The sequence below is a fragment of the Psittacula echo genome (genome assembly GCF_963264785.1).
Source record: "Psittacula echo genome assembly, chromosome: 3".
Taxonomy (NCBI): domain Eukaryota; kingdom Metazoa; phylum Chordata; class Aves; order Psittaciformes; family Psittacidae; genus Psittacula; species Psittacula echo.
This window is the reverse complement of record NC_137736.1, coordinates 97853854-97962575: the sequence shown is the minus strand read 5'-3', so window position 1 is coordinate 97962575 and position 108722 is coordinate 97853854. Positions and strand designations below refer to the sequence as shown.

General features: G+C 40.7%; 2 protein-coding genes across 2 annotated transcripts; both read left to right on the top strand.

Moving 5' to 3' along the window:
* Positions 1 to 9563: 9563 nt before the first annotated feature.
* On the top strand, positions 9564 to 26649 carry CPB2 (carboxypeptidase B2; the record flags this gene model as incomplete). The annotated part of the gene is made up of 11 exons (XM_080613550.1): positions 9564 to 9634; positions 13662 to 13737; positions 16411 to 16535; positions 16620 to 16728; positions 17249 to 17350; positions 17907 to 18011; positions 20501 to 20617; positions 21623 to 21713; positions 25275 to 25477; positions 26264 to 26348; positions 26465 to 26649. The coding sequence occupies 11 exons, from the start codon at positions 9564 to 9566 to the stop codon at positions 26647 to 26649; spliced, it is 1269 nt and encodes a 422-aa protein (XP_080469676.1).
* Positions 26650 to 29229: 2580 nt separating this feature from the next.
* ZC3H13 (zinc finger CCCH-type containing 13) lies at positions 29230 to 77400 on the top strand (the record flags this gene model as incomplete). Its single annotated transcript, XM_080613549.1, has 20 exons — positions 29230 to 29859; positions 35822 to 35944; positions 36376 to 36485; positions 41805 to 41916; positions 48458 to 48566; positions 50720 to 50859; positions 51372 to 51532; positions 52851 to 53048; positions 54356 to 54529; positions 57040 to 57350; positions 58377 to 58841; positions 61207 to 61389; positions 64186 to 64729; positions 65789 to 65892; positions 66303 to 67322; positions 68151 to 68666; positions 71891 to 72046; positions 72938 to 73138; positions 76192 to 76355; positions 76942 to 77400. The coding sequence occupies 20 exons, from the start codon at positions 29230 to 29232 to the stop codon at positions 77110 to 77112; spliced, it is 5592 nt and encodes a 1863-aa protein (XP_080469675.1). The 3' UTR covers positions 77113 to 77400.
* Between the last annotated feature and the right edge of the window lie 31322 nt (positions 77401 to 108722).

The window sequence follows — 108722 nt, the reverse complement described above, 5'->3', positions numbered from 1 at the left end:
TTTAAAGGCTGCCTCGCTCGAGTTCTGAAAATGCTCTCCTCTGGGAAATGGAGTAAAATAGGGATATTTAACCCTAGGCAAAACGCTAGCAGCTGCCAGTGTGCAAAAGGGAGTAAGTGTTGTTGTCAGGTACACTATAGCAAATGCCTTACCAGATCTTCATTTTTATCTCTATAATCTCCCTTGAGAAACAAATCTATCATGGGCCTAGAGATGTGGGAAGAGCTGCATTCTGTTACAGGAGTAAAAACATTCCCACTTTTCAATGCACCTCTGTTTAATTGAGTATTCTGTTTGTTTGAGGCACTTGAGGCTTTGCTTTCATGAACTGACATGCCTTCATGAACCAACAGAAGCCTGTAATAAAGTTCCCAGCAGATGCTGATGGGGTTAAAACTATGACAAACATTGCAAAAAAAACCAGGATCTGGAATTTTTTGCTGTTGCTTTTCTCCAAGTTCTTCCATCACTCTTAGAAAAAGCAGCTGTCTGGGATTCACTCCCAAATCAAGCTGGCTTTGTAAGCCCTTCCATTATTGATTTTCATTGCACAATTAATCATAATTTTCAATGCTTCAGAAAGGCTTAAACATTCATACGAATAAAAATAAAGCGTCAGCAATTACTTTAAGTAGGAGAAAAAACCATGAGGGCAATCAATCCACATGCTTCAGGGTACAGCCTGATCAGCAGATGGACTCAGAAGGAAATATTCCCCCACAGTGTAGTAAAACATAATTAGGTGCATGATGAGGACCTACACTTTCTTGTATATCATCTATTCTGGCTAGAAACCATCTATTCTGGCCTTAAAAAGAGGATAACAAGCAATATGGCTGGCTGCTGTGCTCCTGTACAGATAAGTCATGTTTCTGCTTCCTTCAGGGGTGGAACCGAATCAAAACTCCAAGCTGAAATCACTCCTCTTTCCAAGTGCAGCTTAATTCTGCTGTGAGCCTCATCAAAACTTCAGGACTTAGTGTCCATTGCTGCCCGAGAAGCACCTTCCATCTGTCTCCTGCTTGGAAAATGGGACCATGATACTGGCAGATGGCTGCAAAAAGCACACGAGCAGCATTGGTCCTAGAGCAAGCACTTGGCTATCGCTGCTTTCAGCTTGACTCAGAAATGGTTCCTGGTGCCTTTGATCTTGCAAACCCATGTGTTGAGTTGCTACTGTGACTGTCCAGCTCTTCATCATCTGTTGCTCTTGGCAGCCTCCTCCAGTGCCTGGAAAAAGGAATCAAGCATTTGGGAGTGTTTTCCTCAAGGTTGCTCAGTTGCTTTACATTCAGCACTTTCCAGGCAAGCAGACAATGTGAGCAGCAGGAAGTAGCACACTGAATGCCTGAGCACCAGCCTTATTGCCTGCTGTGTTGTGAGCAATGTCAGAGTCAAAATTTATCCACAAACCGAAGAAGCTCTTCACTAAGTATGACAGGAAATAGAGGAGCTCTGTGTACCGGTAAGGTGATATCTGTGGACTTTATACAGCTTAGTGTGGGAAAATTCTGAATTAGGACCAACATCACTTGATAATGCTCTCATTTTGTTCGTATTTTGTATGTCAATCAGTGCTCAGTGGCGATTCTCTTCTGCCATTGAGTTGTTGCCCTGATGGGTCCTTTGCTGCTCTCAAAGTAACACACAGCTCTGAGTCTCAGTTCTCAGACTAAGCATTAGAAGTAGTGCTTAGTCTGAGAACTAAGCATGAGTTTAGTTCTCAGTATTAGTGAAAGCACTGTTTTTCATTGCACCTTATTTACTTTTTGTGCCCTGATCACTTTTTAAAGGTGTGTCTTACAGAAAACCTGATTTAGTCACAGGGTGCAAGCTATTACAGATCCATGATAAATTGTCCAAAGCCAAGAAGGTCACAATTCACACAGGCCATGTGCTCACAAGTAATGACGTGTCCAAAATCTGTGAAAAGAGCAGAGAGCTACATAATCAGTCATGCATAGAAGCACTGAACTCCCCCAGGGCACGCACTCATTTAGTGCATGGTCTTGGGGATCTCAAGGAATACAGCAATGCATAGCTGTAAACACACAAAACATGGAGAGGAACCCCACACATCTATTCGAGAAATCTCCTAGCAGGTAATTGACATGCACAGCGCTGCTTTGACTGACACGAGCAGAAAAGCAACGTCACATTGCCAGGCAACTCCAGCAGCCTACAATGCTGTCCTTTGCTTAACTGCAGTTGAGCAAACTGGACACCATGGAGCACATTTTGGTTTGTCGCTGAGGTGGAGAGATGTCTTCTGACGCAGCCCCCCAGTAACATTCCCTCCCTTGATTTTGCAGCCCTGGCAGAACACCCTGAACATCTGAGAGGTGGTGGATAAGCCTTAGGCGTATCAACCTGTCCATGCCTTCTCCTCATAGCCTGCATCTGCTTGGGTGCTAGTGAAATAGACCTGTGAACATGTCAGTGAAAGTCTCTATCAGCCACATTAGTGAAAAGTAATAGAGCTCTCTGAGGAGGAATGCAGGACCCCCCCCCCCAGCCCCACCTCCACTGCTGGAGCGATGCTGCCCATGTGGTGAAAAACCTTACAGAACAGCCAAATGACTCTAGAAACTTCCCAAATTCACTGTTGAAACCAAGTTCTAGGATTATAGGTTCTGCTAATTTTAGAAGTTGTGAACTGTAAATGCAACCAAGGTTGGAAACCTCCTTGACTTGCCAAGCTTCACAAGATGCGGGACCAACCTACTTATGTGGGTTCAGCTTCTGCTGACCTGGTGGAACCCATTTGGGAGCACCCAGGGGCTTTGAGCCTCATAGAGGAACAAATTCTCATAAAGTACTTTCACCATGTGTTTCTCATACAAGCTCTAGGCAGGGGAATGCAGAACATATATACAATACAGCACCCTCTCTAGCCTACAGTGATCTCCTAAAGGTTTGGAAATGACACCCCAAACAGGAATCATGGTGCCTTCAGAGAATGGTCCTTTGATGCAGATTGCAGAAACTTTAAGCACAGATGCCCTTAGATGCCAGAGCAGTCGCACCATGCTGGGCTGGAGCAGTCACATAGAAGTGCCACTGCTTTGTTGGGGTCTGCAACCCCAATGCTGAGAGTGCACTGTAAGAAAGTTCACCTTCCCTATCCCTGGATGGATAGAAGACAAGTTAAGTGCGTATTTGGATACATTTGTACAAGAGGTTTTCCAGTGTGACAGTGATGAGTCCCTCTGCAGAGTGGCTCTGCTTGCGCAGACTGATGGTCAGCATGGGCTGAGAGTGAGACGTGCCAATCTGAGGTGGGTACCATACCAGCGAAAGGTGTGAATGAAAGGGGGCAGGAGCATTGTTCCATGAAGCTTCTCTTCACCAGCATCCTCAAGCAGGTCTAGACATCCTCCAAACAGGTCGCAGCATCCTCCAAAATCCAAACACTGGTTCCACTCTTCTAACCTCTACCAGATGCCATGCAAGCAACGTGAGCAAGTGCAAGCAGTGCAGAGAAGACTAGCAATTACTGTTGATGCACTCAGAGACAGGCAGAACACATTACTAGTGCAGGGCTAACTGCGTACCTGATATACATACATGCACCTATGTACATAGAGATGAAGACAGATGTGCATCCATTCACTTGCACCTTAGGTGCTCTCTGTAGGTGGTACTTGGAGAAACTTTCTCCAATGCTCAGTAGCTTTTTTTTCCTGGAATGCTCTTGCAGTTCCCTTTGATATCCTTTTTTAAATAAAGTTAAGCTTGCTTTGCAAGTACTTCTTGTTAGGATACTGGCAAAGAAATCAGTATCTACTCGCATTAAGAAAAGATGAGTCATTTGTTTGGGTGGGAGTCAATAATACACCTTCAGGAAACGGAGCTTATGATGAAAACTTTTAACCAGTACTGACACCTCCTTACCTCCCCAAAATGGCACATACACGACAGCATCTTTCTCCCTGCTGACCCTGGAAAGCTAAACAGTAAGGAGAGTAGAATAAAAAATTAATAAGATAGGTTGGTGTAACAGAATACTCAAAAAACCGAAGTGAACATGTATATGAGGGAGAAATGCTGTAACCACAAAAATTTAGACATAGTTCAGATCGTCCCTTCCTGGTGGTTTCATGGGAGAAAATTGCTTCCAGAATTAAATGACAGAGGTTGGTGACATTGGCCACATACGTAAATGATCACAGTGTCCTAAGGAGATTAATTGGTTCATGAATAAAGATGAGGAGCTGAGGTGTGCAAGGAGAAATCATTTATCAATTATATGCCTTGGAAAACTGAAAGATGATGCGGCCTTAACGGCTGGATGGGTTTGAAAGGGAGACTTGTAAATTGAGTTCTAATTCTGTTCTGCTGTATTCATAATAAAGAGCTGTTAAACTAATTGCATCCTTGTGTGGTTCATGAGCAATGGCACTCAGCTGCATCGCACAGCAAGCAACAGAGATCAGAGTTTAGTCAGATTTCAGTTGTCCTTTGCCTCATCTAGGAAGGATGCTAACCAGTTACTTTTGGCCTCATCAGTAGTTTTAATACACACACAAAAAAGGGCAAGTGCCTGTAAATATTTCTCAGGAGATTAATTTTGCATTTGAGTCTGAATTTAAAAAACTAAGAAGGACAGCACAGACACACTTGGCTTTTGTGTTCTGCTTCAGTTACTTGGATCCATCGTGATTACCCATCCCTGGAGGGACTCATTGCTGATTAACTGGAAACAAGAGGATTCTGAAGGGTCAAAACAATAGCAGAATATGCTAATCCCAAACAGGAAAAAAGATCTGAGGGATGAGGCTGCTGGTCACAGCTGACCTCTCGCCCTCCTGCCCCTTCTGTGTGCTTGTTAACAGATTTACTGTTAAAAACAGACAGTATCAACCTAGCATGGGCTCTGGCACATGCTGAAATACAGACTCAGATCTGAGAATCTCGATGCAGGAAGAGGCTTGTTATTTAAAGTCTTGCTGCTGGACACTGTGAAAGCCCGGCATCAAAGAGACAGCCACACTTGGGTCCTGGTTGAGCTTAGAGGAAATTTCGTGACACATGGTTGCTTAAAGCCAAGCATGCCACTGATGGGAGCCACTGGACATTACTCCGTGGCACTGCTTCAGCTGCTCAAGACCATCTCCCTGCAGCAATGCCAGCAGTTACTTTTTTCACTTGTTTTGTCTGACCACTCTTGGGTCTGGCTCTCCTTCACCAGCAAGAGCAGCTGCAGGAGCCCAGCACAAAAGCCAGGCATAGCCCAGTATCTCAGTGTATGCTGATGCAGTGGGTGCTTGAGCAGTAATAGACACCCTGACTTAGCTGGGACATGGGTGCCTGGCCTCTTCTGCTGCTACCTTTTTGGGCACTGATATCTTAAACCTCCACACAAAGATGTGCCAGAGCCTGGTCTGGGTGAGGTACAACATCTATGCAGCATCCAGAGAACATTAGTGTTACTATACATGAATGTGGAGAGGGAGGGGAGAGACAGCAGATTTGGCCTAAAGAGTGGAAATCTCTCTTTAGAATTGCCTTTGAGGTGTCACAATTAAAAAAGCAATACACTAATGGCACCAGGAAGCTTATATACTGCCAGTCCTAAATCTCACTGCCCTGGGTTCAGCAATAGCAGTAATTTTTTCTCCTTCTTAGTAGCTGGTGCAGTGCTGAGTTTTTGACTTTCAGCCTGGGAACAGTGCTGATAACACCGATGTTTTTAGTTGCTGCTCAAATATTTAGTCTGACCAAGGACTTTCTGAGTCTCATGCTCTGCCAGGAAGGAGGGGAAGCCGGGAGGAAGCAGAGACAGGACACCTGATCCAAACTAACCAAAGAGATATTCCATACCACAGCACGTCATGCCCACTATATAAACTGGGGGCAGCTACCTGGAAGGTCTAGATCACTGCTTGGTCGGGCTGGGTATTGGTTGGCAGATGGTGAGCACTTGTATTCTCTTCCCTTGTTATTTCCCTTATCATTATTATTATTGGTGGTAGCAGTAGTGATTTGTGTTATACCTGAGTTACTGGGCTGTTCTTATCTCAACCCGTGGGAGTTACATTCTTTCGATTCTCCTCCTCATCCCTCCAGGAGCAGGGGGAACAAGGAGGGAAGTGAGAGAGAGGCTGCGTGGTTCTGAGTTACGGCTGGGCTTAAACCACGACACTCACAAGTGTAGCTTTCAACAGAGAAATCAACAGACTACTTTGTTAATTGTCTGCTCTGAAAACTAGGACCCTATTGTCCCTTACTAAATAAAAACCTGTGCATGTCCCAGAGCTACTCTAAAAGTTAACAGAAACCAACGGTCCCTCATTACTCCAAGGCTTCTGATCACATCTGCTATAGTAACACTTACAGGCATCAGTTCATCATAGCCCGTGGTCTACCCATTGTAGAAGAAATAATTAATCCAGGTGCAGCAAAACCTTTGAACTTTCAACCAAGCAGCTCTTCCTCAGGGAATGCTGATTCGTCAGAAGCAAAAAAGGATCAGTCTTGATGGATTTCCTAATTAGAGAAAAATACATTTATTCAGGAAAAGGAGCTTTTGAACAGTCGAAATCTCCCCTTGCAACAGTTCCTAAATTCAATTTGATTTCCTCCAGGTAAAAAAAAAAACAAAAAAAAAAAAACACCAAAACAAAACAAAAAAAAAAAAACACAGAAAGCATAGAAATGCAAGTTAATTTTCAATAAAATTATGAAAAAGCCTTGAAACTGAATAAAAATCAGACAATGGTTGAAATTATGAAAATGACATGTTTTGATTAACTCAATTGCTCTTATAGTTGCCCTTCACAGTGGTTTTTAAGACTGCATTATTCTTCCCAGCTTATCCGGGAAATATTTCTCAGGTTCACAGAAATTCTTGAAGGTTAATAAAAAGTTTACTGTTGTGGGTAGAGCAAATATATCTTAATCTATGACTTTTGTAGCCCAGAATAACTCCTATTGCTTCTGACCATAGCAAAGACCTGAATGTCCAAGCCAAGAGAGGGAGATATCCAGAACCCACGGTGTTCACTGGAACAAACACAGCCTCCTACCTCTAAGCCAGTCACCCCAGCTCCAATGGCCATGAATAGGAGCAGGTGTTTCATTACACTCTGAGATGTCTATAGAGATCACAGATGGATTAGTCCTGGAAAGAGGCCACTTGTCTGCAATGCCAATGAAGCAGCATGAGATGGCTCACTCAGGTATAGTGGTCTGCACTGGTAAAGGATGAAGTTGGAGGAGATGGTGTTCCTAAGAGGACAAGACAAGTGGGTAGTGGGAATGTCAACATAAAGACAAATGATGACCCCTAACAGCTGGGTGGAAGTAGGGAAGTTAATGGTTAAGTTTCTCTTTTTTTTTTGGTCTTCCATCCTACATTTACTTTTCTGTTTATTGTGTTTTAATCTGCGCAGTGCCTTAACCACCACAAGACTCTAGTTTGTCCTTCCTCAGAATTTCATTTAGCGTCTTTAGTTTCCTCAAGCACCTATTTTTGCTTTTTTGGGGGGTGTGAAATACTTTCAATGCATACCAGAAACCCAAAACCAAGTAGGGAAACAGCAGCTTTCAAACAGAGTGTGAACCACCTCTTTGCAACAAGCTGAAGAACCCACAGTAAAAGCAATCAACATAAAAAAAAGTCTCACACCTAACATCTTCCTGAAATTTCTTCTCAGGTAGTTAGTAGAAAGTGTTCCCTTTTCCTACTTAATTAACTCTTTAAGACATAAAGAAATATGATCTTTTATTTCCTTTGTTACCAGCAGCCCCACTCCATCAGCTTTTCAATTTCCTCTGTTAGACCTACCTCAGGAGGTTCAATTTTTCTTTGAATTTGTGTCTGTGCATCGGACATTTCCAGACAAAAATGTGCCTGGATGGCCAAGTTTCATCTCCTGTATTTTATCCTCTGTTGGCAGCTTCCTTTTGCCTACGTGAGGGAAGACCATCTGAACTCCTGGTTTAAAAATCAACCCCTGTGGCACCAGCACTTCCCTTGCCCGGAATGGCCTCTGTACCTTACCATAACTTCCTATTTGTTTGAACAACATCTAGAAAAGATAAAATAGGAACTACAAAATCTAGGTAAGGTGTCAGTGGTTTTTTTATTTTCCCTTTGGTGTCCAGTTTGTGCTCAACTCCAGTCTGGGGAGTTCCAGTGTTGGTGTATATTCACAGACATTATAACCCCAGGGTACTCACTGGCTAGCATCATTCACCTCTGCTGACTTCAGCCATCTAAAACTTAGCTGTCTGGCTTCTTAGGACAGATGTATCCTCTTAAGTAAAAAATGCCAGGACTGAATTTTATCCTGGAAGCCTTGATTTCCTGCCTAATAGGAGTACTGGCTCTTATCCAGACCACTCCAGAGCTGGTTTAGAGGAGGCTGGTAGATGCAGTCTAGTCCATGCTATTTAACCTTAGCTCCAGAGCTTGCTTCCAGGCATTTTTCATGTAGTTGTATAGCTATAACCCTAAACTACACCTGCAGCATCAAATAATATAATTTCCCCATTCATTTCCAGGTCTTGGCTCCCTGGTGTCCCCTTTGCATGTATATTGATTCATTTCTTGGTCCTCTTCTGGAATGAATTCCCTCTGGAAGAAAACCATATGGTGTTTCTGGGGACCACTTACCTGAAGAATCTTTTGTGTCAGACATCAGGTTTGGTTCCCTCGTTCTGCACCTACATGACATACTCAGTCAAAAGCTAACATGTCAAATTGATTCAGCTTTTTGGCATGTCCTGTCTGGACAATTGTGGATAGAAATATAGGAGAAAAATCTTGGGGCATGCAAAAATTAATAATGAGATGAAAAGTCACTGGCACATTTCTTGAAAAGCTAACCCCATATGACATATGTAAAATACAGGGTCATCTGAACATCACAGAAAAGAGGACACAGAGCAGAACAAGCAATCTGAAATCCTTGGATAGACCAGGTGTTAACCAAAGAGATAGCGACCAGCTGCAGAAGATGGAGACCAAATCAGGGTGCTCTATCCTAAACAAGAGAAACATCCCTCAATAACAAGTAGGTATCACATCACACTTGCTCCTTGTTTTCTCTGCTAGCAAATGCCAGCAAAAGAAGCGTTCCTGCTCAGGATTTTTCCATTTGGACTCCACAGAGGGAATGTGGTTAACCTCAGTCCCACTCCAGCTTCATGCTTGGCTGTGATGTGTTATAAGAGTTCTGAATGCAGAGCACGCTGCCAGACCTCTGTAAACATTACAGGATCTCAAAACCTTTGTGCTGTGTGTTCTTTCTTATGTCTGTAGTTTGTAGCCACAGTGAAATGACACGAAGGCTGAGATGACAAAGTGTCTTCTCAATATGAAAATGCCCAAAATGTACTTTATCCTTTTGGAGGTGGGCAACATCAATATGAGCAGGACCTCCCCAGGGAGCTCTGTCGTATTGACTTAGCTACCAGGAGCTTGGGAGCTTGGGCTTGAGATGAGAGACAGTATTAAATTTTAACCACTCTTTAAATAGCATTTTTTAAATCAGTAATGTGGGTCCTGAACCCTCGGCTTTCCAATTGCATTTGGTTTCTTCGTGTATGCCATGAAGATGCAGTTTTGCCTGCTCTTTTTTACCCTACTTATCTGGATTCAAGAGAAGCATGTCTTCACTCTTCCAAGGTAAATATCTACTGGTGCTACTGGGCTTTTAGAGTGTGGTGAGTGGGACAGGGAATGTACTGAGGCAGAATAACTCCAAGTTGCATAAGAAAACATTTGGCAAAGGCTGACATTTATTTATTGGTCTTGTAATTGGATATGTGGTTCAATTTAACATATAGATGGGGGAGGAAATGAAATTATTCTAAATCTTCTTTGCATCCATAAATCCCATGTTTTTAATCATATTAAAACTATTCTTTTAGGTCTAAGTGCCAATCAATTCTGTTCATTCAGTGCTTTTGAATGCCAATAAAGGGCATTCTGAAACTTAATGAGGTAAAATAATTTGCTTCATTTGCCTTAAAACAAGATCTTAAGTGAATTACTTCTTGAGGTAGAAATGGAAACCATTTCAGAAAGTGCTAACAATCTGTTTTCTTTCTAAAGCAGCTTTTATGATTGTTTTTCCAGTCATAAATCACTTTTGAATAACCATTCGGCATTTGTACAATATTCTAGAAGCAGCTTTATTGTTACCTATCGATAAATTTCAGAAATGCCTGGGAACCAAACTCTTTCTTAAAACACAAGGACATGTGTCAGAGATGAAGATGGGCAAAGTGCTTCGATTTCCTACATGTACAGATGATTTAAAAAACTGAGATGTTTTAATAGGGAAAACTAAGAGGATAAGCCTCTCATGGTGATATTAACAACCTACGGGAATCACGATCAAACACAACCTGATCACAGGACTGAAACACCCACACAAATACTAGTGAATTATGTCTCACAGCCCCTCTTTAACTCCACACCACATGCCAGTGGCAGACCTGTGAGGGATCAACACCACTGAGTTCATGTCTTAGAAGAGGATATTTCATTCCCATTTGTGTTACAATCATGTTTTGTTGTGAATTGCTACAGAGGTGTGAGGAGGGTTACAGCGGGGGGACAGTTAAACACAGTTTTAGCTTAATAGGGGGACAATTAAACATGTTTTTAAGTTAATCCAGTTGGGCAATATTGCTCTGTGCTACTTGAAGGTTCATCTATTTCATATTTTAATAAAATGCTGAATATCTGACCCTTACAGAAGAATACAACATTTCCCATTGAAAAGCCTGAGTCTAACCCTCCCAGCCCTGGTTATAAAAATGGCTAAAACAATGAGATTTTAAAGGTGATATATCTGACTTATTACTTTTATTTGGGTGCTAGTGTGGAAGGATTTAATGGTCATGTATTAAAGCTTGCCTTTGCAAGGTTATAGTGTGATTACTGCATTGTGAGACTTGTGAAAGAGCTGGGAACAGTGGAAAGACACAGTTCACTTGTAGGGAAAGGGCAAGCATGGCGGCTGATTGAGAGACAGCAAGGTGGAAGAAAAGAGAGCCCACAGGCAGACATCTGTGCTCGAGGCAGATGAACAGCTTACGTGGTCCAGGAGAACAGGTGATGATGCTGGCAGCACTCCTCTAGTGACACTACCTGCCAGAGCCAGGGTAAGACATTCAGCTGAAGGCAGGTAGGGAGGTCTCTTTTCTGGAGATGATAGTCACAACACTCAAGATTCAAATGAAGCCAGGCTATGAGGACAGAGAGATACATCCCTGCTGGTGCCTTGGTTTTGTGGGTCTGATTGGCATGTGATGCTGATGGAATTCCTGGTGACTGAGATTTGTAGTGGAGAGAAGGGATGAAGAGATTGACATGCCTGCAGAGAGCCGGCACTGACTTACAACTATCTGTGAGATGGTGGCTAGGGTCCCTGGATGGGATTCAGCTGACTATATGGGATTTCTATAGAGTTCTGCATGGAAACAAGTCCCCTTCACTTCCTGTACAGCTAGTGGAAAAAAATATGTGTATTTAGGTTATAACTCATTCCAGTTTATCACACACTTCTAAATTTGCTCGGGTTAACCAGACCCTGAAAGTGCCTGTTTCTTTATTAGGAGTGACAAGCTCAGATTAAGATATCAAAACCATCTAAAATGAACTGTAATGCATCCCACTCACTCTGTCATAGCTACAAGGCAAGGTCTGAGCATTGTGGTATGGGGATGGCAGCTGGACTTACTTTTGTCACCCAAAGAAAAGGAAGAGGCAAAATAGATGGGGAGCAATGACAGAGTCCAGAGGGACCCTGGCAGAAAGTTAGAGGAAGAGAATAAAAGTTCCCTTATAATATAATAATATAATATAATATAATATAATATAATATAATATAATGGGAAGAAAGTTAGAGGATCCTCTTAAGGACAAACTCAAAGAGCAACTAGGGAAGCAGGGCATGAGGACAAAATGTGGAAGTGTGTTCAAGATGAACATGTCCAAACAGGGCAGCAGGCAGGAAAAGGAAGCTGGGGATGGGAGGTTGTTTCTGAGATATGTATAAAGGCAACAATTAGAGCTTTTCCTTGAAGCAAAGGAACTGAGAAGCTGAACAACTACAATTTCATCTGTTACTACTCCCCATGTTAAACACGGCTACAAACGCAAGGGCAGAATTCAGATCAGCTTGTTCAGTGTATTCAGGTCCTACCAATGAGAGCTATAGAGGAATTGCTGCTAGCTACAACCTCTCCAGTACTTATCACGCTCAGTTGAAATATTTGTGCAGCAAATGGTGGGGTGCAAGTACACACCAACTTCCTCGTTATAGCACTCTCAGGCTGTGGGAATCACAGGATGAAGCCAGATGCAGCAGCCCTTTTCTGGCCTCCCCTCTGGAAAGATTCCCCCAGATACAAGAAGACAAATTCACTTTTAAAGTAGCCCCAGACACACACTGTGGATCGCACTTGCCTGACGAAATAGGCAAAATGCCAACTCTGCCTATGCCTGATTACTTTTTGATGCTCTGTCAAATGGTGGAGGCAAAAATAGGGCTGGCATATTGCTGGTCCTACATGAGAAACAACAGTGATTGCTTTGAGCCTGGCTAAAAGTAGAAAAGATAAATTACCTGGTTGCCAGTTGCTGTCAGGTCTCTGCTTGAAATCAGTCACAACACTGAGTTGTGACAATCGTGTTATGCAGCTTGAAAACACTAGTTCTGATAGCCCTGCCTGTTTTCTTTTCAGAACAGCCTTTGCAGACACGGCTGGCAGGGGCTTCCACAGTGTCAGGTTTATACACTGCTGCCAAATCCACACGATTAAAGGGCTGAGAGCCAGCCCAGCCCAGACAATGGAAATAAGTGTTTGACATTCCCCTGAGCCTGCTCCTTCTACACAGACAAATTATTTTAATTATCTATCCAGTGCAATTTTGAACTACAGAGCTTGCAGGGAACTGGAAATCAGGACTGGATTTACAATGCAGAAATGGTGGGTTTTCTTTCCAGAAAGTGAATTTCACTTCTGTCACCAATAGTGGGGCCAGGCAAGGAGTAGTGGGTAGCACCATCTCACGTACTGCATATCCAGACGATGGGTTTCAAGTAGAAGTGGAATATAAGTTACCAGGCAAAGAGGGGGAGGACAGCGGTAGATCAACTGAAACAATACCTGGCACAGGGATAGAAATTAGGAGATTGGGGCAGCTGGACTTTGGTAGGAATGAGGATGGCGGTAGCCTCTGCTCATCTATAAAACATCATGTTTTGCTTTTGCCCACCTGGGAGGGCTTTTTCCAGGATGGGAGGGTTCATGTTTCTGCTGAACAGTGACTGAGACCACGAAACTCAAGGGACAACAGGAGAGCTGTCTTCCTGGTATAGGCTAGTTTTCCACCGGTGCTGCTGCACTCAGGTGTAGCTGGGGCTGGTTGCTGTTGTGCTGGTACCAGCTCCCAGGATGGTTCTCATAGTCCAGCAGTAAATACTGGCTACCAAAGCCCTGCACCACTTCTTTCATGGATTTTACTGTCTGGCAGAAGCAAAGGCTGGAATGGAGCTCGGCATCTTCATTATTGAATCTTCTTTGAGTTCACTGCAGCCAAGCCAGGGAAGACGAGAAAGGCCAAGCCTGCTTCTCTACTTTCACATGATCTAGAATTCTGAGTACCTGTGCTTTACTTAAATACCCTTCTTTTTCAGAGATGAAGTTTTGTGGGCTCTTCCACAAACAGACAAACAGGTTGAAGCACTTCAGGATTTATTGAACACCACTGAGGTAAACAGATCCCTCTGCCTCTCTTGTCTCTAGGCCAGTTTCTTCCCCCAGGCGCACTAATACTGCCTTTCCTACCAGAGAAAGATTTAGCCCAGTTTTATTCACTTGTTCCGATACAGCAACTCAACAAATGCCTGATTTTCATTGCTCCACTATCTTATGACTTACAGGAGGAGATCCCTCCTTCACGAAGTTGAAGTAACGCATTAGACCAGAGCTCAGATTTCTGCAGTTAATTTTGTGTAGTAAGACACTGAAAAACTGGCAAAGCACCAACACACAGTAAATAGAAACACACTTGCTAGAGAACCTCAGCATTTTATACCAATGCAATCTTGACCTATATGACTTGCACAGCTTTGAAGATCAGTACTGGATTTTTATGGTAGTTTTCTTAAAGCAGCATTTAAAAGATAAAAATCTCTTAAGCAATAGCTTTTTAAAAGAAAACAACCAAAACTCAAAAAGCATTATAACCTTTCATTAAAGACTAGAGTATTTAATTAAAATGAGGCATCTCTTCTTCAAAAGCCTTTGCCCAACTGCACCCTCCCAGTTTGAAGCCAACACTCTGCAACAAAGGTGTAAATGTTCCATCAACCAACATAATTTACACTATGATTGAGGATGTGTCACAGATGGATGAGAGCTTTCAGTGGTGCCTATGCCCAGTTTTCTCTGTTTTTCTTGGCTACTATTTATTTTATGTCCACCCCAAAATCCTACCTGCTGTCCCTAGTAGCATCTTTTGATCCTTCCCTTTAGTTCTCACAAACCTTGACAACCTTCCTTCCTCTTTTCCACCTCCACAAGTCAATTCACATATCCATGTCCTTTCCTGTACCAAAATAAATCTTCCCTCCTCCATTTCTCCCTCATCACCATCATTCTTCACTTCTTGTATGCAGGAGCCCCAAGAAGTCATTAAGAACAACTACAGTACATTCAGTGTAGAAACAGCATGTGCTGATTTCTACCGAGTCACTTATGTGAATACGCAAGCCGAACATTTTTCAAGGGTTATAAACTGATGATTTTTTTCCCATGGCTACAAATTGAGCAAGTTATAAGAAGAAAAGAGAAAGGGAATAGGAGAAGGAAAGGGAAGGGGAAGCCATAAATAGTACCTCCTAACAAATTTTAATGGTTCCAATCTAGCAATCTAGCAAAGAAGAAGCATATGAAAATTAACATCTTACAAGAGGAATTATCAGACTAATTGTAGGTGCTACTCCTGCAGTTGGAAGCAAAACCTAAAGCGAAGGAAATGTTTTGTTCTTGCAGCCCACACACTACATGCAGCCTCCATCAGAAGACCCAGATGCAGTAACACCTACAAGAGAGTCTTTTCTTGCTGCCATGGGGCAGTATTGACCATTGTGATAATAGGTAAAGAGACCAATAATCATATGCATTATCAGAGTTTCCCATTTACCCCCATTCATTGCTCCTCTGCCACCTCAGCTATGTCAATCCAGAGTTCCTCAGTTTTCCTCACCCTCCATTCAAAGAATGCCTTTGCCTAAGAGAAATTCAATCTGAACTGATGCATGCCAGTGGAGACAGCAGCCTAGCTAGGGAAACAGGAAAATCAGTGCTGGGCAGCTAAGCATCCAGCTTGCATCTTAGATGGTTTTCCAAACAATGCTGAGCTATGTGATGCTCTTACTACCCTGCCAATAACATGTGAGGTGACTATACTGAGACTAGCTCAACCATTTGTATAGCACATTGCAGTAATATATCCAGGGACCAAATGTTTTCCCACTTACTGTTCCAAAGTGTTGATTAAAAGCACAGATGAGTTTTCTGTAAGATTTTGCAGACACATTCTCTCTGAGATATGAGTGAGGTAAACAGCTGACAACTGCTACATGCCTGGAAACATGGTGCCTAAGTTGAATAATACAATAATGCAACTACACCAGAAAGGAAAAAAAATAAACCCTTTTGTCTGGCAACTCCATGTTGCATGTTTTCAAAAATGCATTTAAGGATTACGTTGATCTTTTTCACATTGTAAATTCATAACTAAATTTCTGCTTACTGTCACCCTTATATCTTTTGGTATTATTGGTTTTAAAGTTTCAGTCTTTTATTAAATATGTTGGCTTCTGATTTTATTATTATGAAAGATTTAATTTTACCAAGAAGAATCTCATTTTCTTATTTTGCTCCCATTTCTAATCTCTGTATTGCTGCTTCAACTTGACTTATATTCAAACCCCTTCTGGCATTTATTTCCTCCCTGATCAAAGTCATCAGCGAATACAATAACTACAAAGACTAGCCTGATCTTCATTAATTCTCCAAATACCCTCAGGGAAAATAACTCTCAGCAGACTTTAAAACATGTAACATAATAACCAGCTAAGCATATCTATTATACCAGAAATACTATCTCAGAAAAGGTTATGTTCCTGTCTTTGTTCCTGATTTATGAATTTATGTGCAGAAGTCATTATAAACATGTCTTAAATATACACGTTTTATTTCCAGCAGTAGCAGAATGCTGAAACACAACACAGGGAACATTAAACTGCTTGTTACAAGTGGTCTCTTAAATTGAAAACATATGCTTTGATTATTTTTGAAATACTTCTTAAATGTCAGTAAGAATATTTTTCTTTCCTAGGTTAAAATAAATTTAAAATGCTTTTGGAAACTTTGCAGGTCATTCTCTGGCAACCTGTTGTGGTTGAAAACATCAAGAAGAATGGAGAAGTCCATTTCTATGTCAGGGCATCCAGCATAAATAGCATAAAAGCTCAGTTAAGGCAACTGACCATCCAACACAAGTATGTATGTTTTTATTTGTTGTCATGAATGTTTCTGTAAAGTTATTTGTCATTTATTTCACAGGGCATTGTGCTCTTTTTCAGAGTCTCACTGGGAGATGTTCAAGGACTTATTGAAAAACAGATTATCAATGACACAGTCAACCCACGCATATCTTCATCATATTATGAAAACTACCATTCAATGAAAGAAGTAAAGACATTTTTGTTGTAATCCTCTGTAGATTCAAAGGCTGAAATTTGTCTCGTGGTTGAGAATGGAGATAAGGAAAGAAATCATCATGATTACCATTGTATTGCTCAGCCACTGAGAGTTGTATTTACTGTAATGGCTTCATAAAGAAAGAAGCCCCAGACAAAATCTCTCATTTTTGCCTCAAACTGCCGTTTGAATATAGTTAATACAGAAGGAAAATGAAGTCACAAAACAACATACAAATATTTTAAACATGAAATAAACAGCAATTTAACCAAGTAGAAGTAAAGAGGAATTTCAGGGCTACATTTGGACTGTGTTGTGACTCTATCTTAGTAGGGTTTTTATGAGAAATTACAGACAGACAAGTGGTAAGTGGGCTGAATTGCCAGTTTTAATTTCTCATCAGCTAAAGAGGCAGGATTTTGGGAGGAAGAATTAATCTAAGTCTAGACCACGTTCAGGGATGAAGGACAATAACTGGGAGAAGATCAGTTTGCTAACTTCATCCTTGCAGATATATCATTGGATGGAAGAAGTAGTGAAAGTCCATTCTGACCTCCTCCAGAAAATATATATTGGATCATCGTATGAAAAACGACCGCTTTATGTTCTGAAGGTACAGCTGTGACTTACTGCAAAACCTGTCTAAGTACTAATGTCAGCAAGTGGACGGGGTTTGGCCAGAACACTTTCTTAAATCTATACTTATACGCATATTTTTGTGGGGGTTAGAATTTTCCTAAATTCTTGCAATAAGGTGTACTGTATTTGCAAAGGCATTTGACCACATTAGGCTCCTTGTTGGGTCACAATAAAGTTATCACATCTAGGCCATCATCCAAATGCATGAAATATTGGTGTGGTGGATACCCTCCTCTGTTAACTATGAATCCAATTTAGTTTGTTGCCCTGCTTAGTTGGTGACCTACTCACTTGACCTCAGGTCTTGCTGTAGTCTTGATGCTATGTTAGGAGCTTGCTGCAAGCAGTCTGAACATGGCTCTCTGACTGCATGTGAACATAACTGACAGCAGTATCCTGGCCCAGTATCAGACTGAGCTCTCCTTACAAGACAGATGTTTCTTCTTCCATCTTGGTTACCCTTTTCACTTCTGCTTTCAGGTGGTTAACTTTGCAACGGTGCCATTTTAATGCAAGTTCTCTTTTGTCAGCTTTCTAAAAGCCAGGACAAATCCAAAAGTGCCATATGGATAGACTGTGGTATCCATGCTAGAGAATGGATTTCTCCTGCTTTTTGTCTGTGGTTCATAGGCCATGTGAGTAGCTAAACACATCTGATTGATTATCATTTTCAAAGCAAAGCAAAAAATCTTGATTCTCTACCCAACTGCACTCTAAGCTCCATAAAGTCTTAACCACAACACCATCATATGAGTTTTGTGTCTAAGCTGCATACGTAGCAGTGAGTGTGTGTGCACATATGTGTGTGTGAGTAGATGGAGGGGGGATGTGTGCAACAGACAGAAAGTCATAAAGATCAAATGCAAAAGAGCTCAGATGTATTCTCAAGTATATGAAAGAAACTTCAAAGTTTATTCAAATGTGCAGCAAATTCAACATAGATGTTTACAATTATGAACAGTCATGGATGGAGAGGGCATGTCAGGAAAAGCAAGTATCTGGTAATCTGCTAGGGCTGTGCCCATACTGCCACATGGACCCAAGGAGTGACCTTGGCTCTGAATCATGCAGCACTTGGTGGCTCATGCCCATATTACTGGCAGCTGGCACTGCCAGGAGTAGATCAGAGGAGACCCAGAGTGAGCTCAAGCTGTCCTACAACCCCTGGCTTTTCCCTACATGCCTTCCTAAAGCAATACATACCTCTTGCTCCAGGCATGGCATAGCTCCACACCAGCATGAATGCCAGCAATCTCTATTTATCACTTGCTGTGATGTGTCACCTGCTGCTGTGCCTGCTGCTACTGCTCCTCTGCCTCCTGCCTCTGCATTATTTATTCGTGCTTCTGCTTTTTTTCTGATCTGCCTCATTCAGAGAATGAGGCCACACAAGCCACCTTCTTCTGAAGGTACCATCCCTCCTAGAAACACCCTCATTTCAGACCTCCAGAACACGATCCACATCTGCCAGCCACATGCATAGCATCAGCTCATGGGAACTAGCAAATCACTGTTGGGATGAGGCTGTAGTATGGGCTTAGCCCAAAATCAGCCTTGATGTGCAGTTGCAGACCAATGGTCGCATCTGATCTTTAGTATTTTTAATACCTACACTGCTCAGAATAGTGAACAAAGGTACACCAAAAGATTCAACATCCATGATTTTCAACTGTACTTTAACATATGTTGCCTTGGTCTTTTGGAATTTAAGGCATCTCTGCTCAACTCTGTTAAGTTGCTGGCCCAATTCCTAGTATGTACCAGGAAAAGGCTCCTAATGCCTTTCTGGCCTAGACAAGGTTGCTCAGCTTGCTCAGTTAATATCCTGAGATATTATTTACTGTTTTCCACAAAAAGCAAAGTTCACTGTAAAAATATGCTAGATGAGATTCAGACTTCACAGTCACCAGTACTGTAGCCAGAGAAATAACATAGATGAGTCCTTCAAACATGAATTACAGTTCATGATAGAACTAAATAATAAGGCTAATAATAATAATAATAATAATAATAATCAGGTGTTTATTTCTGTCCTCAGTCACAACTATAAAATCTCAGTGACTATATTTGAAAGGATATTGCGAGAGTTAGAAGCAGATACAGCCGAATGTACCTTGTGACTCACCTATAATCCCAGCCTTTAAGGTTCCCTTGGAGAGAAATGCATTTGCCCTTTTCATGCTGCTCCAAATAATTACCAGCAGTGCTGTCACTTTGCCAGTGACATGTCCCTGTAGCATTTTTCAGAAGTAACAAGCTGAACATCTAGGTTCACAATCCTTTTGATCTAATTTATGTGTTTTAAATTCAAATTTTATTTTTATATCACTTCATAAAAGTAACATTTCAAAATCTGACGTTAATCCACATCTGCACACACACATTAAAATCACTAGCTCTCTCTAGCAAATCCTAGGCATTCTTCATAATGGGTTCACTCTTTATCACTTAATTTTGTAGAAAGATTGGCACTTCCCATTTAGTGAGAGAAAGTCCATTTCCTCAGTAAAATGAGGAAGGTTTTAAAATTAAATAAAGTGGTTTAAGTAAGGCATAAATAATAATAATAAAAATATTATATGATTAATGTCTTATTCTAGTTTAATAGTAATAAACCCACTTATCTAGGTTAAAATTTATCCCTGCTTCATGGATCAACAACCAGTAAGATAAGAAAGAAGAAATAATGTTATATACAGCAGCCATTTGAAATGTTACTTGTTATTTTTGGGCCTGCTTCATTTTATGGCCTGATTTATTTTATATACCACTACTTTTGTGGTATTTTCAGTGGGAGGGAGGGTTCCTGTATTTTATATGACTAGCAGAAGCTCAAACCTTCCTTTTAACAGGCTTCAACTCTATCTCATGACCACCAATTAACATTGGACTGCAGTGTATCTGATTGACTGTATCAGTTCAATTCTTACCCTCTCCCTGGCATTTCTAACCAAAGAGCTACTTTGCTGTTTAGCAGTTTCTGCAGTGTGGTGCATCTCTACCAGGAGATAGACTGGTCTGATAATTGCACGGTTGTTTTACATAGCCCATCAGCTGCCTTTCTAGGAAGGTAAGAAAACCACTGTTACAAATGCTTTTAATAAGTTTCTCCTGTGCTTTATAGGCAATCCATGTGCGTGAGAGAGATCAGACCATGACAGCACTTCTGGAGCACTTTGACTTCTACGTCATGCCTGTGATCAATGTAGATGGCTATGAGTACACCTGGAGCCATCCTTCTGTACGTAGAGCTTTTCTGATAGCCTATGCAACGCAATGATGTGCTATTTATGGGAACCATCAGTGAGCATGCTTAGGGCATCATTTCCATCCTGGAACTGCATGCCCCAAACTCTTAAATCTGTGCTTGGAATTTCTGCATCTTTGCCCTATGTCAGAAAGAACAAATTCTGCAACAAATTGGCATCTGACCCACAGCAACTGGGTGTCTTCCAAAATGCCAGAAATGCATTTGGAAATGACAGAATCTCACCTTGGGATTTTAATATTTCTAGAGGTCAGGGAATGCCTTTGTCAGCCTTCAGCAGCAAGGTTACAACTACTGGCGCAATCCAGCACAAGCTGGATAGCACGCTGCATCACACGAAGAACAGCCAATAACTCACTCCTTCCTCTGCAAGATAGCCCCATTTTCTGCATACTTTTTGCTTCATATACATGAAGGTACAACATCTATCTTTTGTCCAAGATTTTATGTATTGATTGCAAATTCTAAGTTGTTGATATGGTTCTTTGGGGTTTAGATCATTCACTCATGTTAACAAAAAAAAAAACAACCAACAATCCTACTCCACTCTTTTACTCATTCAATCTTAACCCAGCCTGGCTCACATTTGGATAACTACATAAATATACCTCAACAGCTGCACACCAAATTTCCAACTTTCCACATGCTGTCAGCAATGCCTACAGAAAGGTTGGACTTGGGAGTTCTAAACTCATATTTCTGGCCAAACTCTATGTCTCATCCTCTCCTTCCACAGTCCAAATCCATTGAAATCAGACCAGATGTGACCACTTCTTATCCTACCCAGTATCGTCTTTTATCATCCAGCCTTGCCGGCAGGCAGACTGTGGTTTTATAATCTGCCTTGGTCTTTTGCATCTTCCTTGGCACATGACCTGTAGAGGCACAACTGGGAAGTCACATTTAATTAACCAATGAGATGGTGCATTGTTTCTCTCAGCTTTTCCCTGAACATGTCTTATGTGTCCGTTTCCATAGAATCGGCTGTGGAGAAAGAGCCGCTCATCGCATGGTAGCAGCAAGTGCATTGGTACTGACATGAACAGGAATTTTGATGCGCACTGGTGTGGTATGACATACATCCTTCCTATTGTACCCCTGCCTCACTTTTAGCCTTTAAAATTCATTATTTTAAAAATCAATTTTATTTTAAAATTCATTATTTTGGAAAAAAAAAATCATTTTCTATTTCACAGAGTTGATATAAAGACAAATGCAGCTGAGTATCTGTTATGAACAAGTGAATACTTCCCCAACTTCAGACACTTTTTGTTGGGACTCAGGACTTTTCCTCCCCAGATGCCACACTGGGGTTTAACCTCTTCCCAGCACCATGACAAGAGAGAGGGGGACCAGGACTCTGGATCCTGCCCCTTGCATCACACCATGTCACATGTGGTGCAGGCTATTAATGGGAGGGACAAAAGAGGGAGAGAGAACTATCTCAACATCCCTTGCTATGTCAACCAAGAGCTGTTGCACCATCCAGTTGAACAGATGCTCCACCGTGCTGTATTCTGATCATCCCAGTCATCCTTCAGTAATGCCTAGCTGACCAAGATTTTTTGGCTCCCAGTGTTTGTTGTTGTCAAGGCTGCATCACGTTTACTTACCTACAGGCAGTTTAGTACTTGACAGGCTTTTAAGGCAGAATAGCTGCCTTAAAATGTTAACCTACGGGTCAGATCTGGTTACACACAGTACTGACAGTAATGTCCTGTATGACTTTTGGTCATTTTAGTCCATTATTAAACTGGGAATAAAGATGTTTATTTACTATCCATGGCTATCATATGGGGAAAATGATACATTTTTTGAGGCACAAAATAATGAAGATGGAGATCACAAACAGATCTGAAAGTGATATTCAGTATAAATGTGTCAAAAACAGAATTTGGAGAAGCCTGAAGAAGTAACAGCAAAAAACTATGTGATACAGATACTAGTTTCAAGGTTATACAATGTAGCGCATTCAACTTGTCAAGCATTTCAGGCGAACAACTTCTGAAGTGGAGAGATGATTCAATTTTACAAAGAGCAGAAGAAAACAGGTAGATTAGGAAGTACTTCTTCCCTAAGTAAATTTTTGGACAAAATATACATCTTCTTACAGGGCAAAACCAGAACATCTTACTTAAGTAACCAGAGAAGCATTCATACTGTTTTCAGCCAGGCTACACTCCTCATTTTTAGATGTGTTCTGAAACATAGAAGCCTCAGCACCTTGTAGGGTCATTGGAGAAAAAAAACGTAAAGATGAATCGAAGGACCAAGTCAGATGCTTGTAATAAACTTAAACAGATGATTGTAAGGCTGTCCCTAAGTTTCTGCTTCTTTTAGTTATATATATATGTGTGTGTGTATATAGTCAGTAAAATGCTGAAAACCAAACCCCTGTTTTTCTTAGTTAGCATAAAAATATTGTTTATATTGATTCAGATGCATTAGCGACTGGTAGCAACAGTTGAGCAGATTTAACCCAGAACATATTAACTGTAAAATCTCCATTATTGCTGTTCAACAGAATTCTCAGAAGAACCAAGCTGGAGTTTTATCACTTTATAATACTGCTGCAATTATTAGCAGCTGTGTCAATTGAATACAATAACACGATTGTGTTCATGGGAAAAGACCACAAATTCATGGGAACCTGCAATTTAACCTTTCTAAGCAGAGAAGAGTTCTTGTCAGGGGTGTCAAATGTTCAGACTTCCACTGGCTTCAGATTTGCTTGTGAATACACTTTGTGCCATCACAAAATCGCGGGTTTCAGCTGTATGCATTTAAAGCTGTTTTTCCTCTTCAGCTGCTCAGATAACAACTTTATGAAGTTTATGAAAAAAATCCCTCATGGTTTTTATGAAGAGCAAAATACACTAAATGCACTGATACTGTATGTTTTGCTTTTATACCAGTATGAAGCAAAATTATTCCACAAAAAGCAATGCACTAACTTGGAATTTGCTGTATGGAACTAATTTTGACTGGAACCTGGATTTAAATTTTTCTCCACATTTTCCATATCGTTTCTTTCGCTGGCTGTTCTCAATCTTATCAAGAATTTAGGAAAGCAGACAGAACATTTATCTGAGATTGCCAGCCAACAGGTTCTTCATTGCTTTTTTCCTTGGAGAGTTCTCCCTTCTTTGCAAAACAAAACAGCATAAAATCTAACATTCTCATTTTGCCTCTTTTGCATGACTTTGCTCAAATGCCAGGAACTGTTTGTATTTTCATGTGCATGAATTTTCATGGACTGCCTGTGAAATCCCCCTTGAATCAGAAACATTAAGGTTTATACTTACTATATCCCAGAACATAAATGTACCACAGCCCTCTCTGCCCCAGTACCCTTGTTTCTGACCTCCCAGCCTGCATCTCCCAGAGCCTCTCTGTCACCACTTCTCCCACACAGCCTTCTCTCTTCACTGTATTATTTCTGCTTCTTCATACAAGAGGCATTTATTTTTAGCCATTCATACTATAAAGGAGCTTGCAGCATCTGTGGAACAGCTCAATGCATGAAAATACAGGTTATTCATAACATTGACAACCAGACACCACCATATCACCTAAACTTTCTGTCTATTGCAACTACATTTCATGCAAATACACCTTTATGGAGCCTTGAAACTTTCAATTATAACATATCTTTGCACGTGTTTTAATTAAATATTTAAATAATTTTATATATTTTTATATATATTATATTGAGAGATATATATTTCAATCACAATTTTAAAGCATTTTTGGGATCCAGGTATGCTCCCTGCTACTTTGTGGCATGGTATAGATCTTCCTTAGATATCACTGGCACCAAAAGATGTTTCCTTCTCTCCTGTATCTTAAGATAATAGCTTGTGTTTCTTCCTCAGGGCTGCAACTGTGCAGATGTAACTGGCATTATTGATTTCTGGAAGATGGGCATTTGTTAAAACATACCAGTGCCCAAGGATGAAGAAAGTCTCGTGGGTGTTAAAGTACTCAGTGAGCTTTATTCCTGCATAAGATTTAAAGATAAAATGTCCATTTAAACTAGAGATAGTAGCAAAGGGGAAAATTTACAAAATTTATTAAAACATGGAGACCTGACCTTTAACATTAAAGACCCTGGCTGCTTCCAGAAAGTTATTTGGTCTTATTCTGAAGAGAGCAAAAATTGTGAATCCTAGACGTCTTCTTGGTAACTTGTTCCAGTGCATAGTTTTTCTCATTCTTAACAACCTTCACTTTGATTTGTGTTTCTCCTACTTCCAATTGGCAGGTTTTTTTCCCCCTAGATGAAATAATCACTTAGAACTGTCTTTTTCCTGTAGTACTTCTAGATTTTGAGAAGGGATCTCATGATTTTGTTCTAGGTGAATTTAAATTGAGCATATTCATCCCCTCCTCTAAGACATTTTATTCAGCCTTTGAGTCATTCTTTTTTCTTCACCTTCTCCATTTTTTTTTTCAAGTGTATAGCAGGTGAGAGATCCCAGTAGGTTCACACTGATTTCTAGAAGTATGAGAGTTCGTTCCACAGCATGGCCATGTCCATTTCTTCTGTATTAGCATCATACTCTGCTCTTTTGTTAAACAGAACTGCAGAAGAGGAGAAGGAGTAACACTGTGCACTTCTTTGTTACAGGAGAAGGAGCATCTCCCTATGAATGTCATGAGATATACTGCGGACCCTACCCTGAGTCTGAGCCTGAAGTGAAAGCAGTGGCTCGGTTTATCAGGGATCACAAAGACATCATTAAAGCCTATATAACCATGCACTCTTACTCCCAATTGGTATTGTTTCCATACTCTTACACTATGGAAAAAAGCAAAGATCATGATGAACTGGTAAGTCTTCCCAGCTCCTGAAATGTCACATTTATTTCAGAAATTCCTCCCCTGCTTGGTTAGGCTTCTAATGAGGGACACACAGTGCTCTAAGGATCAGGAATTAGGAAATTAGATTTCTCTTGATGTTCCTAAGAACTTAAAGAAGTCTGGGCTGATCTAGTAGTGTGCAACTTATCAAGCTGCTTCTGAAGACTATGGAAAAATAAAAATACTTATTACAGATTTATAACACAACAACCCCTGATACACTGAAGCTAAAGAGCAAAGTCTTGTTTTATTGGGCACCTTGAAAAGATATTTTGCTAATTTCTGATTATGTTGCATGGTTTACATACATCCTAAAAGTACTTGCGTGTGTAACTGAAAAAATGCCCTCCATACACCTAAGCAATGAGGTACTCTGGACATTTGCTACTTTTAAGGTTTAATAGTAGAATACCTTAATGAAAATCTATGTCAATACTACATAAATCAATAGTGACTTAAAATACTGTGGTGAAAAAGGAAAAATATCAGACGAGGAAAAAATGATCTGACAACAGTTTGCTGCCTGAAGTGATGGTAAGGTCCCATATATATTTTTTACCTAGCTACAGCAGAAATGCAAACTGTGGCATTGGCATACGCTGAAAATTTTAATCACGTTTTGTGGGTTTTCTAGAGCCTTTAATAAGAACATTTAACTAATGTGAGTTAACACAGAACACAGTGTAAATCCTAACTGCATACATATTAACTATTATCACAACGGTCTAAAGCTAAGAATGTTTTGTTTAATTTCAGGAAAGTCTGGCAAAGAAAGCAGCTAAAGCTATAAGGAGAACAACAAAGAAAATTTACAGACCTGGTGCTGGTGCACAAACAATTTGTAAGTATGACTTTACTGCAATAAAGCACATCCTTGCTAGCATCAGAAGACAGCTTTTGAGCAGAAAACTAAAGTTCTGGTTCTAGGTGACTTATCTATTTTCCCTTCTCATACAGATTTAGCTCCTGGAGGGTCAGATGACTGGGCTTATGATCTTGGCATTAAATATTCTTTTACCATTGAGCTTCGGGACACAGGAACTTATGGATTTTTGCTTCCTCCTCAAGAAATTAAACCAACTTGCTTAGAAGCACTTTCTGCTGTCAAAGAGATAGCTCAACATGTTCTTCAAAATTTCTGATGTTGAATATAATTTATTCCAGCATGACTGTTCTTAGTTAGTTCAACCAATAATAAAAAAAACCCTTGCTGCGTTATTAAAATTATTTACACATGGGCAAAAGAAAAAAGAATGACTGCACTCCCTGTATTTCATTTTAGAATATGATATTTTTTCTGCCATACTTATAGACCTATCACAGTAGTTCAGTGCATTACATATATATATATATATATACTGACCACTGTAGGGGGAAAATAAGATAATCTTATGTCCCTCTAGATGGTGGGAGCTCCAAGTGATGTAGCATCAAAGAGGCCTCTGGTTGATGTGCGTCATTCTGGGCAGACCAGAAAAGTTTCATGCATTTTGGTCATTCAAGCTGTTACAGCATTTCCTCACAAAAAAACCCAACCTATCCATCATTTTGTCAAATGAAGGGTATTCACATGTGAACATCCCGCTGCATCTTTAGAGAAAGGCAAGGTCACACCAGTGGCCAAATCCAGTGGAAACTGCCCAAAGACTCCTCCACAATTAGTTGCTATGTTTACCCTGTGGCCAAGGATTAGCACAGAACATAGGCTTCAAGACTTTATACCAGGGCCTCTAGTGACAGGACAAGAGGCACGGTTCTAAACAGAAAAAGGGTAAATTTAGACTAGATATCACGAAGAAATTCTTCCTTGTGAGGGTGGTGAGGCACTGGCACAGGTTTACCAGACAAGCTGTGAATGCCCTGTCCCTAGCAGTGTTCAACGCCAGGCTGGACAGGGCTTGGAGCAACCTGGTCTAGTGGAAGATATCTTCGGAAGCTATCTGGAGAACTGGCTACCCTGGATTTGGAGAAGGCTGAGGTTCTTAATGACTTCTTTGCCTCAGTCTTCACTGGCAAATGCTCTGACCACACCACCCAAGTCTTGGAAGGCAGACGCAGGGACTGTGAGAATGAGGACCCTAGGCCCACTGTAGGAGAGGATCTGGTTCGAGACCATCTTAAAAACCTGAATGTGCACAAGTCCATGGGACCTGACGAAATCCATCCACGGGTCCTGAAGGAGCTGGCGAATGAAGTTGCTAAGCCACTGGCCATCATATTTGAAAAATCATGGCAGTCAGGTGAAGTTCCTGACGACTGGAAAAACGGAAATATAACCCCCATTTTCAAGAAGGGGGAAATGGATGACCCAGGGAATTACAGAGCAGTCAGTCTCACCTCTGTGCCTGGCAAACTCTTGGAGCAGATTCTCTTGGAAGACATGCTAAGGCACATGAAAAACAAGGAGGTGGTTGGTGACAGCCAGCATGGCTTCATTAAGGGGAAATCCTGCCTGACCAATTTGGTGGCCTTCTATGATGGGGCTATGAAACTGATGGACAGGGGTAGAGCAGTTGACGTCATCTACCTGGACTTGTGCAAAGCGTTTGACACTGTCCCACACGACATCCTTGTCTCTAAATTGGAGAGACATCAATTTGAGGGGTGGACCACTCGGTGGATAAAGAACTGGCTGGATGGCCACACGCAAAGAGTTGTGGTCAATGGCTCGATGTCCGGCTGGAGACCGGTAACGAGTGGTGTCCCTCAGGGATCGGTGTTGGGACCAGTCTTGTTCAACATCTTTGTCGGTGACATGGACAGTGGGATTGAGTGCGCCCTCAGCAAGTTTGCCGATGACACCAAGCTGTGTGGTTCGGTTGATACACTGGAGGGAAGGGATGCCATCCAGAGAGACCTCAACACGCTTGTGAGGTGGGCTGATGCCAACCTTATGAAGTTTAACCATGCCAAGTGCAAGGTCCTACAGCTGGATTGGAGCAATCCCAGGCACAGCTACAGGTTGGGCAGAGAAGAGATTCAGAGCAGCCCTGCAGAGAAGGACTTGGGGGTGTTGGTCGATGAGAAAATGAACATGAGCCGGCTTCAGTGTGCGCTCGCAGCCCAGAAAGCCAACCATATCTTGGGCTGCATCAAAAGGAGCGTGACCAGCAGGTCGAAGGAGGTGATCCTGCCCCTCTGCTCTGCTCTCGTGAGACCTCACTTGCAGTATTGTGTGCAGTTCTGGTGTCCTCAACATAAAAAGGACATGGAACTGTTGGAACAAGTCCAGAGGAGGGCCACAAGGATGATCAGGGGACTGGAGCACCTCCCGTATGAAGAGAGGCTGAGAAAGTTGGGGCTGTTCAGCCTGGAGAAGAGAAGGCTGCGTGGAGACCTCATAGCAGCCTTCCAGTATCTGAAGGGGGCCTACAAGGATGCTGGGGAGGGACTATTCATCAGGGACTGTAGTGACAAGACAAGGGGTAACGGGTTCAAACTTAAACAGGGGAAGTTTAGATTGGATATAAGGAAGAAATTCTTTATTGAGAGGGTGGTGAGGCACTGGAATGGGTTGCCCAGGGAGGTTGTGAATGCTCCATCCTTGGCGGTGTTCAAGGCCAAGTTGGATGAGGCCTTGGGTGACGTGGTTTAGTGTGGGGTGTCCCTGCCCATGGCAGGGGGGTTGGAACTAGATGATCTTAAGGTCCTTTCCAACCCTAACTATTCTATGATTCTATGATTCTAAGATGTCCTTGCCCACAGCAGGGGTTTGGAACTAGATGGTCTTTAAGGTCTTTCCCATCCCAAGCCATTCTATTTGCACCTCGGCCACAGTGTTTATCAGCCCCACAGTCGTGATCGGCACAGGCCGAGAAACCAGACTGGCAAGCCTGAGGAGGGCGCGAGGAACAACCAGCGCTGCCGGAGAACGCAGCCCTCCTGGGCTGCCGGCCCGCCCGGAACTCCCTGAGGCTTGGCGACGCCGGCGGGGTCGGGCGAGCAGGGCAGGCAAGTTCTTCCCGCAGACTAACCGGCCCGCCTTCCCCGCCCTCCTCCAACATGGCGGCGCTACCGCTTCCGCCCGGACCCCTCTCTGCTGCCCTCCTTTCCTTGGCGTCATCACCAGCGGCAGCCCAGAGCGGTGGGCGGCGCGAGGGCCGCCGGGAAGGCCGCGCGCGGCGGGAGCGGTGGTGGCGGCGGCGGCGGCGTTTACCCATCGTCCGCGGCGCGCGGGGGCCGGGCGGGCGGCGCCGGGCTGTGGGAGCGGGCGGCGCTCCTCGTCTTCCTCTCCGTGTCGCTCCGCGCTCAGGCCCGGGAGGACGGACTCCCCCCTCGCCCCCTCCCACCCTCTCCGCCCCGGGCGGCGGCGGAGGAGGCGGCGGGGAGCGGCGCGGCAGTGGAAGGAGCAGGTGAGTGCGGCGCAGTGACGGGGGGCGCGGAGGGAAAGAAAGGGAAGGGCCGTGAGAGAAGGAGAAGCGGGAGAGGGTGGGCCAGGCTGGGTCGTGCATCCGTTTCCCCCTCCCCACGACGGAGCTGGGGAAGGGCCGCTGTGCTGCTTGCCTAGCCCAGTGCGCGGCGGGGCCCTTCCCGAGGAGGGGGCGCGGCTGGGCGGGCCTAGCGGTGCGGTCGGCCAGCCGTTTGCGCGGGGTGAGGTGCCATCCGTCGGTGACCATGCCGGAGCCCGCCTCCCGCGTACTTGGATCTTCCCTGTTGATGGGGTTTTTTTCCCTTTCAGTGGGGCTCTTCTCCCACTTTCTGGCAGTAAACCAGTTTCTCCTTCATGCGCTTAGAGGATCTACTAATTCCGCTGGTGTGAATTCCATCATCACCATTTCTTTAGACAGTGGTCTCAGCTAGCTCCCATTCCTTCCAGAACTTGTATGCCAGGCATGCTGGGATAGTGTTGCGGATGGTCTGCTTAGGTCTTCACCTTTGACCTCCTCTGCTGGATTTTCCCTCTGCCATTGGTTTCTTGCCAACCTTCTGCCAGACTGTTTGAAGAACAGGTTTTGACAGATAGTGGGATAGAGATCAGCACCTTAAGGGATCTTGCTGTGGTGGTGAAACAGTTAGGGTGCCTCTGTACAGATTGGAGCAGTCAGACTGGCCTTATCAACCGAGTGCTTCTGGAAACTATGGAAGTGTGGTTGTATGTGGCTATGCCCAAGGTAATCCATTCCGCTCCTCAGCATGCTTGATATGGTGTGACAACGTGCTGATTTGGTGCTTCAACTTATAGATTGGAAATAACACGTGTCCAACAAACTTGGCATGAAGACATAGTGAGCTGGGGTCTGTCAGCACAAGTCTGCATGGACTACCCCTTAGTCTGGTGGATCATCTTCTTTGAGTATGAGGATTTTGTTATACAAGATGTGGAATACTGGATACTTTCTTTTGTGGTGTGAGGGCCTGTTTTTTTAATTTATTTATTTACATGTAGAAAGCCAACCGTGATTTTATACTTGTGAAAACATAACTAGCAGTTGCTTATCACTACTAGTGAAGGAATACCATATGTTAAATGAGAGGTAGGGTCAACTTAATATGCTGATGGGTTAACAGCATGGAGTTGTTAAAATAAACTTGGAATAATTTCTAGGGTTTTGTCAAACAGGCTTCTTTGTGGGAGTTAAGAGTGTTAGACTGACATCGTATAAATGTGCAGCCAGTACTTGACTGGTTTTTTGAAAGTTGGGTAACAATGCATTTTACTGTTTTTAGCATTATTTTTAGATGGTAAACCAGTGGACCTCCTTCCAGTATCTCTATTTTATTAGTAACGTGATGTGGAAACATTAACACTGTAATCAGAAACAAAACCTTTTCAGGTAAAAGCTTTTCCTGTGGAAAAGTGGAGGGAAGCGCTGACATTTTCCTCTTCCTAAGGTGTTCAGTTGTCAACAGGTATTAGTTTATCATAGGGTGTTACAATCAGTTTGTACCTGAACTTCTGTAGGATTTTAAAATTACAGTTTTGTTTGTCACTTTAAATGGCATATTATTTTTCACTTCACAGGTAGGGTTTTCTTTATGTTTAACCTGTGTGGTGTGCATGTATGCATGCACAGACATTGATTGACATGCCTACTAGGGATGTCTTGGTCTTTCTTGAACAAATTTTATCTCGTTATACTTTTTTCTGAACTTTGCTGTTGTTCTGTTACATCTCAGTTTCTAGTTGTCCTATAGAAGCAGGATTGTTTTTTGCAAACGACTGGATTAGGTTTTTCTAGTAGAAAAGCAGGTGTTTCAGGTGTGCTTCTGTTGATCATGGTTTATGTAATATCATACTTCTTTTGGAAGAAAAATGCTAAGCATGCTTGACCCCAAAATGGAGAAGTACTGATAATAAAAATACAGAATTTCATGGAATATTGTGTTAATCATCATGCTTCATTGATTTCAGTTACTTGGATAGTGCCCACTAGGTATACTCACTTCTCTCAAGTCTGTCTTAAGTTTTAGATTTACTCATGAGGTAACACTCTGAGATATGTTTTATTTCAAATGGTAGTATAATTAATGTCATTAACAGTTTGTCTCTCACCCAGGAAAAGTTATTCCATTTAAAGAATAACATAGATTCATCTGTAGGTTATTGTAGTGTTAAAATATTCCTAAATTATTACTAACAGTTCTTGCGGATCTTATTTATGTATTGGAAAGCGATATTTTTACAGTCAAAACCTTAGCTATAGAATTTGTTTTAGGAGTATAAAGTTAATTTCGCTTAGTAGTAGTAAGCTGCTTCAGAAGTTGCAGACACTTCAGTGCCCCTAGGTAGATACAGCAATACAATGTCATGTACTTGAAATACAGAAGTACATAATTTTCTATTTAGAAACCTAAAAAAATAATAATTATGGAAGTAATTAGCTGAAATGTTGAAATATGAATGCTCAGGGCTCAGCCCATGCTGATAATCAGTGCTTTCTAATCAGTGTGAGTGTTTGATAAGGAGATGTTAGTTCAGAGACGCAGGCATTTGGTGGAAAGGAAAATCATTGAACTGGCCATTAGTGTGGGATTTATTGCATAATGGTGATCATCAGGAGTAAAGCAATGTAAGATGAAAATGAGGGAGAATTGAGCAAGTTATGGGAATGTTTATGGGATGTTCCATTTCAGTTGTTCTTGATTATCCATTAATATGCAGTCTGAAAAATCTGGAAATGAAACAATTTTGTTTTTCCCCTTATAGTGCTTGTTTATAAGCAAGGAAGCTTGTCACTAGCATAAAACTGCTGTTACGTATCTGAGGTTTTCAGCTGCAATACTGTTTAAATAGTGTCTTTATTTTTCCAACTTGCTTGGGCTTTTGAAGAATGAAAATGGAAGTGGCTACATTTCCAGATACAGTCTCTCAAATGTAATACTTAACATAGTGAAAATTCCTCACTTTGCATCTGAATAGCGTGTCTGGGCTCTAAACCTTCAGCCTGTATAATAGTTATGTTCACTTAAAGTGGAATCTCATGCAGTTCTGGTTGCAGGAGCAACCAGAGGAACCCTTGTGATAGAATTGACAGAATGCTACCTAAAATAGTACATTTTTTTGTTTGTTACTCTTAGCTATTTTTTTTTTTTCCATTTAACATAGGGTTTTTTTAGAAACCATAGAAGAATCAGGGTTGGATGGCATTCTGTTAATTTCCTTATAGGAAATTATTGGCCAAAAAGTCAGGAAGCAGGCAGTTGGAATGAAGTTACCTGTTCAGTTATGATGGTGTTTCCCCCTTCATCCTATCCATGTCTAGAACTATCCTCTTAAGCTTAGTCATCATCTTAACTTCCATAGAAGTTAATTCAAAGAAGGTAGTATTTGCTGGGTAAAAAATAAAATAAGATGTTTTGCCTCTGTTTCCTTGAAAATAGAAGGACATTGAAATTAGGAGGCAAAATAAATGTAAATTTTATGTATTATGTACTACGATCGTGTTAGTGTGTATTGTACTTGCGTATTAGATGCACTCATTTTTTCTGTCCTTCATGTGTTGAACCTTCTCCCTATGCCATTGCCAGTGCCGTTCTGCTAACCCTTTTTATTTCAGATATAGCTCTCTTTAGTGCAAATGTTTAAACCAGAATCAGTATTTTGTATATGATCGTCTTATTAAAAATGCTTTTGCATATCTCAGTCAATTTTTGTATCCTCTGTTAAAGCGTGTAGCTGCATGAAACCTTACAAATTCAGTGGGGTTTTTTGCTGACATGCAGTGGGAAACAGTCCTGAAATGGAAGGGTGCTCAGCTGGGTGAGATGTGGTATTGTTTTGCTTTCTACCTTTAATGGTTTATTCTGTCAGACTTTGTAACTACTGCTGCACATTGAGCTGTCCACAATGACTCCTAATTATTTTTCTCAGAAGACTGGACTAATTCAAACTCATCAAGTATTTAGATAAAATCATTTCTCCTTGTGTGCATTACATTTTATTTATTTACATTTCATCTGCTGTTGTATTACTCAATTTTCTAACTCAGGTAGATCTTTCTGGAAATTTCTGTTCTTCACAATTTTTACTAACCGAAGTAATTTCCGACTACTGGCAAATTCTACTGTTTCACTGTCTGCTTCCACTAATTGTTGTTAACCATTGTTTTTAATGTCTGGTATACACCACGTGGTTAACTTCTGCCATCTCTGAGTGTCTTGGTTATCTGAAACTTACTTATGATAGAGATCAAATTCTTCAGGTAATCAAAGGGTTGGAGAAGTAGTCACTAGAGCTGAGCTGAGAAATCTCTCAAGTACATAGTTTAAGCTTGCTTTCTTCTGTTGCTTGTAAAGGAGCTGTAGTGCCTAGCAAGAGCTTCTGCACCGTTTTCTTTGTAGAAAGTGCACAAATGTCAGTCTTCTAGGGAGGCCTTGTCACTGAAGTAACCATAGGATTCAGATAATGAAGTTCCATTGACATAAAAGGGAGAAAAACAGGTATTATCCAAGTATCAAGTGTAAAATATGCTACAGCAGTGTTACTTTTTTTTTTTTTTTGGTATATTTGTCCACATTTATACTTTTTTTTTTAATTTTAATTTTTCTGTAGAATGGAACCTTACAATCTGAATGCTATGGGAATATATTGATCAGATCAGTGAAAATTTGTAGTAATCCAGTCTGAAGGGTGTTAGCTTAAATTTGTATTATTCTGACTGTCTGGATGAGCTTTTTGTGACATGTGAATAGGGGCAGAAAAGATAGCAGAAGGGTATGTGGTTAGAGTTTGGCTAATCATGTTGTACTCAGTAATGAGCTCTGGAGTGATGGCACTGTGACAAAGAGGTGATTTTTGAAGCTGTATATAAATCATCCAGAAACTGGCAGATTTTCCAGACTGAAATAATTTCAGTGTAGATCAAGTAGAATTTAAACAATGGACAATGGCTTTTGGCCTTCAGTTTGCCCTTTTTGTAAAATCTGTTTCTAAATGTGTATCTTCCCTTTTTTAAAAAAAAAATGGGGTTTTTTTTTTCTGTATTCAGTAACTCCTCAGGTAAGAGAAATTGTGACTTATTTATCAAACTTACTCTGTATTTGCTTTCAAATTTGTTTTTTTTTAATGAAAGGAGTTACTTCTTAAGAAGCATATCACTGTTTTGTGGGATTTTTTGTATGGGTTTTTTTGTTTGTTTTTATTTTGTTTGCTTTTGAGGTTGGTGGTTTTTGTGGGTAAGGGATTTTTTTTGTTCTTTTTTTTTGTTGTTTCTTTTTCTTTTGTTTTTGGTTTCTGTTTTGTCTTTTTTTTTTTTTTTTTGTCTTTCTAAACTCAGGTGATTGCAAATAGTTGTAGGATACAAACCAGTAACAAGTACAGACTGTGAATGGTATCAAGGTGATGTTAAGTATGATATCAAGTTGGTATTTCACGCATCAAAATGAGGGGGGTGGATGGAGCTCTCATTTTCTGGATATCTGTTTCTGAAAATGGAAGCCATTCTTAGTTTCTTAGAACCTGTTTCCGAGAGGTTAATGAAGTAATATTAAAGGTTCTTCTTACCTGGAGTCACTGCAGCTCCCGCACATAAAATACATGTTGAAGGAAAGCATCTGTTCTGTGTGGTGTTTGATACCGAAATGAATAACATATCATATGATCTTTCCCAAAGGAAAGCTGAAGAATCCAAACCAGGTCATAAAATAAAATAAAATGAAGAACTATCATTACTGGTGCTCAGCTGACTTGTTCAAATCAGAGGCATTCCTTGTTATTAGATACATTTCACTCATTTATGACTTTTATTGTTTCATCATCATCTCTGCAGCAACCCTTGCAATGTGTAACATACTATTTTATTAATGTGAGTTCGGTGTCCATAGCCTCAAACTGAAGGATTTTACAGTTTTGCTTTTTTTTTTTGGTTGAAGTAGTACAAAATGTCAAAAATTAGAAGGAAGGTCACAGTGGAAAATACCAAGACCATATCCGATAGCACTTCCCGAAGACCCAGTGTGTTTGAAAGGCTTGGACCCAGCACTGGAAGTACTGCAGAGGTGAGTTGTAAAAGTGTTCTTCTCCTCTCCACCCCAGCATCTTCTTTTCCAGGATTTAGGTGGTGGGAAAGTGTAGCTCACAAGTACCAAATACTCAGATGTCACTGATATTAGTAAAGGTGAAAAGAACTCCTTGACGCATGGATGTTCAACATACTAATAACTAGAATATTCAGATAACGTGTGTTGTTCTGGAGAGGAGCAGTAGTACTGTACATATTAATGGAATTTACACCAACCTAAATTTTTCTCTGCCAGACCTGATGCTCATTGTTGGGTTTTGTTTTTTTTTTTTAAATTATATTACTGGTGGACAGAAATTACAGATAAATGGGAGTTAATGTGGAGTCATTTGTTTGTTCTGCCACACTCACACCAATGGTATTTCCAGAAATGAGTGTGAAATTCACCCAGTGATGTCTGTCTCTTAGACACAGTGCCGTAACTGGCTGAAGACTGGCAACTGCCTCTATGGGAACACATGTAGATTCGTACATGGCCCTTCACCACGAGGTAAAGGCTATAGCAGCAGTTATAGAAGGTAAATCAAGAACTCACTTTGAATTCTTCACATGCTGTAGGAAAAATAGCAACTATGTCTTTTGTTTCTTTTTTTAAGTGAAATGCTGTTGTGTGCCTAGTGGTATGTTTTATCAAATAACCAGTTGCACTGTGAAGTTGCTTAAGACAATTTAGCAACTTGCAGTGGGTTTTCTCAGGATTTGTGCGTATGTAGCTTTAAAAAATTAACAGAATCCACTGAATGCAGATTAACATCTTACATTACTTGAAATGGGAAGTTTAAGTGCCTTAACACTTTTTTGTGTAGTGTCACTGTGACTTCTGATACGCCTTTCTGCCCTTTACTAAAATGCTGTCTTGCAGCTATTTCTGCAGCACTCGCATACTTGCAGCCCTTCTGCCTTTGCTATATTGTTTGATGCATAAGGTGTCTATCCTTTCTGCCCTGTTGTGAGAAAACAATTCTCTTCAAGATGTAGTTCAATGACTTCATCTGTCAGATACAGAACAGATATCCTGCATTGTAGGAGGAGATCCAAAAAGTAACTCAATTTTTCAAATGAGAGTATTTTTACTATCTGCCTCTTCATTTGTTACTGTAATTTAAAAGTACTGGGTGTCTCAACTGTCGTTTTTGTGGCATAACACCTTACTTAACTGGAACAAAATGTGGCAGTAACTTTGTAATATTCTTGCTCTAAAGAACAAAAAATACAGTTTCAGCATAGTACCTCTTTATATGAAGGCTTCACATTTTAGAAACAGCCGCCCTTCGTAATGCTACGGTAGTGTCAGTGTTGCCTCTAGATTACAGATGGGCACACTAAAGTATCAAAATGTAAAGCCACAACAGGAAGGCTGGCATGAAGTTAGGGTTCTGTTTCTGTCTCTTTTTCCTAGTCTTGTGGCATACTCTCAGAATAATCTTGACTTGGCTTGTTTGATCTTCCACTGTTTCTAAAGTGGTAGCTGCTGGGATACAGAATACATCACTGAGTTTAATGTTTCTTTCAGTGTGTAAAAAATTTTACTCTGTTCTGTACTGAATGTTCCAAATGGGAAAAATGAGTGACTTACTGGTAGAAATTAAATTTTAAAACTTTTAGAATGTCACTTTCTCCTTGCTTTCAGTGTCTGGAACACTCAGTGTGTAGTTCTGCTTGGTCCTTTGAAGAAAAGTGACATTTCTTTTAATGATTAAAGCTGTGTTTCTGCTTCACTGTCACTACTGACATTTAAGAATAACGTCAGTTTACTTCTTTTTATTGCTAACTTTTTTACTGGGACTATATGAAAAAGTCAAAGGACAAATTTTGCTGCTTATCTGCTTGACACATTGAACATTTAAGTGTTCTTAAAAAAGGGTGAGGAAGCCTCTACCTGCCTTCCAAATACACACACACCATAACAGACAAATGAAAAAAGCATGCTTGTCTTCAGAAGTTTCTGGTAATACCTCATGGCCAGGCACAGAAAAAACTGATTTATGTACATGATAAAATGATGACAATTTCATGCCATTTAACATTACAGAGATTTTTTACAAATGTTATCCAGGATTTTGATTGCAGTTTTATTGGCTTCTTGCAAGCCAAAGCTTATGCTGCTTCCACAGCAGTTCAGTTCAAGCAGTATTCTTGATCGGGTATCTAGGACAACATAATGATGGTGTGTCTACGTGTGTTCAGCCAGACCCGTTGGTGAAGGCTTTTGTCTGCTTTGCTAGCAGTTTGATAGGACAAAGCAAGTCTTGCTGCTTTTCTGTCTTGCCCTTTCAGTTTCATCATGTCTGAAATAAATCTCACTGTTAATGGTTTTTATCTGACTATAACGCCTCCCGAAACTCAGAATCTCACTAGGCAGTAGGAAAACTTGACTCTAAAGTGTGAAGAGACTCTTAAGTCTAGTTTCACTATAACTCCCTTTCGGCATTCATGCTGCCTCTCACAGCATGAATTTTAATCTTGCTGTTACAAAAAATGGAACCTAACATGTTTAAGCATGCAAACCTTTCCTGATGAGGATATTAAGAATTTGTTAATAGACCTGCCAGTCTTCCAGGCATCCGAAGTATGGAGAAGCTAACAAGAAAAGAGCTGTGTGTAAACATGCTGTCCCACACAGAACTTTCCTCTCTTGATCCACTTGTAAATTGTTGGGTAGTTGCTTGGCTGCTTCCTGCTGGTTCCCTTATACTGTATACATATGTATATATGCCATCGTAACTTCCCTTTCTTAACCTATCTGATCATGGTCATTCTGGATCATTAAACCATTTTTAAAACCAAACCAGCAGTGATAACTGGGTAAGAACTTCCAGATTTTGTGAGGTTCAAATACTATTGTATGGGAAACTGAAAAAAATGGGACAATATTTCATGAGCAGTTATAATATGTACATTACACACTAATAATTGTCATTTGCTAATGCCTGCACGTGTGTGCGCACAAACATACACAGATATGCTCAAAAAATATGTTGTAATGTGTGCCTGCTGCTGGGTAGTTATTCCTGACGCTGTTGAGAGGTACAGAAGCAAATGGAGGGACTGTTACGAACGTGTATTTCCTAACCAAGCTGCTGAATATGCAGAACTGAACTGTTGCACAAGTAATGCAGTTTAAAATCGCTTAATGTCACTGCTTAAATTTCGAAATGATGAAATTCTGCATTTTAGGCCCTACTTAAGAAGTAAGCCCAGCACAAAATATTAAGTCATATTTTTGTTGAGTAGTTTTCTGTTTTCAATGTGCAGGGATAATGCTGTGGAGCTTTTTGTGTGAAAGGTTCTACCAGTTGCAGTCTAGCCACACGTTTAACTGTAGAGGTAAAACTATAGTTACCTGTTGGAATTCAGCAGTGTGCATTACCTGTAATAATCAAAGATCCCTTTTGGAGGGGAAGCAAGTGGAATGTATGTAGAAAAGAAGCCAAATTAAAGTTGTGGTATACCTGAAAGAAAAATCAGACCAGCTTGTTTTTCTGTGCATTAAGTTAAAGTATCTGAAAACTATTCAGTTTTCTGAATAATTGTTTCTTAAAATTTGACATTTTCAGTCTTACTTTATTAGACTTTTTTGGGGATTATGATGATTCTGGGGAAGAAGTGCTAGGATGGTTACCATGACACTTTGTCTCAATGTTCTCCTAAAGCTGAAGAAGAAAAGAAAAGAAAACAACAAAACCAAACAAAAAAAAATCCCACTAACAAACTCCAAGCTTGAAGCTGTAGCTTTTTTCATTTCTGTGATTTCTTGATAACTTTTGTAATCTTTAAGTAGATTTGAATAATAAGTTTTTTCTTCCCTTCCATACTGAAAAAGCTATTAATTAAGGGTGAAATGGTTTCAGTGTTTTTTCACTCTGGTGTATAGCTTTTTTTAATTAAAAAAAAAAAAGGTATTAAAAACCAAGTACATGAGCTGCATTCAGTGGAAGTTCTGTTGCTTTCTCCTTTAGCTACTGTTTTTTATACCTGATATTGCTCCTGTTGAGGAACAGTGTTACATTAGCTTAATTTTTTTTGCCTTTAAAATTAATTTTCACTTTCACAAATTCAAATCCTTTGTGCCATAGCTAAGTATTATTAAAAATTAAGGTATATATTGCCAGTATAATGTTTGAAGACAGTTTATTTGTCGAGGTAGCTGATGGTTGAATGCTTCAGAGTGTTTCCATAATGCAAAGGAATTATCTTTCTAAGATGGGTGAGGGGAAAAAAAAAAAAGCTTGAATACCTTTGCTAATTCAATACCTTTTCTGAAGTCAGATGCTTTAAAGATGATATGCATGCAAAGAAGATAACTTGTTTATATTTGTATGCTGGATATTATTTGATTCTTAGTGCTGAAAGAAGCAGCGTGCTACCAGTTTGTACCTTTCCTCCAATCTAGATTGATCTGTATTTAAAACTTCATGAAGAATTAAATGTATTTAAAATGAGAGCAGCCGCTGGTCTTTTTCTTCTTGGATCCCAAAACACTTAACCTTATTGCACAATTTAAAGAATTAAATATTGACAATATTGCAAAAGACGAAGTGGAAACCAGTTACTGTTTTTCAAATATGCACAGGTTGAAAATGAAATAATTAATTTAGATTTTTTTATGCATAAACTGTGAAAGACAGTTTATGCTGTACTTATGTGACAGAGGAAGGGTGGGAGAAATGACACTTTCTAAATGGAAACCCTAATTCAGTCTGAAAAACAAATGCAGACTTCGTTATTCAAATAGTACATATAAATTCTAATCAACTAAGGCAGTATCAATTATCTCTTTATGATTCTTTAGCGTAAACTGATAGGTACAGATCCAGCACTTTCATACATCTATTTCATGAAGAATCTGTAGTTAACAGCTGACAGCCATCACAGAAGTCCAAAACTCAGTATCAGTCCAGATTTCTGTGAAGAGAAAATTTGTTTTCTTGAACTGCAAGATCATTTGAAGCCGCTGTTATATCCATCCTCTTTGCTTAGGAACTTGTTTGAATGCAAAGATTGTTATCTTTAAACTCATATGGGATAAAGAACTTGTGAATCCATACTAAGGTGACAAAATTACATAGATGTGGTAGGATAGGATGTTCCCCTTCCCATAATACCTTTTTGCAGAAAATATATGTTAACGTTACATGACTGCTAGAGTTCATCCAATATTTTCTAATGAAGTAACAAAGTAATTACATTACTGAAAAATGGAAAATAGAGGAGACCGCCAGGAGTGAATTTTTGGTGCATGGTCTTGCAACAGTGTTTTTTCTGTGGCAGTCTCGCTAAGGTAGTGGGAGAATGGCACTTAGGTCATGTTATCTCTGCTTGCAGGCTTCATCTGTGTTCAAGAGTTGTGCTTCAGTGTGACTATCATTGCTAGTCTAAAGTAATTTGACTCTGCATTAATTGTGTTTTTTATATATATGCACATATATATATATAAAAGATGTATATTAAAATGGTGCAGCTTAGAATATGGAGAAGGCTAAAGATATCTTGAAAGACTTGGTAAGAGTGATTGTGGAACACAGTGATGGTCAGAAAAAGATTTATTCTGGATAAGATCACCTGAAGCTGATCTAGAGTAGTAACCAAGTCATGTAGTATACATGTACAAGTAATTTTTCTTCTTAGAGTCAAGTCTTCCTTGATGTTCTGAAAGAGTTGTTTTTTTAGAATGCTTAAGCCCATTAGAACAAAATGGGTTTTTTTATTCATTTATTTCACTTCTGGGTGGGAGGTTTAGCTTCTTTATGTATATGCTAAATAAAAAAAATAATAGCTTGTATTTGTTTAGAAATAGTCCCACAGAACTGGTTATATTATGTTTCTGTATTAAACAGGTCACCGGAAAGACCCACTGGAGATCTTCGGGAAAGAATGAAGAACAAACGTCAAGATGTTGAAGCAGAGCCACAGAAGCGAAGTACAGAGGAATCGTCCTCTCCTGTTAGGGTAAGAATGGAGTTTGCAGAACTCCAGAATCCCTCAGTAGCAATTGGGCAGTGTGTCCTAGAAGCCTGATCATGGTGACTTGTAATATTTAAAATGTTTTAATGAACTGATCATTTTGTACATAGCACGTGGCATATTTTATTATGAAGTGTCTTAACAATTGTATTATATTGCAATTTTATAGCACTTTCTGGTCTTGTGGTGCCCAAAGATTTTCTAAACCCCACAGGCTAAAATATATTACGGATACTGATATTTATTATTTAATAACATTGCAGACTCTGGTTATTAGCAAGAAAGTGTATTAACTGTTGTTCCAATCATCCACTGTTTTTCCCCCCAGCACTTACTCATATCCGTTGTTCACATGCATTCTGACTCCAGTTGTTCCAAATTTGCTTTTGATGAGACCACACAGTTACTGTTGTGCTGGTTCCTTTCACCTTCCTCCTCACAGACTAATCAGCCATCCTAACTGCTCAGTTTTTGGATTTTGCAAAAAATTCATCCATTATCATTCTCATTTTCTTGTCACCTTTCTGCAGCTGTATACCCCTCAAATATCAGAACTTACTTATTTTTAAATCATATTATCTGTTTCTGATGTTACAAATGGATAGGGGCAGAGTTGGTAGTGTGACCCTGAACCCGTGTAACAATAGCACCAGTGTATTCCTGCATCATGTTTTTTTTAAGACCATTTTCATATGAATGACTAAAAATTTTTGTGAAAAATCGGGTTTGCTTCTGCAGATATTAACAGCTTTATTAATTAAATTCTGTTTTTATTTCCTTTCGGTCTGTTCCTACTTGCTGTATAAAATGAATTTTTATGTCAGGTGTAAAGAAATCAACAGCAGCTGCTATCATTAAATTAAGAGAATGGCTTACCTTTCGATCATGTTTTCAGTTGCTGTTAATTTATGTAAACTTTTGATCTTTTTACTCTTTTACTTGAATGTGTTTCTTTTATTTTTCTAATAGTTTGAATAAACTCTTCAGTTATTGAGTACATGGTTGGTGGGAGAAGTGTTTTTGTCCAACCTTTATTAAAAATTTATCGTAACTTCTTCTGTCCAACTGACAACTGTACAACTCTGATTTTGATGTAATTCTTACTTTTGGTAAGAATTCATGCTTTTATAGTGTTCTATTAATGTAATAATAAAATACTTTTAAACGACTAAAACCCAAATAAAGATGAACTTGAAGCAGGAATCAAAAAGCATCATAGAATTAGTGGGTCTGTTAAAGTACCCAAGAATTATTTACAGGGTAAGCACACTGCAGAGGAAAAAAAATTACTCTGCTTCAATCTCATAAAACAGAAGGCTGAGGAAACCACTGAGCTTTTATATTATTTACATGGAGGCAACTTTCAAATGTGGGATATCCAAAGAAAATACTCTGGAACAATAGATGAAGAGGGACAGTCATCAAGAGTTGCATTGCAAAGAACCAGGATATCTAAAAGAACAGAAGACTGAACTGCTAACAAAAATCTTGCTCCATCATTAGAGCTACTACTATGGTGGAGATCTAATATCTGATGTTTCCATCTCTTACTAAAGCTTTTGGGATAACAGAGGAGCTGGATAAGAAGTCTTAACTTTGTTTTGAAATAATGAAAAGTAGCTTGTTCCATAAAAAGTTTCATAATTTTTTTTATTTTTTTTTTTTTTTTTTGAAAGAGCAGTACTGTTCCTGCAGGCAGAATTTCTGCTTCGCCAGTCTACTAGCATGAAACTTTAACAGAGTGTAGGGGTTAAGAAAGAACTGTTTGATACAGGTGAAACCTTAAGTAGCTTCTTTTGAAGCAAGGCTTTTGAGACATATTAGATAGTCGAAGAATAGCAAGTATAATATTGTCAGGTTTAGAAGCTAGCTAAGGGGAGAATTTTGGATTAATTTCAAATGATAAAGTTACAGAGGATGTTATGGTGCTTCATCTAAAGAGCTATAACTTTTTAAGAATGTGAAAAAAATATTGGACATCCCTAATGTCAAACTTTACAGAAGATATGAAAACAGTTGAGATTACTGAAGTCTGAGGAATGCCACAGAGGTTGGGGAAAGATAGTTTTTGTCAGTACAATGGCAGGTGAAACTTGGTGTTGGCAAGTGCAAGGTAATGCACAATTAAGAACGTATTTAAAACAAAGAATCATGAATGAATATTTGAAGAGTAACTGAAGCCATCCAGTAGAAAAAGAAGTTATTGTGGACAGCTCAATAAAACTATTTGTTCAAAGTGCAGTCACAGTTGCAGAAGCAAACACTCATATAAAAATGGAATAGAAAATGATCAATATTATGTTGTAGAAATTCGTGGTCCAGTTTTATTTGACATGCTGTTTGGTTATGATCACCTATATGCAAGAAAATACAAAGTCTTTTTGAAGTGGGCAAGGAAGTGAGAGACTGGAGAGAAAAAAAGGACATGTGGCGAATGTATGTAATGTATGGTTGAGAGAATGTAAATTAGATGCGTCATGTTCATACTTTATCCCAGTAGAAAGAGTGGCAAATTTTAAACGATGAGGGGAAATGCTGTTTATGTTATAGATGACAATTCTACCTGATTGCCAGAAGATACATTCAAAAACCTGAATAGGTTCCACAAAAAGTTGAGACAATATAACTAGTATAAAATCATCTTAGAAGACATTTCTTGTTCTTTGGAGACGTAAGATAACTAGTGCAATCTGTGTGTATTTAGGAAGAACCTTCCTGTAAGGACAGCTTATAGAATATATTCCTTATATCTTCATCTCTTGTACTGTTATTTTCAGAGACAATATGCTGCATTACGTGGGCAACTGCATTGAACTCAGTTGTTTCTGTATTTCTTAGATTTGTGCTCAGAATTATTTCAGCACTGTCTGTAGTGTATCAATTGCTGTACAAATAGATTAGGTTCATGCTGCTACTATATTTAGTTGGAAATTTTTATGTTGAAATTTTCTGTGTATTATGAAGACAGCTACATTGGAGTATATGAAGTATTAGCTAAAGTGTTACCTGGGAGGTGTGTGTGATTTGGGAGAAATAGTGGGAAGAACTTAATGTACATTTAGGAAAGGGTTTTTGTAAGGATTGTGCATTACCTGTTTCGTATCTGTGCTCTTTATCAGTATGGCGTTTGAATATCTCTGCTAGAAATGGAAATCAGCATTGTCTTCCATCTCTGAAACAGAAACAGTACCTGTTAATTTCAGGGAAGCTTCAGATTAATTTTCTTGTACATTTGTGTAGTGTGGTAGTAGTTTGCACTATAAAGGTATTATACCTAGAGCAAAATAGTACTGTGCTTGCCTAAAAGATTCTATCTGTAATACATGATAGGTTATTTTAGATTTAAAAGAATCTGTGCTTTTGAATTAGTTTATATTTCTGCTTTGTGTACATGTGCTGATAAGGCTGAAACTGAAGTTTCTGCCTTGTAAGAATTGTAGGTTGTAAGAGTCTTATAAATATTCTCTCTGCTGGTGTTGGTAAAATAATACTGCTTGGCTAGAAGTATGTTTTGCCAACTGAATGAGTCCTTTTGTGCTTGGCCAGACTCCTCTGGCTGTGGTGGGAAATTCATTCAAGTAGACATCAAGTCTCGTGCTGTAGGGTGCTGATCATATCTTACGGGGTGTGGAACTTCAACTTAAGTAGATGTTAAGTTAAATAAAATCTCACAGAATTCAGCCATAATGTCGTGGGGTTTTTGTCTTGTTTGTTTTTTTTTTTTTACTAAGTAGCATTTCTTCTGAATGTCAAATTAACCGATAATTAAACTGTAATCATCTAACACATGTAAATAGTTTAACTGTGAGCACATACCTGAGAACAGCAAGATAAGGTCTACTAACTTGTTTACTCTTAGGATAATCCACAATTTCTTTATTTTTTATTTTTTTAATAAATGTATTATTGTGAAAGTTCATTATTTCTTGCCTAGTAAATGGGATTTTTTCAGAGTCTGCAGAAAAATAATTCACAAGTGTGGTTAAATTTGATACAGCATCTTCAAGTACAAGTCAGAGACATTCTGCTGGCCTTTGGAGCTTGACTTTATTCTTGACTTACTAAGGGAGAGACAAAAAAACCTCTGTTAAATACAAGCGGGTCTATATGAGGGAAATATTTCCCATAGTATGAGGGAATTAAATGTGTTTTAAGTGAAGGACCTTGAAGATTTTTGCAATGTCTTCTAAACCATCATAATTTAAATTCTTGATTTGTGACCCCAGGAATAAATAATTTCTAAACTGAGATTTGTTTTTCAAGATGCAGTGTTACCAGAATCTTTCTCCTGGCAAATAAACTGAAGTCATTTAGTGTATAAATGGGCTCAGATCAAGTTGTCCAGAGCTGTAAAATAGCATGCTTGCTAAAAATTTTCTATTCCCTTCCCCTATATTCAGTAATTCAATAAAATTCCTTTCATAGATGTTTTTGCTCTCAGTTCTTCTGTAGAAGTACAATTGTGCCACTACTGAACCACTTCACTGAAAAGAGAAAATACAGGTTGTCTCTAGATGCTTGTGTTTGGTTGTAAGTTTGGAGATGTAGGCAAGATGTAAGCAATACTACACAGGTTGTGTAGTATTGTGTAGTATAAAATGTGTATTTCAGTTTGCTAGTAAAAAGTAGTGTTGGACTAAGAGAAACGTGTTTGTATTTCAGAAATTGTTTATATTGTAGGAGTTCGAGTATAGCGTGGAAGTACGCAGTTTAATACAACAGATGCAATCTTTCAAGGAGGGCAGTCTAGAAAAATTGAGATACTCTAAGAAAATAAAGAGTGGTTGCAGGGCAGGCTTGTTGATGAAGTTGGGGTTTTCAAATGTCATTAGAGGGATTTTCTTTTAAAGTAACTTGCTTTGTATAGTACAGTTCTTGCTGTTAGACTGAAGTGTCTTAAGTACATCTTATGATGGCTTAGGTGTTGTCAGTAACCAACACAACTTGATAGGTTAGCGTCTTGTGCATCATTTTAGAGATCCTGTCATGAAATGGAGAAACCTCTCTTTCCCCTTCCCCCACCTTTTTTTTTTCCTTATTCTACAAGCTGCTTTTAATTAAACATGACACAAATTAGTTCTTTACGGTGAAACTCCTTTGTGTTACGTAGTGACTGGTCGCTTCTGAGCCTTTGAATATGGTACACTGAATGCATCAAGATGAGAGGCTTGAGAATAACTGTGTGCTGAAGTATCTGGTTTTAGTTCACTAGGTAAAATAAATACGGTACTTCTTCTGTCATCATATCATTAAGCTAGAGATAAGATCTTAACATTTAGTGAGTAAAAAGGAATAGTTGAATTTTACTTACTTGGGAGTCACTATCCACAAGCTTATGTTATTTCCTTACTGTATTTCTAAGGTGATGTTAAGGATTGAAATTAAGTAAAAATCTAAGTCCCAGTAAGAAATAGCTAGTGAAATTCTCAGGCATCTCCTTCTCTTGATATAAAAAACAAAGGTTTCTACGTATCAACACTGAAGAATCCCCAAAAGGCAAAAGAAGGCGCTATGGGAGGTGAGAACAAAAGAGATATGGAACAGACTTTGATTATTTGCTCTTTCTGGTTTCCTACTTAGTAAATTAACCTGAGATACTTCTAAGCTTGAATGGTCTTCTTCTTTTTTTTTTTTTTTTTTTTTTTCCAAATAGTGAAAAAACTTTGGCCTGTACTCCACTTGATCCCAGGTAGATTATTTAAGGAATGTCACTTCAGCAGTGGCAATGATGTAACTATGTATCAGTTACCACTGGAATTTAGGTGGGGGGAAAGAACAGCCTGGGCTCAGTTACCTTTCGAAATTTCTGTTGTTCGTGTAAGAACAGTCTTTGACTTCCTTAGGAGTCCACAGGACCATCTGCCACATGCAGAATGGTGCTGCTGCAATAGTTAGACTTGTGTAATAGCTCAGGGCCAGTGAAAGTTCAAATATAAAGTTATCAACAAAACTTGATTCCAGTGTGTTGCTTTAGCCTTTTTTTTTTTCCCCTTTCCTTCTGCCAGCCAAGGGTCTCTGGGGTTTTTATTATTTATTATATTATTTCCTCCAATTATTTGTCCTGTGGAGAGTTAAATGGTTCAGCTTCTGAGGCTCATCTGCCTTGCATATAAGTATTCCTATTTACAGCTGAGAACTTTCACTCAAGCTGGTAAAATTATACTCTTCTGATGTTTGTTGAGCTGTCAGGTCAAGAACCTGATCTGTTCTTTCAGTTCCTGTTTTAAACTTTGTTCTCTGATACATGCGTGTTTCTTGCCCTGCCTCTAAACCTTCTTACTTTATGAAACCTTTCTTCTCTTTTCCCCATCTGCTGTTTGCATACTGATTATTTGAAATTGCATTTGATCATGTTGCCTGTGTAATCTCTGCTTATTTAAGAAGGTATTTGTTCAGCAGGCTAAAGGGAGAAATACTTTTTGAACTATAAAAAAGAAACAGCCAAAATGCCATGTAAAATGTACCTTCTTCAGTCTTCTTTTAAAATAAAAATGTATACTCTAATGCAGCATTTTTCCCCTTATAGAAAGAGTCTTCACGAGGAAGACACAGGGAAAAAGAGGATATCAAAATTACAAAGGAGAGAACACCAGAAAGTGAAGAGGAAAATGGGGATTGGGAAACAAATAGAGAAGGTAAGTGTAATGAAACGAATGGTCCCTCTAGAGCTCAGTGAATTACAAGATTACTGGGCTGTATGTAAAGTAGAATGTTTGAAGATATGGTCTCTAAACAGAATACTTTTATGCAGTAGCCATTAATTTTTAGTTTTGGATGTGAGCAAAGAAGCAGTCTTTGCTTTGTAGTTGGATTGCTACAGTGCTAAAACCAACTTATTTTAAAAATGTGTGCATTTTTTTCCCTTTTAAAGACTCTTCAGACAAGAAACTTGGCCATAGGCTACTCTATAGCAGAACCTTTCACATTTAGATCACTAGTTGAATCCAAGTTACATCCAAAGTAATTTCAGAATTGAGCAGTCTGAGGAGAGAGAATAACTCCTTTGAATTAAAAAGTCAGCAGGGTTTTGTTGCATAATTTGTAATGGTGTAGACTGTCTCATTAACAAGGGCTTCACTGGATGGGTATAACAACAGCTCAGCAGCTGAAGGTAGCAATCTGAAAACACTTCAGGAGTGGTAGAGTCTTGCGTTACCTTCTGTACTCATTTTTGTTTGTGTGGGCTTTTTTGTTTTGTTTAGTGGTTAAAAGCTGATTTTGTTGTCCTTGTTTATAATACTTGTCTACTTGAGGAAAAGACTGTCTGTTTTCTCCTGAGTTTCACTTTTGTTAGAGACCAAGCTCACCTGACAGTGAAATTATGACTGGTTCTAATGAACTTTAGTGTTTGTGTAGTTTCGTGTCAGTGTTTGAGAAGTAGTTACAATATTGCAATAGAAGATGAGAATCCTGATCCATTCTAAGTGAATTCTGATATTATGAAGGTATTTGCAATAAAGTATACTACAAGTTGGTTTTGGGATGAAGCTCCTCTATAAATTTCATTACGTAGGTGACTTTAGCATGTAAGCGTTGCAGATATTGTTTTGAGTGTCACAGTACTTGAATAGAAGCTGTGATTTATTTTCACTCCTTTCTAAATTTTCTTTTCAGCATGATTCAAGAAACAGCAGCCTATGACATATATACATGGCAGTAGAATCTTAAGTCAAAAAAGTTTGTAACATAGAACCCTCAAGTTTTATATAAATACATAGTATGAATGTGTGAAGTTCTACACATTGAGGCTTTCATCTTGAAAACTATGTTTTATCAAAATAATGTTGATTGTAGCTATATGACTGAAGTAGAATTACCATCTGTTAAGTTCTACTGAGTGCTATATAAGCAGGTAGATGGACTGGGAAAGAACCTATGCTGTTAGGAACTGCTCCTCTCTATAAGCGGTTCCCATGCATTTTTGGCATATAAAGGGCATTTGTAGACTGAGTTCAGTTATTGCAGAACCTTTTATATAGTTCCTGTGTGTAGGAGGGGGAGTGAAAGCTAATAACTTCTTAATGAAGTTATCTTTTCTCTGACAGTTATTTTCCTAAAGTGCTTTTAGAGCATTAAACTTAAATAGCCTTATAATAAGAAATACGAACAGAGTGAGTAAATTGCTTTAGTTTTCAGTAAGATTTCAGTTGCAAAGCTTGAAACGTATGATTTTAACTAGCCATGACTTAATGAAAAAGTGAGAGAAATAGCACCTTTTCTGATACGAAAATCAAACAGTAATGTTGTTTTAAAACAGAAATAAACTCTTGTAGTGTGCATTAATCCAGTGAGAGAGGTTATACAGACCTCTTATTTTAAATTCAATTTGTAGATATATTAAGTGTATCAATTGATTTGCGAGATACTCTATTACACAAAGCCTTTTAGTATCATGTTTCAGTACTTAGATCTGTTTCATATGAGATTTCCCAGTTAAGTAGTGCTCTACATATTTTTGGACTTCATGAAGATATTCTCTTTTTTGTTATTTAAATATAAATAAATGGTTTACTGAGTTTTCCTTGCTAACTAAGCTTAATTGATGCAGGTCCCTGAAAGAAGTCAAGGTGTTTTTGTTAATGGAGTTTAAAAACTTAACTGCAGTTTCTGTGGAACTACCTGGAGTTTCTTCAAGTTTACAGGCATAATTAAAGAGATTTTGCTTAGCTTCATTGATCCATTCATGCAGTGCTTAAAAGTCACTGAAATATGTTGCATCCAGTATGCTAAATATTACTATTTCATATGTAATTGTTTACTAATCGATTTACTTTTTTTTATAATAAAGACTCTGATAATGGAGATGTTAATTATGATTATGATCATGAGCTGTCTTTGGAAATGAAGCGCCAAAAGATTCAGAGAGAACTCATGAAATTGGAGCAGGAAAATATGGAGAAACGAGAGGATATAGTCATTAAAAAAGAGGTTTGTATTATGTCAATGTGAAATTAAAAATAAAAATTCAGGAGCCACTTCATAGCCTTCTAATTGTTTCCTGGAAGACTTAAGCTTCCTGGGCTACAAATGCACTATTGTATTACATAGTAGTAAATAACTGGCGCATGTGTAACTTAGTATGGGACTTGGATGTTAGTTGGGAGAATCTGGTCAATCATCCAGCACCATAACCAAGTGTTCTGCTTTATGAAGTCTGCTATTAAATGAGTAGGACAAACTTGAATGCTCACTGGGCATGTATTGATTTTAAACTTTGAGTTATAGTTTTTGTGATGTATTACAGAGTGCATCATCTTATCTGCCTCCATCCGTTTCCTGTCATCTTCCTTTTATGATGTTCTATGAAAATGGTAGTTACTTTGAGGTAAATGTGTACCTGGTTAAGATCTCAGATGCAGGCTGTTACTGAATTTACATATTTGACACATACAGTCAAGCTCTTGAGCATCAGTATCAGTTAATATATTCTTTTCCTCAAGATTTCCCCAGAGGTGGTTAGATCTAAATTATCACCATCGCCATCACCAAGAAAGTCTAGCAAATCTCCAAAACGAAGATCCAGTCCCAAATCATCATCTTCAGCTAGTAAGAAAGAGAAGAAAACATCTACTGTATCTTCCCCACTCCTGGATCAGCAGAGGTCAGTATGTGAACGCGTCTTGCGAGAAAAGTGAGAGGAGAGAACCACGCTGATTTTTATTACTGGGTTTTTCATAAATAATACGGGGTTTCATTATCCTTGCTTTCAGGACTTTTGATTCTGTAACTTCAGGGGAAGTTCTCTAAATTGTGCACTGTGAATCATCTTATGCAGAAAATTGTTACATTAATATAGCTGCCAGTTGATTAAATTCATGGTTTACAAGCGAACCTTTTCTCTCTGAATGTCCAGAATCTCTGAGAGGTGATGAGGAAATATAAACCATTAAAAGAGTTGAAAAGCAGTTTTATTTTGAGATGCTGCAGCCTGTGAAGTGGCTTTTCTGGACTGAAGTGAAACTTATAATTTGACTACCTGCACATTCTGTTGGTATTGCATATTGCTGTTCAAGAAATAATGTTTGACTTTCAAGGCAGGAAATTTTTCAGAATTCAGGAGGGGAAAGGAAGTGGGGGATGCGAAGGGGAGGAAAAATGCAAGGACAAGGTATGTGAAAATCACAGAAGTTTGAACTGGGTACCTTGACACCAAAAGTCAATCTCCAAAACGTGTTTCTAAGTGATTGCTGGCTCCAGGACCTTTTGAATGACTGCAGCACTTAGATGAGAAAGAAATTACTGTAGCAGAGTAAGCAGGCACATCTGTATTTGCTAAGCAAAAATCCCCTTTAAAACAGGAACAAAACAATGTCGTTTCTGCTATGAGAATGTACAGCATGGGGTAGTATGCTGCTGACATTCAGTATGTGGTGGTATCTAGTTCATAGGCTTTATGTCAATGGTAGTTTATATGAAAAATATATACCATTTCATATCATGAATGCATAGTCAAAAATATTCTTTATCCTGTATTCTTTATCAGGTAGTTAACGTTAAATTCAAGACATGAGTTGATAGGTCATTTTGTGTATATGTTTGGGGTTTTGCATTGCAGACGTGGGAGTCTAAACAGACAAGATGCTTTATTGAATTCTCCTTCTCTGATGTGTGCAGTTCATGCAAGGGCATTTTAACTTTGAAAACTAGTTCTGTCTGAACAGGAGCAATTCCCATTTTTGTACACTTGCTTCAGAAATAAAGGTTATAAATGGAAGAGTTCAATGTGAATTTTTACCATCTACATTCACCCTTCAGTCAAGTAGAGTTATTGAACACTGCTTTGCTAATGGAGTGGTGAATCCCATCCTAAAAGCTTCAAGGCCCTTTACATTATAACTTTCCTGCCAGCATCTGAGAAATCATTGTTTGAAGTAGCTGGCAGTCCTTCATTTTTCTTCCCCCTGTTAATCTATCTATAGGAGTTCTAAAAGTAACCAGAGTAAAAAGAAAGGCCCCCGTACCCCTAGTCCTCCTCCTCCAGTACTAGAGGAAACTCCCCTGGGGAAGAAACACAAAGAAAAACATAAAGCAAAAGAGCGTTCAGAAGAAAAGACAAGGGAGGTGAAAGAAAGAGGCCGTGACTTTGAAAGGCACAAGGAGAAAAAAGAGAAGCAGAGGTAAGTTATGTTGCATTATTAGCTTTTAACATTAATGTAACCTTGCTTTTAAAGTTATGTTTCATAGAACACTGAATATTAAGGGCTTTATACTTGCTTTGCCAACAACCTTTTTGGTACTCATTAAATATTTTAAGTGTGCTATATAGATGTGTTGATGGACTAATTAACAGGCTGGTAGGTTTTAATTATATAACTTAGTGAGTTTGTAAAATACCCTTTTGAAAGATCCATTACATCTCAGGAATTGGACTTTCACTAGTGGAGCAATTAATTTGCCAAAATATTTATCAAAGTCATTCACTTGTCCTCTTTCCTGCTCTTCTGAAATCTTAAAGGACTATTATCTTTCTAATTTGGCACTGGAAGGTTTAAACTCTACCTAATATTCAGTAGGTTAAAATGTTTCTGAAGTAGTCAAAGACTACTGTGATTTTAGAATTACTTTGCTTTTGCACATATATGCATGTGTGTGTGTATATATATATGAAATGGTGGACTAATGTGACTGTTATTTTCTGAAGCATATGTGTCCATTTAAGTTGAAAGATACAAAATCTGCATTTTTAAGTCCTCTATTCCCTTGATGAAAATAGGGTACATGTTCGTGTTTACTTTGTAACTGGCATAACAAAGGAGTGGAAGACCAGTAGATGTGTATTTTTAATTGATTAAATGAATTATATCACACTTAGTTTAGACTATATTGTTTCCCTCATGCTTGTACACTCCCATTACTGGAAGGAGTTCATAAGCAGTAGAAAAGAACATTCTAGGTAGTGCTGGAAGGATTAAGAGAGTACTTGGCTTATTATTGTACTATAACCAGGTATTGCTGTGGTGACTGCAGCTTTTTATTTCAGTGCTGGTTTTTTTGTCTTTTTTTTTTTTTTTGTCGAAATAATAAAAATTAAGAATGATTCATCAAGTCTTCATCATGTACAGTAAGTGAAATAGTTGAGGGTTCTGACAGATCCTTTTCATTCATTTGCAACTGTGAGTAGTGTTTGAAAATGTCTGTGACTTGAGGCATGGACACATGAAATACTAGGTATAATTATGAGAATATAATTTTGGATTTACCATATTTTAGTTTTGTATTTTACAGTTTAGTAACTAGCAAGAAATTCAGTGCATGTCTTGCATTCTTGAGTTTTGCTAGATTAAGGTGATCTCATATGTGAAATTATGGGTGGAATATATGTTTCTATAAGACTGTTCTTGAACTTATAAGCACAGGTTCTGTCTTGGAGTTGTAGTAGTGCCATATTATACCTGTTAAACAAGCTGCTGTTTATGTTTCCCAGGGATGCCTCTGAAAGCTCCCATAGACAGAAGCGTTCTCCTAGTCCTGCAGATCATTCTGGCAGTAATTCTTCCCCTTCCAGGGAGTATTCACCACCTGCTTCAAGGCGAAGACAAACCTCCCGAGCTCCAACAAAGTCAACCACTCACAAGCATAACTTCTCACCATCTCGCAGGTGGGAGGTCAATTGCATGGGTTTTGCTTCCATGGATAGTTGTAGTTTAGAAACTTCCTTTGTTGGTTTGTGTGTCTGTTGTGAATAGGTGTGTGCCTCAAACACCTGAACTCTGAGAATTTGGGGGCTGGTGTTTTTTTTTTTTTTGCCAAGTTACTACACTGAGAATGCCTGTGTTGTCAAGAGCACAAGTATTGGTGCAGGCTTCCATTTATCACTCCCTCTCATATGTTTTGGCTTCAGGTGGAACTTCAGAAGTCTGATATAAGACATAGCCTGTGAACTTTTTTATTTCTTACCTTCCCCCTTAAAAAGTAGAAAATGTGAGAAGTCTTCCATCTTGGAGGTGAGGAAGGAGCAGAGTTTCTCTGCTCCGAAATAGGTAAGGTGGTACACAGATCCTGGCTCTACACATCTTTCCTGAAAAGCAAACACAATTGGCTAAACAGTACAGTACAAGGACAATTTCAGAGACCCTTCTTGCAGGAAGCTTCAGGGAAATGATCATCCTGCCAGTTCTAGGGGCCTTGGAAAAAAATCTTTCTGCCACCCATTAAAAAGGAAGGAGGAGACTTCTTATTTTGGTCTGAAGGACTCTCTAAGCTCAGGTTTGGAATGGCAGTGCTAAATACTACTGCAGTCCTATGTTTGTATAATGGAGAGGGAAGCATCCTTATTTTCGGCCCTTCTGTTGAAGGGTGGGAGGAAGACAGCAGATATATATCTGCATGCTGATAAAACAAGCAAAATAAACCCATCCATTCAGAAATCCTAAGAGTCGTAAGCAAGCTCTTTTGCTGCTGTGGTGACTCAGTTCAGCTGAACAATGTTGTATTGTTTTAATCTAGATGTCACTGATGGATTTTCTCTAAGTTAGATTGTGCATATAGGGAAGGGAGTGAAGCAGCCTGTTCCCCCTGCAGCCAGCAGTAGTAAGGAGACTGAAAAATACCTTTGCAGCATCCTTTTCTCCTTTTTTTTTTTGTTTTTTGTTTTTCCTACTCAACTCTGTATTTTGCTCATTAGCACCTGCTTGGGGATTCTGTGCAGATGTATCAAGTGTGTGGAAAGGAACATTAAGCGGGGAAGATAAATGGGCCTTCCTCTAGAAGCATAGAAGGATATTTTAAATGTTTTATTTGTCTCCAAACCGTTGATAACTTTCCATGCAAGCCAGTTTTGGTGACCGCATGTTTCATGATAATGGTTTCATGGGGAAAACTAAATGTAGTCTTAGTTTAAAGATGGTAAATCATGGAATTATATTATATTCTGTCAGCCATTTCTGACCTTGGCAGAATTTTACTTCAAGTGCTTTGGAAATTTTGCTACAAATTCCAGGCCATCTGTTTCATCTGTAAGTGACAGTGTGACATACAAATTGTCATTTTAAAGGCTGGGATATAGCAGAAGATTGCAGAGGTACTACTGCCTTTGATAAAGTAGTCCCTCATTTGTGAATCACCCAAAACTGAGAGCTTCATCTGTATGATCTGGATGTTTACTTGAAGTCACCGACACTATATATGGAAATTCAAAAGTGGGAACTAAACCACTTAAGTGGGATTTTTGATGTGGATTGTCTATGTGTGTTTTTTCTGACTCCTGCTTTTCTCGTTGGAATCTCTGGAATTTTGTGAAGCAGAAGGGAGTCGTGAGTTAAGGGTAATGCATATTTCATGTAAAAACATACTTGCAAATCACTTTGATGCTGGTAAGGGAAAAACACCCTCACTACTGAGCTCAAGGGCTTGAAATATGTGTGTCCACATTAGACTCTGTATGGGATAATGTATTATGAGGAAATCTGTTTACTGTTGTCTAAATGGTTTTTAGTTGAGTGATGGGATTTTGAAGGTGAGAGATGCTTTATCTGCGTTTTCTTATCTTATTAGCTATGAGTTTTCCTTGTTAGTGTAAATATTCATGTTTGCTAAAACCTTTAAGTAGATACGCATATAGGTTTTCTGAATCAAGGCCTAAATTGTTTAAAGATCAATGCTTATAAGAAAAGAAAGAAGTTAAAAATGCACAAGAAGGTGACACTGTTTCTTTTATAAAGAACTGAATGCTGTTGGAAACAAAAGAAAAAAAAATCCCCTTAGGTAATACTGTGTAAAATGTTAACTGCCTAATTTTATCATGAATTTCAGAAAGCATTTTATATTGACGAAAACAATTGTTCTTGTTTCGGGGGTGGTGAAGAAAATAACTTTCTTTTCTGACTCCTCTCTCCCTTCCCCCAGGAGGTGGCTGTGTAATATAATTTTGATTGAACAGCTTGTTCTTGGATAAATAAACTATTGCCATTTAAAGAAAGCATTATTTTGAAAGGGTATTCTTGGTACCCTTGAGGGAAAACTAGTTGGTGTTTTATAGAAACAGCACTTTCAGCAGACAAAGAGTGGAGAATGCCACATTGTTTTAATCACTCTTTTTTTGTAGGGCATAATAAGAACCTTTCAAATCAGGTTATTACATGTGTGCCTATTCTAACTCTTTATTTGCAGATCTGCTTCCCCGTCAGGTCAGCATCATTCTCCCATATCCTCCAGACATCACTCCTCTTCATCGCAGTCAGGCTCCTCTGTACAAAGACATTCTCCTTCCCCACACCGCAAAAGAACTCCTTCTCCATCCTATCAAAGGACAGCTTCCCCACCTGCAAGGCGATCATCTTCTCCATATCCCCCACACTCTTCCTCTTCTCCTCAGAGGAAGCGAAGTCCTTCGAGACACCGATCTCCTGGAAGAGAAAAGGGGAGACATGATCGTGATCGGACTTCACAGTCTCATGACAGGCGCCATGAAAGGCGGGATGGTATGAATGAAAAATAACACTTCAGAATAATTTTTATTTCTTTGCAAATTGCATTTTGAAACTTGATTTTCAAGCTTTGGTATCTGTCCCAGTGGCTAGGGGGTGAAGAAAATATGGGCTGTATTATAGTTCCTGTGCTGGTGGTGCTGTCTTCAGGGACTGTGTACCTCAAAGGACTGCTTATATAGGCTGAGCTGATAGTAAAGATCCTGTAGGCATTTGTCTAGGTGTTTCTCGTGTGATGACATGGTGGTGTCAGTAGGTAAGTGAGCTTCTCTTGGTATCAGGCATGTACCAGTGGATCAGCTGAATGACAGCAGGATACTTGTGAGTGAATACTACTCTTTTGTGTGAGGTTTCTGAATGCTAATCCGGTCCTTACTGATTGCTCTGTTGTCCTTTTAATTGACATTAAGTGAGGTGTGTGCAAAGAAACAGTCATTCCCTCTGGAAGTCTGTAAAGCTGGTTGAGTAATTTGTGATGAGCAAACATGCTGTTTCACTCTAGAGACAGCTTTCAAAGAGTATATATGTCAGCTTTTTGTTGGACTGGTTGTAATCTTACCTTCCTGTAGCAGTAACGTTATAAATACATAATTAAAAAAGAAAAAGGCTTTGGCAGGGCACTGAGGTCTTAAAAGCAAGTGATCTAAATATAGCTTAAATTTCCTGAAAATATATGTGTATGGATTAAAAATGAATCTATGATTGGAGGAAAAAAATGATCCTACCTTAAAAGTATTGAAGTGTGTTTGCTCTAATACGTTTGAAATTTATTTTTATTATACTTACTGTCTTTTGAATAGGTAAATATTTGTAAAGTACAGATTCAAATTCACAAAAAGATCTTTAGAGCTTACTGAATGTATAGGTAAATACCCAACATGATCTTCTCCTACTTACATATTAATTTTGAGCTGTTGTATGCCAGAAGTATATTTTGACACTATTATTTTAATGGGTTTTGTGTGCTAAACTTTTGCTTGCTTTGATTAGGCGTGTAACTTTTTTTTAAACATCTTACAGAAACTAGAGGAAAAAGGGAAAAAGAAAGAGAATCAAGAGATGATCGTGATTATGACCAGGAGCAGAGTACCTCCAGGGATCACAGAGATGACAGAGAGTCTCGTGATGGAAGAGATCGGAGGGAGACAAGAGACAACAGAGATCGAAGGGAGACAAGGGAATCCAGAGATACTCGAGACTCCAGAGATACAAGGGATTATAGTAGAGATACTAAAGATAGTCGTGATCAGAGAGACTCACGCTCCACACGGGATTCCCATGACTACAGAGACAGAGAGAGTCGTGACGCCCATAAAAAGGATGACCAGTATCAGGAGGACTTGCGCAGCTATGGAAGATCGCATGGCAGAGAGGAGAGCTCTCGGGCCGAAACAAGGAATGACTCCAGAAGTGACTCCAGAAATGAGAGCAGAAGTGATAGAACTGGCAGAAGTCGAGGCAGAGGTCCAGAATTATCTGATAAGGGTATTGCATTATTTAAAAAACTAATAAGTATCCCTATAGTTGGAGATTGATTATTGACATTCATACTACCTTGTTTGGTATTTGATAAGGAGGTGCTGCCAAATAGCTCATACTTCTAAAGCTATGTTCAATTCTATTGTCATTAAATTATAGAATCATAGAATAGTTAGGGTTGGAAAGGACCTTAAGATCATCTAGTTCCAACCCCCCTGCCATGGGCAGGGACACCCCGCACTAAACCATGCCACCCAAGGCCTCATCCAACCTGGCCTTGAACACCGCCGAGGATGGAGCATTTACAACCTCCCTGGGCAACCCATTCCAGTGCCTCACCACCCCCTCAGTAAAGAATTTCTTCCTTATATCCAATCTAAACTTCCCCTGCTTAAGTTTGAACCCATTACCCCTTGTCCTGTCACTACAGTCCCTGATGAATAGTCCCTCCCCAGCATCCTTGTAGGCCCCCTTCAGATACTGGAAGGCTGCTATGAGGTCTCCACGCAGCCTTCTCTTCTCCAGGCTGAACAGCCCCAACTTTCTCAGCCTACCTTCATACAGGAGGTGCTCCAGTCCCCTGATCATCCTCGTGGCCCTCCTCTGGACTTGTTCCAACACTTCCATGTCCTTTTTATGTTGAGGACACCAGAACTGCACACAATACTCCAAGTGAGGTCTCACGAGAGCAGAGTAGAGGGGCAGGATCACCTCCTTTGACCTGCTGGTCACGCTCCTTTTGATGCAGCCCAGGATACGGTTGGCTTTCTGGGCTGCGAGCGCACACTGCTGGCTCATGTTCATTTTTTTATCGACCAACACCCCCAAGTCCTTCTCTGCAGGGCTGCTCTGAATCTCTTCTCTGCCCAACCTGTAGCTGTGCCTGGGATTGCTCCGACCCAGCTGTAGGACCTTGCACTTGTCTTGGTTAAACTTCCTAAGGTTGGCATCAGCCCACCTCGCAAGCATGTTGAGGTCCCTCTGGATGGCATCCCTTCCCTCTGGCGTATCAACCGAACCACACAGCTTGGTGTCATCGGCAAAAGACTGGTCCCAACACCGATCCCTGAGGGACACCACTCGTTACCAGTCTCCAGCCGGACATCGAGCCATTGACCACAACTCTTTGCGTGCAGCCATCCAGCCAGTTCTTTATCCACCGAGTGGTCCACCCGTCAAATTGATGTCTCTCCAATTTAGAGACAAGGATGTCACGTGGGACAGCGTCGAACGCTTTGCACAAATTAGAACAGTTGCTTACATTTATAGGACTTACATGTTCTCCATTCTTTAAGGTAGCATAACATTGGTATTCTGCCATCCAGTTTTAAAACAAACCCTAAACCTTTACACCACTCTAATGTTTCTGCAGCCCTAGGTTTTTCCATGGGCTACAAATACAAGTAAGGGGCAGCTACAAGAAAGCTGGAGAGAGACTTTTTACAAGGACATATAGGGATGTGACAAGGGGGAATGGCTTTAAACTGAAAGAGGGTAGATTTAGATTAGCTATAAGCAAGTAATTCTTCATTGCGAGGGTGTTGAGGCACTGGAACAGGCTGCCCAGAAAAGCTGTGGCTGCCCTGTCCTTGGCAGTGTTCAGTGCCAGGTTGGATGGCGCTTTGAGCAACCTGGTCAAGTGGAAAGTGTGCCTTCCAATGGCGGGGGGTGTTGGAAGTAGATGATCTTTAAGGTCACTTCCAACCCAAACTGTTCTATGATTCTATGTGTAGTTGAAGATTCTAAGGGGGCAGTATGTTTCAGAGTACTGGGCAGCAGGTTTTTGGTGTTCTCTGCATGTCATAGGTACTTGAAAACCACCTTTCACAGCTCTCCCTGCCCTGCCATCCTGTCCCTTCTTGATTGACCAAAATAAAAAAAAAAAAAAAAAAAAAGGATTTTAACCTGTGGCAATATTTTTGAAAGTCTGATGCACTTTGTGGAACAGCTTCACTTTTAACCATCTATAGAAAATGTATTTTGGCTTTCTCAGGCTTATTGTGGCAGGGAAATGCTATATCATTTTTACAAGAGAAATTACCTCTGCTTTCTCTGCTTATTCCTTCTGCACAGTGTATAAGCTTACATGCTACTCTGAACAAATGTGACATTTGTTTCTAGCCAGGAGATCTATGATATGACCAGGGCATGGTGATTTAAAAAATCTTGATTTTTGCAGTTTGAAAATAATAACTTTACAATTAAAACATGTAAAATTGGAGTTGTTGGTTAAATAGAGTGTGGCACTACAATTTCTATTTCCATGAACAATTAATTCAGGTTTATTAAAAGTTGCTACTTTAATTGGTATAAATATCAGTGGTTTTCCTTACATACAGAAACTGATCTTTTATATTGCTACATCTATTAGGAAGTCGTGGAACTAGAGGATCCCAGGCTGATGGTCACAGCAGTAGTGGAACCTACCATGACAGCTGGGACTCAAGGAGTAGCTACCCTGACCGGGATCGCTATGACAGTCGAGAACAAGCAAGGGATTCCTCTTTTGAAAGAAGACATGGTGAACGAGACAGGCGTGACAATAGAGAAAGAGGTATTTGCATGTGTATTTCTACACTTACATATGTAATCAAATGTATGTATATGAATGTGTGTGTTTATGGCTCCCTCCTTTTTCTTCCTTGTTCTGTCCCCACACCATTAATTCATAAATAACTCATTTGACACCGCACACTGACACTGGTCTTGTCCTTCACATAAGTTAACTTACGTAGTAAGATCACTCATTGGCAGTGTATGTATGGCCTTTCTCCCTCCCTATAGCTAGATGTTGGCACCTTCTGTTTTTATTTATCCAGATAGTCTTTAAATAAACTAAACTTCTTCAAAAGATTTCATTGTACAACTTCAGTGTGAAACATCTTTTCCTCCTCCTTGCCTCCACCTCCACTTCATATGCATACACATATAAGCTTAGAGTCATAATTGCATTTAATTACTTCTGTACCTGAAAGAGTACTGTGTCTTTGAGGAACTTAGTACCAGATTTTACTCACAAGAGAACAGGAGGAGTCAGGGAAATGAAGGTAGCATGGAACTGAAAAGAGGAGCCATGAAGAATAAGTGTGAAATTACAGTGTTTTTTCCTATCTTGAGTTTTGATTTGGAAGTGATAGATATGTTCTAGCTGTTGCTTAATTTTTACAAAGGTGTTTTGTAACATCAAGGGGTGCTTTTTGGCCCACTGAAATGTATCTGTTGTTGCTTGTTCTTGTGGAAGGTTCCGCTTTAGATTCTCTCTCGTCTTCAAGGCAGGATTTCAACAGACCTAATCTCCAGGCTTCCTTTTTCTTGTTAGCTGAAAAATTCTGCAGTCTAAATGTATCCTGGGGGTTGGCTTTTGCAGAGTAGCTTTCATCTCTTCCACCGTCCCACCCCAGAAAATCCTAGATATATTATAATGTAATTTATGCTCTTCCTATCATTATGAGTTTATAAATTATTCAGAATTCAAAGAAAATCCCAGTCAACAGAAAAAAACACCTTCAAAGAAAATACATGTAATCACAATGAAATAAATTTATAGAAGGGAAGTTGCTTTCAATGGGTTCTATTTCCCTTTTAGGAGAAAAATGTAAAGAGCTGGAATGGAGATAAAATTTGTTGTTTTCTTACTTGAAAAATTAGATCATTTTTTGTGATAGTAAATCCTCCTCAGAGTTATAATTCAAGACATAGTCTCCATAATTAGACCACAGTCTTAATGTTTGTCATTCAGAGAAGGATTGGGATAGATATTGGTTGCTATTTGATTCCGTAATATGTAAGGAATCATTTTAGTAAGATTCTAAAATGCAAGCTTGCACATTTGAGCTGCCTTTATTCAACTAAGGCAAATAAGTTGAATGTTCCAAACAACCACTGGAGCAGCACTTCAAAAAATGAAGTCATATAAGAAGTGCTGAGTATCCACATTTAATTGTCTAATACACTTCCAGTATCTTGATTCATGTAAGACTTTCATATAGATGTTTTGTCACCAAAACTGACATAATAGATACTAGTTACAGAACTTCTGGATAAAATGTAACACTTAGTATGCACAGTAAATCATATTATAATATTTGGCACCACTGAAAGAGTGTGAAACCTGTTCACAGAACCAATTGCATGGATTGATGATTTTCCTTTTACAAAAATAAGTGTTACATCCATGGCAGAAATGTCACTCAAGTTTGCTTTCAATTTTTATCTGGTAACAGGAGAGCAGTAAGCTATTGTTAATTCACTCAGAAATGAAAATTGATTAAACTGATGAAAATGCACATATTATTGATTTGGTCATGTGCAAATTCTGCCTGCTTGCCCCGGTGGATGTTGTCTCAATTTACAGCAAAATGCACTCTTGGCCTCAGAGTAACGGACTGAAAAATTCCAACTTCTATTCATGCCATTTTTTGCTCTTTTTTTATAGTACTTTTAATATATATTGTGGAAAAATAGTTTTATCGATATGTTGTAGTTCAGATATGATTTACAGAGAATAGGAATTGTTACGAAGTGGTCAAAATTTATAGAAATATATGTAAAAAAAATCTGAAATATAATTAACAAAATGCAGTGAAGTCTGTGGAAAGTAAATAAATCAGGTTTCTCTCCTTCTCAATCAGTTATTTTCTATGTAAGTTTAGTTTTCTCACTGACTCTAATCTACTGATCAAGCTTCTAAAACTTTAAGATTCTGTAGTGAATACATATGAAAATTTCTAGCAGCTCTGCTTCCCCTGTCTCATCCTCACCTGTCCGTTTCCTGTGGGTTTGGTTGTGTATTTCTGGGGAGAGATCTTTCCTGTGATGAGACAGGCCAGAATTTCTTAGTTTGCAGTAACTTACTGTGTATTATAAACAGCGTGAATTCTTGTAAAGCCTGTGACTCTTAACAGGCTTAAGAAGTAAAATTTTCATATAGAAGGCTTAGCATTGCATATCTGTGTCATTCAGCGCTTTTTAAGATCTTATACCAGATTTTGAATCATTGAGCAATGTAATAGTAATAGCTAGGCTGTGAGGTGTATACTTACTTTTTAAAGCCATTCAGAAAAATCTAGTAGAAAATAAAAATTTTGTAGTAGTTTTTGGTTAAAATAAGGAAAGCCTATTAAATATTGAAAAGCCTTTTAAATACTGAAAAATAGTAAAAAATTAGTACTGCTTTTTGTCTTCTTCCCTCCCCAAAGAGAATTTCTATGTTTCTGCAGGGAGTTACTTTTCATTTAAGGCAAACCAGTATCTAAATGGTCAAAACAAAAACTGTTGGGTTTTCATTAGTGTAGTGGAAGCAGTTTATGTCCCTTTAGCACTTGGTAATCAAACCTGCTTCTCTTCACAGATCAGAGAGCAAGCTCACCAGTACGGCATCAAGGACGAAGTGATGACCTTGAGCGGGATGATAGAAGAGAAGAGCGAAGGGGAGATCGGTCTGATGACAGGAGAGAGGAAAGGGCCCGGGAGAGGGAGCGAGAAAGGGAGCGGGACCGAGAGAGGGAAAGGGAAAGAGATAGGGAAAGAGAAAGGGAGAAGGAAAGAGAGTTGGAGCGAGATCGTGCTCGGGAACGGGAGAGGGAAAGAGAGCGGGACAAAGACAGGGACCGGGAGCGGGACCGAGACAGAGACCATGACAGGGAAAGGGAACGAGAGAGGGAGAGGGAGAAGGAACGAGAGCGAGAGCGGGAGGAGCGAGAAAGGGAGCGGGAGCGAGAAAGAGATCGTGAGCGGGAACGAGAAAGGGATAGAGGTCGAGACAGGGATAAAGAAAGAGACCGCCAGAGAGACTGGGACGACAAAGAAAAAGGAAGGGAAGACCGCAGGGATAAGAGAGAAGATATCCGAGAAGAAAGAAGCTCAAGAGATGTCCATGAGGAGAGAAAATCCAAGTGAGTAGATCTGAATGTTATTTCTGTCTAAGAAGAAAAAAAAGGCAGTCTTTTACTGCTGATTTCAGTATGTTAGTAAGCAAAGGTGTATCATAAGGGAGAAGATAGCCTGCTTATGCAGAGGCCTAGTCTGGCACCATTTCTACCCTGCATCTGTGTGGCACACACTGGTGACCCCAAAGTCAGTACTATGGTGATGAAATTAATCCAATGCTTTGTTAGTGCAGAATTGTAGAACTACTCAGGAGCTAGCAATTGAATCAGGCACTGTAATTTTCATTTCTAAATATATTTGTTTGGCCTTACCTTTAATAAATGCAGGCATTCTTGAAAACATAATAGCAGTCTGTGGTACCTTTTAAAGCCTGGAAAGTCAGATAGCAGCTAACAAGGTCAGGGTTCATGACTTTGTTAAATTTCTGTAGAACATGCATTACCCTTTGCACTACTAAATTTTCAATACCTGAAGGCTACCAGTGAAGGCGTGAACAATATCCTGAGTGAATGTGTGGTGCCTCCTTTAAGTGCGTAGCACTGATGCACTTTTTTCTTTTTTTTTTTTTTTTTTTTCTTTTCTTTCAATACAATAGAATTCTCACTGCTTTGTCAATACTGGTAAAACCAGTGTTGCCCTGAATGGTTGCTTTGCTTGGGAATTGTGAGTGACTTGTGTGTGAGGGAATTGTGGATTCCTATAAATCAGCATGGGCTCCCCCCATAAGTGGGGGTTTAGCTGCCAGCTGGGTGCAGTGCACTGCAAGGGTCATTGCCACAAGTTAAAAATTATCTTAATAATCTTTGATAACTTCTTGCTAAAAAAGATAGTTGTCTTAAGTGTTTGTGTTTTAATTTAAGGTATCTTAAAGTATGGTCAGAAAACTGGTCATGCTTGCAGTTTTTGAATAACAGCTTAAAAAACTACAGAACTCCTGGCATCTTTAGCTGTGTTGTCTTCTGTAAGAGTTGCTTAGACTTCAGGGATTGTATTGATTGTTCAGTGAACGAATGTTTTCTTTAAAGAGTTCTGAAGTATTTTGACTGTACCTGTTTTTTCTGCAGGAAGCGTCACAGAAATGAAAGCAGTCCAAGTCCTCGTCAGTCACCCAAACGTCGCCGTGAGCACTCTCCTGACAGTGATAATTACAACAGTGGAGATGATAAAAGTAAGTAGGAGCGGGCTGCCTCTGCAACTGGATCCAGCTTACTCTCTTCTTATGGAAAATAACTTGCAATCTTAAATAGACAAAACACGGGGAAGCTTTTGCAAGTGTCCTCCTCCCCATATTTTTATGACTATTTTTCTTAATCTGTACGTTTGTCTCTTTATCTTAATTTTGTCACTATGTGTTGTGTCTGCCAGGTGATAATGACTTCCACATCAGTTGTTTAAGATGCATGTTTACCAAAATGGAAAGAAGTCTGTTGCTACTGCAGCAGTTGAATAACTTTAGAAATGTAACTGAAATAATGAATTGTATGTTTTAATCTACACTTTTTGTCATGTGCAAGATACCAAATGTTCACATGTTCTCCTTCCTAAACAATACAGTGCATCCTTTTTCCAATTTTGTAGATGAAAAACACAGACTTCTGAGCCAGGTTGTGCGGCCCCAGGATTCCCGCTCACTGAGCCCCTCTCATATTTCAGAAGAGCGTCAGAGTCGGTGGAAAGAAGAAGAGCGAAAATCAGACAGAAAGGAAAGTTCCCGGCGTTATGAAGAACCAGAGTTCAAAGAGCGGGTTTCTTCAACAGATAAGCAAAGAGAGCAGCCAGATGTTTCAGAAGGCTCCCGGTCCAGGGTTCAGGAAAATCTTGGACACCGTCCCTCTGAAGAAAGAGATGCTTCTGATAGAATGCATGATGACAGCAAGAAGAAGTCTAAGGTACAGAAAAAAGCCACAAAGAAGAAGAAAGATGATGACAGTGGGGTGGAACGGTACACTAATGAGTCAACAACTGAGGAAAGCCAGGTCTTTTCACCCAAGAAAGGTCAAAAAAAGAAAAATGTAGAGAAAAAGCGGAAGAGATCAAAGGGTGATTCTGAAGTTTCTGATGAAGAGATTGTTCCACATCATAAAAAGAAGAAAGGCCCAAGAACCCCCCCTGTAACAAAAGAAGAATTGATTGAAGCACCACCTGAGAAAGCTGTGGCAGAAGTCCCCCAAAAAAGAGAAGATACAACATTCAGTGACTGGTCAGATGAAGATGTTCCTGAACGTGGTGACGTTGTTGTTCCAGAAAGAAGCACTGAGGATTCTCATAGAAAAAGTCACAGAACGAGAGGAGAAAAGGTGGAAGCCCCTCATGTTACTATAGAGGATGGACCACACCGTAAACCTGTGGATCAGAAGCGTAGCAGCAGCCTTGGTAGCAATCGGAGCCATGCCTCAAGCAGACTTAGATCTCCTTCCAATGAGTCAGCTCATCGCAGTGGAGATGACCAGACTGGACGGAAGAGGATCCTGCACAGTAGCTCTAGAGACAGGGATAGGGACAGGGACAGAGAAAAGAAAAGCTTAGAAATCACTGGGGAACGGAAGTCAAGAATTGATCAGTTGAAACGAGGGGAACCCAGTCGCAGCACATCTTCAGGTAACAAGATACATTTCAGTGAGACCCACCTACCGTTTTGTATAGAAGTCCAAAGGCGAAAATCCCAATTCATTCTTGGCTGTATGCTCTTTTCATTTCTAATTAGAAAGGGGGATGCTCTCTGCAATTCATTGTAAAGCTGGAATGAATTAAGATTCCTGCAAGTGTTATCATATTTGAAAAGCTGATCCTCAGCGGGCAGGATTATCACTTTGTTTACACAAGAACAGTCAGATTCAGTTCATGCTGTCTGGGGAATAAAGTAATTTATAGGACAAAAAAACTCAGCCTTGTAGAAGGAGAAAATGTTTGTGCTAACAGAACATTGAGATAGTTCTATCATCTAAATAATGTTCTTAAATTCATCATTAACATTTTGATATGGAAATTCTGAAATCTATGCAAAATGAGGTAGATACCTTCCTCCTAAAGCACTTTGGCTCTCTGTTCCCCTCATGGTTACATGCCTGAAATGATTTTTCTGAATTTATCATTTGCTAGCCAAATTATTTCTACCTTTTAGAAGATACGTTTTGAAACTTTAGGATTTTTCCTTGCATATATTTCTGAGTTAAAATGATGTACCTTTGGTTTGGCTTCTATTATAGTGGAAAGTAGCCACTAAAAATCTTTTACATGAGTGGGATAAATTTCTTATATTTCTAAGTAAGGTTAAAGCTATAGGCAACCTGAAAAATTATTTATTTTAAGATGATGCTTTTGAGAAGTACATTTCCATACCTGAACCTTTAAAATGCTTTGGTCTAGTAAAATGGTATTACTTTTATGTGCTGCAGTCACCATATGTATTTAAAATATTTTATTCAGATCGTCAAGATTCGAGAAGCCACAGTTCAAGAAGAAGTTCTCCTGAATCAGATCGTCAAGTCCATTCCAGATCTGGGTCCTTTGATAGCAGGGAAAGGCTTCAGGACCGAGATCGACATGAACATGATCGAGAACGAGAGAGAGAGAGAAGAGAGGGAAGACAGAGAGACTGGGACCGAGATGTTGACAAAGACTGGCCAAGGAGCAGGGAACGAGAGAGGCTTCGAGAACGGGAGAGGGAAAGGGAGAGAGAGAAACGACGGGAGCTGGACAGAGAGAGAGACAGACAGCTGCCCGATGCTGCTGAAAGAGAGAGAGACAGAACTCTTGACATCTCCTCTCAAAAAGAATCAACAAAACACAGTGAAATGAAACTGGACAGAGATCACGAAAAGGAATTTGATGGTGTTTGTCGGGATTCAGTGGCTTCAGAGAAGGAAAGGACAGACAAAGATTTAGGACCTTTACCAGGTTTTGAAGATGGAAATGAGGCCGAAAAAGTTGAGAGTTTAGAAGGTGAGATATTCTGTGAAATTGCCTGGAATGACAAATACTTTATTCCTGCCTTTTTAACATAGTGCTGAATTGACCTATAGTAGATTAAGGTTTGTTGAAAGGTTTGTTGGCTCTCGCTTCTTTGCTGTGGAGGCAGAAAAAATGAGAAAGAAACCTGATGAGCATCTTCTTTAGTGTTAGTTGTGTATATTTGTTAATTTCTAAAGAAGTCTTGAGGCAAAGAAACATAAATGATCTGAGGTATAATTTCACCAAGGTGTAATGTTTCTGAATAGGCAGTTTTTGAAGGGTAACATCAACATTTGATTGCCTTGTTATATCATTATAAGATATATTTCTTAGTGTGAAAGTGACAGGTAATGAGTGAAAAATAATTAGTGTTGACTTGGAACTGTTCTTTAGGGTTTTTTTCTGCAGTCCAATTATCATAGAAATGACTGTCTGATTAGTAGGTGAAACATATGTATGGCTTTGTACAACAGTCCAAAAACGGCTTTCCTGAGGTGATGGTGTTAAATGCGGCCTCAGTTTGCTGGCCCTAATGATACTGGGGAAAGCATACTTGGAATTACGGGGCAGTTAAATTTAAGCAAATTAAATTTAAACAAATTAAATTAAGGGGCAAACAGCGACAAACTCTTAATTTTCCACATGGATTAGACAGCTTGACATCTACAATTTGTATTAACAACATAAAAGAAGAAAGAGTCTAAATCCAGGGTAACTGGTGTCCATTACTGTTATGTTCAGTAAGTTGAGGATTTTTAGTGATTGCAGGAGTTTTCTTCTCCAAAGTTTGTTGAGAGGAAAAAAGGCATTGTCAAATTTGGAATTCTTCGATGTTTGGGATGGTAAGACCTGAAGTCCATAGTCTTAGAAGGAGAAACAAATTAATTAAGCCTTTGTAATTTGACACAAGATAACAGGACATTGTCTCATCATATTTGCATTCTTAATATGAATTATCTGTAGTGTTCATTGTTAATTTGGGCAGTTAAATGTTGTCTGGAGAGAATGATGAGGGATATTTATTACTTACTGTATCTCCTACCTGATTATTTGCAAAGTGGTCATTAGGGGTGACTGGTACAGTTGGGAAGATCCTGTTTAAGGAGATTATCTGTGGAGTGGAAGCACTTATCAAAGATAGTATTTGAGCATGGGAAAGTCTGCTCTGTCTTGCTGCGATGGAGAGATTTCAGCAGTTTTTAAGCTAGGGGAAGGAATGGTACAATAAATCTGAGCGTACAATGTGGTAACTTCAGAAGAGTTGGTGAAAGGCTGTTCCTGGGTATATCATGTGGTTCCAAGAGGGCATCTGTAACTAACAGGCCATGGGAATTGTGTTCTTAGGTCCAGCCTTTCAGCAGACTTCTTGTGTTTTTTTAATGTGTATCCTTTGGTGTATTTTTCGGAGGTTGTCTTGTAAATTCTCTGAAAATTATCATGTGTAGGAAGTTATGGTATATTCAGGATTTACTTTTTTTAGAAAAATGTCTTTATAAAATGCTAGATGGCATTCCACTTAATCAAGGCATAGTATATAGCATGCTTGTAACTTTCTACTGTTTAGTGTACTTTATTGTCTTCCATTACTTTATTACTCCTGCTTATATTGCTCCTTTTAGCTGACCAGTATGTCATGGGTTTAATGCAGAATTAATATTGAAGTATATTTCTGGAAAAGAGCAGTAAAGATATAGTAGTAGAATTACGATCTGGGATTTATCAAACTTTGATTTGAAATACAAAGCTGAGAAAAAAAATCTTTTTTTTTTTTTAATCATGTATTAAGGGCTATGGATTATTACTTTTAATTGCTTCATAGGGTAATTCTTTAATGGTTCATCTGTGCTGTCCAAGCACGTGTTTATGGTGAGCTACTATATCTGGTAGATCAGTGTGGAGACAGAAGATGGATCATAGACAGTGAATATTTAAAATCATAAGACACAAAATGAAATCCAGTACAGATCACCTTAATTTCCTTTTAAAGTGGAAAAGCCTTTTAGAAAATGAAACATAATTTACAAAGCTGATGATGTTAAGGAGGTGTCTGGCATTTACTTGAACAAATTACTGTGGTTTATTGTCTGACAAAATGTGTGAGGATGTAATTACTAAATTATTTTAATGTCTTAAACCTTAATGTGTTTGCTGTAGCAGTGGGCTTAAATAATGCCCAAGATGCTCTGTGCTTCCTCCAAAGTGCTGCCAGGTGGTCTGAGTAGTTGATTTATGCTCTGCTAGCATGTCTTTTACTTGCTTTTTTCATGCTGGTTTTTAGGTGAGTTGAGGTGACTTTCTTTTTCAATTCTTCTTTTGTAGCTTTTACAAAGGCAAGCAACAACAGAAAAAATAAGGGGCAAGTTAAAGCAGAGGCAGTTTCCCTTCTGCCTGAGGGAGCTGGAAGATGCTAGAATAGTCATCCACTGGGGAGGAACCCTGTAAAGTCTGTAGTTCGTATAGCCAAATCATAGCAAGTACTGTGGTGGAGAACTCTTAAGAAAGTCTGAGTTTAGGGCAGTAGAGTTTCTGAATCCTTGAATCAGACTTTTCGGAGGTGAGAGAATAGCTTCAGGTGTTCCTTTCATAACCTGCATAACTTTGCGTGTCTTGTGTTTACAGGCTTTAAGGAATGTTTTTACGTGTACTGAACAGGTACTTGTATATGCATATAGTATGTGAATGGCAGGAGTGTAACAACAATGAAGAAGTTTGACGTGGCTTTCTAAAAACTCTTCTTCCGACTTCCACGAAGAATCTAAAACTGTAATAGCTTCATTCAGGATATCTTGCACCTTCGTATTTTGGGGGTTTGTTACTTTCTTTTGTAGAGCCTTTGGACTGAATCCTGAGTTTGGATTCGTGTGCAAAGGTATCTGAAAGACTTTGTGGTGCTAACTTAGATGTGTATTATTAACTACAGATTAGATATCAGATAATCAACATATACTTCTTCTGAATGTCCTCCTCTGTGCAGTTTGACTAATATTGCACAAAAAAAAAAAAAAATTACTGCGATATGTAAAATGCAAACTGCCACATTATGTATGGGATAAGTAACTTGTTTCCGTAAGTTAATACCTCTTTCTATGTTGAATATACTTGTTCCCAAAAGCTGATGGTTTAGTTTGCTGAACCTCTTTGTTTTCAGGCTGCTTAAAACATGTTTAGAAAACAAGAATGATTGCTTTAAAGCAACAGTATGTATCTGTCTGCAGGAGGAGAAGATGAAGCAAAGATTGATGATGTACAGTCACTGGGGTCTGGTGCTGGAGAGTACGAGCCCATCAGTGATGATGAACTGGATGAAATTCTGGCAGGTGATGCTGAAAAGCGGGAAGATCAACAGGAAGATGAGAAGATGCCTGGTAAAAGTATAGCAAAACCCCTTTTTAAATATAAATATTAGATACATTTGCATATAATGCAGTCGTGATATTGGCAGTATTTCTAAATTAGGAATGCACTTTGCATGCTCTTCAGCATTTCTTTGTTCTGTAATAGGCGGGTAAAGCTGCAAAGCAGAGAAGTTAAGTACTGGAGCTGTATTGTGAAGTAATATTTAGCTTGTTTTATACAGTTAGAAGGGTAAGCTTTTTGGTTTTATAAAGATGTTTTCATTTATCGCATTTGTTTTGACCATTATTAGGAACTGGTATTTTTTATAAACAGATTTTATCCATGCTTGAATGCTTCCCAAATGCACTAGGAAGCATGTAGTTTTATACTTGTCTTGAGTTCAGTTGGGTCATCTGGGCTGTATCATTGGTGTTTGTATTTTTTATGATAAACATACGAGAAAAGCAGTCATATGGCTATTAAATAAATAGTATAACTTTCCTTTGGAAAAAAATATCCATCATCCAGAGTTGAAACATTAGCTTTAGAAGCATTTAATTTGGATCTGTCATAGCATGTTTAATTTTACTGTGACTTCTGTGAACGAGTAAGTGATGTGTCCAGATCTGCTGGCAAAGCAGGGTCTGAGCAGCCTTCCACTAAGGATTTGCAATAAAAATAAAGCAGAATATTAGGGGTGGGATTTTTTTTTAATCCAAGAAGCTTTATATTTGTATGCTCGTTTTTGTACCTAAGTGAATTTTGACACTTGTACCTGAAGTGTCCAAGGATCTGGCTTTGAGAACTGCAGAACAATGCTTATCTGATATGCTTTGCTTTTAGGAGAGGGGGCTATGCAACACATGTGAAATTAATCAGCTTTGGTAAGGGATGATGATGTGATAACTCTGTCAATGTTTTTGCAGATCCTGTGGATGTTATAGATGTAGATTGGTCCAGCCTTATGCCAAAGCAGCCAAAAGAACCACGTGAGCCTGGAGCTGCACTCTTAAAATTCACACCAGGTGCTGTTATGTTGAGAGTTGGCATTTCCAAACGTCTGGCAGGACCAGAACTCTTCACCAAAATTAAAGAAACTTGCCAGAGAGCATTAGAAAAGCCTAAAGGTAATTGTTTCTGTAGGGATTAAACTGCCTTTTGTACTTAGTGAAAATCTTTCTGAAGTGTGCATTAATTCATTATTTTAGGTTTCAAGACCATAGAAAGTATATAATGAGTATTATGTGAAAATTACAGGAACATAGTACCACTGCATATCCATCAAATTGATGTTTTAATTCCAGCAATGGTGACGAGATCTTGAATAACAGCCTAAACAATTTTTCATCTTAGTGGAATATTATTTTTGTGAGACCATTCATGCTTTCCAAGCTTGAAGTGTCAGCAGTTTTTTTGAGAGCTAAATATCTTCTACAGTGAATTACTGGTTATCTTGGAAGAAAGAACAAGATTTCCTATTTTCTCTGAAGGTCCTCTGCATGTCCTCTAATCTTCCTTCTGAGGATCCTCTCCAGAATACACAGATAGGAGTTTTTGGGTCAGAATGAGGGAGCTAAGTGAAATTTGTATATTATGTTTCTTCTAGAAGTGGGAAATTCAGTAATGCACAGGTCTGGCATGTGGGCAAAGTGTATGGTGCAAGACATGCATTATAGACGGGATGGGCGTGAACTTACAAATGCTGTTTACTGCAATTCTGTAGTGTAAGCAGGAGAGAGAATACTGATTTTTCTCTTTTGCCATCCCAGGAACCAGCTAGGCTTTCTGCAGCAACTTGCATGGTAGAATTGTTTCTGTAGGATTGTAAAAACTTTGCTTTCTGTAAGATATCTCTGCAAATTATTCCAGGATCTAAAATATGATAAAATTATGACTTCATAAATGATTTGTATAGAGCCCCTGTTTGTAGGAATAGCACATATTTCTGAATCCTTTTTTTTTTTTAAACTGTATAAATTCTAGTTCTTAATTTGGAACAATACTTTTTAATTCTTTGCCACATTATTCTTTATGCAGTTGTCTCATTCACCTCCCAGTCTCAGATAAGTAGAGAGGAAAAAAGAACCTAACCCTTGCTTCTCCCAGCCCTGTTAATTTCCATGAATGTCACTGCTTGCTTGAGCCATTTAAATTGTGTAACCAGTAATCCTAGGCTGTTGCTACAAACATTTTCAATGCATCATAGATAGCCTAATTTGAGGTGCGTACTTGGTATTAGTAAGTACTTTAAATGTCTCACTGAAATATTTGCAGTTCTTTTTATGCAGTATTAGTTTTCTTCTAGTTTTAATAAATAAATAAATAAATCTCTGCTATTATGCTTTAGAGTAGTGATAATAGAAGGCTCTCCAGCACTGCCTCTGAGCTGTCTTAAATGTGCTCAGATTCAGCTGGACTTTGCTTTGGAGAGGAGGGGGGATTGAAGTGCCTCCAATGGTTTCCCTTTGGTGTGTGCAGTTTCTCACACATCAAAGTTGCTACATGTGGAACTGCCAGTAGACTTTCAAGTGCAGGCATTTTCTGTGAAATCTGCTGGTTCAAGGTTCCCTTCTATAGTGATTACACAGCCTCAGCATGTATATTCTAAACAAAGGCACAAATATGGTGCCCTGAAAAGTGAATGAATTTGAGCCAGATGTTTAGTGTGCATTACAGTGGAAATACAGTGTTTTCACTTTGGATTGGTGGTATAATCTGTTTCCCTATTTTATTCTTGAGTTTGGTGGTACCTTTGTTGTTCTTATCGTGGATACAAAATTTCTGGTAATAGACTGAAATGGAGAAAAAAGGGAAATAATAGCTTTTTAATTATTATTCTTTTTCTTCGGAAACAAAAATCTGTAGTATGTGATGGAATTAAGATTTGTAGCTGACATCCTCTATTATATGCAGATTATATGCATACATTATAAGATATAAGATATACAGATATAAGCATACATTATATGTATGGATATGCTTACTTTCCAGATATGCTCAGCATCTGGCACTATGCACTCTGCAAGCTGTCAGTGTTGCCTCTGAAGTGGCCTTTTTGTTTCTTGTGACTTATTTGTGATGCTGGCTGTCCATTGAGGTTGTCTGGATGACTTCAGTGCAATTCTCTTTAACCTGCCCTTGATTTCCTGTAACTTTCTTGTTTCTCTTCACCTTGTTTAAAAACTAGTCTTACTCAGGTTCATCCAAATTCTCCAGGTGGTTTAAAAATGCATCTTCTGTTCTGTGTGCATACTGCCAAACAATTTTTGCTTTTAGCTGCTTTATGTTTCGCAGTTTTGATGGTGACTCTAGTAAGGTATTAGATTCTCTGGTAAACACCCAATGTTTTACTATATAGTGGTGGCTGCATTGGACTCAGCTGCATACCCTACCATTTTTAATTTTTTTTTTCAATTATATTATAATCTTCCTATTTATTGTAAAAGGGTTATAAATCAGTAAGCTGCAGCCCTTTTGTGTCTTTGTCTGCATTTCATAGAAACAGACCAGTTGCAAAACAAGGCTCACCTCAGGATCCATCTTTTGTTAAAGTGATTAAAGTCTTCTAGCTGCGCGCTGCTTCTTCTGATAAATGTATTAAAGGACTAGTCCTGCCACTTCGAGTATTGTTAACAAATGCTTTAGATGAACCAGTAGGAGGGGGTAGCTCATTGGCGTCTCTTGACTTGTTCTCCAGGTTCATTCAGCATCTATAAAAGAATTATTCTACATAGGAGTATTTCACTTCCGCATAGCCATACAAAAGGCCTGCGTGGACACTAGTATGGTTATCTGATGTCTTGCAGAGAACGGAAACTTAGACCGCTTTCTGATTAATGCTAGTAGTAAACTCCTTTTGTCACACATATCTGACCATAAATGGTATCCTCTCTTCTGTCCCAGAGCTGTCACTAGATTTTTAGGCCTCTCAGTGATTGCTGTCTCAACATTTATTTCCAGTGCCTGATGCTACATACAAGCATACCTGTCCTTCTCTTTAAATGGTAGAGGATTTACTCAGGTTTTATATAAACTTCAATATCCTTTTTTCCCAAACCTTGATATGGTTTAGAAGGCAGAAATACAAATAGTAAAACTTTAAGAGGTTTCATATTACTGGATATTGGTATTCAGAGATACCATGTATATGTTGATCTCTGCAAATATCAATTCTTTCTAGATGCAGAAAACCTTTTTGAACATGAACTGGGGGCTTTGAACATGGCTGCACTTCTACGGAAAGAAGAGAGAGCTGGTCTTCTCAGTAATCTGGGCCCCTGCTGTAAAGCGCTGTGCTTCCGAAGGGATTCTGCAATTCGTAAGCAGCTAATGAAGAATGAAAAGGCAAGTGCTTCATTTCCAGTGCTTGGTCAGAACATGGAAACACAGATTCCATTATACAAAGCATTTCTCTAGGGAGATAATTTTTGTATTTGTTGTTCTGAACTAAGCTTGGTCCTTTAAATAATGGAGAACAGACTTTTATTTAAAGAGGTTGTAAGGTGTTTATTTTTTACTTAAGATGAGAATTTAAGATTGACACTAGACGTAGGTGCTGTTTGTTATTTGGGGGTTTCAATTCTGAAGATACATTTTCTATATTTAGAGAATACATTCTAAAATACAATTTCAGAGACAATTGTTGAGTAATTCTGTTGAGATTCCATGTATTTTTATAAGAATTATAGGATTCTGCTCTTCCAAGTCAAAATTGAAAGAAAAAAATACTTTAGCCATTTTTGCACTATAGTAGATTTTATGATCTTGCATGCTAAATAGAAAAACCATTAATTCTCAGTCTTTTCTAGTGAATATGTATGATTAAACCTCTAATTATTGAGAGTACTTGAGGTTAATATCTCAGCTTGCATGTTAAAAGCCATTGTTTTCAGTTCTTTCCTTTTTTATTTTTCATTTTTAATTTCAACAGGGAGCAACAAAACAAACTTACACGAATTCTGCAGCAATGGACAGTGACTTGTTACGGTTGAGTCTACGGTTGTTCAAACGGAAGACTGTGTGCCAAGTTCCTGGGCAGGAAAAGACAGAAGATAGTAAAATTCCTCAACCAGCTATCCAGCAAGAAGTGTGTGTGTCATGAGCGAATGATCATGCTGGCACTTTCTAGTTGATTTCCCACTACCAGTGTTGGTATTGATGTTTTGAACCAGTTGGTTGGAAAGCAGCTGTAGAAGATGGAAGAAAATACTCTGTATGTACACAGATAAGAATTATTGGGTTTGGATGTGAATAAAAGGGGTAAAAAATAAACAACTTCTGTGTGAAGTTCTCTGCAAGTTTTATAATACTGAATCTTACACTGTAACATAAGTCTGTTTTATGGTGCATGAAGTGTAATAATGTGAAAATGTCTGGTTCTAGCAGTTTATAACACCACCTAATATTAAACTGAAGAAAACTGTTTGCATATCTCTTCTTCATTATGAATGAGTTTTTCCACCACCACCCTGGTTCCTCAATGCATATACGAAATTTCTTAAATAGCTTGCTTCCTCAGAGTCTACTTCCACTTCCCAAATCCCTTTCTTATCACAACAGGCTGTGATGTGGATCTGAACCTTGATAAAACTCTAGGTCTTTTCCATCTTTAGTTTAATTTCTGCTAGTTTCTGGACACAAAAATCTTGTCTAGTCACTTAAGACTCCCCTTCTTGTTGATGAAGAGAATTAGAAAAAACTTCCAGGAAGTGATTTATGACCAGTTTTGGTGCGTTTAAATGTATTTATGAGATTAACAGCATTTTGGAAATGCCTGCTGCTTACAAAGAAAGGCTAGTGCATCTGGTTTACATACTATTAAGTATCTGGCAGATTGAACCCATGCAGCAATCTGCAGGTATTTCATGTTTGATGAGTTTCAGGAGGTTTTGGATGTTAGCAGTAAAGGCAGTGAGCAAGGATGGTTTGCTGGGTGTTAAGAGAAAGATTTCAGGGTCCCGATTAGAGGTTTGTCAAGCCTGGGCTCAATTTTGTAAGAATTTTTTTTCAGTTTGAGAAGTCAATATGTTCTGTGCAATCACTGGATTATACCAGTAAGGTATAATTCATATATTAGTATGTAAATATGCAACATAAATATATTACATATGTACTGTATTCTGTGGAGGCCTCCATGTGAAACTGAGTCTTCTAAAACTTCAGACTAAGTCTCTGTAAACATCCCTCTACTTTTCCTGGGTTTAAAACTTGCTTTGAATTCTGCTCATAGAGGGTGGGAAAGAAATACTCATTTAATCTTGATACTGGCCTGCTGCAAAGCAGCTTGTTTTCATTGTTCTCATTCAGGTTGAAAATTGGGTTATGAACCGCTAAATTTTTTAACAGTTGGTTTATATTAGTTTCTTACCCTTTTTCTCTGCTTGAAGCCAGCACACTGAGGTGGGAAGTTGACAGTGCAGTTTAACAGCAGGCTTGTTGCACTTCTCTTGTGATTACTGACAGTTGTGTTGGCCTTCAAGCAAAGGCCTAAATATGAATAGCAATTAAAATACAAAGATTTTTTTTCTATAATTCTTTCCTATAACACCTAGTTACATAACTGTCAGTAAAATGTTCTTATACTACTTTTAAAAAAGTGCTGTTAAGGAAAATGTGTTTCATTTATATTTTTGAAAGTGCCCCTACTCTATAGGTACATGTATCAAATATAAATGACATGAGAAATTTCTACCATTTGTTTCATTCTTATCAAATTACATGATTCAGGCAAAACTTATGTTTTTCACTTGTTGAACATCTTAAAGGGCCTAGTGTTATTTTTAATGTCATAGGTGATTTTATATATGCTTATTAAAAAAATAGTCTTAGACTAGTATTTTGACCTGAGTAAAAGTTAACAAGCCTGTTCTGTTTAGCATGTAAATGCACTTACCTATTTTATAGCTACAGTAACACTGCCTTTAAGCTGAAAGTATTAGATCATTGCTTCCAATTATGTTAAAGCCCATTTTAATCTCTTTCTCTAAAAGACATAAAAATGTTTGATAGCTAGAAACAGCCTGTCAAAGACTGCAGTACACAACATAGATTCACTGTGTGCCATTTAATTACACTGTGCTTGCTTTAAACACTCTTCCTGTAAAACCGTCAAGGTGTATATATGCGCTTAGTTTGCAGAAGAATATTTCATACCACTCTAGAAAATGCAAAATAAAGCAGGCTTGTTGGGCTACTGTATCTTGTGAAGTGATAGCATCCCACTGAAGGTCAAAGCCAGTGCTGATCTGTACCATCATTTGTTGGAATTAAACAAAAAAGATGCTGAAATTGCCTCTTACACACCTTTGTTTTGATTCAGTTTGCAGGAGTACATTACATTATAGTAATAAATTACAGCACTGGTAGAAAACACGCCTGTTCCTGTGGGAAGCACTTAAGATCTTTTTCCAAGCAATTCCCTCTCAGCTGGCAGGAATTGCTACACAGGTAGAGCCCAGCAAGTGTGAAATTCCTGTGTATGAGCATTTTGGTCTCTGTCATTGTAACAAAAAGCGGTGTTTAGTTTGCAGGGAATGTAAGTTACAATACTGTCATCAGGTAATTTTGCAGTAAGAACAAGAGATTTGCTCTTATTGCAGTTTCAGAAAAAGATGTGAAACTTGTCTGAATCAGAGAACTTGCCGTAGGACCTTTCATCCCTTTTCCTGTGTTGGTCATCACTTTTCAGATAGGGTCTGCCTGCCCTGTTAGCCTCTTCCATCTCTTCCTTTCTCTCCATTTCTCTCCTAGCTTGATTTTGTGTTGAAAAGAATAGATGAAAGAATTTTAGTACAGTTCTCATTTTGCAAGGCTTCAGCATGTCACATAAGAGCCTGTAATGATTCAGGCAAGGGTGTGCAGACACGGCTGAACGTGTGCCTCAGATGCCCTTGTGTGCTCTAGCTCCACGTCTGAAAATGCAGAGAAGCGTCTATCCCTACTCTGTTTCTGCTTTTTAAGCTGTGGCAGCAACTTGAAAGCAGTCCCTGTACCAAAGTAGAGATGTCAGCCCTTTCTGCTGCTAGGCTCACGCTGTGCCTAGTTAGATGATAAATTAGTTTTAAGCTTCCCTGAGGTGCAGGCCAGAACGTGGAGATGCAGAAGAAGCAGTTGCCACGTGCTGGTAAGATGAGGCAGGCCTTCACCCAGGTGAAACGCTGTGCCCAGCTCTTGCAGCCATAACAGATTCACGGACAGAGCAGATTTTTACATCCTTGACACAAATGAGGACTATGACTTGTATCTTGGGATATTGTCATGTTCATTATCACAAATAATACTTTAAGGCTATTGCTGCTTCAGCTAGTGGAACGAGATACTGATTTTTGACAGCAGGTCGTCCGCACAGCATGCTCATAGGACAGTTTAGAGTGCTAAATTAAGGCTGTTTGAATTGCCTTGATGCAGTTGTGTTCTCCTGTTTCTGCTTCAGGAATGCCCTTCAGCAGAGAGCAGGCTGGCTGGAGCTGCTCTGCCTGTACACGGCAGGAAACGGGATGCATGTTCAATTCAAGCAGTTGCTACCAGCTTAGAGTTCAGGAGCCTCCTTTGTTCAGCACTAACACTGAAAATTAGTGCTTTCGAAAGAATCTTTGTACAAAAAGTTGTTTCTACTGTATAAGTCTTCACCTTCATGCTAAGGGGAAGCCCAAGAAGATGGTACTAAATGCTTGTTCTTGGTACACACATTGTATAATAGGTAAGGTTTTCTGGGCTATGTGGGTGGCCAAGGGGTTTGGATGCAATTTCAAGAAAGTGCTGAAGAACGACAGATGTAGTGTTGCTAATAAAAAACTCTAAATGAAGCCCTAAATGTGGAAATAAGGCAGTGTGACCAAGGATAAAGATGAAAGGGATTTCCTAAACCAAACTGACATCCTAAGACTTTCGAAATTTGTCCCATCAAAATCAATACAGGAGTCCAAACATGTGGGAGAGGCAGGTGCTAAAATAGCATTCAAAACCCAAATAACTGCAGTTTTTTTGAAGAAGACAATGTTTTTATAATGAACAGCCACTATCATTGCCTCTGCCCTATCAGTAAGGATCAATAGATGAAAGAAGGAAGATAAGTCTGTTCTGGGAATGTTTAATTTTTTGGCATCAGCTTTCTCTGCCAGGGATGCACGTACCACAGACTTGCTTTCTCCCCTGATAATGAAGTTGAGGTAGTATTTTTAAAGACTGAAGTGTCAGAAGATGTGCTGGAATGAACTGCTGCCACATTTTAAGTGTATGTTCTCATGTGCAAGGGGTTGTGTTGGTTGCAAGCATGCAGTTCCTAAAAAGAGGGATGATTGAAGTGACAGGTATTGGATGGGGATTTTAAGAAAACTCAGAGTTGTGGAGGGTGGAAATGCTTTTTCTCATCTACTTCATGACTAAATTTATTGTTTGAACATATGCGTATGAGAAGCACTCAGGGCACTGTGCGGAAGGACACCTGAGTAAGAGTGTAGTAGAAATGGGAAAGAATTAAGTAGCATAGGTTGTAATTGTCAGCCTGGGTGTGTGACTTCACACTTCATCCCTGGCAGTGTTCAAGGCCAGGTTGGATGAGGCCTTCAGCAACCTGGTCTAGTGGAAGGTGCCCCAGCCCATGGCAGAAGGGTTGGAATTAGATGATCTTAAGGTCCCTTCCAACCCAAACCATTCTGTGATTCTGTGAGCCAGGAGCTTGCTCATTAGGGTGATCGAAACGGATCTAGGAATTCTAACCGAGGACACAGTGAAACAGCTCTTGAAAAAGGCAGTGTAGCCCTCACATGGCTCCAGACATGTTTCCACCAGGGAGAGGAGTGGTTATACTACTTGCTGTAGTACCTGCACATTCTTACCTGGTCTCCTGTGGTCTGCTCCCCTATGCTTGCAGAAATTGGATTCAACCTGCAGACATAGAAAACACTGTGAAAGTGAGGAGAAGCATAGAGTATAAATGCTGTCTCCTGAAAAACTGGGTAAGTGAGAAATAGGGAGGAAAAACCGAAGGTCAGTAAAAGAACAGGTGAGCCTAAGCTGCCGATATATACCTTTAAGGTGGATACTAGAAGCCCCCTGAGGACCTGAATAGGTGCACACAAGGTTTACCTTTACTTTGAGTTGCAAAGGTGCTTTGTGTCGGTATGAAACCTTCAGTTGCCTCTATCTCAGACGTCATTACTGTGCCTGTGTCTTGCATGCTCGCAGAAAATGTGTTAGCGGGAGGTTTCAGGGGATTTTGAATCATCTCGCACAAGGTTACTAGAAAAAATAAAGCTGTAGCGAGTGAAGGATAAGGAAATGACATGAATTAAAAATTAACTGGGTAACAGAAGGTAAAGCAGAGGATTAAATGATCACGTCTCATCACAAACAGCTCAGACTTGGTGACCTCCCTGTACATTTGTGATTTGGGAAGCAGTTGACTGAGAAGGAAGATGAGAAAATTTGCAAATCACAGTTAAAACAGGAGAAACACTCAAGGAGATGCATTTGCTACCATGTGGCCTATTCATTTAGCTCATTTAAAGCCCTGCCAGTCAGCTTCAAGGTGTCCAAATTGGCTGTATTGGGTTTGCATGGTAAGGTTTTGGTAATGAGGAGCTGGAGAGGTGGCTTCTGTGAGAATCTGCTAGGAGCTTCCCCCATACCTGACAGAGGCAATACCAGCCAGCTGTAAGAGGGATGCACCACTGGCCAAGGCTGAGCCCATCAGCAATAGTACCTCTGGGATAACGTATTGAAGAAGGGCAAAAAACCCTGTGCAACAGCCATTGCAGCTGAAGAGAGGAGTGAGAATGTGTGGTGTGAGAGAAACATCCTGCAGACACCAAGGTGCAATTAAGTAAGTAGTATCAGTGCCAGAAGGGAAACTGTAGTTCATGGCAAACTTCAATCTCATGTATAGCTATGTGTAAAGCCAAAAGTAGAAGAACACACAGAAAAGATGATATATGCAAAGGTAGAAACTAATGCAAGTTGGCTCCTAATGCAAGAAAAGTTATTGCAAAATAGGTGAGAACTCAGAGAAGGCACAGAAGGTATTGTATCAGAGTTATTGAACTTCTTGGGACCATGACTGTAGAAAGGAAAGGAGTAATAGTAGGTATGATTAAAATATATGAAATAGGAGTAATATTAGGTATGATTAAAATAAATAAAACAGTGGCCCAGAAGGAAGATGAAAGATACTTTTTTCCTGCTCCTTATGACAGAGTTTGTTTGTAATTCAGTAAAATTAAAGAGTGGCAGAATTGAATAATGAAAATTTTATTTTTTTCTCACAGTTAGGCTGAGAGTTCAAGCTGCAGGACATTGCAGAAACTAAAATTTAGCACGATTTCCAAAAGGACTGAGTGTGCTGCAAGTATATATAGATGTTCCTGGGAGGTAAACCAAGGCTGCGTGTATAAGAGCTAGTATGAATTTACATACAATGGGGAAGGCTGTCAGGCATTGTGAGCTCTTGGTACTCAGCAGTTTGTTTCTGCGTGAGGAAGCTGTCCCAGCTCCTGAAATAGGATCACTGCCTGTTGGGAAAAGCCCCTGATCCAGCTGCCAAATCACATGGGCATTTGCATGGGCAACAATTCCATTTGGGACAGGCCAGGTTCAGTCACACAGTTGTTCAGACTCAATCATATTCCTCTGCATGGGAACCATCCTGGGCATGTTTGAGTCTTTTAGGATGTCATATGTGTGGGCTTAAACTGCACACCTCTTGGAGGGCCTGATCAAGAGGAATCTGTGGATGAAGTGCTCTATAGACAGATAGGAACAGCCTCACGCTCGCAGGACCTTGTTCTTATGGGGGACTTCAACCACCCTGACATCTGTTGGAGCAAAGGTATGGCCCGCCACAAGCAATCCAGGAGGTTCCTCGATTGTGTGGAAGACAACTTCCTTCTGCAAAAAAAAGAGGAGCCGACAAGGAGAGGTGCCATGCTTGACCTTGTGCTCACCGACAGGGAAGGGCTGGTTGGAAATGTGACGCTCCAGGGCAGCCTTGGTTGCAGTGACCACGAGATGGTCGAATTCGAGATCCTCAGGACAGTGAGAAGAGCGTGCAGCAAGCTCACTGCCCTGGACTTCAAGAGAGCAGACTTTGGCCTCTTCAGGAACCTGCTTAGTAAGGTTCCATGGGATACAGCCCTAGAGGGCAGGGGTGCCTGAGACTGTTGGTTGTTATTCAAGGATCACCTGCTCCAAGCTCAGGAGTGTTGCATCCCAACTAGAAGGAAGTGCAGCAGGAGGGCCAGGAGACCTCCTTGGATGGATAAGGAGCTGCTCAGGAAAATTCAAAGGAAAAAAGAGGCTTATAAAAGGTGGAAGGAGTGACAGGCAGCCTGGGAAGATTACAGGGATGTTGTCCGGGAAGCTAGGGACCAGGTGAGGAAAGCTAAGGCCCAGTTAGAATTGAACTTGGCTAGGGATGTTAAGGAAAACAGGAAAGGATTCTATAGGTACGTAGCGAGTAAAAGACAGACTAGGGACAACGTAAGCCCCCTCCGGAAGCTATCAGGAGAACTGGCTACCCTGGATTTGGAGAAGGCTGAGGTTCTTAATGACTTCTTTGCCTCGGTCTTCACTGGCAAATGCTCTGACCACACCACCCAAGTCTTGGAAGGCAGACACAGGGACTGTGAGAATGAAGACCCTAGGCCCACTGTAGGAGAGGATCTGGTTCGAGACCATCTTAAAAACCTAAACGTACACAAGTCCATGGGACCTGATGAAATCCATCTGTGGGTCCTGAAGGAGCTGGCGAATGAAGTTGCTAAGCCACTGGCCATCATATTTGAAAAATCATGGCAGTCAGGTGAAGTTCCCGACGACTGGAAAAAGGGAAATATAACCCCCATTTTCAAGAAGGGGAAAACGGATGACCCGGGGAATTACAGACCTGTCAGTCTCACCTCTGTGCCTGGCAAACTCTTGGAGCAGATGCTCCTGGAAGGCATGCTAAGGCACATGAAAAACAAGGAGGTGGTTGGTGACAGCCAGCATGGCTTCACTAAGGGGAAATCCTGCCTGACCAAATTGGTGACTCTCTATGATGAGGCTGCGGAACTGATGGACAAGGGTAGAGCAGTTGACGTCATCTACCTGGACTTGTGTAAGACGTTCGACACTGTCCCACACGACATCCTTGTCTCTAAATTGGAGAGACACCAATTTGATGGGTGGACCACTCGGTGGATAAAGAACTGGCTGGATGGCCGCACGCAAAGTGTTGTGGTCAATGGCTCAATGTCCGGCTGGAGACCGGTAACGAGTGGTGTCCCTCAGGGATCAGTGTTGGGACCGGTCTTGTTCAACATCTTTGTCGGTGACATGGACAGTGGGATTGAGTGCGCCCTCAGCAAGTTTGCCGATGACACCAAGCTGTGTGGTTCGGTTGATACGCCGGAGGGAAGGGATGCCATCCAGAGGGACCTCGACACGCTTGTGAGGTGGGCTGATGCCAACCTGATGAAGTTTAACCATGCCAAGTGCAAGTTCCTACAGCTGGGTCAGAGCAATCCCAGGCACAGCTACAGGTTGGGCAGAGAAGAGATTCAGAGCAGCCCTGTGGGGAAGGACTTGGGGGTGTTGGCCGATGAGAAACTGAACATGAGCCAGCTTCAGTGTGCGCTCGCAGCCCAGAAAGCCAACCGTATCCTGGGCTGCATCAAAAGGAGCGTGACCAGCAGGTCGAAGGAGGTGATCCTGCCCCTCTACTCTGCTCTCGTGAGACCTCACTTGGAGTATTGTGTGCAGTTCTGGTGTCCTCAACATAAAAAGGACATGGAACTGTTGGAACAAGTCCAGAGGAGGACTCTTCATCAGGGACTGTAGTGACAGGACAAGGGGTAACGGGTTAAAACTTAAACAGAGGAAGTTTAGATTGGATATAAGGAAGAAATTCTTTACTGAGAGGGTGGTGAGGCACTGGAATGGGTTGCCCAGGGAGGTTGTGAATGCTCCATCCTTGGCGGTGTTCAAGGCCAGGTTGGACAGAGCCTTGGGTGGCATGGTTTAGTGTGAGGTGTCCCTGCCCATGGCAGGGGGGTTGGAACTAGATGATCTTAAGGTCCTTTCCAACCCTAACTATTCTATGATTCTATGATTCTATAACTGTGAGACTTCCCAAGAAGACTATGTCAGCATATGTCTTAACTCTGGTTGAATTAGGAGAACCTGTTCGATGGCTTTTGAGTTTTCTTTTGAGGTGTCTGGATAGGACCATTCTAAGTGGAATATTTATTGACAGATAAATTGACTGTGGCATTTTTCCTGAACAATCTGAGTTGTTTGGTTGTTTGATTTTTTTTTCTTTATGCAAAAGGTGTTCTTGCCAGCTTATCCTTTTGGATAAGCTTTGGATAACTTGCTTTTGGGCTGGCAAGTTGCCCAAATAATAAATGCACTATTAAATTCACACTTAGCAGCAACTATTCTGTTCTGCACTTCCCCTAAGCATTGGTACCCCCTCTTTGCAAATCTCATCTGATGCATGTACTGTCAAAACATAAATAGGCAACGGTGACTTCTCTGCTGTCTGCTCTGGAATGATAGCATAATCTATTTGCTGTATTTATCCCTTTCATTTCCATTTTTATTGCTATAATCTAACCCACTTTTTTTTTTCTTTCTTTCTTGGTGCACAATTATGAAGACGGCCTCGCCTATTCATCAGCAGGCTCTAAAGCATGTGTGGTGTGTGATGCATGATTCTATCTTGTTGTTTGATCTACTTAATGCCACATTCATAACTAAACATAAAAAATGAGGAGCTCTTTCTGATGACGGCTTAGTGTAAATCACTGGCCCAGGTGAAAGCATGGGATCTTATCAGATCTGAAGCTTGAAAAACCCAGTCGGATAAATATCACTTTTAAAGGGTTAAAACCTGTGAAAACCAGGTTCTGTTTTTTGAATGGGCACAGGAGCCTTTTCCTGGAACACCGGCCCAATGGGGTGCTGAGTAACCCAAGGTTCAGTCATAAGGGAATGCTCAAATTAAGGTCCAACTTCAGCAACATTTTAGGAAAAGTAATTTAATACTGCTCAAATGCCATAGGAGCATAAAACAGCCTGATTTTGCATTAGAGTGCTGAAGCCTGTAATAAAATGTACCGGGCAGTTAATAAATAAGGCAACTGGATAGAGAATTTCAGAGCCAGATTTCTTTTCCTGGCAACAGGCATATATCAGTTCCAGCCTCAACTCAGCCATGCACGTCTGAATGGAAAGGAAAGATCGTGTTTGTGTAGGGGAGATTCAACTCTAATTTTCACCTGTATAAACCAATGTGAACTGTGAAGAGAATTACATGATTAAATTGATATACTACCGAAGTGATAAATCCAATATCTGGAAAGATGTTTTCCTTCCCTGCTTGCTTCTGAACCGTAGAAATTGTTTTTCAGCTCTTCAGTGAAGGAAAGCAGAAGAGGATTTATCAGGTGGTGAGTTTGGGGGGGTGGTTTGAAATATTTTGTGTTGCTCTAAAGTACCTAATCATTGCCGTATTGATTTGTGTATCAAAAAAGTAATATTAGGTAAAGAGCAGGAGTTTCCTTGGCTTTTGTCCCTGGTTGTTAAATAAATACAGATATACATTTTTACTGCAGTTTCCAGGGGGCAATTTGTCTGATCTGACCACAGGACCTTATGCAGCCTTTCAGTTCTTAAAAAGGGCCTATGGGAAAGATGGGAAAAGACTTTTTAGCAGGGCCTGTTCTTTATGTTGAGGGTGATAAAAGGCTGGCACAGGTTGCCCAGAGAGGTGGTGGATGCACCATCCCTGGAGACATTCAAGGCCAGGCTGGATGTGATTCTGGGCAACCTGATCTGGTTGAAGATGTCCCTGCTCATTGCAGGGGGATTGGACAAAATGATCTTTGAAAGTCCCTTCCAACCCAAACTATTCTATGACTCTATTTCATCTGGAGACATCATAACCTACTTGCATCTGATGGATGCTGACACTGTTCTGTAAAAGGATGGAGGAGAACTTAACATAAACCTAAACTAAATTGTGTTGCTGGGTTTTTTCCTCTCCTTCCTGCAAGACTTGGGTAGCATTGTGATTCACCACACCCTACTGATTAAAAGCTGGTAATGTTTCTTCCCAGTCTTACAAAAGAAAATACTGTGCAGCTTTTGACCTGGATTAGTGGTGGGCAGAGCAACATATAACCTAATTCCTATTATTTCTTAGTTGTTGGCTCAGGCCCACTCTGTCTTTCCACTGCTGGCATGTGCTGCTGTTTGCAGGCTGGCAGCTCCATGCAGGCTTGCTGGAAAAGGAATCACAAAAGGATTGTTAGATGGCAATAGGAAGCTGTTGTAAATAAAAAATATTCAGAAAGCCAACAGAAGTCTTAAGGGCATTTAAAAATAGGTTGTAAAGGACATCACAAAGACCATTGTAGAAATACAGTTATCTTCAGCACAGCCTTCCTTCTAATTGAGTCTTAGACCCCTGCTGGTTAAATGACTGGCTTTCTATCTACCTGGTTAAATCTGCTGCTTTGTGGATAACTCTTTATGAACACTGCTCCTGTTACAAATCGTGAAGTACAATTTATATTGGCAATAAAACCTTTAACAATTGCTAAAACAGTTAACCAGCTCACTAGAACATTCCCCATCACAGATCTAGCCTTGGGAAGTTAACTAACAAACATGTTATTAACCACTGATGAGGAGCTGTTTGGAAGAGATTATTGCTTAATTAATCTTTGTGCTGAGCTAATAGGAGCGTTAAATGGGCCTCTCTGTTGAATTGGGTTGTTAAAACAGATTGCAAGTTCCCTCAGGGGGAACTCTGAGACCAATATGACATTAAAGTTAGCCATCCAACAAAGAAGATATTTTAGGCATTAAAAATAACAAATCCAAACATCTTCATTACAAACATCATCAGATTCAGTGGCTGTGTGGGTATTCAGTGAGTATATGTGCATGTATAAATTGTCGTGCTCTTTCCTCTTCTGGTAAGAAAGCTGTATCATTCAGCATTTAAATTCAGTGTTTTTTACCACTGTTCTATTGCAGCATAAATTGAACGTGTCACACTTATCTGTAGTAAGCAAGTTACCCTGATCTGGAAGGCAGAATCTGAAGCAAACTCTGACGTCATCTGCTCATCCTAGAGACAAACAAGATCAAAAATCTCTTCATATTAATGAGTTGAATAAACCACCTGCTTGATACAATTTGATGCAACAGTAGAAGGCAGTGACCAGGTTGCCATTGTGCTTCATGGCATTTTTAGTAGTGGGCGGTCAGGTCTCAGCCATGAAGCAAGGTGCCTATACTTCAACTCCCTTTCAACATACATGTTATGGGAGAAGAGAAAGATTCTACGAAAAGAAAGGTTGGAAAGGAGTTACTCACCCTTGAATGTCTGGTGGTAGTAACTCAGAAGGGATATTGATCTGTCACTACAGTTACTTCCATGCCAGGCCCTGTCCCTCATGAGGCACAATTCCATCCTTACACCCAACTCAGAGGTGCTGGCTCTGTGTATGTTTGCATCCCAGATCGGAATATTATACTCAATGTGTCATTACATTTCTTTTGCATGAAAAAGACTAGGTAAAGCATTTATGGCATGAAAGTAGCAATATGACAGAATGCATTCATGCATACCCATATTTTTGATGTCAGGGTTTTATCTTGTCTGAATTCTTGCTGGCTTCAGGCTTAATATCTTGCACATCCCCTGTCTCACCAAAAGCCTGGGTGTGTCAAGATGAGGTGAAGTCCTTGTTCACATGACTCCTCTGTGCCTAACCTTTGACATCTTATGGGTTTATTTTATGGTCTTTTGCCATGCATACTTGAATATTGATGAGCATCTTGCACTTAGGGGATGTGGTCATAGTACAGATCATCACTTAACGTCCTGTTGACTGGTTTCTGTATGTTGTCCATGTTGTCTCTAATGCACCAAGGCAAAATGTTCTTGATTAGCATAGCCTTGGAGACCTCTAAATATTGTCTCACTTCATTACTACTGCAAAATGATCAATATGCCTCACCAAAATTAACTATACTTTGGACATCTCCCTTGCCTGATTACTGTGCATTTTGTATTGCTCAAGGATAATGGCGGTTTGCTCCCAGCCAAGATGTTATCCTGGTTGTAGGGACAGCAGCAGAGTCCCTCTGCGCCTGTGGTTCTCTCAAGAACAGATCTCAGCTGCTAATTGAAAACAGTCTTTTTACATGTGCACATGATTTGTGTTTGGTGAGTATGAGTTGAAGTTTGTGAATAGGAAATGATTGATTAGAATAGCATACCCCTGTGCTTTTTAAACATCAGGATGAGGGCTGGAATACCTCATTCCTGACAGTCTACAGCATTGTCCACAAATCAGAGACATTGTTTTCCCACCCCTCATTTCATGCTGACCTTCTAATGTACTAGCCAAAGCTAATCTTATGTGTACAACAGCATATTGCCTTGATGTATTTGTTACAGATAATTAATACTGGTCTAGTCAGCTATCTTCTCAATTATTATTTCCAGTTGCTTCATAGTTATTAAACTGTCATATTTCAAGTACAGACAAGTGTCCATGATGATATGCAGAGGTCTGCTAAGTGGAAAACTTTTAGGTGCCTTTTTATTACTCAGACCCCCAAGGTATACTGCTGTGGTCATGCTGTCTTCAAGTACATATTTGACCTGTACTCCATATGCACAGTTAAAGGTTCAAATAAATATGCATGTTTTCTCTGCTTATTCTAGACATAAAGAGAACTTGAGAGGAGTTTCCACTGATGTCTCAACTAAAGTAAATTGTTCATGCTGGATGCACCTGCCTGCTTCGTCTCTGCTCCACTCATGCATACTGCTGTTTTTTCCATACATGCATTCACAGAAGTCCATTTGCATGGAAATACGGCTCACTAGTTAAGCCCTTGCATTGTAAATCCAGCTTTAATATGATCAGCAGTGCTCCCTGCTGTGCCTCAAGGGCCAGTAAACCACTCCTCCACTCGGTGAGTTGGAGGACCCATTGCACATCCTGTGTTTTCTAGGCTCTTGCTTTCCATTAAACCTTCCTTCATGAGCAAGGCCAGGTCCCTCTTGCTTCAGTGGAGACGAGCTAAGCTGCTGCAGTAAGTGCAGGAACCTCCTAGATGCAACATCACTAACTTGTTCCTGTGTTGCCATCAGTAGTATCTCCTTATGTACGTTCTTCTTGCGGATCCTTTCTGCACAGAAGGAGTTAGACCCCAAGGTAGGGTAAGCTTCAGTGAGGAGGTTAAGTGACAAGGTCAGAGACTGCAGAACCCTGTCCCCTCCAGCTCACCACCACATCTGTGGTTCTGAGCACTGTCAGCTGACACTGAACAGTGACTGTGCTTGGGAAGAGAGGGAAGGAAAGCGGAAATCAAAAACTGGGGTGGAAGAGTATGAATAAATATCTGAAAAAAGAAGTGAGACCGAGAAAATGACAGAACAGATATTGTTAAATCTCTGTTCATCAGGTTGTGAAAATCTCCCCTCTACGCAGAGAAAAATAATTTGCTCTCCAGCACAGACCCAGCTCTCAACAAGCTCCTGTTGGATTTGGGGAATTACCTTTCAGAAGGTTCTTCCCAACCAAAAAAATGTCATGGCTTTTTACTGAAAGAAAGCTGAACACCAAAACTGGTCAGGAATCCAGCTAAGGATAATCTTCAACTCCAGTAGTCCTGTTTGTCCACGACAGGGCTCTCCCTTCTCCTCTCTGTTGTTGGATTCTGATTTTCTCACAGTCGCTCAGGAGACCCTTTTGTTCTCAACCACAGCCCATCAGCTGCAACAGCGGCACCCACCCTCTTTCCCCTCTCCTGTTTAGGTACATTTCACCGCTGCCACGACCTTCAGAGCTGATGTATGGAGCATCCCTGCAGGATTGTTCTCTCTGACATTGAGCGTGAGGCTGGGCAATAAAATGAGGAATTAGCAGGCATTTACATTCTGAAGCTAATGATGAGGAGTGTGAGCCTTCCAAACATCTGTTTCCCTGGTTTTCAAGGGGGCCTTTAATTTTCTTCTGGTTCTCATCCACATGGCTATTGCCATTAACCATCAACCAGCAGTGTGCTGGCTCTGGGAAACAGAGGCTGGCTGTGGAACAAAAACCCTCCAAATCACGGTATGTCTCAGTTTTGGGGGGGCAGTTGTAACATCCATGGGGTTAGAAAACAGTTGGAAACCTTTTTTGTGGTGATGAAAGGAACATAGGGAAAACTGTGCTGCCTCCAGGCCTGGAGCTGGACCTAGGGCTGTATAAATGAGGACGTGGGTCACAAGTGGCTGTGATCTCTCCCTGAGGTCCACTGCTGGTCTGTCTCTTCTGGACTCTGCTAAGTCCTAGGCTGGTGACTGTTGCCCAGGGAAAGAAGAAAGCCCTGACCCTAGGTTGGGAGAAAGGCCAGAAAATCCAGAAATTAGCAACTTGCAGGGCAATAAGAATGAGAGGGAAGAACATTGTAAGAAAACCAAACAAACAAGCAGGATTGAGTGTTCAAGGAAAAAGAAGTCAGGAGGGGTGGATGAAAGGAAACTCTGGGTAGTGGCCACTGTTCTGAGATGGACTCAGTGGATGTAGAAACAGAACACTGTTCCCCAGTAAAACACAGGTAGGGATGAAGCTACCAAAGATCAGTCATTTCCTGATCCAGGGAATGAATGGGGCAAACTGGCACGCTGGCATGAGCAAAACGTAGACGGGACTCCTTACAGAAGAAAATGCCAGAAAGGAATATAAAGGCAAATAAAAAACCAAATCTTCCTGGTGTCTTTGCCTTTAACTTTCAAAGCCTTCCAAGAGGGCATGTTGGTCAGCTGTTACACCCTTCCCTGATTTAGTGACACTGAAGCAGTCTTCACTTCCCAGAGGCCCCTGCTTCATTGCCTTTAATAACCTCGTGAAGGGTAATGAAGCATCCTAGGTTTTCTGTCATGCTGTTTGGTGGGTGAGAGTGGGACATGAGGGCTTAGGGACACCTGGTCAAGGTTTCAATATGCCTTTGAGAAGAGGCCTGGAGGGGATGAGGCATCTCAAGGCTCAGCCCTGAGGGCAGGGTCCTGCTGCTGTTTCACCTGAGAGCCTGGGGGACTGCCCCTGTGATTGCAGCCAGCTCTGCATCCTTTCCCAAATTCTCCCTAGTCTCTCCATGACTTTCATGTAGAAATTTGGAGCTGAGACAGCACAAGGACACAGGATGGAGGGGGGTCATCCAAGGCTCGCATCTGCTGCCCACCCACAGGCAAAGCTGGAGGTGGGTTTTACCATTTCACCTTGTCAAAAGAGTTCCTTCTTGTCAAAATCTAAGCACAATAATAGCCAGGGGGAAGCTTTAAGAGCCTGCTGCCGAAAGTGACTTTTATTATGCATTGCACTGTTCGCAGTCATCCAAATGCTGCAATGTCCGTGCACACCTTAAATTGTGGATCTGTGACAGCTGGATTCAGCACAGAGGTGTGGGAAGTCTCTGTGGTTTACCAAATAAGAAGGAGAGAAAGGAATATCAGCGTGTCACAGCAGTGTCTGTCTGTTGGCAGCCCTAATGATTTAACTGGCTGCATGCTTTTAGTGGTTGTGTTGGATTTGCTTGACTTTTAAAAACAGACAGGCTTTCAGGCTTGCAGCCATTTTCAGATCAAACCAACCCCCCATTCCTGTCCCCATCATCTTGTGAGGTGTTTTTTGGCTGGCACAGATTGACTGATGAGGATTTGGTTCCAAGATGGTGCATTCAAGGTTGTAATAGAACCTTTTCATTTTGGCTATTTCCCTTTTAAGCAAGGTAACCAAGAAACCCTGATTTGCATCCGGGAATGCTGATTGACTAAGTAGTTAAGTCCATCAAGTTCCCAGTGGCACTTTCTGTCTGTGAGTTTCAGATAAAGATGGGGAGCTAAAGTAGCTTAATAGATTAAAGCAATTGCCTTCCTCACCTAGACACCTCTGCTGGAATCCGATTTTGGTGCTCAAGTGAAATTGCCCATTTGCTTCAGGAGGGGGAGGTGGGGACAGATCACCAGAGTTACCCCAGTGGCCAAAACCTCCCATCTGGCAGCTAAGGGGTGGCCATCAGCAGGGCCAGGGTCATTGGCACTGGTAGATGGGGTGGCCCACTGATGCATGTGTCCCTGCAACTTGCTCCTTTGACAGATACCCTCCTCATATAGAAGTTCTCAGAGAAGCTGTGGCTGCCCCATCCCTGGCAGTGTTCAAGGCCAGGTTGGATGGGGCTTGGAGCAACCTGGTCTAGGGGAAGGTGGCTCTGCCCTGTGCAAGGGGATTGGAACTATGTGATCTTTGAGGTCCCTTCCAACCAAAATCAGTCTATGATCCCGTGCTTCCCATCTGCTAAAAATGAGCCCTCCTTTGACATGAAGCAACTATCCCTCATGGCAAACGTGGAGCAGCTTGTCCCACTATCGAAAACATGGTGACAAATTCTGCCAAATTCTCATTCATTTGGAAAATGGTGTCTGGATTGAGGAGGTGCTAAATGGTTAATCTTTCCACCAGACCAGGGAGAGGCTCTGGCTGTGAAAGCATCAGTAATTTACTGTCCATTTAGATGTTGCAGCTTCTCATCTATTTGAAGGCTGATAGACATTGTTTTCTAAGTAATACAGCATTCCCTGTAAAAAATATCATGGGTAATGGAAAGATTAAAACAGAAGTTGAGCTATCACCAATCTATATATTCAATCAATGCCAAATGCTTTATGCAGTCAGAATCTGCTTCCCCATACATGTCACTAGGACCATACCAGAATACCAGAAAGCTCAGGAGCATTTCCAAGAATTGGATTGCTGCTATTTTAACTTACCCTTTATTTTTTTTTTTCAGTTCACTTTGAGTTCCAGAATAGAACAACTGTAAATTGACCAGATGACCTGAGTAATCAGTGGAAAATCTGGCAGAGAACTCCTGACTTTGTATTTACAGGCTAGAGCCACTTCCACAGGAGCAAAACATCTCTTAGGGCTGTTCCTTTCACTCTCCAGTGTGGCTGTAATAAAAGTGGATTCTTTTAAAGGATCATTTTGTTTCTGTGCGTAGCTGAGGCCCATCACTCCTTATTTCCCAAGACGTCCCAGAGCACCTGAGAAAATGTGTCCTTGGAGGGTCACCTCTTCATTACTGTCTTCTCCAAGGTGGAACATCACAACTTTGTCTCGTGACAGTACACGGCGATTTTCACTAGGAGAATATTTCTCCAAGATAGCTGAGTTTTGATTAGGTAGAACAGAACCAGACGAGATGAATCTGAACAGTCAACATGCCGGTTTTGTAAACTCCTTTTTCCCGTGTAATATCTAGAAAACCAGTTGATGAGAGTGTTAGGGAAGAGGAACCTGTTTCTAACCTCTGCAAACAGAGGCTGATCGCACACTGCTGGTTGTGAAGCTCATGTGAAACATAGCAGGGTCAGTGCTTCACAGCAATGATGCATCTTTGTGACAGAGGAGGGAGACAGAAATACCACTAAATGCCAGATTAATTCAACACGATTTAATAATAAGGCACAAAGGAACATACTTGTCATTTACCATAGGCTTTAAAATGCTTTGTGTTAACCGCATGTACTCCTCTGTCTGATTTAAGCTGTCCACTTAAACCCTCTTGACAGGCTCTCTCTGTTACTGTTTCTTACAGATCCCTGTTTTACTGCCCCTCTCTTCTGTTAAAGAGTTTAGAAGAAGACTGACGTTGATGCAGGAGACCACGTCATTATCTCTATCCCATGCTACATGCTGTAGCCATTACTCTCATGAGGCTGTAGAAGCAAGACTGCTCTGCAACCCTAATGAAGGCAGAAGCTTTCCTTGCCAGTGAAGTGAGCAAACAGGATGGGAAATTGTTCCTTGGTCCTATCTGCAGGTTTTTTTTCTAGACTGCAGCCAGTCCTAATGGGGATTTTTTTCCTCCATGGAATTAGGGACTTCTGTTATCTGTCCTGAAGTTTATTCAAGTTTGGCTATGAGAAGCCCAGAGTTTGAAAAATGGAAACATTTTGGGGGGTTCTTGGCAATGAAAACTTTTCAGGTCATGAAAAATCATTGATTCTTGGCAATGAAAACTTTTCAGGTCATGAAAAATCATTGAAAGATGCATGTTCTTGAAAATGCTTATTGAGTGGGAAAGCTGTTTTTCAGTGGAAAACATGAAGGATAATTTTCTTCTTCACTGTAGCAGATCAAGTCGCAGCTGAGCCTGAGCTCCTTTCTTACACTGTTCAATTTCTGTTTATTTTGCTTTCTTTCCCCAAAATGCCTCTCTCCCTCTCTGCCACCGTGGTCAAAGGGTCAACGCTTCCCAGTTCAGCCCCCCTCAGAGGGCTCACAGCATCATTTAAATGTCCCAGAGACCAACGGGATTTTGTGGTGCTCTGGTGTTGGAATGAAATCACCTGAATGATTCCACATTTACTTCTGACTCTGGGAAGCAGAGAAGGTTGGATCCAGAAAGGGGAGCAGAGCTCTGAAATTCAGAGCTCATGGTGTTTCTTCCAACCTTTATTCCAGGCTCTGCCCAGACTTCTTGTGCAGCCAGTGATGGGTCACTCAACCCTCCTGTGCACCTACAGAGGGAGGTTATCATGCTCACTATTGACTCACCCCCATGCCCTTTCTGTGCCATGTGCTGTCACATAAAGATCCCAGGGATCCTCATCTGAAATATCATAGTGCAGTGGCAGAATTACTAGGATATGGGTTTCTGCTTTACTCTTATCTTGTTAGTTTGAATGCACGAGCTAAAGAAGTTGCTATTTGCCCTAGCCAGCCACCGAATACTGTTTATTTAACTTACAAAATGCAAATAGGCTGGTGGGCAGAGGGTTAAGGGAAAGCAGCAACTAAGTACTTGTAAATTGATGTAGTGCCCTGAGGGTACCTCTGCTGGTAATAAAGTGCATCTCATAAACAGATCTCCTGCTATGGTCCAGCAAAGCAAAGTGGAGTGGATCCATCCCAAATTAACCATAAATGAGACTGACACTCTACACAAATCGAATGCCCCTCAGGGTGCTGCTTACATTAATTACAAAGCCTTGGAAAACTATCTAGAAGGGCTTTCTTTTCTTCAGGAGAAATTAATGGAAGAGATCTGCAAATGGGGAAAAATCAGATGTACAAGAAGCAAAAGCCATTTAAATCCTTCTCTTTGCTCACCTTTCTCATGAGGCCTTGGGTGGCATGGTTTAGTGTGGGGTGTCCCTGCCCATGGCAGGGGGGTTGGAACTAGATGATCTTAAGGTCCTTTCCAACCCTAACTATTCTATGATTCTATGATTCTATGAATACCAGTAATATTGGCAATAACCACATGTGAATTCCTCTGGGTGCTGCTCTCCTCCTCCACCACTCTCCGTGCCATAACCTCTGAGGTGGAGAAGTCCATCTTGTCCATGGATATGGTCACTTGCAAACATACCATGGAAGGCAAGAAATCATCACTCTAAAGCTGGCAGCAGGAGGAAACAGAGCTGCAAGAACAAAAAACACACCAGGAAAATAAATGGGCTGGAAAGGCTGGGCTCCCCAGGGGGCTTCAGGACATCCATGTGGGCTCTGAGTACTCCTGCAGCTGAGATTGGGGTGTCACAGGTGCTCCCCTCCAACCTCACCCTGCAGCACCCAGACATTCTTTGTGCCCAGTCTTGCTACAGGGACATGCCTCATGTTCTGGCTGCTGCCTTCCCCAAGCTTGCACCTCTGTCCTCCTACCAAAGGGTTCCAGCCCCATACAGGCGCAGCCAGTGGTCAAAGAGTCAGGAGACATGGGGTGGCCAAGTGTCCTCCAGTGGTGTTTCGGAGAAACCAAAATGTGTTTTTTTCCTTTGTTGGAGGGAAAGCGAATTAGCTCCCATGAGCTAACATTAGCACCAGAGGGGTCAGGTCCTCCACCATGACTTTGTTTCTCTTGTGCACTTGAACATCATGATGGCATAGTAGCAATGCAGATGAGGTGACAACCCCTGGGATGCACACTGGATCAGGGGCTGAATGAGCTACTTATCACCAAAAAATGAAAAAGCCTCCTGATCTGAAGTTTGGGAGTGCAGTTTGTCACAGCTCCTCCTTTCTTGTGACAGGCTGTGGAATCAGAGCAGGCGGTAGGAGCTCTCTCAGGCAGGATGGCTCTTCTTGAGCTTTGAATCAAAGCAGGTGGAAGGGTGAAGGTGCTGCTTTATGCCCTATCCTCCAGATCTGCTGCTTTGCATTTCAGATGCAGGGGCATGGTTTATAATTTAATTCCAAAACAAAGGCTTGGCATCTATTTTTTATGCTCTGTTAAGTAGCCTGTTTGGATTTTTATGATTCAACTAATATTTGTGGGGGTTTTCATTGCGAGCAGCCATCCAATAGCAACATTAAATAAAAAGTGGAGTCTCTTTATTGATTTGCTTTTAGTTAAAAACAAACATGTCATATATAATCGAGATGTACACTGCTTGTAGATCGTAGAAAGCACATTTATAAAGCTATCGAAAGAATTAAATGGAATATATCACAGCTACCTTTCCGAATCATTCAAACAGGGATATTTACACACCTAAAATGCTGACAGTCCTTCTGGCAAACTTTTAATACAATCGTTTGGTTTGCTCTTTAAATGCCTGGCATATTTTAACCCTGGAGATAAATGAATCTCAGTGGGATTGCTGAGTAATTAAGAAAAATGTCTCTGATGGGCTTGCTTCATACAGAGAGGTGAAATAACACCGGCAGAGTCAGCTGATCATTTGATGTCTTTACATTTAAAAAAAGAAGGCAAACTCCATTGTGAGCCATTGTCACACTGTGTGGCAGGGATTGCTTTCAAACAAGTTGGGTTTTCAGTGTTCCTGCATCACAGTTTAATAAATTGCCTTTTAAAATGGAAACCAGCATATGCTCTGGAAGGAAGCCTCTCGAGACCCCCTTAGCCAGAGCTCTATGGCCTCAAGGCTGCAGGTCAAGGCTCATCTGCTCAGTTGAGCTTTCCTTGATTGAGGGCAAGAGCTCGGTGGCAGTGGCTGAAGGGCTTGGGGAGGAGAGGTTTGCTGCCCACTAGCTATTCGCTGGCAAAAGATCCACGGGAACTGTTTATTTTCTAATAATGGGTCAAGATACAGTCAGGATGTTCTTGATAACCTGCTTTTAGGCTTTGTGTTGAGCTATCTGGATGCTCAGTTTTACTGAAGGTGCAGATTCTTTTTTTGGTAGGAATTGAAACACTGAGCCCCAGGAAAAAGAAATCAAGCCTTGAATTACTGCCCGACTCTTTGATGTTCCATGATTAGCAACGCATGCAGTTTTAGTCCCAGTGCTATTAAGCACAAATTGCACTGGGAACTCTCCCACAGCTATTACTGCCAGCAGAGGGATGTTTTCACATAGAGACGTTTAACTCAAAATAGTCGCTTTGCTGGAAAAATCTTCCTGGAGGGCAGGCTCTGGAGTTTTCCTTTCGGTGTAAGGTAGCAGAGCTAAATCCCAGGCTGGGAACTTGCAGCCTTGATCTCTGCTGGCGATGCTGAGGTCAGGCTCTACTCACCTCTTGGGAGTCAGCTGTATCACAGTCAGAAACATGTAGTGTCAGCTGGGATTTTCGCTGACAAAATTGCTCTCAGCTTCAACACCTGTCCTCCAGCATGAAAAGCATTCCAGGAAGAAGGTGGTTGTATCCCCAGAGATGGTAACCGATCTCATTATGAAAAACATTAGTTATTCACTGGAAAACAGACCCGGAATTAAGACATTTGGCAATTGCCCCTTTAAATGATTATTTTTGACTACAAGACGTTGTTATTACTGGTGGCGAGGTGGCTGCAGGAACAGGCCATTTGACAATTGTGTCTGAGAGCAGGGGACAGAAGCGCCTGTTTATTTGCCATATAAATCAAATTAATTTAGTTAAATTTACAAATGCAGGAAGAAAAGCAATAAGGTCTGTCCTGTGGCTGTGCCCCGAAACAGAGACAACACAGCCGGTATTGAAACTGTGCTCCCTGGGGAAACCGAGAGTGCAATGTAGTTGCAAGTATTTATTTGGCTGTTGCCATTTCCAGTGCTACATATTTTAAATGTATTTCAAGCACTGCTGAAAACCTATACTGGTGAGAAACCATCTGCCCAGAGGGACCCAGTGGGGTGACATGCCCACCAGCATGAAGGGAGCTCTGAGGAAAACAGTGAATTAAGTGTTTATAACCAAGGTTAATAACTCCAGATGTAGCTCCTTCTGCCACACAAGAAAGGTGGGCTGTTTGTAGGCACGTGTTCTGGACCCCTAACTCTCACCTCCTGCTCTCTCCCCTTGTCTCTCTCCACTGCGCTACCAACATCTTCTGCCTTGTCCATGACTCCAAACACGTCTGAAGCATGGCAGAGCATCACTTTTCCACCTGTGATGCAAAAAGAGGTAAAAAGAGGTCATACTTTGACAACCTCCCCCAGTATTTCTCACCTTGGTATTTGCGCCATTAATCAAGGCAAGACAGATGTGATGTAGGTCCTGGACATCACAGACTGTCTCTAGCTCACAAGATGTGAGACCAGATGCAGAGAAAGAAATGGTCATGGCAGGACATAGCCTGGAGGGAGCTGCATGGCTTTTACTGTGTTGGCCAGTTGGTGACGACAGGCATTGGTGTGCTTCACCTTTGCTGGCATCAGCGTTATTGCAAGGGTCTGTTAAGCTGAAGGACAGCTCAGAAATTTATTTCAGGGATGACTAGCCATCTCGGGTTTTAACTCCTGAGAAGATCATGAAGGTGAAGTAAATGGTCTAAGCGCGAAATTCTGCTATCAGATACCTGTCTATAAATGCCACTAGTGTCATAGAAGCACCATGTGTGAACATGGGAAGCAGATTTGGTGCATCAGGTGAGGCCCTTCTTGTTTAACATCTGTTTATGTGCATGCTTTCCGGGCAGACAAGTTCCTGCACCATCTCTGATCTAGGTGGCTCAACCTTAGGTATCTCTGGGCTGAAAAAATACCACTGGCTGCCAAGATGCTCTTGGTGCATACAGATGTGAAAAGATAATGTCCAGGCAAGCTGTTACCAGGTGAAGCTCATGAGGGATGGATGCCTCTGGTGATACACTGGGACATGATAATCATCATTGGCACTGAGTACTGTCTCCCATCCATGTCGCTCCCTGAATCTCTGTGCCATTAGCTAATTGAGCTTCACAGCAATACCTCAGTGGCACTGGCACTGGGAGGCACGTTTGTCAAATGACTAAACATGGATTTGGAAAAGCTACTTGTCCCTCCTGGCTAGTGGTCACCAGCGGGGCCTGCAAACCTTTCCATGGCAGGAGCTGGTGAGACCTTCAGATAGCGGTGGTGGCCCCTGATGCTCATCAGCACTGCATGGGAGGCTGCTGCTGGGCTCTGTCCTAGAGACTCTTGTGGAAAGGGTTTAGAAATTTAGGAAATGGGTCTGAAATTCAGACTTAGGTGGTGCATATCCAACCATCCCCAGCCCATGTCTGTTGGCGAGGGGTATGGCTAACAATGGGGAACTCCACAGCCCAAAGCAAGGTGGGGACTGGAGGAGACAGAGATGCTTTTGCTCTGGTGTGTACCCAGACTAATTTGGGGTAACCTGGGCTCTGAGCCTTTACTTTGGCCAGGCCAGGAAGATGCCTCGGACAGGGAGAGAAGCATGCACTGAGCACATACCTCTACAGCAGACACAACCCTTTGTAGAGACTATTTCCCCACAGGTCATGGCAACCACTGGCCTTTCTGCAGTGCTGGCCAAGTATTGCCAGTGACAAGCAGGTCCTCACTGAAGAAGCCCCTGCCATGACACCCACTGTTCAGGTGGGATGTACAGGGGTTTCTGTGGGGTTGCGGGATGCCATGTACTGGAGTCGCTGCTTGCATGTCAATACCCAGCTTGCTGAGCTTAGGGGTTTATCTCACCTGGTTACAAAGGAGTATGGTGCTACATCTGTGAGAATCACACATGTACAATCAGTGGAGGTGATTCGGTACTTTATGGGGAGCATCATCTAATCCATTTTACATATCTCCTTTAAGCTGAGATGCCCCAGACCTGCTTCTCCCCACTGTCTCGGGAGGCACAGCTGGCTAACTCAGGCATAGGCATCCACTAGAGGAAGATGTGTGTGACCTCCAATGGCTGGAAAATCCTTGAAGAATGCGTCCTAAATCTGCCTCAGGATTTGAAGACAGAAAAGTCCAAGAACAGGAAAATGCGGACATAGGATCCAAAGCTGTGAAGCAAGCCTGAATTATTTATCATTCTTGTGACCCAGAACAGCAGGGACTTCAGTCTGTCTAACTGGGTCATTTGGATACAGCCCTACACCTCTTCATTGCACAGGACATCTTCCTCCACGGGGGAGTCAGGAGCAGCACAACCTGGTTCAGCAGGGCTCATCTGCACACCCAGAAGCTGCTCAAATTTAGACATGAGCACAGCAAGTCTGTCTCATTCCTGCTGCCTGCCCGTCCTTTTCATGTCTCCATGCATGTGTCTCTGTGTCTGTTTTAAAGCATGTGGACCAAAAAAGAAGCCCGTCATTTCTCTGGCAGGGTCCTGGGCAGGCCGCCACCGTCCTCATTACAAACCAATGCTGGAAGAGGACACTAAGGAGATTAAAGGGTAACAGCGGTGCTGCCACCAGTCTGCATTGCTGACCGCTGCTTCCCCCAGCTGAGTGCAACTCTGGGAGCGACATGCCAGCCCACAGAGCGTGACCACAGACAGCCTCTCAGGCAGGCTCCCCGGCACATGAGAAACTCTCTCGCCCTTAAACCTGCTCAGAATTAGAGGCTGCCTCTGAGCAAGCTGCTGCCCAAGCTGTTGGCAGCAAAAGGAGCCTCCTTCATCCATCACTGCTGGCTCATGGAGCTTTTTCTGTCCAACTCAATGCAACTGAGGTGGCTACAGTCCATCCGCCCTTGCACTGGTATGGCCCGGGGCAGCAGAACTCTCCTCTGGGCACTGTGTTAGACTGGCAACAGAAAGCAATATGACCTTATGGTAAAGTGAGCACCAGGCAGCCACCATGAGTAGGAAATGATGGCAGTTACTTTATCTAAAAATGGCATGAAAATGTGAAGTGTCTCAATTGAGCTGCTGGCTTGCCGGTGAGAGTTAAAGGAGAGGCTCTCTTGGGTATAACATTTGCAAGGAGAAGTGGCATGAGATATTGGCATAAACTCTCCCATTAATAAGCGAGCAGAGGAAGAGAGAGACGCCAAATGCAGCAGTGTGAGAGGACAAAATGAAGAAGGCAGCAACCTTTTTCCCTAGGCAGCAGATATCCCCAAAGGAGAAATGAAGAAACCCCCTCTTGACCCAGCGACTGGAAAACTCATGTACTGCTGATAATAATGCAGGAAGGATGGCTTTGAAAGGAATAAAAGAAAAACGCTTTTGCCAAATTAGTGTCCTTCAGTACCAGAGGGAAGCGTAAGTTTCTGCCGAAGGAGATTAGCAGGAAGAGCCCAGCTCAGCAGCTGTGCATTGACAATGCTCTGCAGGTCAGGGAGTCCAGAAATTGCTTTTGCCCTCTGACAGATGGGGGAGACTCAGCCCAAGCATGTGAACAATGGCGTGTGCATTCCCCGTTATTCTGGTGGTGGTGTTGGCTGTGCAGCATTGCAAAGTAGCCCTGAGGGCAATGGCCATGCACAGCTGAAGGCGAGAGGGAGGAGGAAGACTGACCTGAGGAAATGTCAGGAAGAACCTCAGAATTCTGCAATTGGTTCCAGTTCAACAAATTCTGTTTTCTCCCCAGTTTTATAAGGTTATCTGTGGCATTTATTGCAGAATCACAGAATCATTAGAGTTGGAAGGGACCTCTGGAGATCATCTCGTCCTACCCCCCTGCCAATGCAGGGCCACCTAGAGCAGGTTACACAGGCAGGTTTTGAATGTCTCCAGAGGGGAAGACTCCACAACCCCCCTGGGCAGCCTGTTCCAGTGTTCTGCCACCCTCAATATAAAGAAACGCTTCCTCAGGTTGAGGTGAAACTTCTTGTGGTTTAGTTTATGGCCATTGCTCCTTGTCCTATCACTGTGTACCACTGACAGGATGAGGACCAATGGCCGTTTATCACTGATATCTTAATTGTCATGTTATTTAACTGCTTTAAAAACTGATTTTGATGGGTTTTGCCCAATAAAAGCTGTCCTTTTAAGAAAGTTAGGTTTGTTGAGATGTTTAAGATCAGTTTCCTCTTAAAGAACCATACAATCCCAATGCGGCTGTTGCTTATATTGCTGCATAGAGTCAAAATGGATTTTTTAAAACCTATTTAGCAGAATAATTCTCCACAAACAAATAAAGCACTTCAGTAAAACCAATAGCTTTTGACAACACTTTGCACACGAAAAAGTAGATCATTTTTTAAAAGAACAAAAAAGGCTTGCTGGTGTTCTCGCCTCTCGTCTGTGTAGATGCCACAGAAGACAAGGGGAGGGAGCACCTCCATGCATTTTCCAGGGAGGTTTGAGGTTCTCCTTTCTGCCCGCAGGCAGCTCTGGCTCCCATGTGTCTGTGCTGAACTGATGTTGAATCTGCCCTGTAAGCGAAGAGGAGGTGAGGGAATGGGGACCCCAAGGAGTGAACGTGTCATGCTGTAACCAGTGCATCGTGATGCTGTGACCCAAACGGGTGATTATGCTTCTGCACTCATCAGCGGTCAGGAGCAGATCAGGCTGAAGAAGAGATGAGGAAGAGGAAGAGAAAATTAGTAGAGGAGCTGCAAAAGTGACATCTTGGACAAGAAAAGTGCTTTGCAAATGAAACTGTTGAGTTTGCTGAAGGAGGTTTTAGGCAAAAACTGTGTCTTTGCGTGGAGCAGGTCTGTGGTGACAGAGGCTGCCCCATCTCAGCAAGAGAAAACTCAATGACTTTCTGCAGGCAGAAGCTTATGCAGACAAATAATTCAGACTGGAAGAATGATGAAAAATGCTAGTGGTGAAGACAAATAAATTTTGGAAGAACTTACTAAGAAGTGCCACTGGTCTCCTTCTTGCTTAAAAGCTCTGGATTGCAACAGAGGAAAATGATAGTTAATAGTGCAAACACATCTCCTCAAAACCTGCTATGAGATTCAGGACAGCAGATGAAGCTTCACACAAAGGATGCAGAAAACTGCCTGATGTCCCAGTCAGGTCAGGGGAAATGCATCCTCAGTGTGCCCCGTTACCCCCATGACTATGAAGGGAGCTGCGCTGATGCGCTCAGATATAGACACTCACAGGAGGGGTGGCTAGTTGGCATGCCATGGATCTTGCTCTTCCAGCCTGTCCAAGGAGAAAATGGGCTTGAACCTTAGCTAGATGGGGGCACCAACACATTTAAGTAGCCAACTAGCATCCCCAGAAGGCAGGGCTGAGAGTATAAAAGAGGTCTTTCCCGGCACCCATTCTGCCTGTCCCTACTTGATGACAGCAACAAGTTTGCTTGGCTTGGCTCCTTCCCCAAGGAAATATAAATAGCAGAGCCAGAGTACGTCCCACATCAGCCAGCCCTGCCAGAAATCCTACCAGCAGTCAGAAACAGCAAGCAGGCTGGTAAGCTGCCAGGATGGATTCTCATGATGCTGAACAGCATCCTCTTCTCCCGTCCTTGAGATAAAGACTAGTGCCGGTGCTGCCTGAGACAGGTTGCATTTCCCCTATGGCTGTCTGTAATGGAGGGCAGCATGGTGCCATCAGCATGGAAATCATCCCACGGATGTCAGTGAGACATACACATAGGGACAAGAAAGAATTTGGGTTTGCTATACCTGTGGTGTCTGGCAAGGCAGAAAGGGAGAGGAAGCAGCATGTAGGAAGGTCACCCCCAAAAGTGCCTAGTCAGAAAGATAAAGAAATCCAATTGAAACCCAAGCCCTGCAATTTAACATTGGGTTTGGACTAAGTGATGCACCTCCCAGGCTGCTGTCCTGCCAAATTGCATGGTGCCTGGGCACTCATGGTTTCCCACAAACATTTCCCTTTCACTTCAGTGTCTCAGGCCAAAAGCAAAGTGGGCAAACTGGAAAGTTGGTGCTGCTTTTATGTGCAGCTGATCCTATTATTGTACTAACCTGATGCAGCTGCATCAGAAGCTGAGCTATTGGAGCATTATAGTCCCATGTGTATTACGGTGATGCCACTAGAGCTGCTAATTTGGCAAAATCTGGATCCTAATGAAGATTTAGCCTATGGCCTTTTGCCATTTCACACTTGCATGTTATGGAATTAACTATCTTGGAAATAATGGCTGCAGTCACCAGAAATTTGTAACCAAAGTTAAATAGGATTTCTTGCATGTGAACTTGTTCCTCCTCCCTCTGGCTGCATCCACAAGTAATGGATGCTGTCATAGGGGCTGCGTGTGGGTCTCAGGACGCGAACAATATGGGCAAGAAAACATTTTCCAGAAGTGTTGCCATGAAAGTGAATGTGCACTGAGTAGGAGTTAACTTCAGATGCATTGAGTTCTTGTTTTTCTCCTTTTCCTCCTTTCCTCCTTTTCCACATATCAGGGAAATGCTCCTCAGAAGGTCATGTGTAGAATGCGAGATAGACAGAGAGATGCATATGGGGTTTGGGCACTGCAAATGTCCCTCACCTACCCCAGAAAGTGATCTTTTCTTCGCAAGAATGGCAACCCTTTCTGTACACCAGCCCAGTGGCCAGGGTGTTTATTTAGGTTGAAGATGTCGCTGTGCGCTGTGGAGTCAGGGATGCCTCTTCTGCCTCCTCAGGAAGGAAGCTGTGCCTCAGAGGGGCTGGACGGCAGCACTGCCAGAGCTCAAGGCTGGCTGGACAGCAGGGATGGGGGATGCTGTCTCTGCTCCCCACGGATGTAGTAGTGCCCCCCAAGCTTAGGCATTCAATTGAGTCGATCAGTCAAACAGAAATAATCCCAGGGGTTTAGGTGGTGATAACCAATGTAAATAGCAAAGACCTTTTTTTCATTTGAGGCTTTGAGGACAGAGTACTCGCACTGATAACTTGCAGACTGAAATTTGCTGCTATGAAGTGTTTGTGCAGCTACCAACTACAAATCAGGAAGACATAAATAATAAATAGCTGGATGCTCACAGTTACTTCAGGAATGGAGAAAAGGACACATTTAAGCAAATCAATTCACTCACTTGTCCTCAAGTCTGTCTGAAAATATTCTCAAAATGTCTCTCAGCGCTGCAAAAATTATCTCCTCATTTACAAGCGAATGTTAAGAACTGAGAGATACATATTCCTCCTGTGCTTAATGCTGGGGGAGTGGAATTATGTTGTCAGCTGTTCCAGCATTCACAATTTCCCACTTATTTATCCACTCAGGCCTCCTTTTTTACTTTATGTTTTATTTTTTGTACGCACAGGCTCTCTGCAGTCTGGCAGAGCCAGTATTGCAGTATTGATTTAGTACGAGGCAGTTGTGACAATCCAGTCCCAAGCTGAAGCTTGAGCTGTATGGGGGCTGCTTTACCCAGAGCAGCAGCCTCACACCCAGCACAGGACTCATGTTTAAAAGAAGCAAAAAAGAAAAGAAAGGAAAGCTACTTTCATCTGTTCTACTTTGAAGGGAAAACGGATTACCAAGGCTAAATAAGCCATCTGAGTACTTAGCTAGCAAGCCTGAATAGCACCCTGATAGGAAGTTCTGGCAGAGAGCTAATTAAATTAACCCTCTTTGATTTATTAACAAGCTGAGCAACATATCACACAGGATTGTCCCATGAAATGAATGTGCTTTCTGATTCCCTTGGCTGCTTTGCTGCAGTCACCTCCTGGAAAAGCCAGTTATGGCGATTCAAGTTTAATGAGACTCAATGGCTCGAAAAGGCTCCCTGCCCACCAACAGAGATACACGCTGGTAATAATACACAAAAGCATGTTATTTTCCTTGCAATTCCCTAATTCTTTTTTAATGCCTAGGACTGTCTAATGGCTAATTTGTAATTTCCTACCCACCAATACGCAGTTGAATGACAAGCAAAAGCCTTCTGCATGTTCAATTATTGTGCTGATTTAGAAGCTACTTTTCCTTCAGTGCAAGTCTCTCTGTGTGTATGCTCTTATGCATCATGTATTTCATTATATTTAGAAACATGCCCCGTGCCTTTTTATGCTGTCATGGTTCCAACATACAGTAATTACCATGTTTTGTGTGCAATGGACCTGATCCACCAGCAAGCGTAAATCAGGAAAACACTGCTGACTTTAAATGGAGTTATTTCAACTTACACCAGACCTGAGACCTGACCTCTCTTATTTTTAGTGGTGAGGGAAGCTTTATCTGTGTGCTGGGACCCTTCTGAAGTAGCAGAATATAGAATCTAGAAAACTTCAGAGTGGTGATGATCCAAATCAAAGCCAGCAAATGCACATACGTGAATCTATTTATACAGTGAGCTCTACTTCTGCTTAACCCCTGCAAGGAACTGTAACTCTCTTTGAATTTTTGATTTCTCTCGTTCAGCAAAACACAGTCTACTTAATCTATTTTTGCTACTTTCTAACAGTTTCACTGGTGGGCTTCTTCCCTATGCTTTATATTTGGCTTTGGCATCCAAACGGTCTTTCGTTAAATTAAGGCAATTAATAAATGGAGACGTTAAGCAATCAATTTTGTCTGCATATCTCCACAGCCTTATGTATGACTGGCTGTAATCACGAGATAAATGCAACGTGCTGATGTATGGTAATGTTCAATAATACATTCTCCACCAGGCTCAATTC